This window comes from Pezoporus wallicus, unplaced genomic scaffold (assembly GCF_028554395.1).
Source record: "Pezoporus wallicus isolate ANWC-B61680 ecotype Strahan unplaced genomic scaffold, APGP_CSIRO_Pwel_v1 contig_9052, whole genome shotgun sequence".
Lineage (NCBI taxonomy): Eukaryota > Metazoa > Chordata > Aves > Psittaciformes > Psittacidae > Pezoporus > Pezoporus wallicus.
In genome coordinates this window covers 1-141,050 of record NW_026639751.1, presented here as the reverse complement: position 1 = coordinate 141,050, position 141,050 = coordinate 1, and the positions used below count along the sequence as shown (strand labels likewise).

The 141,050-nt window shown below is 47.5% G+C and overlaps 3 protein-coding genes across 12 annotated transcripts; all 3 read left to right on the top strand.

Annotated features, from left to right (window-relative positions):
• The first annotated feature begins 9,372 nt into the window (after positions 1–9,372).
• Positions 9,373–34,742, top strand: P4HA2 (prolyl 4-hydroxylase subunit alpha 2). Of its 6 annotated transcripts, XM_057415865.1 has the most exons (17): positions 9,373–9,489; positions 10,451–10,552; positions 16,282–16,391; positions 17,753–17,849; positions 18,631–18,782; positions 20,232–20,369; positions 21,124–21,363; positions 23,027–23,232; positions 24,003–24,179; positions 27,935–28,005; positions 28,222–28,321; positions 28,527–28,580; positions 30,893–30,952; positions 31,021–31,086; positions 33,153–33,221; positions 33,665–33,761; positions 34,503–34,742. In XM_057415865.1, exons 3-17 carry the CDS (start codon positions 16,310–16,312, stop codon positions 34,571–34,573), a joined length of 1,680 nt encoding a protein of 559 aa, XP_057271848.1. In that variant the 5' UTR covers positions 9,373–9,489; positions 10,451–10,552; positions 16,282–16,309; the 3' UTR covers positions 34,574–34,742. The 6 variants fall into 6 exon arrangements, with proteins under 6 accessions (XP_057271848.1, XP_057271846.1, XP_057271845.1 ...); XM_057415863.1 differs by lacking the exon at positions 30,893–30,952 and having other exon boundaries at positions 10,451–10,548; positions 16,292–16,391; XM_057415862.1 differs by lacking the exon at positions 30,893–30,952 and having other exon boundaries at positions 10,451–10,548.
• Positions 34,743–81,835: 47,093 nt separating this feature from the next.
• ACSL6 (acyl-CoA synthetase long chain family member 6) lies at positions 81,836–126,513 on the top strand. 5 transcript variants are annotated; one of them, XM_057415840.1, is made up of 21 exons: positions 81,836–81,965; positions 99,494–99,714; positions 100,986–101,100; positions 102,697–102,761; positions 103,297–103,398; positions 103,542–103,641; positions 104,150–104,328; positions 104,837–104,869; positions 105,661–105,712; positions 110,397–110,470; positions 113,340–113,552; positions 115,724–115,858; positions 116,921–117,055; positions 118,766–118,861; positions 119,644–119,716; positions 120,541–120,629; positions 121,193–121,309; positions 121,544–121,687; positions 122,357–122,458; positions 122,701–122,772; positions 124,534–126,513. In XM_057415840.1, exons 1-21 carry the CDS (start codon positions 81,917–81,919, stop codon positions 124,672–124,674), a joined length of 2,307 nt encoding a protein of 768 aa, XP_057271823.1. In that variant the 5' UTR covers positions 81,836–81,916; the 3' UTR covers positions 124,675–126,513. The 5 variants fall into 5 exon arrangements, with proteins under 5 accessions (XP_057271823.1, XP_057271821.1, XP_057271826.1 ...); XM_057415838.1 differs by lacking the exon at positions 81,836–81,965 and adding an exon at positions 89,874–90,391; XM_057415843.1 differs by lacking the exon at positions 81,836–81,965 and adding an exon at positions 89,876–90,391 and having other exon boundaries at positions 113,475–113,552.
• A 3,284-nt stretch (positions 126,514–129,797) lies between these two features.
• Positions 129,798–138,184, top strand: MEIKIN (meiotic kinetochore factor). Its single transcript, XM_057415871.1, has 13 exons — positions 129,798–129,963; positions 130,577–130,664; positions 130,867–130,945; positions 131,504–131,564; positions 132,323–132,466; positions 132,810–132,929; positions 133,161–133,200; positions 134,412–134,473; positions 135,217–135,311; positions 135,633–135,809; positions 136,142–136,225; positions 136,373–136,496; positions 137,935–138,184. Exons 1-13 carry the CDS (start codon positions 129,798–129,800, stop codon positions 137,979–137,981), a joined length of 1,287 nt encoding a protein of 428 aa, XP_057271854.1. The 3' UTR covers positions 137,982–138,184.
• The last annotated feature ends 2,866 nt before the right edge of the window (positions 138,185–141,050 follow it).

The window sequence follows — 141,050 nt, the reverse complement described above, 5'->3', positions numbered from 1 at the left end:
CCTGTGAGTAAAATACTTCATCAAGACATGAAAGATTCTATTCAACTTCAACCCACATGAATATCTTCTGTTAACATGGAAATCCATGAGACCTTCTGCAGTCTGTACCCGGATGTTAGATGTAGCAGCTTTTCATCTTTCACTCTCATCACTGGGTTGCTTTCATTTAGGAATGAGGAGGACTCAAAGAGGAACTGAGCACTTACGTGGTCACTGAGCACATCTGCAGCTATAAAAGCGCCAGGCCGTGGAGGAGCAGGAAGGTCAAACTGCCCCACACGTGTCCTGCAGACAGCAGAATGCAGCCAAGCTCCCAAGTGCTGACGGAGGTGTTTTAAATAGCCAGGGCTGGTTCCTACCAATGCTGGCAGAACAGAGCTCAGCATCACATCCAGCTCCAGCCCCAACCTCCTCTGCCTGCAAGGTCCTTTTAGAATCACAGAACCCCAGCCTGGTTTGTGTTGGAAGGGACCTTAAAGCTCCTCCCGCCCCAACCCCTGCCACGGGCAGGGACCCCTTCCACTAGAGCAGCTTGCTCCAAGTCCCTGTGTCCAACCTGGCCTTGAGCACTGCCAGGGATGGGGCAGCCACAGCTTCTCTGGGCACCCTGTGCCAGCGCCTCAGCACCCTCACAGGGAAGAGCTTCTGCCTAAGAGCTCATCTCAGTCTCCCCTCGGGCAGGTTAAAGCCATTCCCCCTCATCCTTGATGCCCCAAGGCACAGATAACACCCAGTGACAAGCGGGGTCCCAGTAAGCCCCATGGTGAACACTCAAGAATTAACTGTTTCTGCAAAGCTGGCGGGAATTCGGTGTTCTGCTGGCGCGCAGCATCCACATCTGCGATGCATCACCGAAACACACGGCCAAGCATCGCAGCAACAGAGGAGGAGGAATAAAGAGCCTGAGCGAGCAGAGCAGCGGCTTTCCCAAGGCAGGGTGGGGCGATCACACCACGACTCCCTCGGCGTGCAGCCGGAGGCCCATGGAGCGGTGCTGAGTCAGCCCCATGGCTGGGTTTGTGCAGGAGGAGCGGGGTTACCATGGGCTGCCAGGTCCTGCCGTTGGGGCTGGCTTTTCCTAGGTGCCATCGCAACTACTGGGCCCTTTCCATGTTTTGAGTTTTGAATATAAGCTTTTCAAACATCTTGTAGGGAGGGCATATTAAACATCCTGCACTGCCATGAGAAGCCTCTCCAGCTGACTGCAGCATCTCCTGCCTAAATTCCCGCTGTATTTTAAGGCACACACTGCCCTTTGCACTACGTGCCTGTGTTACCTTTGGGGAGTTGTGCTCAATTCCTTTCTTACTTTCTCTTTCAAGGATTTAATCCCCCCTCCCCTGCCCTGTTCCAAAGGGTCAAAGTTGCACATGGAATGTTTGTGTCAGGCATGGGAGGGAAGGTCTGATGCACAGTGGTGGGTACTCCTGGCTCAGCCATGCTCTAGGATGCACTCATATAGCAGGTGACTCCATCCCTACTCCCTCTTCATGATCCCTCTCTGCTTCCTTCACACCCTCCTCCTGCAGCCACCCCAAAACTGAGGCCAGGAGAGCATAGGGCACTGCCACAGCGGCTCAAAGCCCTTTGCTGGTGATGGCCCCATTGGGACCCCAGCGTGCGCAGCTCACACCGCACGGATATACGGAGCTGGCACCACCGGCTGCACGGAGAGGAGCCGGTCCTCGTCTCACGGCCGAAAGAGGGGCAGGGATGCAGGGCAATGTCCAGGCAGCAACTGATGAACAAGCCCCTGCTTCCTTCCCTCGCTGCCTGCGCTGCAGCGCGCCGGGGCCAGCCCCGCGGCCCGAGCTCGTTCTGCCCCCTCCCGGCCGCACCGGGAATCGCAGGCGGAGCGTCCTGAGCCGGGCCGGGTCTCGCCGCGGTCCGGAGCCCGTGGTCCCTCTCCGGGGCTGGCGCTCGGGTGCTCAGTGCCTCGTCGGCCGCTCCGGCCGAAGCTCATCTGACAGCAGCGGAGCAGTCAGGGGGCACGGAGGTGGAGGGGAAGTGCAGGCGGCTGGGACCCGGCACCCCGTGGGGTTCTCTGGGGGTGTGCAGCAGCATGGATGTGGGGTTTGGTACCCGTGGCTGTGGTGAGGGCGAATGGGTGCCCTGCAGAATGTAGAGCTCAGCCGTTTGTGGTACTGGGATGGAGATCACGGGCAGAGTCCACAGAATCAGCCTGGTTGGACAAGACCTTTAAGCTCATCCAGTCCAACCGTTCCCCACCACTAACCCATGGCACTGAGGCCTCGTCTCCACGGTGTGTGAACACTTGCAGGGACGGTGACTGCAGCCCTGCCCTGGGCAGCCTGTTCCAATGCCTGAGCACCCTCTGGGGAAGGAATTGTTCCTCAGCTCCATCTAAACCTCCCCTGGTGCAGCTTGAGGCCATTTCTTCCCGTCCTATCTCTTGTTACTTGTCCCGCTGAGATAGAGCTCAGCTGGGGGCAACTCAAGGATGTTATAAAGAAGAAGGAACCTTATTTACTGCTCCTGGGAGAGAGCTGGTTGGCTGCCTTGGCTAGAAGCTGGGGCTGGGGGAGAGCAGCTCTAACACCACCCCTCACAGGAGGAAGTTCATCTGGAGCCCTCAGGGAGCAGGGACATTTAGGAACACTTCCCAGGGATGCTGCTGCTGTGCAGACCATTGCCAGCACAGTGCTGAGCTCCCAATAGAAACCATGGCACTGATGGGAGAGGGCTCCTGGGAGATAAACAGGTAACACTGCCACAATGAAAGGTCACTTTGCCGGCCACATGGCTCCAAGGGAGTTTTCCTGTAGCTCAGGGGTGGCCTTTAATTTCCTGCAGCAAAATGGTCCCTTAAAGTGATGTGGAAAGGGCAGATCCAGTGCAAAACCCCATCAGCATTCCCTGCATGGAATGTGTGTTCCTTGGGCAGCCTTTCACTGCTGGCTGCCCATGTCTATGCTGGGGTGTAAAACCAGCTGCGTCCTTATAGAAAACCTAACTCAAACACCAGCTTCACCCAGGGGGATTCATTTAAAGCTTGGCTCCTCAAAGTCATTACAGGGACAGCATCTTAGGCCACAGTGCCAGGGCCTGACCCACAGCTAATTAAAAATAGCTTCATCTCTTGGGGCCTGGAACTCTGCTGGTTAGAGAAGAAGTTATCGGGAGTTACAATCTGTATGGGCTGAAGATTTGTCTGTAGCACAAAACTGCTTCCCTTGGGGTAAGTTTCCTCTGACAAGCATTCAATACAAGGCAGGTCCAGCAGATGGGAAAGGTGCATGAGGATTTACCTCACGGTGTTTGAATGTGTTTCTTGAATTAGCAATGAGAAAACACAATTTTGATTGCCTTTGAATTTCCATCCAGCTCCAGAGAAAGTAAAAGAGCCAAGAGACAGCCTTTGCTCTGAAATAACCCCAGCAACCGTGCGGTGCGACTTGAGCACGGGTGTATGTTGAAGATGTGTTTTCCCCTTGCAGCAACTGAAATGAAAGGATTCACTTGCCTTATTTAATACCTCTATGTGAATGTCCACTCTCAGGCATCCACTGTTTACTTATGCTGAGCATACAGTGCACACACTGTACTGCTTCGTCTGCCTGGGAAGGAATAAAGATCTACTGTCGGAGTCAGCCAAATATGTTTTTAATGCAGTGGTGTGCCAGAAAGGAGTGCTGGAACTCCACAAGCTCACCATTCCACTGCTGCATCTCGCTGCGCAGATGTGGCTGCTCCGAGGAAGGATCAGGACCCACGCTGCCAGGGCTGCCCCGCTTCACCACTGAAATGGGGATCCAGGAAAGAGCCTTTGCAGGAACAGCTCCTGATGGGATGGGAGAGGAGAGGAGAAACCTCTGGAAGAAGGATGTTCCTGGCACGGTCTGGCCTCGGAGGCTGCGCACGAGCCATGAGTGATCACAACGATCCGAGCTCTGCTCTGGGGCCAGGCTGAGAGAGCTGGGCTGGGGCAGCCTGGAGAAGAGAAGGCTCCTGAAGGGGAGACCTGAGAGCAGCTCCAGTGCCTGAAGGGGCTAAGGAAGGAGCTTCTAAGGAAGAAGCTCTTCCCTGTGAGGGTGCTGAGGCGCTGGCACAGGGTGCCCAGAGAAGCTGTGGCTGCCCCATCCCTGGCAGTGCTCAAGGCCAGGTTGGACACAGGGGCTTGGAGCAAGCTGCTCCAGTGGAAGGGGTCCCTGCCCGTGGCAGGGGTTGGAGCTGGAGGAGCTTTAAGGTCCCTACAGCCCAAACCACTCCATGATTCTGTGATTCTATGAAATGGAACATGGATGAAAGGATATCATGTGTGAGAATGATGAGAAGCTGAAGGACTGAGTGCTCTGCAGCTGGAGGAAAGATGTGTTCCCTTTGCGTGCTCGGTGCTGGCAGGCCTGAAGCTGTATGTGAACACTGCTCTGCCAGCGTGGAACTTAGGCCTGTGATCAATCAGATTCAGGAAGAACGCTGGCATCCTCCCTAGGAGTTTGCTCCTGAGACTGGAGATTTCAGAACCTCAGCACAGGGCTAACACGTGCTCTGCAGGAGCATGTTCCATCAGCTGGGTTTCCCTTCTAAAGAGCCTGTAAAACATGTTGTGTGCGAAGAAGGGATGTGACAAGCCAGCACAGGCTGATTCTGAATGAGTAAGGATCCAGAACAGCACCGGAGCTAGTGAGCAGTGAAACCGCAGAGCCTCTTAGCAGCCTTTGCCTGGGCTGCTCTCTAGTCCCAGATAAAGAGATGTGCTGACCTTTCCCCATTTGCAGAATCTCTTCTGGGTAAATAGATCTCAGTTCCATGTGGAAAACCCACACACATTGAAGGAGCCATGCCCGGAAGATGACAGCCACCTAAAGCGCAGTGACTGCAGATTATCCTCTCTCTGGAGAGGAAAGTTTCATACTGATCTGACTTCAGCCCGGCTCAATACGTGACTTTTTAAGGTCTGGTTTTTCACCCACTAATGAGTGCCTCAATAAAACACAGGTTGAGATTGTTTGCTTGTATTGCATGGGGTTTTTGAATGTCTTTTGCCCACATTTCCTAGCTACATCTTTCCCTAAACCTAAACGGAATCCTGTGACCGGCTGGCCTTTCCTATTTCTGGATTTGATTTATGCCGGAGTCTGCGAAGGAATGACTCACAGAGCCCGCTCTGCATTGGCTGCTCAGTCGTGGACAGAATCTGTGTTACAGTCCAGGGCATGCAGAGAGGAAGGTCTGTACCACGCAGCGCGGGGTCACCCCAGTCCTTTTCCATGCTCCCTCTTGGACTTTATTCTGCACCAAACGTGCTTCTCCTCCACACAGCTCTATGTGAAATGTGTTCAAGGCTAAATCCTTGCAGGCTGCATTCTGAGCTTCAGCAGGGGTGGTCTGGCTGCGTTACTTCAAAGCCTTTATTTCAATTAACAGTAAGAATTACCACCATGGGGTGAACACAGAGGTCAGATGGGCCTCTTGCAGCCGCCCAGGTACATTCCCCATCCCTTACACCCCAGTGTGCAGTGACTTGGGAGATGGGAATGCGCCTGCCCCAGCTGGGGCTGAGCTCTGCATCTATCAGATTCCCCCCCTTAGTTCAAACAGGGAACATGGGGTGATTCATCATCCCTGCTGGCCAAGTTTACAAAAGAACTTACTCATTTGCTGAGGGGGCCAACCTTTGATTAAAAACCATAAAACATGGATATGATTTATAACATGTTTCAGGTTGGACATCACAGCGATGGAGGCTGCAGTTGCTCAGGGCTTTCGCAGAGCTGCTGCCTTAGGTGCCCATGGACAGATTTTGGAGGAGAACATCAGAAACGACCATTTATAAATGATCATTTATAGAAGCAGCCTCACTCTCAGTGCTTAGCAAGGGTTAGGATTTGCATCCCTACATCCCCTGGACAATTTGGAAGATCTCATTGAAATCTACGCAGTGCCCATAGAATCATAGAATAGTTCGGGTTGGAAAGCACCTTAAGATCATCCAGTTCCAACCCCCTGCCATGGGCAGGGACACCTCACACTAAACCATGACACCCAAGGCTCTGTCCAACCTGGCCTTGAACACTGCCAGGGATGGAGCATTCACAACCTCCCTGGGCAACCCATTCCAGTGCCTCAGCACCCTCACAGGAAAGAATTTCCTCCTTATGTCCAATCTAAACTTCCCCTGTTTAAGTTTTAACCCATTACCCCTTGTCCTGTCACTACAGTCCCTAATGAAGAGTCCCTCCCCAGCATCCTCCCACGAGGAGGGGAGAACGTGTCCCTGTAGTCAGACACCCCTAATCCCGTGTGGGTGCTCTTGGGCAGGTTAAAATAAGCTGCTCAGGCAATTGCTGGTTATTCCTCTATTTGCAGGAGTTTAAAAGCCTTGTGAACGTGCAGCTGGGCACGGCTCCGAGCGCTGCCAGAGCAGCCTCAGCTGTACCATAATTACGTTAAACAGGAACACGAGCCGTGGGATTCCTCCCTGGGCTCGTGTTCCTGACGCTCCCAACAAATCCAGCCTCGGTTTCCCAAACGTGGCACACAGGGAGCCGGAGCTGCTGCCGGGTGTGACAGAGCTTTTCCATCGGATCGCTGCGCGTGTATCTCACGTTAACTCCCATCTAGATGATCCGCAGCAGAATTTAACACCAGATCCCAGCCTTTCCCTTCTCTTGGTTGCGCTTTGGTGTCCTCCAGGGATGCAATCTCCAATAGCTCTGATTGCTGCTTCCTGCCTCTCTGGTCTGCTCGGCTGCACACCAGCATCAGAGCAGCTCAGGACCTCGCAGGATGGAGCTCCCAACCCAGTGTTAAGTGCAAAAAGGGCCTTTTCCCCATTCCTGGTGCAGTTCTGATCGCTTGGGAAACATTCAGAGCAGGAGTCTGTTTGCAGCCAGGGTCTCTGGGTTTTGTCAGAGGACACTGACAGTGGGGGCTGGATCTCCTTTTGTCCTGCATCCTCAGCTTGCAAGATCCATCTGCACAAACACTAAAGGAAGACTAACAATTAGATGATACTTCATCAGACACTGCTTCCATAGCATAGAGTGACCTTGTGGCTGTGGTAGAGGTAAAGACACTGGTCAGACTTTAGGCTGAATCTTCAAAGAGCACAATGGATGCTGGCATGCCTTGGTTTTTGGCTTCCATTCTTGCTCTTCTAGGCTCTGCTGTGGTTATTTTTTCATTCATAAAAACCCCCAAAGGAAGAGCAACAGACACACAGCTAAATTTAGAGCTGATTCATGTACGAGGTCTTTTTACACATGTACTTTTTAGCTGCAGTTTGGGGGAGAAACCTGAGCTACAGTGAGGTCAGAAAGAGTTCTGTTATCCAGACATGTCCCTGCCTTCTCCATCCTGACTCAATGCTTTGTTTTATGGGGAATGCAATACTGTGCTATGTAAGTCCTCTTAAGATAGCTTTAATATTTCCTCTGCTAAGGTCTCAGACAAAAGCCTTGTAACATGAGAGGCAAGGGGGCATCCAAAAATACTTGTGTGTGCATTTGGGAGCCAAGCTCTCTGCAGAGGGATTTTGACTCCGCTTTTAAGGGAGGTGAGGGCTTGAAGCACTCACAGGATTCTTGATCCTCATGGTTCTAAACCAGATCTCCATGTCACAGCTCCCCAGGTGCCAGCTGGGGCTGTCCCTTTGGCACACTGTGATATTTAGGAACGTCAAATAGCCACAGCTCTCTGTGCTAATACACAACTTATGGGCTATACAAACAGTGCAAAGGACCATACAGCTGGTTATTCCCATGATGAAAGACAGATTTGTGTGTTCCCTCTTGCCATGCAAACCCGCTACACCTCCATAAACACATTTTTAGTCATTTCCACTAAAGCAGAGAAATTTCTGCTCAAGAGCAGAAAGTCTTTAATAAAAATAGGTTGAAGAAGAACCATCAGAACTAAGAAATCGGTCTCTGAATGACATCACTGTCTTTGAAGACTGATGTTTTTGCAGTCTCTATAACGCACTAACATCTTTAGTGCTTTTCTCATTGACAGTAATGCAATCTTTTCTAAATACATGACGGAAATCAGCTTCACCCAAATAAATGTTAATGTACAAAGTGTATACATGTGCAACATATGGAGCTCTGTTAGGATGTTCTGGTGACAGGACAGCCGGACCACTTCATTATGGTTTATGGTATTAGCAGTTGCTAAAAGCTTCAGTGAAATTGCAGCCTTCTGTTAGATATTTAGTTCCTATTTTCCACTTTCTTTATGGATTCTGATCGGGTGAGTCATCTCCTCAAACCTCATTTTTCAGTCTCATTTTGCTAGCTAGTTCAGCAAATGGACTGTGATGGTGAAGTGAGTGTGGAAAGCGAGAGGTAGCTTGTTCTCGGTGTCCTGTAGGGTCTGACTGGATTTCTGACTGTATTTAATGTTAAAAAGATGTCATTTTTGGCTAAGGTCATTGTTACCACGACTGGTAATGATGATGGTTGCTCTGAATTGCTGTGAATCATAGAATAGTTAGGGTTGGAAAGGACTTTTGTGTAGGGGAAAGCAAGTGAATGGGATGGATGTTCTGGTGAGCTGGTGAAATTATCTTCTCTGGCTTTGTTTCAGCTCTGTCTCTGCTCCCATTGAGGAGTCTGTCCTTGCCCAGCTGTGCCATGGGGCCGTGAAGTGCAGCAAGGGCTTGTGCTGCTCCTTGGCAGAGCCCATCCTGCCTGAGTCAAAGACCATCATTCCTTCCCTAATCTCACACCCTGTTCCGAGGTGCCAGTGCAGAGATTATAGAATTATGGGATCACGGAATGGTTTGGGTTGAAGGGACCTCAAAGCTCCTCCAGCTCCAACCCCTGCCACGGGCAGGGACCCCTTCCACTAGAGCAGCTTGCTCCAAGCCCCTGTGTCCAACCTGGCCTTGAGCACTGCCAGGGATGGGGCAGCCACAGCTTCTCTGGGCACCCTGTGCCAGCGCCTCAGCACCCTCACAGGGAAGAGCTTCTGCCTAAGAGCTCATCTCAGTCTCCCCCCTGGCAGGTTAAAGCCATTCCCCTTGGCCTGTCGGTACATGTCCTTGTCTAAAGGCACCATCATTGTAAAAGGTTATCACCTTCTCATTTCCCTTTTAAACGCAGTTTCCCTTCTCCTATGAGGCTACCAGCTGCCTGAGGCTTACGCGATGTTGACCAACGGAGTCAGCCCAGCTCCGCCGGCTCAGCGGCAGCGCCGGAGCCGCAGGCAGAGCCATCCCGCGGGAGGGCTTTCAGGCAGCTTCCACAAAGCACGGGGGTACAAGCGGTGTCCAACGCGTGTACCCTCCCTGCGGAACCCGGCTCTAACCGGGAACACCCCGCGGCCCCAAGGTGACGGGGAGCGGAGACCCGCGCCCTGCGCCGCTCCTCGCTGCACTACGGCGGCGGGGCCGGGCTATGGGCGGCGCTCCGGACGTGGCGGCGGCTCCATAGGAGCGGGCCGGGGGCGGACCCGGCCGGGCGGCGGCGCGGCTGGAAGGGCCGGGGCGGTTCTAGAAAGCGGCGAGGAGCGTGGCCGGGCCGGGTGAGCGGGGCAGGGTCCGGCGGGCGGGGGGCTGCAGGTGGAACCCCCGCTTCTCAAGCACGGAGGGGCCGCGGCGGGTTTGGGGGGGTCCCCGTTGGGAGCCCGGGTGCTGGGGCTGGGCGGGGGCTCGGGTGCTTTCGGGGGGCAGCCGGGTGGGAGCTGCCTGAAAACGGGCTCCAGCCTCGAGGTGTTGCGGGTCCGGGCTCCGCCGGCCCCCGAGGAGCGCGTTCGCCGGTGCTGGGTGCCCGCGGGTCCGTCCGGCGGCTCGGTGCGGGGTGAGCAGCCCGGTGTGCGCACCACTTCCCGGGGGGTGCCCGAAGTGACACCCCAAGGCAGCACCGGGTTTGGGTAAAGAGGCTGGAAGTGGTGTCAGTGAAAGCTGTGGCAGGGCTGATTTCCCCTTTTCCCTGCTCTTTGGGGTTAGATATGACGGATGACTGCCACTTAGGTGACTGAGTCACTGCACTAGCCGGCTGTACGTGCGCTTCCAGCATGCCGCAGGCTCACAATTAAGCCTTCAGCTATATAAAGGTGTTCAAACGCCGCTTGTTCCACTCCCGTGTCATTTTGGTTTAACCTGAGCTCTCTTTTCCCCAAAACACATGCCCTGGTGTTTGTCAAGCGCACTGATGTGCTGGGCGAGGAGCCAGCGGAGCGCAGCGGCAGCGGAGGGCAGCCTGGCCTGAAGGCACTTCCTCGAGTGTTACCCCAGGTCAGGCGGGCACCGGAGCCTGCTGTGCCACAGCAATGCAAAGCATGCGCTTGACCAGGCAGGAATAACTTCATTTCAAGCAGCAAAAGCTGCCCTTGTAACCTGGAAGCCAGGAGGAAAGAGGATGTGGAGCTATTTGACCTTGTGATGCTCAGTATTCCCAGCCAGGAATTGCCTTAGTATTAAGTACTGAAGGTGGGCTTTCCCAGGAGATGTTTTTGTAACACCTTTTGCTCCTTAATTTTACAGGTGGTCTGTGAAGACGAAGCTGAGCTGAATTGCCACCAACAGCCCTTACCAGGATAATACTTCGGCTTTGTGGTGCTGCGGACCTAGGAAATAATCCTGTAGGTATGTTGTAAATACAAAGAGCAACCAATAAGTCCGGTGATGTTTGCAGGCAGAACGCTGTTCTGCAGTTATGAGTTAACATTGCTATGACACTAACAGGCAAGAATTTTGCTTCTTGCTTAAGCTATCATTTCTTGAGGTTCATTTTCTTCATGGAGCTAATCATACTCTGGGAAGCAGTGCAGGAAGCAGGAGCCCAGAGTATGAGTCTGTTTTGCAGGGACAGTAACAGCAGAGGGAGCATGATTCCCCCGTTACTGTAAGAAGTTTTTCAGTCTAGGTTTAAGTCAGGAATCCAATCTGTTTATAATTTCCATGCTGTGCATATTGGCAAGCTTCCAGAGCAGCAAGCTGTAAACATGGATGTTTTTCCTATGACTAGCTCTGATTTTTGTGTATGGTTTTCTGTATGTCTGAGGAACGAGAATGTGGAGTGTGGTAGGGAGCACGTTCTGGAGTGATCTTGGAGTAGAGTCAACCCCTGCACCTCTGAGATAATGTCTGACTTTAATTAAATTGCCAATAGTAAGTGAAAGAAACAGTTCACTGACATAAAAACCCTTTCTAAACAGGAAGATTTTAATGCACATGGAAGGCTATGTGAAATATTATGATGTACTAAAATTCTGTGGTTTGCACAGTAAAATGCAGTCTAAACTAAAATGATGAAAGAAATAAGCTCTAGTGGAAAAAGAGCATGCAGTCTTGCTGTTTTCACTAACAGCGTGGGCTTTGGCTCTAGGCTGCTTCATATGGGATGAGCTTGCAGATGCTGCAGGGTAAGACGCACGCAGCTCTGCTGTGCCTTCGACTAGCACAGATTTTCTGGCCTGCTGGAGTGTGGAAGGAACATTCTTTGCTATGGTTTAAAAAAACCTGTTGGGAGCTAATCAAGATGATTACACCTTCTAAGGTTGTTATTATAGTGAAAGGTAACGCAAGCCATTCTATACTAGAAGTACGTGCAGCTTTGTGTGAATGTCCTCTGTCCATGTCAATGTGTGCAAATGAACAACTTGTCCTCCTTTTCTTTTGGGTTGCCTCGCAAAATACAAGGCAAACATGTATTATTTGCTAGGCAATTATAATTGTTTTCAGCTGCACATGACACCCTTTGGCAAGGAAGGTAGTGATGTTGGCATCAGCTGCTTTGAGCAGCAAATCCAACTGGAGGAAGGAGCTGGGAAGCAGTTATGTAGGGATGAAGAGAGAATTCACTTGCAAGGTGACAGCTAATGCTGAAAAAGAGCAGCGCTTTGCGTGTCCCTTGGTATGACTGAGAGCTGGCTCATTGTAGCAAGGTAAATCACTGCATGCTGCACTGGCAGGTCGTGAATCATGATATGAGGTTCAAGATACAACACCACGATCTGGGTGGGACACTGGTGGGCATTGAAATCCAAAGCTCTTTGGGTCAGAGGCGTGGCTGAACATTGGAGCATCTGAGTTCATGTAGATGATGAATTTTGGCCCTGAATTGTTTCGATGTCTTCAGCCAGCGGGGAGGGTTTGCTTGCTTAGGGTAACATTGATGCTTCCTTAGGATTTAATGGTTTAAGTAGTTTCATAGCTGCCATCATGTGCCAGGCATCTCCTGACTAATGTGTCAGGCAAGACCTGAGATATTGCTACAAGCTGTATGTTTTTTATGGCCGCTTTTCTTATAGAGGTATTGAGAGATGCTCTTCCTTGACAACATCCAGAGAATCTGTTTATAATTAAGCCCATCTTTTGGCTCTAAAGTATGTAAAAATCTTGCACTTTGTTGTACTATTGTTGTGTATTTCCCACTTAAATATAATTAGCTTTATCTGCAGCATTCAATTCTGATAGCAAGTTGTTGCCTACTTGTGAAGCTCTGTGGAGGGGGTGAAGCCAGCTGCACAGCCAGCTCACTGCTTCCTCCTGTGTCTGCAAGCAATAAAGGTGGGTGGAAAGTGCTGGCATTTGGAGAAGCCCCAAATGGACCTGCCTCATCCAAGAGTTCAACCTCAAATTGCTGCTTGAGGATGGGTTGTTCTTCAGAACCTGGCGTGTGGGCCTCGACTGTATCTGCACCAAGAATCCATCTGTGGCCTGAAGTGACTCTGAAGTAGTCATTTGCTTGTTAGATTTCACCAGGAGACTTCACATTTAGAGACATGTGGAGGCAGTGATTTTCCAGGTGTCTTTAATAGCAGTGGCAAGCACAGGAGGCAGCTGTAACCTTTATTTGCAGCATCAGCTTGTGAGTGGTTGTACTGTGATAGTTGAGACTCTTTTTGTGGGGTAAATGGTGGGGGTGTTCATGTTTTTAGGGCTTCAGCGTGGAGCCTCCTGTCTAAAGGAACTCTCTGTGAGGATCGTGCTCTTGTTCTGTGGCATACAAAAGAGGCTGCAGCCTATCAGTTCAATCAGAAGTGGGAGTCCCAAAGGGACTGGATGAGTAACAGGGATTTGTTTCCTCTTCTGACCTGAAAAAAAGCCCTTCCTTTGGCTCAGGTGGGAGCTGGCTTCAATCCCCTGTGACTGGATATGAAATCCAGAGTGGGTGAGAAACAGATAACCCTGGTAGGTGTGCAGCAGCTCTTCTTTTACGCTGCAGGTCCATGGTTTTGTATCTTCTTGATTCGGAGTTTTTAGGAAGCTGAATAAAGAATTCGGTCTAAATTGTGGGGGAAAAAAAATCCCATCCTTCTTCATTTTGTCTAGAAGAAACTTTTTCCCTTCTGCCAGTGGTTCCTGAAGCCTGTGACAGCATCTTTCCAATGGGAGCAATGATTCACTGCTTATACTCAAAGAAGTAAAGTGTACTATATCCATTTGGTTTGCTCTTCAGCTCTGCTGGCTGGGCACATTGAAGGGAAGGAAAGGAGCACAATACTGCTTACCTGTTAGTGTATGCAGTGAAGTTTTCCTCTACCAGTGTTGCTGAAACAGCTTCTCACTGCAGAGAGAGCCGTCTCACAGGTAAAGCAGTGGTGTAAGTGCTCATCTCTGAGGTACACATGGCCTTAGGATCCCTGTGCTCATGGCACTTGATGTAGCCTGACGAGCCAGGGCAGTGTGCTGCTTGTCCCGGGCTTCCAGCCCCACTTCAGGACAAGGGGAACTGTCTGCTGTCTGTTCAGCATGGGGGGTGTGTAGCCCAAGGCTGGACTGAACGCAGTGTCTCTGCTCAGTCTGTTGCAGAGGAACGTCACTATGCTCACTTAAATGAAAGGAGATCCTAAATTCACGTGTCCAGCAGGATGTCTCCTTCATTGGAAGATGCTGCTGAAACAAAGCCAGGAACGTAGGCAGTGTTTATCCTACACAGACTTCTTACCTGGCATTTCTCTGCAACTGGGTTCTTCCATTCTCTGAATAAAACACTCTGGCTTTACAAAGATTCGTCTCAGTTATTGAGGTAGGAGGTGCTAATGTCTCTTCTGCCTCTTACCCTCTTTGTTAGCAGATGGTTTAGCTACGGTGGGATGGGCATGTGAGTGTGTGTGTGTGCATACGTGCTTGTGCTGTCCAAGGGTGTGGTTCTAGCATCATGCTCAGCCTCCTTTAAGTCATTACTTGTGCCGATTGCCCAAGTAACAGCTGTGAAAAGAATGTGTCCAAAGGGCATCAAATCCCCGCGGCCAGGTGTCCTGCTTGTGCAAGCAAGAGCCCGTTTCTCTGTTTACTGAGGTTTCTGTTTATTGACTCAAGTAAATGTGAGTAGGATGGCAAAGCTGTTAAAGATCCGCTGTAAAGACAAGCTGTGAGCTGTAGTAAGTGTTCTTGGCAGATATCCTCAGCCATGTGAAAACATGGTGGGGAGGCGCGGGGCGGAGGATGTCGAGTTGTGTTGTTTTAACTGGAAAACTCCCTTGTAATTGTTTTGCCAGGCTTTGTATGGCACATCCAGAAAAGCACTCAGTGGAACGATGACAGGCAGTGCAGATGGACAGTTGTGGCTTAATATATCCAAATTAATGCACTTCCCAACTGCTCCTGACTTGCTGTGCTTTCTGCTACATCACTTATTGTGGCTTTTAGTATTGGCAGACCTCTGCGTGGTATGGTTCATTCAGCTTTACTCAGTTCTCAGATTACCCATGTACTAGTTCTGAACTAACTTAAACAAGCAGTTTGGGAATATGTGGTTTGCAGGGGGGTGAGAAACAGACGAGGGAAAGAAGACTTTATTATGATGCTGTGAGACATTTTCCTGCTTACTCATGCTTGCAGCCTGGTGGGGTAAATGTGTCTGATTCTTTAGAAAGGCTTCCAAAGCAATTCCAAGAGTAATTTAAAACCAGTCGTCTTGCTGCTTGATAATGCAGTAATACAGAGAAGAGAATAGAGCTCTTACTAATGTTCTTAGTGATGGCTGTATCACTAAGTGATGGCTGTGTGATTCAATGTGTTTTCCTTTCCCTTCTCCCCTCTATTACCCTTTCTCATCAGATTTAAGTGATTCCATTTTGTCCCAAATGGCTACATGTTGATTACTGTAATTGGAGTGAGAGCAGGTTGCAAGTGGTCATTTCCAGCCTCAAGTTTTATAGAATCATAGAATCCCAGCCTGGTTTGGGTTGGAAGGGACCTTAAAGCTCCTCCAGCTCCAGCCCCTGCCACGGGCAGAGACACCTCACAGGGAAGAGCATCTGCCTAAGAGCTCATCTCAGTCTCCCCTCTGCTTAAAGCCATTGAAAAGTTTACCCAGTTACACTGGGCAGGAAAATACATCCATGAGTTGAGTTAAGGTGAGCAGTTGTCATCTTCCTTTTGACACCATGCGTGTGCATGGGTGCTAGGGGAGCTCAGGGCTCACTGAGCAGCAGTGATTGTGCGGGCTGGCTGTGGTGATTCCAGCTCCATGAACAGGCAGCTCCTGTGAGCAGTGGGCGCTCCAAGTGCAGGGCAGGCTCCTCATGAGCTTCCTGGAGGAGGCAGTCCTGGCCATCAGTCAGTCAGATCGACCAGGACAAGTACAGGTCCCTGGAGGCTCTTTTGGGCAGAGCTCGCATCCCCTTCTTCACTCATCCACCACCCTCCTGTCTGCTCAGCGGGCTGTGCTCTCGGAAACACAGCGGTCTGCTTCCAGCCACCATCTCGAGGGTCTGGGTTTCAAACCTGGCACAGCCGTTGAAATACAGAAGCCATAAGGGCCATGTCCAGGGGCCAGTGTGCTGGGATGAGGCAGCTTCAATAAGCAGAGCTGGAAATTTTGCTTTCAGCTTTTCCAACCGCTGCTGCCACACTACGGAATGCTCTGTTCCTCTCCTTGGCTCTCCCACTATTTGTCTTTCGAGACAGCTTTTATATAACTGAGTTTTACAGCATGTTAAAAATCTGACCATTTAATTTAGACATTTATTATTACTGGAAGAGAATTCAGCCTTGTGTACTCTCCTGTTTGCCAGCTATAATTATGCATGATGGGGAAGGCATGGAGCTTGCCCTTGTTCTCAGTATCTCAGTGAACAGTAGACCGCTTCTCTCAGTGTGTAAATCCCAAAGAGCATACAGGATAGCATTTGAGACTGTTAAGTAACTGTTCCTGTGCTTGAAGATTACTCACTTTTCAGCTTCACTGATTAGAGTCTGGTCTTTCAAGGACCTAAATAATTTCCCATGAGGATGAAATGACAGAAGGTGAAGATCTTGGAATCCTGTGATGGTTTGGGTTGGAAGGGACCTTGGTTCCACCCCCCACGCCGTGGGTTTTTTCCTCAGAAGTTAGTAATTTTTACTCCTCATTCTCCTTTTAATTTGTTCCAGGTTTGAGCTGTTTGGAAGATGAAGCCCAGGCTGCAGTTGGTGTTCTTTACCTGGATTCTCCTGATCTGGCACACAGAAGCGGAGTTCTTCACATCCATAGGTATGGAAAGAGCCAATGCACGATGTTGTGATGTAGTCAATGCAATTGCCAGTTTCAAGCCCTGTCTGCTTTAGGAAAAGCCACCCTTTTGCATCCTTGATGCTGTTCTGCATTGCAAGTCTTGTGTCAGTGCAGCGTTTGCAGTTGATGGTCACAATGTGCTGTTACCCATGATACGCAAGTCTCTGGGGGCTCTGTCAGTAAAATAAGACAGTGCCTGTGTCTTATGTACCTGCTGCCATCCTGAACAGAGCACAAACCTGCTAAGAAGCTGAGTCCTGAATGGGATTTATGAGAAGAATGAAAGTGATAAATATCTGAAATATTTTCTTCGACAGAAGCTGAAATCTCCTGTCTTAAAGTTGGAGTTAGCTGTCAGAAGGGACAAATTAATATCCCACCTTTGTAGGACCTGAGTAAATCCTGAGGAATGCACATTGTTATAAATGCTGAAAGTAAATTGTCAGTCCTTGTATTCTAATAACTGTGGTACAACCAAGTATGGTTGTGGTAGAGCCTAAAAATAAGCACCAATGGAGCTGTCTGCGGTGATTTGATCTAATGTTTTCCTGTGGAATAACGTGGGGAGTTCTCCCCTGTAAACATGTTGGAGATTAACTGCAACTGGCTGTCCTCTGCAGCGTGCTCTGAGCTCAGTGGAACTGCTTGTGAATGGCAAACCTCAAAACTCCTGGTGGCTTTTTCCCCAGCTCTGGAAATAGCACAGCCTGCTGACTTCCATCTACTTAATCATGCCTCATTAATAATTACTTCGGACTGCTGAAACTAAAGCTGTGGCTGCAGTTAGAAATCTCATCCGGTCTTTCGGTGGTTGGTCTTTGAACTCCAAGTTTGTCATAGCAATTAGGATTGACATGCCAGCAATTACCCCTAATGCCCATCAGGAGCGAGTGTGTGTGTCAGTCTGTACGTGTTAGCCTGAAATGCCTCTGTATTTAATGTTGCGTTTCCACAGTTACTTGCATTGAAAAGTTGTGATTTTAAGTGGTGCTGATGGTTAAGCTAATAATTTAATAGTGTGACCCACTGTGTATCCAAAGCATCTGTTCTACATACAGCAGCTACTTGGATCTTTTGTTGCTTTGACGCAATAGCCGTGTTAATGTCAAACCTTTCTTTTGACTCTTACATACAATTGTAATGCTAAAAGGAGGTTTTGGATGTCCCGCCTGTGTGTGTAACAGCTTTTGTGGTTTATCTGTGCTGAAATGCACACCCTTCACTTGTCTGTTTTGTGGTGGGTTTAATGGCCCTAAAGCATTTCGAGTCTGTCTGCTGTGCTGTTGGAAATTGTTCCTTTCTCAGCTCTGATTAACATTTGCTCATACTCCTGGTTTTAGGTCAAATGACAGACCTGATTTATGCGGAGAAGGACCTGGTACAGTCTTTAAAGGACTATATCAGAGCAGAAGAGAGCAAGCTCTCTCAGATTAAAAGGTAGGGGGAGAGGTTTGTGTCATGAAGGGTGATAAAATGGCTCATCTGTGTTCCATTATGCTGCACCTTTGTCACCACTCTTTGCTGCTAGATTGTGTTAGTACTTCCTCAGTAGTTAATCACAGTGAGACCTTAGGTACTATCTTGCTTGTAATTCCCATAAACCTGAAAAGAGGGGGCCCTGCTTCATGTATTGTTTAGTCTTTGTCTGCTTGTTTCAAACCTGTCTGCTGGGCTCTTCCTGTTCTTCCCTGTCCTTGGAGCATCACACTGCTCCCTTGGAGAAGCAGGAGATGCTTCTCCATGTGAGTTGAACGCCTCCTGAGTGCCAGCGTTCTGCTACCTGGAGTAGCACTGCTTATAATGGCAAAGTGTGCCAGTGGCTTCTTGTGGAGTGCACCCTAAATCCCTGGCTGCTTTTCTGTGTTGGCTTTGCCCTCAGAGGGATCTCTGCTGCCTTGTTCTCCTCAGTTGCCAACCTGGCTATAGCACATCTTGGACATGCTGAAAACTGATGGCTAAGACTTACTGCAAGTGAGATGCATCCTGCTTTAATAAGGTTTAAAATGATAGGAAAACAAATACCTTCTGAAGTAAAAAGACTATTATAATTAAATCAGTTGGGATTCACTTTATCCGTGTGACGTTGAAAGCTTGAAAGCTGGTTACGATGGCAAAAGCAGCAATAAATTGATTTTAGCTGTGTAATTAGAATGACTTAAGAAGGAAGACATGCATTCATAAATCATTCTCAGACTGAGCTGTACGCTTCTTATTCCAGCTGGGCTGAAAAACTGGATGTGCTGACCAGCAAATCAGCCTCAGATCCAGAAGGGTACCTGGCACATCCTGTAAATGCATATAAGCTGGTGAAGCGTTTAAATACTGACTGGCTGGAATTGGAAAACCTGGTTCTTCAGGATACAACGAATGGTAAGGAGTTAGAGGAGATGGGATAGCAAGAGGTAGCCTTACAACAGACTTGCTTATCCTCCTTGTGTTTTGGAAAGCTGCAAATGCAGCTGTGGCTTAAGTATTACTGCCAAGTTTGAGATTTAAACTAAGGACTGGCTCTTGGTTACTGGTTCCCCAAGTGAGTGAAAGCTGCCACTGAAGCACATCTCAGTGAAGCCTCAAACTGTTACTGGTTTTGCTTGAGGAAAATGAAAGAATAGGGTATGCTGAAGTTGTCACCTGTGTTGGCAACCATTGATTTATCCCTGTTCTTGAGCTTTGTGTTCTTTATATATATAAACTTACCCATCTGCTTTCCCAGTCTGGTACTTCTCTTGGTGACCATTGTTTTTCGACCACGTTGATCAGTAGATAAGATTTAAGAATCAAAATGAGACACATACTGAATTATTGGAGCATTCACAAGTGGCAGATGTTGTAGTCAGTCTGTTGATAACGGTAATAAAGAATTGCTATCTGTAAACCTGTCCTCCTAGATCAAATATTTCCATTAGGTTTTGCATCCTATTGTCAGTGCCTGCCTGAATTTCCTTCCAGAGCTTATTTTTTTTAAATGGAGGTTTATTTTCACTGGACTCCTTGTAAGTAAGGGAGAAGAAGCTATGTTTTTAGGCAGAGCACTGCATGTTTTCCAGTTGTACTCTGCATATGCCAAAGCTTAGGTAGTTGGAAGGTTTTTTTTCAGCCAAGATTTTTATTGCTTTTTGGAATAGGCATCCTAGATGGAAATAAATTACTCAATTCTATTGGGTACATCTGTCTAATCCTTTCTCTAAGGTGTCCTTTCCCAGTTCTGCTTGCTGTATGACTTGAAGTGGTTCGGTGGTTTTCCTTCAGTTGATGGTCCCCACATCTGCCCAGCCAACCTGCTGCATAACCTTGATACGTTTATGTAGTACCCTTAATTCCATTTCTAAGTGCTTTCTGGCCTTGCTTGTGAGGTTTAAAAGCCTCTTACTGAGTAAGGTCCTACCCAGACTTGGGGGATCCTGGATCAGGGTCTCTGCCCCCTGAGCTGCCATTTGAGATGCTGGAGCACAGTCTGAAATCATCCTTTAGTGCTATGATCTGCAGTTGTCTGTGTGGATGTTGCAAGAGAACTGACGAAAGGTTTCCGTGTCTCTTTCTAGCATGAAAACTTAAAGATCGTTAGATTCACATTGTACTTTAGTGATTGTGTGGCACAAGAAAACTGAGGGGTTTAGATCTTTATCCTTTATCTCTTGCTCATGAGATGTGTTCTGAAAATGGGACAGAAAACAACGTTTTCATATCTTGAGAGCATAATGAGAGGCTTTAAGTCTGGTTTATTTGCATCTCAATTCCCCAAACTAAGCAGATGCTTCCTTTTCTGTGTTAATCCTTACTCACATGCTGACACTTACATCTTTCCCTTTCACTGCAAAGGCTTTATTGCAAATCTCACAATTCAGCGTGAGTTCTTCCCAACGGAAGAAGATGAGACTGGAGCTGCGAAGGCTCTGATGCGCTTGCAGGACACGTACAAACTGGATCCTGAAACTCTCTCTCGAGGCAACTTACCAGGTAAGTGCACAGAGGGCTCTTTGCCTTTACAAGGAAGGAAGTGGTTTTCCAGGGAGGCTTTTGTTGGGTGCCTGTGCTCCTGTTCCTTATCTATGAAATGGGGATTAACAGGTTTTGCCCCAGTGGAATGTTTCAGGCAACCCCTAGGTATATTGGGATGAGTCAGTGGTTTGTCATCTATGCCCTGGTAAGTGTTGCTGCTGCTTGTAAGAGACTTACTGGAGCAGGTCATGGTTGCTAGCAATGCACTGTTTAAAACTCAGTAGGCTTCATTAGAGTGTGGGTAGCTGAGCTGGCAAAACTTTCAGTTATTATATGTAGGTTATTAACAATGAACTTAATTTCAAGTCTTTATCTGTGCATCTGCTGAGAAACTGGAAATCAGTGCAGATACAGTCAAATGGATACCCAGTTTGTCTAAATAACCATCAGCTGGCTTACACACAAATTTGCATCTCCAGTAAAGAGCAAAGAAGCCAGCTCTGGATGTAGTCAGGCTTCCCTGATCATCTAACAGTGTTTGGAGGTTCAGTAAAACCTGGTAAGCTGTTGGTCTGCTCTGCCTTTGTCTACAAGAACACAATAGCTTAACACTAATGTCTGTTAAACTCCTCTTGGTTTCCAAAGGAATTAATGTCACAGAACTAGGATAGAATTTAATCTTTAACTCTGAAGCATTGTCTTTTAGAAACCTTTTTGGATGATAAAAGTGTATTTACTGATATTCCTTAATACGCTGTCTTTCTGGGTTTAGGAACAAAATACAGGTCCTATTTAACAGTAGGTGACTGCTTTGGTATGGGGAAGACAGCTTACAACGATGGAGACTACTATCACACAGTACTGTGGATGGAACAAGCCTTAAAACAACACGATGAAGGGGAGGATACGACAGTCAGCAAAGTGGAGATCCTAGATTATCTCAGCTATGCTGTTTTCCAGTTTGGGGATTTGCACAGAGCCATGGAGCTAACCAGGCGGCTGATATCCCTTGGTAAGGACAAAGGACCTGCTATTGGAGCACTGGGGAGTGGTGCCAGCAGCAGAGCCCAGACCAGCCATGGGTCCATATGGGTGAGCTGACTGGAAGGGTGTCCTGCCAGATGACTTACAGGTCTTGGGGTTAAAACCACAGTCTCCTCACACATAAAGTATCTTTAACAAGTCTTTGCTGTTATTACCTGAGATCAGATGTGTGTCTGGCTGCAGGATTTGTGTGCTTTGCCTCTGTGTCCTGAGATGTGTTTGGTCAGGTTGTCTGAAGTGGTGATCAGGGCTAACAGATGTAGGCAGAGTGCTGTATCTTCTGTAAAGTCCTATTGACTTCACATATTCCCCTTTATTCTTCAGTGTGAGTACTCTTTGATGCCAGAAGAATACCTTGCCTGAGCTCTTATTTATTACTGAATACCCAGAACAGATTGAGTTTCTTAAAACCTCCTTTTATCTCTGGTCTGTTTGTAGGTGTCTCTTGAGTAAGCAAATAAGCATTGCTTCCTATCCAACATTGCCTGTTTCCTGCACTGGAAAGGTTTAGCCTCCCCAGTTAGAGTTGACATCTACTGTGTTACGCATTTGTATTATTTAATCAGTGGTGGTTCTTAGCTTAGATGTTAACTGCATCCTGAGTGTGGGTGAAGTCTTTCTATTGAAAAATAAGTATCAGTAATTTCTGCAGACACTGGGATTCATAGAGTAAAACATACAAGAATATGAATACTGAATGTAGCTCCCTCTGTAATACAGCTTAGCACTGGTAGCAGAATGTAAATCCTTATCAGCACCAAACAGTGGAACAGACTTGGCAGTCCCCATGGGAGCAGCAGCTTCCTCTGCTCTGGCTCAACTTCCTCATCTGGCCACTGTTAGCCTGAGCTGTAATGGGAGGTTATTTCAGTAGCCTTCTGGGTTAGTTCTGCAAGATAAGCACAATAGGCATGGGAGGGCCAGAAGGGAAAGAAACTGTTCTAGGTGCAAGTGTCCAGAAGCATTGGTGAGCAGGAAATTGTCCCTTCTTGGTTCTGCTGGGTAAAGATCTGATGATGATGTTTATTGATTTATACCAGCTATCATTAATAAATCACTAATGATAGTTCCAGTGATGTTAGTGATGCAGGATACCTCCCATATAATCCTGTTGCAAGCATCTAGAGACGGGTGCTGCAGGTGGGCTGGTAGTGACCACCACCATGTCCTTCTGGGCTTCCTGACTTCGGAGGGTGTATTTGGGAGTGGAGTCTGTAGCTGGAACTCCACAGTCCTTGATTAAAGCATGCTTGTGCAGTGCGGATGAGAAGCATGGTGGAGAGGAGGAGTGCGAATGTGGACTAGCTTGATCTCTGCTTATCTTGGGTAGAACTGGGCAGAAAAGCTGAGAGAAAAGCAGGGATGTGAAGACCAAAACCTCCTCTTTTTGTTGGAATGCAAATTTTTGTGATGGGTCCTTCCAGAACAGATTCTTTTGCAGGCTATGGCTACCTTCCCTGTGCCAAACCAGCAGCATCCCAGTGCTGCTTTTCAGTGCAGACTGGAGCCGGTGTTTCTGGTAGCCTGATGATGCTTTAAGAACAAAGGAGTTTTTGCTGTCTCGCTAAAAAGACTTGTTTGTGTTAACTGAGATCACTTAACTGCCTGGTTCTCTCTGTCTCCCCATGAAGACAGCACTCATGAGAGGGCAGGCAGTAATCTGCGCTACTTTGAGAAGTTGCTGGAGAAGGAGAGGGAGGAGGAGAAAGAGAAGTCAAACAAGACCATGACAACAACAGAACCGGTGGTGCAAAGTGGGGCCTACGAGAGGCCTCTTGACTACTTGCCAGAGCGTGATATCTATGAGGCCCTTTGCAGGGGTGAAGGGGTAAAAATGGTAAGAGAAAGGCAAGAATTTCCTGCCTGCTGCCTTTGCGCGAGGGTGATGGAGCTTGGTGGGACCTGGGGAGGTTTGCTTTCTGTGAAGGTGTTTTCTTAAGGGAAAAAAAAAACATAGCTCTCTCCAGGCTGAGATTTGTATCTTGGCCTCTCTACCTTTACATAGTCCTAGACAGAAAAGCAGTGCTGAACTGTACCTCTTAAAGGTCACTGAAAATTGATTCTCCTCGGTCTGTCTGCTCAGCCGTTTCAAGCGCTGACTGTGCAGACGTACAGGAGGCTTTTTCCACTGAGAGCTGGTTATGCTTTGCCACACTTGAGAATCACATTATTCCTTCTTTCTTGCATCTTAGAAATGCCCTTTTGGGGTGATTATTTCAACTGACAAGTCTCCAGTACCTCTTGACAAACACTTTAAATTCGCAGTGCAGGGAAAGGAATCCATTCCATCTGCATAGTCTTAATTATAAGAAGCAGACTTCTACAGCTGGCTGTTTATGTGGTCATTTGCTTAATCTGTAACCTCTGGTGATTTAATTCTCCAAAAGGCTGGTGTTTCACCTGGTGCTCAATGGTATCTGGAGTGGTGTATGGGGTTTTATTTGCAGTGAGTTGCAGAATCACTCATGCTTACCTCTGAAGTTTGCTGTCTGCTGATGGCTTTTACAGTGTTTGTGGCCTGAAGCTTGCTCTCTTTTTGTGTCTTGCCTGTTATAAGCTCATGAAAAGCGTTGAGCAAACAGTGTGCTGTTTGACATCTTGTTCCAGACACCTCGAAGGCAGAAAAGGCTGTTTTGTAGGTATCATGATGGAAACAGAAACCCTCATCTGCTCATAGCTCCCTTCAAGGAAGAAGATGAATGGGATAGCCCTCATATTGTACGATACTATGATGTCATGTCTGATGAAGAGATTGAGAAAATCAAGCAACTAGCTAAGCCAAGGGTAAGTTTTCCCTCTTCCGTCTCGCTAATGACTGCTAATTCCATGCTTTAATCTCCTAGTCAAGAATAGGCAAACGATTTGAAAGATCTGGTTTCATACTACAGATGATACACTGCAGCTGTGAGCCTAAGGGGAGCCATTTCGAAACTGCCTGGTGATGTAGGACCATAGAGCCCAGGCTCCTGAAGGTATTTATGCATTGTTGCACTTAATTATGCAAAGTTCTCAGTAAATGGCTTGGAAACCTTGTAGGAAACTAGGGACTAGACCTGTGAAATAGATGGCTGATTGGCTGACAGTGCTAGAGGTGTCCGATATAGCCGAAGTCTGCCTTTTGAAATGGAGCTGAACTTCAAAAGAAAGCTAAAGCCCAAATGCCAGCAGAAATGGGAGGAAATGTTGGTTTTACGTTGTACTAGAAGAATATCTGGAGCTCCAGGGGGTTTTGATTCAGGTAACCTGGAATTCACTGCTTCTGTTTAAACCACAGACTAGACCTGCACAGGGGCAGGCACTATAGATGCTGTGGTGCATCAATGAGTGGAACCACGGTGTTCTGAAGCCACACACTGCTTGTTGGGAATAATGTGATACTGTTAACACAGAGCTCTTAAATAATTCCTGGTCTTGGACTTGGAAAGGTCAAAGTACTTGTAAGGCTGACTGCACAATGCAATCATTCGCTCAGAGCACTTCAGATCTGACTTTTCCACCTAAATATGCTACTGTGCCAAGTGCAGATCCAACTCAAAGGCAGCAGCTTGGAGTAGGAAAGTAGGAACCCTAGTTCTGATGTAATTCCTGTTATTCATGATGCGAGTTCTGATGACTGCACACCAAAAAGCAGCTAAAAAATGCAAAGCTTGTAATTATCTTGTCTGGTTTTTCTGGAGGTGGGATTTCCTGTTTGTTCCCTTCCTGACAGAGGTAGAACAGCGTGAGGTTGGTTGTAGATGCTGCACCTTACTCTGTAAGACAAGCATGTAAAACAAAACATTCCCATTTTTTTTAGATGAATGGTTCATTTTAGCACTCTTCCTGCTATGAAATGTGGTACTAAAATTCCAGTCAGGAATTACCCTTCCGCATGTGTTTTTTAAATGGGAACATAAGTTGTTAACAGCAGTTTGGGAAACTGATGCTTCTGAAGATCATTAGTAATTTGGGATGTTTATGACACTGGAGTGCAATGACTACCAGCCAGCTATGGGAGTGTTGGCAGAACACTCCTGTCTTGGTGAGGACTCTCACCTCTGTAAATGAGCGCGTTTTTCCTATTGCATCATACTGTAATAACGCTTCAAGTGCTTCAGATAAAATGGAAATATAGAACGTATCACTTAATCTATTAAATTAAATTAAACACACTCTAAGGCAGCTGTTAAGTTTTTTGATTTTTTCCCTTTTTCTTTGAAATTCTATGGAAAGTCAAGTCTTGGTCCCTGAGTTTTGCTTATATTACTAATGTGAGAGGAATTTCTCATATAATCTAATGTAGAACTGGGATTAGTCCCTCTAAGAGGTTAATACTGTAGTCTTAAATGTTCAGATTAAAGCTTCCAGTTAAAGCACTCATTTTCTCTAAACTCTTCTCTAAACCTGTCTGTGGCTCAGCTGCAGGAATAGCTTTAAATCCTGCAGAACTGCTGAGAGAATGGAAAGTGCAAGCCCTGTGCTGAGATGGTCCTTAATAAATAGAGCTTAACTTCAGCCAGGAAAGTTTAGTAAGCCATCATGGAAGCTTTCAGACAGAGCTCTGAAGTAGCGTGTTAGTTTTGGGCTCAAAGATGAGCACTTCCCTTGTTCTAAAATGCATCTCCAAGAAGTTTCTCCTCTTGGGTTCAAGCACTTTTAACATTATCTGCACTTTACACTTGCCAATACTTGTTGTTTTGTAGAGGAGCAACATCTGCATGTGATTGAGGGGAGCTATATTCAAGTCGCTTTGCATGCTCGTTTTGCAAAACGCAATCACTTCAACTCCAGTGCCAAAAAGCAGTTCCAAGTTCTCAGGCAATACCTCAGAGCTGACTGGGATGGGTCAGGGCAATTCTGAGCTCTACTGGAGTGGGCAGCTTAGGGAGAGATCTGCTGTGCAGGTACGAGAACCTTATTCCCCAAATACAGGTGTGCGATACGGGCATGAAGAGGCAAAAGTAAGGTGTGGAGGGGGGACACACATCTTGGAACTCAATGCTGTAGGGTTTCAGAAGGAAAAGCCATTGGGGCACATGGTAAACTAAATGCAGACTAAGAGGAAGAGTGGGTGAAGCTTCTGATCAGTCCATGCGGTTACGGTTCTTCAAAGCCCAGCAAATGTGTTGTCGGGCTGCTTTCTCCACCTTTTCTAAGAGGAAGCCTCACATTTAGGAGTCAGTTTATACCAAGTGAGGTGTAGATTTTATGTCTTAACTGAAGAGCCCTCCCTGTCAGAAAGAGATGTGGAATAACAAGGAATGTGGTCAGGTTTAGTTTAGTTTGGATTTATTTAGATCAAATGCTAGGTGCGGGAATCAAGCAAGCGTATACAAGCTTGAAAATGGCAGCAGAATGAAAAGTTTGGGAAGCGAAATTATATCCCAAAGCTATGCTTCACTGTACAAGTGAAGGACAAGATTGTCAGCCTGGCTCTTCTGTTATGATTTATGCAGGAGAATCTGGAACAGAATAACAGTGAGTCAGAATTGCAGCAACAGTTGTGCCAAGAGCTCTTGTCTGAGGGACGAGACAGCTGACATGGATTGTGAAGCTGGCTGCAGGCTGACTTGAGTAAAAACCAAGGAAATAATGACTGCATGCTCTGAGGAAAATGCAGCAAAAAAAGGCTTTCTGTGACCTATAATCAAGGGGAAGGAAGGAGGCAGGATTTATAGCGTTTGTGGTTTGCAGGAGTTAAATTTAGATGCGGTCTGTGTTTACTGTCAGAGGAGTGTCCCAGTTCTTGTTCTCAGCTGCAAGTAGCAAACCCAAGTGACCCGTTGTGTGATGCTAGCGCTAGGCCGTTGCTTTGACACTGCAGCAAACCTCAACAGCTTTGCCAGGACCCGAGCTTTTCCTTACAGACGTGGCGATGGGGCTGACTGGTGATACAGAGCTCACTGTGCAAGCTGTGTAGGTGGACTGTGCTTTTGCAGAGTTACCTCCATAATGTCATAACACGTCTCAAACTGTCTCTGTGAAATCAGTGTTCCGGGCGTCTTCCAACGGGAACATCTTGAGCACGGGAACGTTGAGAGGTGCCCTCAGGAGTTTTCTACCACTGTGGATTTGCCTGTCCCATAATCTGTAACTCATTCCCTTGCTGGTTTTCCTCTTAGAATGTGTGTTTTCAGTCCATGTGAGGAGCAGGCTGATTAAATTCATGGAATATCCAATGATTTTCCCTTTGCCAAGAACCTGGGCTTCATACGTTGTTAACTTCTGTTGTTCCCTCTTGTTCATATTGAGTGCAGGTGTTTACGAAAGCACCTTCAGAACCTGTTGAGCAAGTAGCACTCATGGATTTAATGAATATCATGGCTTGTGCAGTCAGTCAGATTCCTTATCCAGGATCCAGTGCCAGTTATGGATTGCATTTGTGTTTCTGCATGTCCTGTACTAGTGTGAAATCAGACCAAGCTGGGTTGGAGCTATAACTTTCATCCGGTGATATACTGAAGTTGGGCGAATCAGGTTGATTTTGGTTAAGATGAGAGGGGGTTATTTCCTAATGTGTAGCTGATGTGTTTCTTCCCCCTTGGGATTTTTTTACACAGCTGGCACGAGCCACAGTGCGTGATCCCAAAACCGGTGTCCTTACAGTGGCTAGCTACAGGGTATCCAAAAGGTAAGCAGAGAAGAGTTCAGCTCTAAGGGTTCTGTGCTTAATGCCTGTCATCAGCTACCTACAGCTGAAAACTGTGTAGCAAAAGTTTCCTCAACAACTGCATGGTAAATGGCTCTTTCAGCCATCTGAGTGAGGGCAGAAGAATCCTTCTGCCTTAACAAAGGTGGTGGTGTTGTCATTCCAAAGTAACATGTTCCAATCCTTACCTTGTCCTAGCTCATGGCTGGAGGAAGATGATGATCCTGTGGTGGCCAAGGTGAATCAACGAATGCAGCAGATCACAGGGTTAACAGTGAAAACAGCTGAACTGCTGCAGGTTGGTGCCTTTGTACTCGGGTTGTTTCTCATGCGCGTACCTTATTTCTGGCAAGCTAAAGAGAAATCAAGTGTGCCCTAGATAACCATCTTGCCACACCGTACTCTTTCTCAAAGCATGTTTTGGATTTCTGGAGGGCAAATGCTGTCTTCTGCAGCAGTCGCTTGCGGTTCAATGGATGTTGATGCTTTCTTCCATGCTGTAGGTTGCCAACTATGGAATGGGAGGGCAGTATGAGCCTCACTTCGATTTTTCTAGGGTAAGATCACACTGTCAGTTATTTCTTAGTGGGGTGGGGACGGGGAACAGGTTGTTTTAAGAGGAAACTGTTGAAACCCTTTTCTATTAAAGCATTCAATGTATAGTCCTGTTGCATGGATGGATGATGACTCTTGGAAAGGCTTTGCGCTGCCTTCTCTGATGCTGAAAGTTCAAGGGAAGAAAGAACAAATCTGCCTGCTTATCTTGGTTCCTTGCACGGTACAGAGGCACTAAAAGACAGCTCTGCAGCACTCAAATATGCTCTTTCCATTACTTCATTTGGAAACGGAGGTCTGCAAGTCCTGGGTTGTGAGCCTGTTGTTCCTTCAGGCTTCTGAGTTCAGCAGGGTTGTTCCGAGTCCTCCTCTGGAGCATGTTTTAAAGTGCTTTGCTGGAGCTGGATGAGGAGGAGACCTCTTCTATATCCTCCAAAAGAAGCCGCTGTTATGGAAGTCTTTATGGGTTGCAAAGCCCTCAGTGTGGCTGCAGCCATAGGGTCTGAAGAGGGTTCGTTGGGTTCAGGAGGGCAGGGGTACAGGGAGCAGAACTTTCCACTGGTGGGTGCCAGATGCACGCTAGGCACTAGAGGGCTCTGCCTTGCAGATAACAGCTCTGGTTTGCTGCAAGTACGGAGTAAAGAGGAACAGATTGTTACCCTAAACCAGTTTATGGAGATGCTAATCATACTGAATAGCCATGGTGACTGGTGATTCCAGATATAAAATCCACCTGGTGCCTTGGTTTCCAGCAGAAATGTGGCATTTCAATGGAATCTGGCTTAATTCAGGCTGTTCCAGTGGTTTTAGCTGGTAGAAGGTTTCACTGCAGCCAGAGCACAACCTGATAATTGAGTGCAGAGTTGGAGCCACCCAACTTAGCCGTGTTTAAAGTAATAAAAACAAATAAATCCTGAACTTCAGCACTGTGGAAGCTCAGATTCCTTAGCTTTGGCCTGCTGAGAGAGTTTTCCTGTTAACTTAAAGACTGCTTCATTTCCTGAATCAAGCAAATGCTCTTAAATTATCTTCAAAGCCTTTGAACTCGAGGACCTCAGCCATCAAAATGGCCAGTGTGGACTTGGCTTTTGGGTTAGGCAGCTGGGGCAGAGCTCCACTTGGAACATAACCTTGGCTGCAGGCATCAGTTCAGGGAGCCATGGAATTTGCCATAGCTCTGGACTGGTCCTCCAGGCTCTCTGTGCATCACAGATCCTGGTCAGCCCTATAGCTTTTTGTTCCCTTGCAGTTCACACAGGGACATGTTAATAGTTGCATATTACAACTTGGAGAGTTTACTGGCTGCTTAAAAGGTAGAGAAGTCTTTTGCTGTTGAAGTTCACAAGTGCATGGCTGGGCCTAAATACATCTCAGTGCTGTTAGGTTGTCCTTTTTGGGTTGAATCTGCAATGCAGATACAGAAGTCTTGGGTTTTATGACCCCGTTTCAGGAAAGACCTTTTATTTCTTGAAATATACATCAAGTAGATTGAGCTATAACATCTTAGAGATAGCGGCTGTGGTTTTGCTTTGCTGTTTGTCTTTAATACTGGTTTCTTTTCTTTAAGTGTTAAAGATTATGGCTTTTGTGTAGAAAATTGCACCTTAATGTCTCCTGGTTGAAATTACATCCTATGAGCAATGTAAATACACTTTCAATTGCAGTTTTTGAAGGGAAGAGGCGCACACACATTGGTGTTCTAGACGTTCTTTCCGCTTCGAAACTGCCACCAACGTGATCTCGTACTTCAGCGAACAAAACTCGCTGCTTCTTACAGAATAAAGAGAATTTGATCTTTTTGATGTGGTGCTTAGTCCCAAACAAGTAACCACCTAAAAGAAATGCACTGTTACTGTTCTACAGTTTTACCTCCTGGCAGAAACTGCATTTTCTCATGCCACTATTTCTTTAAGTCGCTACTACATTTACAAGAATCAAATGTATTATCTAAAGCCATTGAAGATGAGTATTTCATATTCACCTCAGTTGTTGGCTTCGGATCACTGCCCACTGTAGTAAAGGCCTGTTAACTTTACTGGGATAACATCAGTGTCACAGGCCCTGAAAGCCTTCCTTCTACTCTGCCCTAAGAACTGCTTCAGTGCTCCTTCTCCCTATAGCATTTGATTGCTCTGTGCATGCAGTTGTGCACCCTGGCTGTGATTTGTAATGGCTTCAACATTGACCTGTATCAATAGCCCCTTTCAGTTCCAACTCTTTAAATTGGCCTTAAAGATCTCTCTGCAGAGCTACACGTATGTAACTCTAGTGTGAGCCTGTCTGGAACTTGGGTTAAAGTTGTTGTCTGTTACAGCGACCCTTTGACAGCACACTCAAATCGGAAGGAAATAGGCTAGCGACGTTTCTTAACTATGTAAGTACCTCTGTTTGTCTCCTGTCTGTGAGCTTGAAGTTTGCAGTTATTCTCATTTAATTTTATAGAAAGATGAGCCAGATGCTTTCAAGCGGTTAGGGACTGGAAATCGTGTGGCCACTTTTTTAAACTATGTAAGTATGCTGATCCTTTGTACATTGAGTGTCACTTTAGCAGCATCTTGTTTACAGCGTGTGCAGTTGGGTATCTGTAGAGATTCCCTTGCATCTGGAAGCAGGGATTGCATTGTTCTTGCAGCATCAGGTGCTGTCCCATCGGAGTTGAGAGAGTTCTGGGGGTATTTAACCTCTTTCACCTCAGAACAGAAAATCTGAATACAGGACCTGGCTTCCCCTTTTGGGGAATGAAATCTTTGACGTTATTGGAGTCCTGTTGGTGGGAGAGGAGAATTTGGCTTATTTGTCAAAGGCAGGTGCTTGGGGTACTCATGTGGTGTGCAGTTTGAGAGCTTGACCATCAGCCACATTGAGATGGTCATGTTCTTCCACCACTGTTTGACAGCACTTGATGTTGTGGTCTGTCAGCCTCCGTTTTAGCTATCTGTCAAACTGGAGTCACTCCAGCATAGCTGTTGCTTCAGCAAATGGAGGAGACATAGCTAGTAACCTTGGAGCAAGTGGGTTACAAGAGCAGAATTGAGAAGGTCCAGTAGTTGCATGCGTGGTACAGCCTCCAGACCATGTACACCAGGATCAAGCAGAACCGCCACTGATACTAGTGGCCTGATGTCTGATCACAGGAGTCTTCTGATACTTTATCAGCCTATACTTACCAGTAATTAGGATCACTGAATCTTCTGTGTCTAACTTTTGAGTGAGACAACTTCAAGGTTAAAATCCCGTGGTGAATATTTATGGCTGAGTGATATTTTGTGTGAAATACAGCTCAAAACAACCAGAAATACTTTCAGGTTGATATGGCAGGAGGAGGAAATAATCTCCCAAACAAGAATCTGGATAAGATGGGTAACTGTGAAAGTCTGCTGCAAAAAAAGGCTTTGATTTCAAATTGTCTCAATCTGTGTTCTTTTGGACAAGCCTTGATTTAAAGTGAATGATCCATACCTTATTCTCTGCCAGTTGTACATGGTCAAAGGCAATTTACCCTTGTATGTCCTGTCTAGAAGATACCATACGTGTGCCAACACCCTACTAAAAAGACTGGTTGTGTTACTAAGACATAACTATTAACTTGCAAAGTTGCATGCACATGCTTTCTAGTCGGAAGGGCCAAAAATCTGTGCACCTATGGCATCTTATGCCCTTTCATTGTAGGTACCAAGCAGGAGGACACCAGAGTGGTAATAACATCTGCTTTAAACAGAAATCCAAGTTACTGTAGAGAATTTGGGGAGTGTATTAATAGTAGTCCTGCTGGTTTTAGTGGGAGCTGGATCTGCCTCATTTGTTTCTTTTAATTGGAATCTGATCAAAAACTTCCTGAAATATGTAGAAATACTTCTTTTAATAGGAGTGTTTCTAGGAACTTTGGTGGGGTTTGGGTCAAGTCTAGAGTTTGTAGTGAATCCATCATTACTGATGAATTCAATAGGGTTAAATTCATTCCAGTGTAGTAGGGCAAAGTATAAAGATACATGCTTTTCTTTAGAGTCACATAGCTGTACGTATTGAAGCTTAAGCTGCTTAAAGCACTTGAAGTGTTGTAACATCACTGGTGAACAGCACAGAAACAATGCAGAAAGTGAGGCTTTCTAATAACTTGTGTAGGGTTTGTAGTGGTTGACCGAGATGCATGAACTAAATCACGAACATCAGTTCCAAAGGCATGGTTTCAATTTATGAGGAAGCTTGTGGTTTAACAGGCACTTGTTTTCCTAATTGGATCATAAACTGGAATGAAGTTCCTAAAGCTGCTTGACTCTGAATCCTCTCCCTTGTTCTAGAGCACCAGTTCATTAACACTGCAGGTACACAGCTTCTGATGGCTGGTTGTCCAAAGGGTTATATATAATCTAGATGAAATGCTGAACAAAAGCCATCAGTAGCAGGCACTGTTACTTCTGCAGCTCATGCTGGTTAAAGAGCATCCTTTCCTCATTAGTGCCTCCATAGAGGTGCAAGCAGGAATCTCTGTCAGGACTTGGGGCACTCTAGCTTGTGGGACTGCGTGTACAAAAAGCTTTGTGAATGGACAGAGTTTGTGGACTTTGTTTTCTCAGATGAGTGATGTAGAAGCTGGAGGAGCTACGGTGTTCCCAGATTTTGGGGCAGCAATATGGCCCAAGAAGGTGAGTCTGAATGTGTTTGCTTGATTTCTCTTCTCTCCTGATGGTCTCATCTTCTTGAATGCAGTCCTGCATCCATTTAAAAGTCACTGATGTGACAAAGCGCTGTTTGCTGCATCTCGATGGACAGGCTGCTGTGTATGAAGGCAGCTCTAAGCTGGTCTTGTCATCTGCAGGGCAGCTTCCTTTGTTTTACAGTGTGTAACATGAACAGTGTCTGTGTAGAGCTGTTGTTAACAAAAGCTTGTGTTCAGGTAGAACTCTCAACTCTGAGCATGGCTGAATTCACAGAATGGGACTAACGGAGTTTGTGTGTTGTCATATGGTGGCCTATGCTGAAGTGCTTCATAAAAGCATTCAAGGCATTTCCCTGCTCTCCCTTACTGTAACGTGAATAATTCTATTGTCCAGGTTCTGACTAACCCAGGTCTGGTTTCACTTTTTAGGGAACAGCAGTGTTTTGGTACAACCTTTTCAGAAGTGGAGAGGGTGATTATAGAACAAGGCACGCAGCTTGTCCAGTACTAGTAGGGTGTAAATGGGGTAAGTAGTACTGCTTTAGGAACAAAACCTAGGCTCACGTGTATGCAGAGCCAGTGACACACTGAACCCTTACAACAGCTTTTAATAAGCTGGGTGTTGGTGTTTGGAGTGATTTGCTACTGTCGCTACTGGAGTAATTTGGCCATAATGAGAACTCCCCCCATCAGTGTCACATAGTATCAAGCATCTGCATTGTTCAGCTGTAGGCTCTCTAATGAGCTTGGGTCAATGACAGCACAAAGGGTGTAAGAATGCCCCTGGGTTTGTGTAGGATATCAGCATCAGGATGACTTGAATTATCACTTGACTAGAGCCAGGTCTGTTCCTACAAAGATTGGTGCTTAGTTTTAACTGCAAAAGGAGGAGAGCTCCTTAAAGATAAATGTGGATGTCTGGGCACTGGGGATTTCAGCTAACTGCTGAGAGCTTCTCAAGCTTTGTGTCATCCCATACCCACCTTCCCTAGCATCCAGGGTATTCCCCTGGATTGATAGACCGATAAATACCAGGCCCAGAATACACTGCTCTGTTACTGTGGGTCCCTAAATTGTGCAATTGGAAAGGTATTTTCTTCCCCAGTCCTTTGCACCTTCCTATGTCTTTCCCATGGATGGATAGAGAAGTATAAGCAGGGATGGTCAGGCTGAGAGGTGAGACTTTACTTGCAGTAACCGTCTGGGTTGTGGCGATGCACACACTGGTTATATGATGGTAATTAATTTCACATCCTTGTTTCCACAGTGTCAAACAAATGGTTTCACGAAAGAGGAAACGAATTCTTAAGACCTTGTGGGAGAACAGAGGTTGACTGAACCCCAACGTGCTGCAGGCCTTTGTTTGTCTCCTTTTCTACTGTTGTCTGTTCCAGTTCATTTCTAAGAAATGATCCATCTTTTTCTCCAAGAGTCCTGGCACTTTACCAAACCAAGGAACAACAAAATAATGTAACAGTGAAAGGAAGTAAATGGCATTGTTCACGCACTTGTGTCTTGGTTGCTGTTATTTCCATGCCTTCTGCCCTCCCAGCTATCTCTGTGGTAGTGGTGTATTCGCTACGTTTGGGTGCCTGGTCTTGTGCCTTTTGTACCTCAGAGGATTTAGATGTTAAATATTTCTTTGAGCCCAAGTTGGTTTTATTTTGTGTACATGTTGATTTTATTGTATTTCTATGGATCACAGGTTTTGAATCGGAAATAAATGTTCTTTCCATAAAGTGATTCTCTCCTCTGTGTCCTTGCTGTGTATAAGGAAACAGTGGGCCCTTAGGTTTCCCTTTGAAGGTCTGTTGCTTTGTTCCTGTTTTTTCCATAGAAAATACATGGTGGTTTTGGACAATGTTTTATTTAAGACTCCTGCACTTGACACAGAACTGTTCCGCCTTCAGTGGAATCTGGAAAGGTTTCATTTATGTATTGAAACTATAATGCATGCTGGGAGCAGAGGGGCTGTATAGTGACACTCATGAGAAGTGATGTTAACTTTGCTGTTGTGGATACTGCCTGGTTTTGATGCAACACTTAAAATCTGAAGCCTTTCAAGACCTTCAGTGGTGTTAACAACTCTTGACTCTGTTATTGAAGTCAGTTGGATGGCTTGTGAGCAGATCTTTGTTTTGCCCTTGAGACAGCTGGGAATGCTCATGCCCTTTGAACATCAGTATAGATTCTCTTTTGCCTTTTTGCTTTGTTAGCATGTTGGTAATGGCCACAAGGCAACATGTGGAGAACAGTGTTGTCCCTGATAGAAAAGAAATCCCATTTCTGAACTACAATTCAGAAGAAATGTCAATTAATTGCTAAAAAGTTAATAATAGATGGGCAAAGTAATGGAGAAATAGGCAGATGTTTCAGAAATGTGGAAAGTTGCTGGTAGTACCAGACTTGCATCAAGAGGCGATTGTGCAAGGTTGGACTGACCTCAGATCTCTCCCTGGCTGCTTACGGTATGGGCATGGCTTTGTGGTACTGTGGATGACTGCAGTGACCTTAAAGCCAGGAATGGTGCTGGTTTACAACCATCACTTACTGCTTGAAGACTGGCTTGGACAATTGTTAATATGCTGGCGCACAAAACTGTCCTGAGAAAGTGAAAGGCACGTCAATTGCCCTGAAACATCCAGCTGAGGTTGTGATTGTCAGCTGACAGGCAAGAGTTCCCTTTGTCCTTCTCCATCGCCCTACGTTGTGCAAGGACTGGAGGAGCTGGGATGAGGTAATGCTTCAAGCAGCTGCCGGGCAGGATTAGTAGCAAGGGAGCTGCTGTCCTCCTGGGAAACACTTGTGGAACAGAAGAGTTTAATGTGTTGGGTATAGCAGATGTCATCAGTTTATTGTATTGGTAATAAAGGAGTGTGGCTCAGCAACAGACCTTCATGTGCCCTGAATTTTGCATGTGAACTTAATGGCTGTTGCTTTGTGTAGTCATTTAGATGCAGCAGGTAAGTACATGCATTCACTGAAGTTTTAATGCACACAACTGAACAGAGTTGGGATTGCCCAGGCAGAGATTTGCTGAGCTCCAGTTGTTGCTGATGCTGAAATGAGAGGAGCATCTAGTCCTGTAAGTAAATTGTGTGAGCAGTTGTAGCAGGTAGCTATAGAAATAGCAGGATTGTCTCCTGAAAGCTTTAACGAGCTAGCACAGCTCAGCTCAATGATTGCTCTCTAATTGCTCAGTGCTCCTTTGCTTGCCATGAATGTTGTGGTTTCTGGCTGGCTCCTCAGCATATTTCATTGTTGACCTCTGGTTTTCTTAGTAAAATCTCTCAGCACACATAAACTGAAGAAAAAGGGGTTTATAAAACAAGCATTCAACATCTGACAGCCTCGCAGATGTGAAGAGCTGCCCATGAGCCAAAGCCACAATCTCAGCTTGGAACGCTTCGGATTTCGGGGGAGGAGGAGGAATCTGCTTGGTTTCTGTCAACGTGGTATGTTGACAGATGAAGTTCACATCAGGACTCTGGCCAAAAATCTGCACATCCCACTTCTGAAACGGGGCACTTGCCTGGGGAACTCCATTGTGTTAACTGCTCTATCATCCTGAACTCTGAAATACGACTTGACTTGCTTGTTTTCTCCAGGAAAATCCCTATTTTCTGAGTTGTTTCCCACCTTGCTCCAGTCCATCCCTGAAGTAGGGTGTGATGAGTGTGGGTACAAATGCCAAGCTCTTTGTGCTCTGTGCACAATTGCTGCTAATCTGCTCTGAGGAATAATAGTGGTTTGAGAGAAAAGAGCATGTGTGACTCGAGGGGATTCAGCAACCTCCCAGGCTTGTTTGTGGGGTCTGGCAGATCATGTTCCCTGTTCTGTCTCCTGCCATTCTAGAAGATGAACAGAGTAAGGCAATTAGCCTAATATTAAGACTATGGAAGTTTTTAGACCTAAACCAGAGGATTCATATGCTGGAACACATAAGCTTTCCTTTTAGGCATAGGGAGTTTCTTTCTGCCAGTGCATCACTGGTATGGTAAGTACTCGGGTCTTGTTTAGGCTGCAGTGGTTTTTCTCTTTGCATACTGCTGCCTCTGCTCTATTTCACAGGGTTGATGTACTTAGTACAGGTACTCATACACACTACAGAGCCTTACTGTGGACAAGTGCTGCCAGACGCAAGTGCTGTGGGACCTTTCGTAGGGGTCTTCAGGTCACATCTCGCTGATGAGGTCTTTAAGGCGCTGCTCTGCGTAACAGGTACTGATGAAAGCAAGCACCACGTGAGCTCTCATGGAAAGATGCTCTCTTATCATGGCTTATGCAGTCATTTGGAGAGCAACCACCCCCAGTCTGTGCCAGTAATCCACATCCAGTTAGGGCATGCGGTTTCCCCACCCCTGGCCTGAGTGCTGCTGGGTGGACAGGTGCTGCGTCACTGAGCAGTAACACAGCCCTCCAGCTGGGTTAGGAAACCACCTGAAGAGTTGGTGTTGCTTATCTGTGATTTTTGTCTGCATTAGAAGTTGCTTCTCTTTCCTGTGAGTGTGGGAAAACCTTGTGAAGATCATCTATCTAATCATCTTTGAGGGGAAAACCGGCGTCCAGGCCAAAACGTGCTGAGTGGAGAAAGGGTTTGGCTGTGACGGACAAGGGAAGGTGTGCATGTTCTGCTGGGGTGGGAACTGCGTTTATATCATACAAGAGTTGTGTACCTCAGCTGAGCTGTAAAATCCCAAATGTGGGAAACGGAAGGGTTGTCTTTTCAATCATACCAAGCTTTATTTGAGGTGAGGATGGTGTGTGAGTAAAAGGCATCCTCGCAGAGCACATCCTCCAAGACTCTTCCTTCTACTCTTCCTGTGCTGTGGATGCGGTGCAGCACAGCATCTGCTCCCTTGGTCTGAGTAAGAGTAATCTCTGTCAGGGGCTCTGAAAAGAGCCAGAATCCAGCACCTGTGAGCTGTAAGTGATGGGAATTTGGAGACTGACTTCACATGTTTAGTCCTGAATCCGTCTCATCCTGCAGGGAAAAGGCTGCCCGGACTGCGTGGGGAGGAGGTGTTTGCTTAACCGGAGGTCAGCGCTTGGTCTCTGTGGTGATTTGGAGAATCACTTCCCAAGTGCTCATGTGGCTCCTGCCCCTGTGCTGCCATTGAGATGGTTGTCCCTGTCCCTTGAGGTGGAGGTGAACTAGAAGAGGAGGATGCTTCCAGTTAAGCACTTCCAGAAAGGTGCGGCCCCGGGAGCCCTTGTGTTTGATCCAATTCCAGCTTCTCTGACTCCTGTGTTGGCTTCCCTTCTCCCTCTAATCTACAGCATCACCTTAATGCTGGAGAGGCTTTTGTGTGGCTCTGCCTGCCTAACACTGCTGCAGCACGGGCTGAAGGTGGAATCTTGTCTTCCATGTACCTTGCAGTGATGCGCGATGGCAGGTCAGAACTTTATGGGATCTCTTGGGACACCCTTCCCAGAAGGGAAGCGTGGTTTTTCGGGGGTCTTTGAGTGACAGCCTGAAGGTCACCTGTTATTAGTAACACTAAGCTATGGTTAGCTAATGTGTACCTTGCACCTCAGTGATGAGTGTGGATAGCTGGCTGGTGGCTCCTGCATCCCATAGCAGGTTTTCAGTGACTGTAAGACAGTGGGATCTCTCCCAGCTCTTACTGCAGCATCACGTTTTCATTTGGTTTTGCATTGATTTCCTCTGTTTAATCTTCTAGAGTGACGGCAAGCAAACGGAGCACTCATGACTCAGTGAGGATATGAAGCTGTAAGCCCTAATGCTACCACCTGTGGCCCTAACCAGTGTTAACTTGGTTACTCTCAGGTCTCACTTTGCCCCCGTGAGCACACTGCAGGAGGTGCCACGTGCGGGTACCTGCGGAGGACGGGCGCTGGCTGCAGTTGTCCTCCTTCGCCGTGCTATGGTCTCATTGCTTCCAGCGTGGTTTCCCCAGCTCCTATGGGGAACACGTGCTCTCTGGAGGAGATGGTGACAGTTGGATCCCAGCTTCTCTGCAGCTCAGCCCATCAACTGGCTGCTCCATCTCCGGGCTGGGAGGGAGCTGTTTGCAATTAGCAGACAAAGCAGCTGAGGTCATCGAGCTCTTACTTGTGCAGTTACACCCGGGCCAAACCTAAGGATGGAAACCTCTCACCGAGCCCATCATCCCAGCTGAGGCTCTGCGCACTGACCAGCCTCCCCCGTGGGCTCTGCTTCCAAAAGCCTCCACATCTCTTCTGCAGCTGGACCCTGCTAATGCCCTGTGGTGGAGAGCACCCTGGGTCGGCCATGGGGTGGGGAACCAGAGTTTGGGTGCTCCTGGATCACAGCAGCCCCTTGATGAGAGCCCTGGGTGAGCAGTGAAGGAGGACTGGTGAGTCCAGGAGGGCTGGAGCTGGTCTCGTACAAGACTGAAGCATCTGAGTTGTTACATGTTCCCATCTTTGGATATTCCTTCCCAGAAGGCTTGTGATTGCATTGCCCGTGATAGAAACCCAGCCTGACCATGGTGCTCTTCATCAGAAATTTGCACAGGCTGCTGTGGTTTTTCATCTGTGTGTTTTGAGTAAATGATAACTTGAATTCTCTAGGTCACTAACATGGGTTTACTCACAGGAAAGAGGAAATGGCAAACTGCAGTTGACTGTGAAGTGGCTCACATGAAACACGTATACAACTCTGGGTGCATTTATCATTTATATTGGGAAGCAGCTTTTCCCTGTGAGGGTGCTGAGGCGCTGGCACAGGGTGCCCAGAGAAGCTGTGGCTGCCCCATCCCTGGCAGTGCTCAAGGCCAGGTTGGACACAGGGGCTTGGAGCAAGCTGCTCTATGGAAGGTGTCCCTTCCTGTGGCAGGGGTTGGGGCTGGAGGAGCTTTAAGGTCCCTTCCAGTACAAATCAGTCTGAGTTTATGAAGAAATCCCTTTGCTCAAAGTAAGTATTTACCCAAGGGTGCTGGTGGTGTAAGGAAAGCTTCCTGAGCTGTTCACAGTTAAGCAGCAGCCCCTGTTTGCTGACCACTCGACCCATCTGTTTTCACCAGGAATTTGCTATTTGGGTTTAATTCTCTAGGAAAAAGTAATCTGTTAATTGGTTGGGAAGCTTCATTTCCTCAGGGCCGGCCCTGAACTCCAGTGTTCACTTTAACGCTTCCCCTTGTCCTTGCTTGCGGGATGTCCCTGCTCGGGGCCCTCCAGTGCTCAGGGTGCCACGTATGCACGAGCACTGCTTGCTCCCCCGAGGCTCCCGATGTGGCTGATCACATCCAGCTGGGCGAGTCCTGGCCACAGCATCGCCTGCGGCTCGATAGTGTGAGAGCCTTTGGTGCTGGGGAGGGAGGGATGAACGGAACAGCTCAGCTGGAAGGGACCTGCAGCCGTCCTCCTGTCCAGCTCCCCGACCGCTGCAGGGCTGAAGCGTTTCCTAGAAACCAGCTTGTCTTTATTGAAAGTGCTTTTGTTTGAAAACAGAACCTCTGAGATCTGCCAAGTGCTGTTAAAAACCATTTCCTTCTGAAGAGAATCCTGGGTTCGCACCTATGACTGATGCTCTTCCTGTAACTGCCTTTGAGGGGAGCCAGGGCAGCACTCGGGAGTGGGAGCAGTGGTCAGGGTCCCCTGGTGCTCTGAGCCATGGCCAGGTGAAAGGGACACAGCAGCAGGCTGGGACTTGCACAACAGAAAACTGTATTTTTCCATAGGACAAGCCCAAGCAGCAAATAACTTTCCTGTGCCTACACAGTAAGTTGATGCAATATCCTTTTGGAAAGGGGCCAGGGAAGAAGTGGCCTTGTCTCCTTGGTATGATACCTGTAGTAAACCTACAACCACCCCTTCCCTGGGCATCCTGTGCCAGTGCCGCACCACCCTCACAGGGAAGAATTTCTTCCTCCCGTCTAATCAAAATCCCTCCTCTGTAATTGATCAACTATAACTTAAACAGCCTCGCAAATCAATGCTCCTGGCTGTAGTGCTAATAGTAGCTAGCATTGCTTTTTAATGCATTTTATCTTAAAGAGCTGCTATTGGAAAGCTGCAGAAGCAGGAGCATGGCTGAGCAAGGATGTGTTGTGCAGAACCGAGAAGCTCGGTGAGTAACAACTGGATAAAGGACGTTTCTGATGATTGATTTCAATCCTGGTGAGATCGCACAACTAAAGCTCACGTGAGCCTCTGGAAATGGCACTGTGCTCCCTGCAGGATCGCCAGCGTGCAGGGCAGGCCTGGTGCTGCAAAACTGACCCAGCCTGACGTGGATGATGACGGGAGGGAGGTTCAGTGCTGCGTGGTTTGGGATGCAGAAGGCAGGACCCATCCCTGGGATGCAGCTCCTCAGCCAGAGTTACCCATCCCCGAGCATTCATCTCAAACTGAAGTAAGTTCATTTTAACTACACCTGATGATGCTTTTCTGTGAGCACAGACTGGGCAGCACAGGAAGCTGAGGCACAGCAGTGACCCTACCAGCGTGCTCAGCTCCTGCTGCTCCTCAACCACAGTCCTATCTCATGCTGCCATCTCCGGGAGGTCTCTGGGTGCATCACACCTCTTTATTTATCCTCTAGCTGTTAAGCCTTCCTCTGTAGCTTCTCAAAAGCTAAAACACACTTCAAACCTCTCCCATTGTAGGCTGTTTTGCAGGAAAGGGCCACAAGTTACTCTGTTCTGCGAGGCATCTTATCAACAAAAACAAAGCAGGAAGGTAAGCTTATTTCCATGGTGTAATATGGAGATTTGTTAGATGCATCCAGCAGCCTTCTGGCCGCTGGGAAAACAATTTGCACCTCTGGCTCTTGCTGTTGAAATTAGCCTCGGTTTGTTAGAAACGTGCAGGTTTTGAGTGCAATGGTTAAGGTGATCAGTGAGATGGGGCTTGTGCTGCGAGAGGGGGATTGCTGGCAGCCCAGGTCACAGATAACAGGGGTGATGCTTTCAGAGATAGCTGAGGGGGAGGGAGGAGATGGGACTTTCCCATTATTTCTGGTGTATTTGTTTGCTCAGAGGCAGTGGGTTCAAAGTGCACCCAAAGAGCTCCCCTCAGTTCTGTCCTGCACTGGAAGCTCCGACCCTGTCAGGGGGATGGAGTAGGAACATTCTATTGCAAGTTTAAAATTAGAAGACCTTGCATGTGAAGTGTACCCCAGATAAAATGCGCTCTAAGACATGAGCCCAGTGCTTATGGAAGTTGTTAGAATGGAGATTGTGCTCCTGCCAAGAATATTAGATCCAGATTTCTTCTTATTCGCGGTGTCGTTGAGAATACTCGGAGCACTGTGCTTAAAAAGCTGGATGAAGATTCAAATAACTTTGGGAATTGGATAGAGAGAGTTGGGGTTGGTTCAGGATTGTTTGTGACCAGAGTTGGGTTGGATTTCTGTAAATCTGAGGTCTTGGGGAAATATATTCTTCCTAAGATCAATGGTAACTGCAGTTCTAGTCCATGGATTACTGATGGGCTGTTAGTTCAAATGAATGATTTAATACCATTCCTTCCACTGACTTCTTTTCATATGGCATTTTAAACTGATTTTTCCTCCGTCCCACTGCTGGTGCTACTGTTATTAGACAAGGGTTTCTTTTAATAAGATTTCAGAAAGAAATAGTATTTCTCACTACCTAAATAATTTGGGATCATGGAAGGGAAGAAGACCGGGCAAGCAAACATTGGTTATCATCATGAGCTGGAGCTCCTCAGGTTGTGCCAGCACTGGCAGAGGTGGCTTGGTCCTACTTGGTGCTGTGAAAGGAAATGTACAGGAAACACCTATGGAGATGGTGCAAGGTCAAAGTAAATGCATTCCTGAAGTTGCTGAGGAAAACGCTATTACCTGCCTAATGCGAATGGTTAAGATTTAATTCTGAGTTGGTTTCCTGGATGCGAGGGCTGCGAGGAGATGTGTTGTAAAGTAAACATCTACAGGGGGTGATGACCTGGAGTGGGTATGGTAGGAGGGAGAGTAGGTGGCTGGGATTTTTTTCCCCTTTTTATGACCTAAAAACCCCCAAATGTGAATCATGCTGGGGGTGCTGCAGGACTTTCTGATCAAGTCAATGGGATACCGCAGTTTCCGAGGCAAGCCCAGGATTTTAGAAGTTAAGTTGAATTGCATTAAAGTTAATACCCTGAGGGAGCTGCTCAGCAGCAAAACCCAAACGTATCTCAGCAAACCTGATCACGGAAGGTAATGGAAAGAGGTTCTTTGCTAAGGACTCCTTAACGTCATGGATTTGTGCAGACCAAATCATCTTTCTGATGATACCGCTGCTCTTCTGTCAATGATCCCTGTTCCACACTGACTGCTGGTGTGGTTCCTGGTTTTGTGAGGTGCTCCAAATATGGATCAGCCCTTAAGGTGTGTGGTTGTGTATGAGAACAGGCCAGCTCCTGGAAACTTAGTGGCTGGACCTGTTCTTCCTCATAGGGCTGGATGGGAGCAATTCTGTTCATCTCCAGGGTTTGTGAAGCTAAACTAAGTGCTCTTCAATTGCTTCCTGGGTTTAAACTGGAATGGTGGGGCTGGGTGGGTGAGGGACCTCCATCCGCTCAAGTGAAACCCTGGGACTAAGGTAAAATCACAAACAAGTAACATTGAACAGCATCTTCAAGGATGAAACTATTGGAAGATGGCCAGTTGAGAAGTGGTTTGTGCTAAGCCTGGTGCTTTTTAAAGTCTGGAAAGTGAAGTGGAGCTGAGCATATGAGAAAATTCAGGTATTACTCAGCAGCTGCTCCAAGGGGAAGGATAGTGGTTGGTTGCATTTACTGTACGTGCTGTGAAGAAGTCAAGTACAGTAGTTCAGCAGGTTTGTTTCTTTATGTAGGTACCATCCTTTCACATGCAACCACAGAAACTCTTCCTTTACCCAGTGGTTGGAAGATGGCACTTCAGAACCCTGCTGCAGTTTGAATCGTGTTGGTACTTCAAATGTTTTCACAGGCTTTGAGCTTTGTCAAGTTATTTCATTTCAGTTTTCAAAGATCACTCTGATGTGGGTGTTTCCATCTTGCACAGGATGCAGAAAGATGCAGGCAGCTAAACAGAGACCCGTACCACCCATCTCCATCCTTTCTGTGGTTGTTAGTGACTTTGACACAAATCCTTGTCCAAAATCCATGGACGTTAGGCTGACTGTGAGTAGGAGAGTGGTGAAGTGCGTGCAGCAGCAGCAAAGGTCTAAGCACCAAGACAAGATTTATCTTGCAAACAGGTACCTGTGTTATTTCTGAGCTAGGTGACCAGCTGGTGACTGTCATGTGTCATCACAGTAGTTTCAAACTCCTGTCTCAGCCTTTTGCTTGGTTTAGAACTACAGATTTTTGATAACAGCTATGTTCATTATGGTACGTGCCAGTAGAAGTTAAAAGCAAGGGGGTTAGTGATGGGGGTTAAAGCAGATGGTGTGAATGGTGGGTGTTGGGTCTCTTCCCTCCCTGTAGCTGTGCTGAGTCCCATAAATCCCCTCTGAACATCCCAACCTTCAAGCACCCACCTGTGGGAACCTTTCCTGGCCCCATCCCAAAAGTGTCTGAATGGTCTCACAGCCCATGGGTCAGGGTTGGGTTTTCTGTCCTATGGGCAAGAAACCCACAAACTCCAATCCTTGCTCCATGTCTCTGGTGACACAATGACATTTCATGTTCGATAAGGACATGATATAAATGACAGTACGTGGCTGTGCTCATTATACAAAGCTTTAATTACCGTGTACGGTTTTAATTCACCCACTTGCATTAGCGCTTAGCAAAGGTTCAGATTCATAACAGCGATTTCTTCCCCCTTTCCCACCCAGCTCTTGCCTAGAACAAGCCGTTGTGGTACCTCGGTGGGTCAGGGCAGCTGCATTTGTCACCCGGGTACAAACCCAGCTCACTTCCCACGATGTCGCTGCACTTCAGCTTCTCATTGACCCATTTCAAGAATTCTTTCAGGCTCTCTTTAAACCCCGAGAAACCTGTTTTTAGCATCTCTGAGCATCTTCTGTCGTGGGATGAAGATTTCTAAGGGAGAAGAGTAGATGCTGATGCACGAGTTACGGAGAGATTCCACCCAAATACTGCACGTTCCCTTTGCACTCACTGGGATGGAGGGTGAAGCCCTCCACCAGCCCCAAACCATTTCACACGATTTCCACAACCATCAGTCAAATAAGACTTTGCTACTTGTCTTTGCCTTTCACGGTACTGCAGATCTTTCTGGGCTTGTTGTTTGGGGCAGGGGAAAAAGGGAATTCAGGTCAAGACATTCCTCTCATAATACCCAAATCCTGGGGACAGAGAGGGAGGGTGGGACGTATTCCAACAACATTGCACTGTGCTTGTTCTTGGTGCTGAGCAGAGGAGGATCCCACTGCATTAGTGTGGAGCTCAACATGCGTTTGTTTGATGATAGACTCAGACCTGGTTTCTCCTGCAGTAGTCAGTGAATTGGTGCCTTCCTGGTTTTCTTCCTAAAGCCTCCTTCTCCGTTCCAGGGAAATGTCTAAGCATGGTCATTGCTGCAAGTGCGGCCGTGGGAGAACACATGCCGACCCTGTTTTCCATCCCCTTATTTTCTGTCGTGGTCCCTTTTGTATTCAAGAGGATGATTCCTTTCACTGTAGTCATCCTGGTCTGTATCTTTTTTGCTATTAATTGCCCTGTTCCCTCTGAAGGACACGCTGTACAGGTCACTATTAATTGCACCTAATAAATCTTAATTACTGGAGGCCTAAATGAACTGTATTAATATAGTCTGTATGAATTCATGAATAATAGACAAACCCTGATACCCTTCCTAGAGGCTGCAGCTGGCCCTAAGGTAAAAAGGAGGAGCAACGGCTTTGCTAACAAAGCTCAACAACTTCAGCTGATGTTTCTTTAACTGCTACCTTCAGGGAAATGAACTTTGGGGAACCTCAGTGGTTTCTTTTAAATCATAAAGACAAGAAAATATTCACAACTTAAATAGTAAAAGCTCACCTTCAAACCGGAGCAGTTTTCTTCAAGCATTTTCATGTCTTTTTCAACTCTCTTCATACACTTACATCTGGGTATCTTTTTTAGTTCATCAATGAATTGTTCAGTGGTATTATGTGCACAACTTGGTTTCTAGCAGAGAAAGGGAAAGCAAATAGTGTTCTAGTGTGCAACCAAAATGCTTTTCTTTCTTAAAAGAACTGTTAATAAATCCTATTGAACAGGGAAGAACTGCTGATAAGAGAACTGTTAAATCAGTTTGAATATCCCATTGAATCCTATAAATAAATCCTATTGAATATCCCATCTGGTTTTCTCTGGAAATCCTAACTTCTTTCATCTGATTTCCTTTTTAGACCTGCTTCTAAGAAGCCACGTTATAAGAGCAGTCTTCATAACTATTATAATCGGAAACTTTGCAATAAAAATGGTCCCGTTTGTCACTGGTGAATGTGACAACACTGGGAATTTGATTCAATTCTATCTAAATTGAAGTCATATTTTTGTCTTTGCCTTGGAGGTAGGACACTTACAGAAGTTGCTTTAACCACTTTGCTTTATATCACCAGTCTGTTGGAGAACAGGCTTTACCATCACCAATAGAAACTTCTCTGGAAACGCATTAAAAGAACTGATAGAAACTGAGGTAGCAATTAGCACGGGTTATTAGCCACGTTCATGTAATCTTTTTGTATCAGGATTTTGGGACAGCAAGAGGAGCACAGTTGACTCTAAGTGGAGAGGAATATAAAGCTAAGCCTGGAGCTTGCTCTCTGCCTGGCTGGTCCAGCCTGGCAATCCCACCTCAGCCAGTGTTTGCATCTTGCCTTTCAGTGTGCTCAGACTGGCTGTACTATAGGTTATGCTTCAAGTTCCCTCTGGGGACTCTAATGATGACAATAGAAGAGGAAAGAACGATTTCTTACCTTTATGTGAAGCGGTCTGAAGAACTGCTCCTGGAAACAACAGAAATCCGTTAGTTACAAACTGGCAATCAGCTCAAAAGGCAAATCTGAGGTGGAGGAAGAGGAAAATTATTTACTTTTATGGACTCCTTTTCAGCTTCCAGCAAGCAAAGCATTTCATCGATTATTGTGTACTGGGTCTTGTTCTGCAAGTGCCACAGTCCCTTCAGGGGGAGAAAGTAACTGGACACTCCAGAGCTGAACAGTAACAGGACCAAGTGAAGGTGCATTTTAAAGGTGTTGGATGTGGGAGCTCGAGCCTTTTTATCTGAAATGGGCTTTGAATTCAAGCTTGTCTCTCTTGTCAGATACTAAGCTCACTTATATAGAGAAGCTGAGGAAGAGCAGGATTTGATTACTATCTTATCTCATGCATATATCATCAAAGCAACAACTCGGGCATATCTGATTTGAGAAACATCTATGGTTAATGTTCTGGTAAACTTAAAGCCTCTAACTGCAGAGCGACACTTCAACTTAAGCCCTTCTAGATAACTCTGTCCTTGGAGAGAGAAACTGCCAGAGCAATTGCAGAGCCAGGCCTTGGATAACTTGAAGATAATGCAGCTCTAAAGAAAACGAAGTCTACTTTGTTCCATGATAGGCGGCAATTAGTATTATGGTTAATTGAATAAGTAACATCAAGGGAGCTCTCAGTGAGGGATTATTTCTGGCCGTGGAGAAAAGGGGCATCACTAATGGTGAGCAGAAGTGCCAACTGCAGTGTGGTGGGAGGTTTGGAACCTGGCCTGGAACACCCAGCCTGCCTTACCTGGTGCTTTGCTCTGTGAGCAGAGACCTGTGAGTCCTTTATAGTGCCAGAAGAAATACACTTGGCAAGCCCTATTTGAAGGGGTTAGCCAGGATCTCAGCTGGAGCACATCAGCACAAAGCTTTGCCAATACCCCATCGACCTATGCCAGCTGAGGCTCTGGCCTAAATAGTTCCCATATGGTCCAGTTTCTATTCTAAATGTGTATTTAGAATGTGGCAGATGGGTTTCAGCACGTTTGATTAGGAAATCTTTGCTGTTGAGTCAGGGATACATTTCACTTTGAATGGTCTTCTAAATGTAATAGGAAAATTTGAGACCCTCATCCAGTCTAAGTTCTTTGCTTAGATACATCGTGGGTTGCTGTTTCCCTACTAGAAAAGACAAGTTAACCATGGCAGCGTTATTCACTGTTCATCTGACTTCTCCAGTTTGCAGGGCAGGTATTTACCTGTTCAATGTAAAAGGCTCTTGTAGCAACAACCACATGGGAAGCGATTGTCATGGCTGCACTTTCCACCCTTTCTTAGGTCACCTTTTTGATGAAAGGCCATTCTCTTACAGGCAAAATCCTATTATCTGACTGCTTTTGGCTCTCTGGGGTCCAGGCACCCTTATTCCTTAACTAATCTGTTAGGAGACCAAGTAGCATTTGGCAACTGTAAGTGCTTCTCTACCCACAACCTGAGGTCGAGTTGGTTAAAATGAGTCACTAAAATGAATATTTGAATATGCTAAACTGGCACACCAAGATGTAAAAAAACAACAAAGGTATCTGTACTTTCTCCTACGTAAACTTGGGTACCTCTTGGTAACGCTAGAGAGTCTGTTCTGTTCTTTGCCTCTGCAGTGGCAGAGAAGACAGGACAGTCTTTACCTTCTCCCACTTCTGCCTGGACCATTTGCCTGAGAGGAAGCTGCTGACATAAGGTTTGACCACTATCTTATTGTATACAAGGATTTAACATCCAGATCCACCAGATGCAAGCCACCACGTAGGCTGTATGCTCATCTAATCCACTAAGCAAATACTGACACTGACTGAATCTGTTTATTGATTTTTCGCACCAGATACCATTTGGAACAGCGTTGCTCAATACTAATCCACCTGGAAAAAAACCCTGACTTGATGTGAAATCACTTTAAAACTGCTGGAGAGACTTACCAAGATGTTATCAATAGGGTGAAGCTTGAAGAAAGCAGCTCCCTGGGCTGTGCACAGGATGCATCTTTCTGTGATGCTGCAGGGGCCGGATGTAGGTACTGAGTCCTGGGGGCCATGCTCAGGCTCCTGCTCGCAGCCAGTCTTAGGTGCTTTAGGCCTGATACAGCTCCTGCCACCCTGTTTTGCTTTTAACTCTTTCTATAATGAGAGGCAAAAATCTGTTGTAGTTTATGAAAGCCTTTTGGTAAGAAAAAGGTGCTTTATGACAAAGCTGGTATGAACAGGGCTGCTTGCATTTGTAACCAGCTGAAGGGTTTCCAAGGGTGGTGGCAGAGGGAGTTTTGAGCAGCTGGGATGAGCAAGCACTCAGAAATCCCCAAAGTAGTGCAAAATAACAAACGTTAAGGCCTGGGATGTTGTGCAAAGAGGTTTCTCGGTCTGAGGTGCTGCAGGTGAGCCTGGGGCTTGCTCAGGAGCTGCTGCTCTGAACTCTCCCTTCACCTTTCTGTGACACCTGAGGGCTCTTTGGAGTAATACTGAGAAAAGCTGATTAAAACCCGTACCGTACAACAAGCTTTCAGCTCTTCTTTCCCTCCGCTGGGCCGTGCCAGCGCGGGGGGGGGAATGATGCTAAGGGATGTGCAGCAGGCAAGGGGTGCCACCTATAGAACAACCAGCGCTAGTGGAGCTGTGTTTTCTCGTCTTCGGAGCTAAAAAACACTTGCCAAACCTCAGCACATCCCGAGTGTGCGCGGTGATGGAGCGCGGAGAGCTGCCTGCGCTGTGATTTACCCAAGCCTGAGAGCCCCGGGAGCTGCCTGGGTGAGGTGATGTAGTTTATAGTGATGGCAGTTTTACTGGGGCTTGCATTTTAAGGAGCACCAGGGAAGGCTGTGTCTGGGGTATGGGTCTCTGCTCTTCCATACCTCTGGCAGTGTTGGTGGGCTCAAGCCTGCTCTGGGGGAACCATTTTCCCAACCCTCTTTCCCCACCATGGGAAATGGTCCACAGCATCTCCCAGTAGTCCTGGCTATTGCTCTACCTCCATCTCCGCAGGTTAGTGCTAACAAACACAGGACTTTCTTTGGAAGCAGTCTGAGCCTTTTGCCATGCTTTACCCTCACTTCCCACATGGTTGTGGCCCCTTCCCTCACTGGAAGGTGCTATTCCTCTCTTCTGCACCCAGTTCCAAACAAGAGAGCAGCTTTGGATGCAGACGTTGGACTGTGATCCAGCTCTCCAAAGAGCTTTCAGCCTTTGAGCTGAAGGTCGATAACTACCCTTTAGGACCAGGTTTTCAGCAGGCTTTGTGTCAGACTAGAACATCCCCTCGGGTCTCTCACAGGGCTGTCCCAAGGGGCACCGCATTCACCATCCCAAAGCACAGATACACCCGCTGTCACCCTCCTCCTGCCCCTCACAGTCTGAGCTGCTTTAACCTACAGCCACTGAATATGTTGAACCTCTTTTTCTATGTGCTATTTTTGTAGATATTGGTTAAAGCTTTATTCTAGGCTATTTGTGGAGGCAGTGATGGTGACGGAACCTATTGTTGGTCTGGGGGTGTTTTTCCTGTCTGTGCAATGACTACTGTGTCTGCATTCCCCCACCCTCAAGAACCTCCTCTTCAGGTGCCATTAACAATATTAGCTAATTCTTCAGACATGCTTTTGGTGCCCTAAGGAATCCCTGGAGGTTCTAGCATGGATTTCCCTGCCTCCTCAACCTGCAGGCAGTGTCGTGTCTGGGGGATCCCGCAGGCACACCATGGCTTGCACAAGTGCTGCTGTCTGCTCAATTCTCCATGAATCATGGCACTTAGGGAAATTTCTCTAGGTGCTCAGTGGTGCCTGCAAAGGTAAATAACAGTGATGGGCTGGGTGAGGATTGCTTCCCGAAGGTCAGGTCCTGGGAGAATCCCCTTGGAATGGAAGGTGTGTGCTCAGCAGCCCTGATGGTCCATGGGGACACAGGCACAGCTCCCACCCCAATCCCATCCCCACATAGGATTGTTATGGCTGGTTGCTAAATGATTGCTTTCTTCTGTATGGGTGAATACTCCCAAAATCAGAATATCCAACAGGCTGGAAAAGGGGAGATGCTGCCGTGAGATGTTCTCTGTGATGTGAGGGCAAAGAAAGAAACAAAACCTGAGTCACTATTTAAGTGCTACTTTTACCCATGTTTGAAAACACAAGTGATCTGATGGGATACATGGACCCCACGGTGACCCTCCCCACAGGGGTTTCAATCCTCTATAAAGTATATAGTCAACCCATGTATTTCTGCATATAATACCCTCCTGAAACTGGTAAAACCTCCCGATTTGATCAATCTGACTCTCTTCTAGAAAGATTCTATCACCATGACCCATCACAATATGAAAAAATGATGAGAGTTACACCTTAGTGCAAGAGCTTTATTTTGCATAGATTCCATTAGAGTTCGGTTACATTTCACAGGGTTCCACAATCCAGTTTCCCAGCCATTTAACTACAAAGGATGTGCCAGCAGCGCGGAGCTGGGAGAGCAGTCCTGTTTCCACATGTTTTCACATCTTACAGTGATTGGCGCTTTGTGGTGCAGTAAAAACCTTCAGTTCATTATAAATAGTGAAGTGTCAGTTAAAAAGTGAGAGTTGCCTCTTTTTACATCCCTCTCCTCTGAAAAGTCCCCTCAAGAGATGTGAAACTGCTCTCAAGGCATCTGGAAACTTCAGCTGCAGGGGCAAAATGCTGAAATAGTCCAAGTGTGAGAGCATTAAAGCACATTGTATGAAGATGTCATTTGGTTGAAACTAAAAGGGTTATGGTATGTGACAAGCTCTTGGCCATCAGGTTTTATTGATGTGGTTTATCCCTATGGGGCACTCGTAAGACTCGGTGAAAACCATTTTTACATTCACATGCCTCAAGTGGGTATGAGCTATGTCTTAAGTTTGCAAGCAGCATTTCAATGGTTTCATAGAGTCATAGCATAGAATCCCAGACTGGTTTGAGTTGGAAGGGACCTTAAAGCTGCTCTAGCCCCAACCCCTGCCACGGGCAGGGACCCCTTCCACTGGAGCAGCTTGCTCCAAGCCCCTGTGTCCGACCTGGCCTTGAGCACTGCCAGGGATGGGGCAGCCACAGCTTCTCTGGGCACCCTGTGCCAGCGCCTCAGCACCCTCACAGGGAAGAGCTTCTGCCTAAGAGCTCATCTCAGTCTCCCCTAAGCTTTTGACACCTCTGAGAGCAGCCAGCAGCCATCCAGTGCTGGGCCTGGGAGGGAGGTGATGGTGCTGAGGGGCACCAATGGCCCCATCCTGAGGGGTGGCTCTGCCCCAGCTTTAAGAGCACTCAAGTGATGCAGAACCAAGCCCTGGGGCTGTGGCTTGGGGTAGTGTGATAGAGAAATAGTGTGTCTGCAAATCCCAGAGTGGACCCACAGAGCTCCTCACGCACCATTAAAGAGCAGTTCCCTAAGGTAAATAATTATTGCAACTCTTCACCTTAAAAATAAGTAACTCGAAGTTTCTACAAATAAATAGGATAAATAAATATTAATAGATAGATGAATAAATAATAGCTCCCAATAGCCTTGCTCATTGGAGTAAAGATACACAAACGAGGATATGCAGAACTCTGGTCTCCCAGCAGGCTGGACCAGGAGTGCTTCAAACTTCTTTGTAGACTACATTCTGTCCTCCGAAGGGGCATTGTGATTCAGGAACCTCAGTAAGAATTCCAGGTTGCTGAAGAAGTCCTCCTCTTCCACTGGCTCCCATTCCTTGAGGGCACACAGAAAGGAGAACAATTAAAAGAGCAGAACCCAGACACACAAGTTACGTTCTCTTCCAAGACTCCAGCTTTTACTTAATGCTTAATGTTAAGACCACAAAGGCTCTGAGGAGGATTGCAGGGTAGGAAAGCACAAGGAACATGGGACAAGTTGCACCTGGTGCAGCCCAGGGAGAATGGGTCCCATCTGCACCAGGGCACCTCCGCCAAGTGATGGTCTTTGTCACAGCAAGGAGACATTGGAAGAGGTTGGCAGAGCACAGCAGAGGCACCGTGGCCAAGTGGCAGCTCCTGGCTGGAAGCTGCCCCCATCAGCCACCGGACTGGGACACGGCTACGTGCTTTATCCAGGTGCTTGCTCCCGGTGCAATGAGGACAGACACCCCCATAGGCTTTAGTGTCACCTAAACAGGAAATATGGAGCAGAAAATCCAGCCCAAACGTACCATCCACCCAAGGCATGACTTCACATTCACATGGATTTTCCGCAGCTTCCAGACTAGTTTTAGTCTCTCCTTTGACTTCTCTTTGCTGCTTTTTAGGGCTTTGATAAATCCTTCCAGATAGGTGGATACAGTTCCTTCCGTCTCCATCGTGTTGTTCTGGAATAACAAAGTTTAGTTATTTCTGTACTGCTGGCAGATGTTGTACCCTGTTAATGCAGTTAAAATGCCTACTACAAGAAATAATTTTACAGTAACTTTGGACAGCTTAAAGGAGCCCACTCTGCAATCCAGAGCTTCCCTCCTGCTGAAGGCTGCTGTTACCTTCAAAAGCTACAGAGTGAGACTTTGGGACCAGGCACCATTTGCTTTTTAATTGTCTCCTTAACAGCACTCAAGCACAGGAAGGCAGTGATGCTGAGGAGCATCTTTGATCTCCAGCCTTGCTGCCTGCTCTTGGCTTCTCTTGAGCTTCCCCATGAAGTGCTCTGATGATGCCACTGCTGGCACTGGTCTTGAACAATGTGGGTATTTCTTTCCAGAAAGGCACTGGGGACAGATTGTCTCCCCCCAGTTTCCAGTGCCAGCCTCCACCTGACTTCAGAACATTGTCAGCTCTGACTGTGCACCCCATGAAAAGAGAGATAACCTCTGCTGGCTGGAAGCAAGCTTTTATGCACCTGTGCTGAAGGCAGTAGCCCCAGGCAGTGGTTTGTCAAGGAGATAACTACATTGAAACTATGGATGGAGGAGGATTTACGTTGGGCATCCGAGCCCTGCACCCCACCTCTCAGCACGCACCAGCTCATCTCCCTCCAGCGCATCCCTCTGGCAAAGCCCATGAATGACTTGGTTGCCATCTAAGACCTGTCTCAAGACCGAAAGAGCTTGCAAACATCCTGAATGGGCTTTAGCAGCAACTGCTTCCCCATTGCTTGTCAAAAAGCACCTTAGCCACACCGCAAGCACCCAGCACTGCAACATGAGCCTGAAAGTGATCTTACCGGAGGCGTGATTTCGCTGGTGCCCTGAAAGAGATGGATAAGAATCACATTAGCAGGTTCTCCACTAGCACGAGGAGCAGGACGAGGGGCACAGGGAAAAGGGAACCACCTTAGACTTTAGTGTCCTGATGTCGCTGAGGGTCTCCCGGATGAGGGAGGTGATGGCACAGCCCTTGCGGGGCGCGGGGACCGCGAGGCACAGCACGAGGCACAGCATAACCCCAACCAGCCGCAGCATCGTGGCCAAGGGGCTGCGCTCCCCTCCTGCACTGAGGACAGCCAGCTCCCGGCTTCCTCTTATATGTGCTCTGTGGCAAGGAAGTGATTAATATGTAACCACAAATACGCCTGAACTGAAAGTGAGTAGTCACCTGTAGGATGGAAGCTTATCTCACTGAGGAAACTACATGTTGCTAAAATAAGGGTGTCCCCCTGCATCAGTTCAGGAGGAGCTATGTAATTCAGGTGTTGGTGCACATTCTGACTTTAGATGTTGAGGCATTTTTTGTGAACTGGTATTATCCAAAGACCGATACAGAGAAATCAAAGCTGCCTAAAGGTTGATCAGATCTTTACGTTCACGTTTACACTGGTTAATATTACAGTTACACTAAGGAATGTCCTCCTCTTTGCTAATTAATGCTCCTGCCTTATTCTGTGTTGTTGTCATAAGGAACCCCATGGATAACTCGGTGGTACAATGAGGTTGAAACCACGTGGCTGGTATCTCCATGCACTGCATCTGGAGGAAGTTTGATGGATCAGGATGCATCCCATGGGTTATGATTCTGGCAGAATTGCTCCTACAGCTCAGAGTGGGCGCTGGGGTGTCATTGATGGGTCCTGAGTGCAAAGTCCCCTCTGGCCCTGCTGCACAGCTCCTCTGCGCCTGCACCGAGACAAAGGAAACCTGTGCCAGGATTGTGCCCACAGAATTCCCAGTTTCCAGAAATTCCCAATTTTTTATTTGCATGTTTTTGCTGTAATTTAGATTTTGCGATTTCAGTACTGCAGGGGTTTTATTGTGCAATTATAATTCGTTAATGTGCATTACATTTTCCAACCCTGAAAAATACATCCACTGTTTACAGCGACTGTTCTGTTTGAGGTGCTTCTCCTCCCCTGAGGCAAAGGCAGATGAGCCGCCCGCACCTGTGCCATCCAAGGTGATGAAAACCCAAAGGCTCCTTTTCTTATGCTTATGTTGTGTTTTCCTCATCCCTGAGCTGAGGTATAAAAGCCACATATCCTAATTCCATCTTTTTCTCTTTCGTTACATCAGAAGCCACAGGAAAGGTCTTGGAGATGCTGCCGGGCACCTCCCTCCCCTGCGGAGCCTCCTTGTTCAGTTCTGTGCTTTCAATCACCTTGCTGATGGATGAGTGAATGAGGCATCTCCCCTGCCATTCCCAGAGCTCAGTGTTTGGGAGCCTTTGCTGGGTGAGCCGCCCTGGAAGCAGAAGCCAGGTACGGAGTAGACTGTGCTCCCTTGCTGCTGAGCCCTGAGTTTGCTGGAGTCACCCTCATATTCCCATTGTTCCCCTGTGTTAACTGTGTGTTACCTTGGTGGGGCAGCGGCCATTGGAATGCCTTTGCCTTGTGCCAGTAAGGGATTTCTTAGAATCATATCATAGAACCATAGACTGGTTTGGGTTGAAGGGACCTTAAAGCTCCTCCAGTTCCAGCCCTGGGACACCTTCCACTAGAGCAGGATGCTCCAAGCCCCTGTGTCCAACCTGGCCTTGAACACTGCCAGGGATGGGGCAGCCGCAGCTCCTCTGGGCACCCTGTGCCAGGGGTTCAGGACTTTACACATCCCTGGCACCGCTGTGGCTGCTGGAGGTAAAATGGAATGCAGGATGATTTAAAGGGAAGCAGTGATTCCTATGTATTGTGTGGATGAGTGCAGCTTCTGATACCATTTACTGCAGCCAAATCACAGGGAAGAATTTCTTCCATTGGAAGATGTGGTTGGGATCAGGGCTGCAGCTAAATTGAGTATCAGGGAATTTGCTTTCATCTCAAAACCAATTGTGGAAAGGAGAGTGCCTGCAGAGAGGGCGGAAGGGAAAGATGTGGGCAGGATGGACTTGTACTGCTGGAAAAAACAGAGCTGTGAAGCGGGGACTCCACCTGGTTCTCTTCGTTCTTTTTATAGCTGCTAATGACATGCAAATACATTCTTAGATTGCAGCCATGGTGGAAAGAAAAGCTGATAGCATCTGAAAGGAAGATGGAACTTGCGGTGTAGCCGTGTACGTACGCTGCTCAGTTGGTCTCGCACGGTGACTCATTTGTGTAGAGTCACTCAGAAATGAAACCGCCGTGACCACCTTGCTCCTCTCATGGTAGGACCCGCGATGACTTTTCTCTCCTGTTCTGCCCTTGGGATGCTGAGATGGCGGGGGGGGTTTCCAGTGAGGGCTCAGCAGCAGCACCTCCATCCAACTCCGCCTCCACCAAAAAGCCGTGGAGGATTTGAGCTGCTGAGATGCAGCCCACTGAGGTGATTTCACTCCTAGGCAGAGCCGTCTGAAATACCCATTGAACTGAATCAATGAGCAGAAGATGGCTGAGCCCATTAGGAATTAACTGAAAACTTAACTGAAAATTAATCCAGAACATGAAAAGATAACAGAAAATTAACTAACCGAAAGATTCACTTTTCAAAGCCTGGGGACACAATGGGCTTTGAGCTGGGCTCTGCATAGCTGGAGAAGAAATCCTGGTGAGAAGTCTCAGTATGGTGATGGTACAGAGACTGCTCCTTCTGAACCAAATTCACTCCCTGTGAAGGGTTTGCTGGACAATTTCTGGTTCATCACCACGTACGTGACCATTATATGACCATCACCACAGATCAACCCCAATGGTTTGAAGTCAGCTGAAGGGTGACTTGGAATCATGGAATCACAGAGTGGTTTTGGTTGGAAGCACCCTAAAGCTCATCCAGTTCTAACCCCCTGCTGTGGGCAGGGACACCCTCCGCTAGAGCAGGTCGCTCTAAGCCCTGTCCAATCTGGGCACAACGGGCTCCCTCTTCCCCTCCTTGGCCCTTCTCTGTATCTCTTCCAGTTTAAATTAATCTTGAGCATAGGAGGCTAAAATGCTTTATTACAGCGTTCTTTGCACTGATCCCTTGTTGTCTTGGTACTGGAAGGAGTTAAACCTCTTGTATCTCTGTGGTCTGCCTCTGCACAAGGAAGGAAACTATACCTCTCCCTGCACTGCTGGGTAATGTGAAATGCTGCTCAGAAGCAGAAGACACTGAGCTCGCTGATGATGGTGCTGGGCTGGAGCATCTGCAGCAGACGTGCAGCTCCGCTCCCCAGCCCAAGGATGTTCCTTTTGCCTTCCGTGCTCTGGCTGTGGTCACTGATCCACGGCCAGTGTCTGGAGATGGGCTGTCATCTCTGGACAGTGGCCCTCGGAGCATGGGTCCGAGCCAGGAGCAGGGGCTGCGTGCTTTGGAAGAGTCCCTGGGCACAGAAGGACCTCGTGTTTAATCAGAAGGTGCTCCCCATGGCTTGTAGGAAGGAAGAAAAGCCTACGAGACACAGTGGCATGCCCTTCCTTAGGAGGACCAGGGAGAGCTGTACAGCCTCATGAAACCAGAAATCAGCCCAGAGCCAACTCGTTCTGCACATATCAACACCCTGACCCCCTGCCTTCCGTTCACTTTGTCCTTTGAGGCTCTGTCAGGGTGTCTCAGGTTGGGTCAGCAGGGTCTGGGTGCTTTAGGACTCTGAGAGCTTTTTGTAGCTACCCAACATTGGGAAAGCAAGGAGAATCTCCCTGCTTGCTCAGAGAGGTGTTCTGGAGATCCATAGCAAATTCATTACCCTTCAGGCAAAATTAGACATGAGGTAAGTTCTGGATTCCAGCATTAAATTCTAAGAAATGCCTGTTTTGTCCTGAAAGATTTCACAGGCAGCTTCCCTGCCTTTCCAGCCTCAGCAGCAGCAGGTTGGTGCACGTGGGCCAACATTTGTTTTCACGTGCACACTTCATCCTCCAGCCCTGACAGCAGAGAAAACCATAGAATCACAGGATCCCAGACTGGTTTGGGATGGAAGGGATCTTAAAGCTCCCCCTGCCACGGGCAGGGACCCCTTCCACTGAAGCAGCTTGCTCCAAGCCCCTGTGTCCAACCTGGCCTTGAACACTGCCAGGGATGGGGCAGCCACAGCTTCTCTGGGCACCCTGTGCCAGCGCCTCAGCACCCTCCCAGGGAAGAGCTTCTGCCTAAGAGCTCATCTCATCTCCCCTCTGGCAGGTTAAAGCCATTCCTTCTTTTCCAGAAGTACTTTTCCTTGTTTTCTTTAAGAAATGATGTCTACACTCTCTTACATCTTCCCATCCATGTGAGAAATTGCAAGACATCTCTGGGCTTGAGCTGATGCCATAAATCCCATTCAAGCTCCCCAAGGACCCTGCTTGCACCCTGGGAGCAGCCCTGGCCCCACACCTCTGTCATCTTTAAGCTGGTGCCTATCACACACGTGTGGTGGCTTTGGCAGTGGTTGGTAAGCGTCCAGAGAAGGCTGGGGATGTTCAGGGGTGATTCATTGTCTTCTCAGTCACCCGTCTGAAACCAGGCAAGTCTGAGAGAAACACAATGATCACTCCAAACAATCTGCAGTGTTTCAAGCCCCACCTACCGACCAGCTGAAATCTGGTGCTGGAGAGGTGGTGGCCAGGAAGGGACATGGACATTTTCAATTGCAAAGACACCCTATAGGAATGAGAAAAACCAAAGCAATCCAGAGCCTGTAGAAGTGGGTTCGTGTTCAGCAGAAAATAGAAACTGTGAATCCTGACAAGTGACTAATGAGAACTGTGAAAAAGGAAGTAAAACAACAACAGAAAGTGAGTAATTGAAGATTTGAAAACAGAAAACAGGGGAACTACCCCTGTAGTATTGATCCAGATTTAGCTGCTGGTTGCTGCTTCTTGGAGTTGAGGCTGCCTTCGTGTGTCTGTGATGGCATCACCATCCCCTACACTCAACTGATGAGTTGTGCCATGGCTGATCTCCATCCCTCTCATCCCCAGGGCTAAGAAATGATGGCAGCAGAAGTGGTGATCAAACAGGAGGGGAGGATGGAGCACGGGAGCAGCATTTCTGCATCCAAGCTGCTTTCTGTCAGCTCTGCTCTGTCACAAATGGGGGGAGGCTCTGGCAGGGAGCTTGCCTGCAGGCTGGGGCAGCCTCCTCCAGGCAATGCTGGTGACCTGCCTCCATCGAGGCTGCTCCACCACTCATCCAGAGCCATCTGCAGCCCAGAAAGTGGGGCTCCAGGAGAGACACCCCTGGACCAAGCTGCAAAACATGGCCTCGGGATGCTGGATCTGTGCTAGAGTGGGCTGTGTAGTGTACCCCATGCGCTCCTAGACCCCAGTGTGTCTCAGTAAGCTTTCTCCCAGCCCTGCTTGTGGTGCTGGCACAGGACAGCTGCCCCCATTAAGGATCTGGAGGGCATCCAGAAGACTGTGGATGGTCCTACATGGAATGGACGAGCTTCTCCCACCCTTGCAGAGCTCATCATGGACCCATGGGCATGGGGGTGCACCTCAAAGGGGTTGTGCAGGCTGAGGGATCTGCTCTCCTGCCGCTGTGGTGGGGACATGGGTTTTGCTGAGAACAGTTCCTTGCTTATCGAAAGGGGAATGCTAAATATAACCCACACCTACGAGCTCTGCAGGTAGAACAAGCCCCTGAAAACAGACTTTCGTCCATGAGCCACCATCTCATGTCTCATCCCCACCTGGGGCTGCGGGGCTTCATGGGGCTCTTGCTTTTCCTGCTGGTGGTGTGAGGAACACAACAATCCTCTTTTCATGAAACATCTCCTTCCTATACAAACAGAAACAAGTCTGCAGCAGCCTCGAGAGTCGGGGCTGCGGCTTAGCTCAGGTTTTAAGGCATGTGTGTTGTATTGTGTTGTGATGATGCAAAGTTCTTATCAGCGCTGTTGAAGCTGTGATGAAGCCGCCGTGGTTGTCATGCCCAGCAGCTGTGCTCAGCACACCACTGCAGTCATAGCAGTGAGAAGCCTGTGCCGACTGCTCGAAACCAGGTATTCCTTTCACTCCTGTTTACACTGAGTTTCCTGGTCAGCTTAATGGCATCCACATAATTGAGGAGCTGGTGTGGGATCAGGGATGATGGAATGGCTCTTGGAAACCCCAGCAGAAAGGACTTTTCCCCTCTCTGGGCAGGGCAGGGAGGAGGAGGGCTGTGACTGGCTGCAAAGTGATGGAGGGTGCTGCCTGCACTGGGGTTGGGAGGCTGATGTGGAACTGGGCTCCCACTGCCTGCACCCTATGAGGCACCAGAGCAGGCTGGGCGGAAGCAAGCTCTGGCTGCGTTTGCCTGCAGCCAGCCCTGTGTTGACTTTGGGTTATTAATGCTTCACTTTCCCCTCCTGTCTGGTTCCCTCTGTCAGAGTTTCCTGGACTGCTGTGCCAGGAATGCTGAGCTTGATTGATGTTTTCTACTTATAACCCTTGAATTTCTTCTCTTTTTTTTTTTTCACATACCTGTGATGCCAGGAGTTCCCATTTATTTGAGAGGTGAATTTTAGATTTAATCTAAAATAAATGTAATTTAAAATGATGTATGTGAAAAATTAAACACCTCATTGCTAATAGAAACTTTGAAATTCAATAGCAGTGGGAGTCTCTTCAGGGTGATTCTTGTTATGATTTGAACTATTGCAGCACTGAATGAGACTGGTCAGGACCAGGGATTTCCTTGACTCATTTAACCTGAGGGAGTCTGGACATTCATAGAGTCATAAAATGGTTTGGGTTGAAGGGACCTTAAAGCTCCTCCAGCTCCAAGCCCTGCCACGGGCAGGGACCCCTTCCACTGGAGCAGCTTGCTCCAAGCCCCTGTGTCCAACCTGGCCTTGAGCACTGCCAGGGATGGGGCAGCCACAGCTTCTCTGGGCACCCTGTGCCAGCACCTCAGCACCCTCACAGGGATGAAAGCAGACGTATTTCCACCCTTCTTCATTATATTGATTTTCAGAAGAGATTTCTAGTGAAGTCTGTCTGACCTGGTCACCGTGTGCACAGGGAGGTGCTGTCTGAATACATGGGAAAACCCCATTTTTGGAGGTTTCTGCGACACATTCCATTTGGCTCCATCAGTGCTTGCCACTGTGGCTGTGTCCGGCTCTCCAGTGCTCATCCCTGCCTCAGTTAGGCTCTCCTCTCTATTCCCATCCTATCAAAGAACACAAATGCTTCTCAAGTTTTCTTCCCTGGGAGCCTCACTTGCCAGGGAAGGCGAGAGGAGGCTTCCTACTGCAGGAACTGGGAGCACTTCTGCTTCCATGGGGACACTGAGCAGCCAGAAATGAGTCACCCAGCAGCTCCTCTTCACAGCTTAAGCACAGCGTGACTCAGTAAAGCTGAGCTTGGGGCCAGGCTGGAGCGCCAGGGCTCTGGGTCCTCAAGGCGGTTTGGATGGGTGAGGGCAGATGTGGGTGCTCACCCTGAGCAGGGCGCATCTCCCCCATCCAGCATCCATGTGTCTGTCCCGCTCGGAAATCACCCTCAGCTCCCCCGAGCAGCTCTCAGAGCCTTCAGAAAACAAAGTCACTCAATTCTGGAAGGAAATCTGTTTATTTTCATAAAGGTCCATTTCCTTTCACTGCAGGTTACAGACACTGAGGGACGGGTATGTCAGCACAGGTGATGCATGGCGAGAGTCCTCACAAACCAGCCCGAGCGGTAACATTCCTCTTGAATATTGTTTCATTAAACATTAACTTTTGGAATCTAAACTGACAGTTTTTAGTAGGTGTGCGCTTCCCCAGGGCCTCCCACAGCTATGGGAATTCAAGCATTGTCTGATTCAGCCCACTGAGACTCAGCTCACAGGAGATGGGGGAAACACCTCCTATCAGCTGAATAAACTGAGGAAAAGCAAGCGCAAGGCTCAGACTTCTCTTTGCTTTTGCATTATCTAGGATTTGGCTGGATTTGGGTGACATGGCTCTGCCGAGTCAATGATAAAATATGCAGCCGTTGAAGTTACGGGCTGGATCCAATTGCCCAGGGAGGGACCAGAGGTGGGAGCTGATGACAGAAGTGAATCTCCTCCAGCCCTGGGTGGCCCCATCGCAAGGGGTGGGTTTGAGAGCACTTGGGTGATGCAGAGCCGAGCCCTGGGGCTGTGGCTTGGTGTAGTGTGAGAGAGAAATAGTGTGACAGCAAGCCCCAGACTGGATCCACAGAGCTCCTCACACAGTTCCCTAAAGTAAATACTTAAATACAGCGTCACATCACAACAGATATCTCAAAGTATCCATCAACAAATGAAATAAATAGAATTCATTAATAAATAAATATATAACTAAATAAATACATTTACTCTTTGAATCAGTATGACTGAAGTTAAAATAGTAAAACTACATAAATTATTTCAATATTATTTTAAATACTTGTCTTTTAATAGAGCAGCATGTTTGAATCGTTGTAGAGGACACGGCTCCTGTCATAACATTACTTTTCATAAATATATATTTAAAAGCCATATATATATATAAATATATATATACAAACAACACATATCTCTCTATATAAATATTATATGGACATGTTCCTGAGAATAAGTTAATAATAAGTCACATTTTGGTAGGTAGAGTTCAGATTCTTCATTTCTTCTTGGCTTTGGTGTAGTTCTGTTCAGGCAACTTGTACCTTCTCTGAGAGCAGCCTCAAGAAATTCTCCAGTGTCTCCAGGAACACGTCACTTGGTACTTCCACAGTCTTGCATTCCTCATCAAGATCCTTTCAATAAAGAGGGGAATATAACTCAGCCCCGTAACTTAAATATCTTATTTTGTTGCCTGATACCTCGATTTCTACAGAATACTAACAAGGAGGTTTTGTGTGGTTTGGAGAGCTGGGCAGTGTGATGCTATGCCGATGGTAGCTGATCGGCCTGGCAGCATACAGAGGATGTCCCAAGACCCACTGCTGCCTCAGCTTCCCCTTCCAGATGGATGGTTTCCTCCACCTGTTACCTTCCTTGCAATTTAGGTTACTATAGGGAAAGGTGGCAGCACAGGGCTCCTTAAGGGAGGGTGCTTCAAAGAAGAATCATAGAATCCCAGACTGGTTTGTGTTGGAAGGGACCTTAAAGCTCATCCAGTTCCAACCCCCTGCCACAGGCAGGGGCAACTTCCAGGTTGCTCCAAGCCCCTGTGTCCAACCTGGCCTTGAACACTGCCAGGGATGGGGCAGCCACAGCTTCTCTGGGCACCCTTGTGCCTTCACTTAGTGAAGGAAATGGACATTATTTATCCCCTTCCTCATTATACTGATTTCCATAAGTGATTTCTAGTGCCCACTGCAGCCAACCCAGAGCCCATCCCAGCTGCCATGTCCTCTTATTGAGCTGCCTTTGCTGAGCACTGCAATTGAATACCACAAAGTCCAACTCACTTTGGGGAGGATGCTTTTGTTGCTGTTGATTCTGGCCAGTTTCCAAGCGATGAATTTGCTTCGTGTGTCAAGAGCTGCCAAGGTGCCAACAAACGTTTCCAGGTGGCTCTGCATGCATCGTTCCAGCTGCAAGGACAGTGAATAGTTATTCCCACAGTTGTGTGATATGTTGGTACCACATAAATAATGCATCATATCCCCACAATTTAGATACCCATGAAAAACAGTAACCTATGGGAGTTAGGAGCTGTGTTTTCAAACACGATCCCTTGGTTTGCAATGTAAAATTGCAAATTTTGGAAGCCATGGTACGATCTATAATTCTCATTTAGAAACATGCTAGGGACAAAAAGCACTTCCGTTGCCTTTGGTGGAAGTTGCAGGTGCCACTAGAAACTGGACTTGTAGAACTTAGAGGTGTCCAACACTGGAGGCGTTGGTTCTTCAAGGGGAAGAAAGGCAAATCCCACATTAGGGCTTTGCTTCTGGCTATTGTGTCTCTGTTGAAACTTGATCAGAATCATCTTAATGAAATGCAAGTAGTTAATGCTGCTGGTGGGAATTTTAAACTTTTAGCCCTGAAAGTAGGAGGGGCTGCTGCTGTTTGTGTCCTTTTCACTGTTAATAGGAGATGGGCTCCTGCTTCTCATTGTACTGCTCATCTCCTCCAGAATAAGCTCCTTTTCCACTCAATGGTAGGAAAATACAGCTCAGTGAAATCAATGGGTCTGTGTGGGATATAGAACAAAGAGTAATTTTTGATTGTTTTAAAACTAAGGGCTCAGAGTGAAATTTTGAGGCTATCAGGAAGGTGCCAATACCCATGTGAGACCTTTGCAAGACCTTTGCCTATTGAGAGAGCCATCAGAAGAATATTAACATCGCCAGCAGCTTTCCGTAGGTTCTTGGGTAACTTTGCATTTCCCTGGGTTTGTTGAGCTATCTTAGTGCTATCAAGGTTCTGAAGTGGAAAAGAGACCTGGGGGGTTGAGACAATAACTTTAAATAGAAGAATAGCAGGCAGTTTCTTACCGTAGCATTCACGGTCCCAAGGCTGGGAACCTGCTCGAGAGAAAAAGAAGTTAGTAACATCAAAACAAAACTTGGGGTATAGAGGCAGGCAGGGGAGAGCCCCTCAAACCAAATGAACTTACTGCATTTAGGTTTAGCTTCTCTTTGTCTTGGAGGATTTCTTGGATGATCAACACAACCAGGTCCCTGGAGCGCTTCTCCTCCAGCACGCGGCTGCTGGCAGCTGTGGGTGCTGCTGCCCGCAGTGGTGCTGAGCTGCAAAGCATCCCGAGGCTCAGCACAGCCACGACCTGAGCCAGCAGCATGAATTCAGCTCTGTGCTTCAGCTGGGTGAACTGAGAGTGGCCCTGCCCTGGGCTCCTTTTATACACACACACTGCTGGAGGAAGTGATTAATATCTCACCACAAACATGCTCTTGCTAAATGGGAGGAGGGAAAGATTTACCTGAAGAGTGAAATCTGCTGGTTATTCAAATGAGCCTATGGACTTTCTGCATCAAAGCTCTGCACCTGAACCCTTTGGCATGATGTGCCTCCAAGATGGGCTTTACGACTCTTCAGTGTGGAGAGTATGAATCATAGACACATACATAGACAAATGTACACACAAATGTCGATGCTGAAGAACTGAATCTTGGGTTACATTAATTCTTCAGCGTTCTCAAAAACTTGGAGGTCATGTAAAGATGATGTACAGAATCCCCCCCCAAACTAGGGCTGTAGTGCTCAATGCAAGAATATTTACACTGGTTAGGATTTATGTTAAATCTGACATAACTGTTCTGTACGGTTTCCGAAGGGAATTCTGTGGCTTAAATTCAGGAAGTATATTGCAACTTGATTGAGTCAGGCCAGGGGAGCCAATGGCTTGGGGCTCTTCGGAAAGGCACAGTAGCCTCAGGGTAGCTTTTCCCAGGAGAAAAACAAAACTCAAGCAGCAACTGCAAAATACACTCAAGATTCATTTAACATGGGTAGAGCTGCCAGCGCACGGGACAAGCTCTTTATGAGTATGACATAGAGGAATTTGGTTCAGAATGATTCAGAAGCTGGCTGGACTGGGAATATAAAAATGTGGATTTCATAAGAACATCTGTCCCCATGGCTGGCATTAGGGGAAGATCAGCCATGGATGCCAGAGCCCTGTCAAAGAGATGATAGATAGCTTCACCCTGGGTGGGACCTAGAGCATCTTGCACTGATTCAGTCTTGGGCCACAAGAGAAGGTGGGAACCAAGCAGCAGGTTTCCATGGTTTATCTGAAGTCTGAAAATATAGTTTCCATATCAGAGTGTTATTGTGATATGTATACTCTGGTATTTATTAACTCCTGGGCTACTGAGAAGGCACCTGTGGGTGCTGGATGATGTTACAGCCATCTCCTGGGAAGACAAAGGAATCTTCTGCTCAGTATTTATCCCATTCCTAGCCCACTTTCAGAGGAAGTAGTAGGAGTACACACTGGTCACCCGGAAATTCTGTTAAGGTCTACTTTGCTCTTTAATTCGATGTTGCTAATGAAAATCCTTACTGATTCCTACCCCCAGACCAGATCCGTATAGCTGGGGCTAAGTACAGCCTTGCAAGCTGATGGTGAATTGGTTACCTGCTCTTTTGAGCAGTGACAAACTTCCTACAGTAATTACAGTTATTTTCCCCGAGTTTGCTCATGAAAATGTGCTGTAGTCTTGGGGGGAAAGAAAATCAAATCATGTTTTTCCATTTTGAATTGAAACCGAAGCAGAAACCTAAAGAGCAAACTGTTCTTTCCAAACATTCTGTTTGACATGATCTGCTTACTATAACAATCTGCTTCTCTCCTGTTGTGACATGAGACTGCACCATGACCAGCACGGTGAGTATGCACAGTCTTTAAAGAGTATAAAGTTAGAGGGGAAAGGAGAAAGCTTATCTTCTAAGTTAACATTATCAAACCACATAATCAGCAGATGTTCTTGCAGCCATCTCAGTGTTCCCCCATATCTATATGTTCGTCTGAGGGGCAGTTTCCAGCAGCGAGCTATAATTACCTCACCATTTCACTAATATTCCAGCTATGCTTAATAATTCCTTCCACATTCCTGCAATAATCTATGACACTTCTCTGGTAATTCCCAACATTTTTAGCGCAGTTGTCAGGGTCATGCATATTTCAGGATGAATTTCTTAGCATCCTGCACTTCCTTCCATGCCAAGGGAGGGAAGCTGATGTGCAGGCGAGGGCTGAAGACCGGCCGAAAGCTTAGACAGGAGGGAGAGACTGTGCAGAGAGGGATGAGTGGTCCAGGAGGAAAACCAGCAGGTGTAAAAGATATTAGTAAGAAGGCTTCAAACACAGCAAGTGATTTACACAGGCCAGCACAAAGCAGTTACTCATTGCTGCTCTGAAATCAAGATGCTTGCCAGGAAAAACACAAGCCAGTGTTAGAACTCTGTGTTGATAATCTGAGATAAATGCCAGGACTATGACTTCTATGACTACTTCACTGGGTTCAGACTAGATCTTTAAAGCAAGCAAATAGCTGCGCTGAGGAGGTTATGGAAAAACAGGGTTGCCGTCTGGTGTCAGCATCATCCCTCTGAGGAAGTGCTTCATCGGGGAAAGGCTTCTGCATTACAGGAGCGAGATGTTTACTTATGTTTCCAGGGATGTGCAAGGCAGGGTCATGTCTTTCACCTCTGCAGCCTGCTGGGGTGTCCCAGAGGGAGTTTGCACATTGTAAAATGTGGAACAGAGGAAAAAAAGAGATAAAAGAGACAAAAATCTGTGCCAGGCAAATCTATCCAATGTTTGAGATCCTTTGGTGCTGCCTTGGCCGTTTCATGTCTGTGTTTTGGCCGTTTGCCTCCGTCAGTGTCACGCTTTATGCCTCATCTCCCCAGGAGCACATCACATTCGAATCTGATGTGGATTGTCCCTGGTTTGTGATTCAAGTAGTTCACTATTACTTTTTGTCGATGACATCTGGGCCAGGAAAGCTGCCTGCGAAGCCCGCAGCGTGTTCCCTCTGCAGTGACAAGATGTTTCATCCTCCGAAGAAAACGTCTTCAGACATTCGAGCCTTTCAGTCTTCAGCCTGTCATGCTGGGCACTGCCAGGAGCTCAGCGACACCTTCCCCTCGCCCTTGAGGGCAGTCAGTGTGTGAGGAACATCTTGTCTCACCCCAACTCCATACTGACTATTGCAAAACTCATCAACCACTTTCCTTCGCAGTAGAAGGGACTGATAGAGATGCTCCCGCAGCTCAAGCTGAGGTGGTTGGTTTATAAACACCTTGTTTCTCTTATGGCCCCAGGCTGTTTTTAACCTTTCTACACTCCCAGCAATTCCCACAGTCCTCTGGGTTTTCCAGGATTGTTGGCAGCCATCCACAGTCACGTTGCAGAGAATGAATTACATCATGTCCTGCAGACTCAGCTATGGTTATATTATTTAAATATTCCTTCATGCTTTCTGTATGAAGACAACTCACGTGTTTGGTCGACCAGATCTCCTACATACATCCTGGTTTACAGAATCTTTGCAACTGATGAGTAATAACAGCTGTGTGTTGGTGGCAAAGGAAGATAACCCAGTTACAGTAGGTTCCATGGTCAACACATAGGTGTTCTCCTCTGCAAACACATCTCAGAGTTTGCCCGGTTTGATGTCGTTAGAGAAAATCTCCCCAAAGCCTAAAGCTTCAAGCTGCAATAGCATTTCATAAAACCATGGGCATCCAACCGCTGCGCCAGCTTTCACAATGCATGAAACGACAGATTCCTTCCAGAACTGTGTACAGGCCCCTTCTAAGAAACCTGAAAAAGGTTTCTTAGGAACCAGCTTTCAAGGAAACAGCATACCTCTGGCAAATTATTGCCACTGACCTAAATTGGAGAGTGGTGTAGAGGGAGGTTTCTGCATAGTCATTGGGCACTATTGCGTCAGCCCATGTGCTTTTCCTGTCCACTCAGTCAGAGATGTGTGGAGATGTGCAAAGTCAGAGAGGTCATGCAGAACAGTGCCAGAAAACACAGGGGAAGGAAGGATGCTCTCTTATTCCAGACAGAATCTCATGTCAATGAGATGAAATCATTTCTCCGAACATAGCATATTCTACTAACCTGGTGCTGTTAGTAAATACTGGTGCTGTTAGTAAATACTGAACAAATCCAGGCATTTTGGTACAGGCTGTAAGTGAGCCCACCTCCACAGCTCTTATTGCTGTTCATTACATGCAGTCATGTAGGAAAGTGCTTGATTTCTTCTGTCGCAATGGGGTGGCTGGCAGCTGGAAGGTGAAACACATAGAATCAACTGTCTGCTGCTGTACTGCAAGAGAGTGAGCTACTCTCCCACTCAGCTTCCCATTGAGCTGAGATTTAGTTGAGTTTTGGGATGCCCACCCTCTGAGTGAGCGTCTGTAGAAGGGTAAATCTCTTCCATGCTCAGTAATCTTATTTACTCTTCTTCTAATGACTTATTTCAGTTGGTTATGTTTACAGAGATACAATGTTTTCTCCTGGCACTATCATAGAATCATAGAATATGGGGTGATCCTGATGAAATAGTTCTGTTAATTCTGTTTAATTAACCCAGCTCCCGAGGAAATAAAAGAGTAACAGAACTATTTGTGTCAGAAAGTTAATTTATCTCACACAAGCTTCATTTCCAGTCTCCTACGGAAGCTTTACAGATGCTTTGCCATGAAACCCACAAGTTGAGATAGCAAGTGCTTTTTATAGAAAATCCTTTGTGAGATCTGATCAGGACATCAGAAATGCAATGGTTTTACATGTGTTCGACCGCTGGCTCTGGTGTGAGTCCACATTCCTGTCACTGCAAAATGGAACTCTGGAAAAGATGCTCTGAGCTGTGCGAAGGCTTCCAGGCTTTAGTTGGCCACTGCTGCTGAATTGAGCCCAGGACAGACACGCTTTGTTCTCGTGCAGTTTGCTCCCACATGGCCAACAGGTACCTGAAGATATTTTGTGATGATCTGAGCACTGACTGGAAGAACTCATCTATTGTTTCTGCTTTCCTTGATTTATTCTTATTTTCAAGCTCATGATAAACTTGGTGCCTTCAGTAGTGTCTGTAAAGAGAAAGGGAAGTACAGTGATGGCACAGTTTTATGACATGAGTGTGAGATGCTGCATCAGCATTACCTGAATAAGACATTATCAGTAGCACTAAGAGGGGCTGAAATAAGCCACTAACGATGATCAGCCCACAAGCACAAATCAGGGAAGGACCTGGCAGTCAAGAATGATATAAGTGATAAGTACATGAAGTATTCTTAAGTAAGAACAATTAAGTAGTAAGCACAACAAGTAGTTTGGGGTATTCTATATAATAAATTCAAACTAATACCAATTACTGATGACAGTCTGATGATCCTCAGACCTCTGCCAACCATGAGTGTAAAAATCAGACTCCTTTCTTCCAACCCCGTGGTGATTTGGAAAGCAGCTTTAGGCATGCTGGGACATAGGCAGAGGTGGAAAGGGACTGGGAACTCCTCATTCCCAGTGGTGGTGAGCTGATGATGCTCCGTAGGCATCAAACAGCAGCTGGTGGTTTCTGTGCCATCTATGCACAGGAAGTGCAGAGGGAATGGCAGTTTAGTTTTTACAAGTGCTTATGGATTTATATATGAGTATCTTTCATGAAATGAACCTTCAAACTCCAAGAAAGGAACTATCAGCACAAAGCCACGGATGCTGATGGAGTCCTTACAGACAAAGTTTTTACCTGGGCATTTTTTACAGGCTTGTAATAGTCTGGGATACAGATGACCTGAGAACATGTCCCACAGATGTGGCTTCATCTTCTTCTTTTGTCTGTGTGGTGAATCATTTTACCGCTTTTTATCCCTTATTACTAATAAGACCAAAGTTCAACACTCAGAAGGTTTTCTCAAGGGCCTTTTCCAATCTAAATGATCCTATGATTCCTAAGCAAGAAAATCCTAGCATGAAGTTTGCTTGCATGGCCATAAATTGATCTCCTTACATTGTGCTTTCGGACTTTCTTTAGTTATAGTTTGTATATTTTTTCCCCATTAAAACCTTCTTCAGCCCCTGCTTTGCTCAGGGGTGACCTTTCTTGGGCTGCCGCAGTTGGCTTGTAGCATTTTCTCATGTTGCAAAGCAACCTTAATAATCCTTCCAGGCAGGTTTTTCCCTGCTTCATTTTGAGGGGGTTTTATCAAGTAAAATGAAAACCAAAATCCCAGGTCTGGTGCCTTGTGGAGTCACAGAGACACCAGCATGGTTACAGGCTCTGTGCACTGCACTATATAAGGCCATAGGGATTTCAGATGAAAGGTCATTTTCATGTTTTCAGTCTTACTAAGCAGCTTTTTTTTAGTGAGCCCTATTACAGAAACTACTGTACTGACCTTTAAGACAAGCTCCCACTCAGCAAGATGGAAAGAAAACCTGTGGCTGTGTGAGAGCTGGTGATGCAGCCCAGGACACACAGCACCCCAGGAGCCCCGGCAGCGCTGCCTTGTCAGGGTCCCCATCCCTCCCTGCCTGCAGCCATTCTTTGTGTCACAAACTGTACTGGTTCTTTCATAGAATCCCACCCTGGTTTGGGTTGAAGGGACCTTAAAGCTCCTCCAGCTGCAACCCCTGCCATGGGCAGGGACCCCTTCCACTAGAGCAGCTTGCTCCAAGCCCCTGTGTCCAACCTGGCCTTGAGCACTGCCAGGGATGGGGCAGCCACAGCTTCTCTGGGCATCCTGTGCCAGCGCCTCAGCACCACCACAGGGAATTATCTTTTTCCCATTTATCCATCTTTTCCATGGAAATCCCTAGGAAAAAATCAAAGTAACTCTCTTAAAGGTAGCCTTACTGCTTACAGGCAGACTTCAGGGAAGGACAAAGATCTTCCAATCTGTTTTTCCCTGGGTTTGTTTCAGTTATAGGCATTCAACTATCCATTCCAGCTTTGTGCACGTACCAGTGTATGATGGATATCCCTTTTGCTTTAACACCTTCCTTTTCCTCACTGCTAGGAAACAAGAAATCACATTTTTCTGTTTCAGGTGGCTAACTGAGAAGCAGCGTGAGTAATAGTGGAGAAACCACCACGGTTTCATCACTGTTCTCTTCTGTAGTTGTCCAAAACCGTGGGTGAAACTGAAAACAGAAGATCCTATGAGATGTCAAAAGCTAATCTTACCCCTCGGGACATGTTTCATCTTCCTATCTGGAGCGAGGCGATGACCAGCCCCACTCCATCTACTGCATGGCTGCAGGCAGGGCTTTGTCAGGCAGAAGGGTTTCCACCATCAGCAGTGTCTTAATGACAAAGATGCCGAGAGCCAGAGGTTAAAGAGCCCTGGATGAAGTTTGTGGAGCAAAGTGTCTCAAAGCCCCCTGCGGTTCCCCAGCAGCTGCAAGAGACCCTGCCTGGAAGTTTAATCACATCCTTTGGAAGCTTCTGACGTTTCCAGATCGGCTGAGAGGAGCATCAGTGTTTAGAATCACTGTGCTGGTTTTAAACAAAGGGGAAAAGGGACCATTAATCTCTCACCCATTTCAAACAACCAGGACACTGTTTGCTCTATGCCTTCTCGAGTGCTTTCCCCACAGAGCTAAGGGGATGGCGGTAGGAAATCAAATACACATCAGAACCAGACGGAAAAAAAGAGGGAGATTTCAGTTTTCTCTGAGGATTTCAGCCTGGTTTTTCCCACCTGGGCACTGAGAAACAGGTTTGCAGATCTCCTTTGATCACCTAATAAACCACTGCATTTCAGTACTCCTCACCCTGGGGAAAGAAGAAGCAGGTTCAGGGGGTAAGTGTGTGATTTGAAAGCAGGCAGAGCCTTTATCACTGTTAGCCAGAAGCGTCACAGGCAGCACGGCATCGTCTTTGCCTCGGTGGTGCTGGCTGGCAGCTCCAGCTGCTTCCGCTCTCCTCTTCTGCACGAAGGGGGAACAGCCTGACCCGGCTTGGGAGCAGATCTTGAGGCCTCCTGAGTGCTTAAAGGCAGATGAGTTACATCCAAGAGGTGTTTTCGAAGCACTGATGTAAATGGAGATCAAAGCCGCCTATGGATTTCTTAGCCCTGATTTTCACACCTGTATCCTCAGTCCCCAGTGCTGCAGCACTTCATTTGTTTCCCACCATCAAACCAGGGGAGTGTTTCTGCTTCAAGAATAGGAAAGTCTGAAAAGCCTGTGCCAACAGCTACATCACGATATTGATTTATATTTGTCTAAGCACAGAATAACAGAAATACTGCCTGGAATTCTTGGTACCACAGCAGGGAAAGACCTAAATCCAGAAGTTACCTGGTTGTGTTTCGGCTTTCCTCTCATAGAAAGTCCACCAAAATAATTCACTTTCCCCCCTCCTAGCTTTACCCAGGTTTCATTTCTCTAACCAACTTCCTCCTCTTCATCCCCCAGCCGTGATTGCAAACCCTGCTCAAGTCAGCCTGAAGCTGTGTCGTTAATTCCTCTGCTAAGAAAGCTGAAACAAAAACTTGTGTGAATGAGCATCATCCCATGGAACAATCTCGGGGACTGCTGAGGACTGAGAAATAGGAGGATAAATGAGCATAACTTCGGGGTTTCTCATGACTCCAATGGATTCCACTGTCTCCTTTGGTGTCAAAGCTGATGTAGCAGCTCTCTGAGACAGTGTTTGCAGAAGCAATTGCCATCACTTCTGTAGGAGTCTGCAGTTTGGGATGTGCACCCTAAGACAGTTCTAACACTGACACAGTGATTCCTGAGTGCCTGCAGCTTGGCTTTCACCGAGAACAGCGCTGTATTAGTGGGTGCAGATTTGCAGGTGGAAAGGCAGGTTTTGAAAGCACGAGACTGGATTTTGGAGCCCTCTCAAAAGAGCTGCTTCATTTCTAAATCATTCAGTGGTGGTCCCAAGGCCACCGTTTTCCTTTCCATTACACTCTGCAGCTGCTGCCTGACCATTTCACCAAATCCTTTTCCGGTGTTTCTGTGTTGAGAGCTAATGAATTATCACTTGCTATTCACCTTCTTCTTGCCTCTCCCTTTCCACCCCTCCTCTTCCTAGCATGTCTGGCGCAGAAAGCTCCTCTGCTCCCCCGTCTCCCCTGCACCCCCTTGCGCTCTACGGTGCCCTTTCAGAGATGGAGCAATCCAACCCTCAAACAGTATTTACGACACAGCCATTACACACAATTTATCTTTATTGTACTCCAATCACTTCTAAACAATTCAGAATATTTTATGACCCTTTCCCACAACGGAGCTGATGCTGTTGGGGACGGTCCACAGTGATCCTAAGCTGAGTAAGAGTCATAGAGAGCCCTTTGCTGTTTTTAATGATGTTGTTTCCCATGTGCATGTCTATGCTCACCAGCATTGAGGTTTCTGTGCCCTTTTCTTGCCCAGTCACTCATCGGTATGAGATCTACTTGGGCACCTCATACTCAGCTACAGAGAGTCCTTGGCATCACTTCGTGCTTTCTCACATTACATCCACCTCCTTTTCCATGGAACATTAAGCAATTCAGGGTTTTTGCTCTGTTAATTCTGGCTTTAAACCCTGCTGATGACACATGCTCTTATGAGTTATTGCTCTAAATTAATTGTTTCATGCAATGGCATTTTCCCTTTGAATTAAGTGTTCCAAAACCCTTATCACTTAATCCCCTTTCTACACGTTCAGTTCTGCATCTAAATTTTCAGACTAGGATTTATTTTTATTACCTCCATTTTATCAGACTGTAAATTGTGTTTTGCTCCCTTGTGAGAAGCGTTCTTTGATTCAAAATATTAACGAAAGATTTACTATTTTGCAGTCACTTTTGCTGTTTCCTTGGTAATGAGCGATCTGTCCATGTGGCACAAGTGGGCTCCTTGTTGATGCTCCAACAACACTTCAGAAGTTCCTGCCCCACTGAGGTTTGGCTTTGGTATTCTCACCTCTTTTATCCTTCCTTTTGAACGGCTTCCTAAATTCTTAACCATGCTGTTATAAAAATTACATGACCTGTCCTATCTCTTAATTAAACCAACACAAAGAAGCAGCTGGCAGTTGGTCATAGCGAGAAGGCAAATGGCATCAAAAGCCCTGATAGGTTAGCTTAAATAGCTGCTTGTCTGCACACAAATGCTTGTTTAAAAGATGCTCCGTTTCAGTACAAGCTATGTATATGAAATAAAACATGCGGGATGATAGATTGCAATAAGAAGTCATATAAAAGTCATTTCAGCCTGCACCCTCAATGGGCTATTTCTGCAGCTCCTGGACTGCTGTTCCTTTTACTGGCGTTGGCTCCATCCCCAGCTCTGTGTCTGTCTGCAAGAGCTTCTGACAGCAGATGGCAGCTTCCTCAAAACCAGAGGGGCAAAAGGGATTGCTATCAGAGAACACAAAGCAGAAAGCTCATTGCCTTGCTCTGCCGCTGTTGACAAGGTCACATCCTTGATCAATGGCAGAACTGGGTCATGAGGGCATCCCTCTCCCTGCCTGGGCTGGGGAAGCAGAGTGCTTTGTTTCCCTGTGCAGCATCTGCAGCTGGAAAGGAGCCGGGCAGCTTTCGAAAGGATAGGATTGACCCTTCAGTGAATCACCAGCATGAGCAGTCTGTCACTTTACAGCCAATGCACAACCTCGGAACACCACGACACTGCTGTTAACAACAGCTCTGCCATCCCCGCCGCCTGACTGAGCTGGGGAGAAGGGAACGTGCAGCACAGACAGTTTAGCAGTTGGTATAAAACCACTACACTCTGGTGAGTCCTCCATCCAAAAGCTGGGGGGAAATTAGTTCCTATATGTAAGTTATCCTTTGAAATTCCAGTGAAAGTTGAGATTTCCCATCAAAATACTGTGAAGAGGCAGCACTTCCATATGTGCTCAGGTGTTGGCTTTGTCGTTTGCTTGGTTGAGAGGCGTGGCTCATAAACCACAAGCTGAATCACAATACCGGTGTTTCTCCATTATCCAAACCCAAAGAGGTTTTGCTTAAGGGAAGTTCAAAGACCATGACAATGTATATTTGTGTTTCTATAAAGGGGTTGATGCTTTACACCCAGTCTGGTGGAGGTGCAACTATTTCCTTCGGCAGATCTAATCCTTCCTGACCACAGCGCAAGTGTGATCAGAGCTTGCTATTGTTTGTTGACAGGATCCTTTTGGATTCAAGCTGTATGTCCCCTAAGCCAGAGAGGTGAAGCTGAATATCTCATTTGCCTCGTGTGATTTCAGCATAGCTGGTGTGAAGAGTTATGAGATTAAACAAGTTCTGCCCAATTCTGATATCTCTATTTGTTCCATAACAAATATGGATATAGTGCAGACAGTCTGATGACCAATGGATGTTAACAGAAGCCAAACTAATAATCTAGGTCATTATGCCACTTCTAATCTAATGCCTGCTGGTTATTCTGTATCCTCAAACTAAAATAGCCTATTTTTCCTAGTTTGCATAGGCAATCCACTGATTTTTCCTGTCAATAGTGAAATAGAGGTTTTGTCTCCAGCCTTCTCCTTACAGCCAGGAAGGTTTTTGGCACTCAGGTCATTCATCTCAGCTAACAGTCATGTATAGGTTAATTTTGATTAAATTAATAATACATATTAAAAAATTGCACTTGATAAATTGCTTCAGAGTCCAAGAATTGCAATTTGTGTGTGTGTATATATGCATTTACCAGATGAAATGTCTTTAATGTGACAGCTTAAGAGACAAAAGACATTTAATTAGTGCTATTACAGTATCACATGGAGCCTTTGCTATGCCAAGTACCTAGAGTCACACATGAAGAGACAGCTTTTGCTACAGAAAGTTCTAAACACCTGAGTGCTGAGGGCACTAATAGGCTTTGATGGTCCTGACCAGCCTCACCTGGGCTCCTGCCCACACTCTTCCCATAGGCCCAGGAGCCTATTTAAGCTCAGTCCCAGGAGGCTTTATTCTCTATTATGTCCTGTGTTGCAGGAAGGCTGATCTCCATTTCAAACACAGCTTGTGGCTATGTGGCTCTGTTGATTTGGACCCCAGCCTGTGGATTGGCTTCTTGACCTTGGACTACCTCTGCAGCTTGTATGTAAGTGATGGTCTGGGCTCTGCTATGACCCTCAGTTGTCACCCTGAGGCCTGTCTTGCTTGCTGTGCTGGAATACTATGGGACTGTGCCCAGAGTGGTGAGGTGAGATGTGTTATTGTGCTTGGCTCCTGACTCCCCATGTCTTAGAGAGAAGTCAGCCCTCGTGGCTCCCTGAGTGCAACTGAATGCTTGTTAGTGAAATAGATACACACTGACAGAAATAGAGTTTAGATGAGAGCTGCTAACATACCAAAATGCTCTGCAAGCTAAAATGGAAAATGCAAAAGCTGAGGATGCTTTAAGTACTGTAGTGGTCAGAGGAAGTAAATGTTTCTACTGACTTGAGGGGATATTTATCTTTGACTACAAAGGGTTGACCTTATTCCTTCATTTAGCCAAAATATCTTTCTTTATGTCTCCAAGGTCAGGCAGATAGGGTGAGTGGCACCATACAGAATGTTAGTATAGCTTTCAGCAGCACTTTGTGTTGTTTTCTTGGCTATGAGATACAAACCAGTTTATTGCAATGTCAGTCCTATTATTTCATCTTGATTTGGGCTGCCCTGATCTGTGTGCTGCCCTTCCAGCATATGTCCTCTGCTTGCCTGGAATACACAGTCTACCTTGCAGCTCTCGGTCAGAGGCCCATATTCATCTGTATGAGATGACTATTGGGACGTACAGCAAGAACCTAATTATCTTCTCTTCCACAGGTAGAAAGCAAGCAAAATGTCTAAAGTGGAAGCTGATGCAGCAGTAGAAGATGGGAAAGGAACAAGCCCAGATTCCAAGGTAATGCATTGATCAGTGGTGCTGGCTCTAATACCTGCAAGTAACACGGAACATGGGAGGGAGCCCATCACCAGTGTCAGCGACTTCATGAGGCGAAGAGTGGGCTCCCTAACTAACGCCACCGACCCGCGGAGCCGCCGCTGTCCGTGGTGCTGGAGGCTCTGCTCTGGTCCTGGGTCCGGCCGCGATGGTTCAATCGTCCCCCCCGGGAAACCACATCGGGAAGGGCCTCGGGCTTCCTGTAGGACATCAGGGTTGCGAGGGCTCAGGACCAGTTGAGTGAGAAGTGGAAGGCACTTGAGGAGCTTTACAGACAAAGAAGTGATTCTTGCTCAGGTACATTTTCGCATTGTGGGTCTGGAGAAACTATTTCAACTTCTATCAGTTGTACTGGAAAAGCACCTTAACCCCTTCCACAGCTATTTCATATATTGCTTCCTGCAAGCCTGTCAACTACAACTTTAGAAAGTAAAAGCTAAGCAATGAGCTGAGGTCTTCAGCTGGCCATTTGAGGCACCTGTACTATGACATGTCAGAAGAAGGTAAAACAAATACCTCAGCTGCACAAAAAAGCCCTGGTGAGAGAGCCCACACCCTTCTAGCTATGGGGCAATGAAAGCCAGAGGCTTTGCAGCTTTCATTGCTATCAGTATTGGTTATTTATAAACCAATATCTCACTGAAACTTTCTCATGCTTTTAGACATGGCAAATTCGATGGCTGTGGTGGATAAGGAGTTGGGTGGGTGGTCACAGTCACAGAGCTGTACACAGCAGCTTGATGTGTGGGTAGAGACCAGTGATATGTGTTGTTCCTCAGGAACAGATATTAGGACTGGTGCTGTTCAACCTCTTTGTCAGCAGTGTGGATGGTGAGATGGAGTGCACCCTCAGCAAGTTTATCAACAACACCAAGCTGTGTGGTGCAGATGATGTGCTGGAGGGACAGGGTGCCATCCAGAGGAACCTTGAGAGGTGGGACTATGCAAACTTCATGAAGTTCAAGGCCAAGTGTGAGGGTGCTGAGGCGCTGGCACAGGGTGCCCAGCGAAGCTGTGGCTGCCCCATCTCTGGCAGTGTTCAAGGCCAGGTTGGACACAGGGGCTTGGAGCAAGCTGCTCTAGTGGAAGTGAACTGCTCTTATCCCTGCCAGTGCAATTCAAGCATCTTTGTGATAAACATTAAAGGAAAGCTGAAATAGCATACTGGATAGGTGTGGTCTTTACTTTGCAGATTGTTGCATTGATTCCCTCCGTAAATGCTGAATGACACAAAGGAAGAACCTTAAAACCCCTAATTCTGTAATGAAACAAAGGGAAGGTGAGGTTATCAGGTTATCTTCATGAGGAACCCAAAGGGCAGACAGAGCTGCTACTGACATGTGGGGGAGTGCTGAGTCACTCTGCATTGTGCTGCCATAGTGACTATTTACGGTTGGGAACGAGGAGAGGCTGAAAAGCCTGCAATAAAAATCAGACAAGTTGCAGCTTGTTATATATATATTGCATATAACTTGAAAAAAAATAACAGAACACTTAAGATTTATTTTTACATTGGTGTTATTTGGGGCAAACAGATTACGCTGGACTATACAATAGGCACATAATATCAGTCTCTTCTTTCTTGCTTGAATACATTTTCTTCTCTGCTAGACTGCTGTTGCTGTGCCTAATTGTGACAACAAGTTGGACCCACTTTGGATTTATTCACAGGGAGGTGCTGTGTTCACTATAACCCAGCCCAAGCTGTGAAGGATCAGAGTAGGGGGCTCTTCTGGTAGTAATGGGGTTTGGGGTGAATCGGAAAATCTGATGTAGTTTAGAGAGGGGGTATAAGCTCAGATTCCTTGGGCAGTCCTTTCTGACAGCGTCCTCTGCTCTGGCTATTAGGAAGATTGCTGTTGGCCTGTGGTTGTGGCTTAAATTTCTTGATAGCCCGAGGTATACCCATTGCAGGAGACAACTCTGTAGCATAGTAGTGATTTGGGGCACTTCTGTGACTCAAGAGATTCCAAGTGGCTTCTTACTGTGGAAAATTTCAGCATCGTGTTGGCAGGTACCTGTCACTGTGCTGCCCCTGAAGACATTTCCATTACTAGCATCCCATTTGATGGACATGAAGTGGCAGCACTTCAAGTGGCTGCTGTTGAGGTGTGAACAACTTCAGAAAACGCTGTAGTGTTTGGCCTTTTGGGAGCCAGCTGGGCCAAGCTTGCCTTGGGCTCTAGTGCACAGAGAAGCAGAAAGCTATTGAAGGTTTTAAAGCCAAGGATTAGAAGAAGGTTCATGAGAACTTTGCAGAGAGGCAGGAAGTTTGCGGTGAAACACAGGAAGCCACTTGTCTTTTTTTAGTCTGCACAGAGTTGGGGGAGCTGCTGCAGGAGATGAGGGCAGGAAAGCTGCTCTTTGCAAAGGACAGACAGACACCTTGTGGGTCCCCATGGCAAGGGCGTGATGGGCTGGGTGGTATTTGTTGTCAGTGGTCTTCACTCCTCTGTTAGATGGAGGAGAGGTGTTTTCGGGACCCATTTTGCAACTGCACATGCAAATCTGTTTGCTGTAAACCTGTTCAGTGGAGTTGTGGGAGCTGGCACAGTTCAACCAGTTCCCACTGGTCCCTCAGCTTCCCTAGGGAAGTATTGCTTGGAAAGGTCCATCTCCTGAAAGACCAAGAGGTCCCGTATCACTGGGCCAACTTAATCAGTCCTATCAGTGAGCTTCAAGTATCATCATTACCAGCTAACAGAGGTTTTCAGGAGCTCAGAGGCAGGGCTCAGCAAATGACACTGGTGGAAGCCTGGTCTTGCTTCAACACAGGGACCTGGGTAGCCTGCAGAAGACAAGGTGCGCTAACAGCTTTCCAACACAATTTGCTGCAGAGAGGAAGTGAAGAGTGGAGTAGAAACTGTTCTGCCTTATAATAGGCCAGATGAAAGCTCTTAAGTAAAATAGATTGTGCAGTATTTAATCTATAATCTATTTTACTCCTGAATAAAATGAGTTGCAGTAGGTGTATTTGCCAAGTCCTATTTTATAGCTGGTTTATTTGATTTTTATGGCACAAGCTGTAGCTGAAATCACAGTTGCTGTAGAGGCATTTACTGTAAGAACTGTAGCCTGAGGAACCAGACACACTTGCATCTGGTTCCCAGCTCACTTGTTACCATGTTTGAAGGTGATTTTCTGCCTTGAGACTATTGATCTTGGAAGTCCAATAGCCCTTGAGTAAAACGAATGTGGTGACCTTCTAGCACCTCTCAGGAGTGGGCAGTGGTGACCCTGGCACGAGTGACATCAGTTCTAGTCAGCTGCTGGTCCTCTGCGTCCGGAAAACTTTTAAAGTCATTTTCATAGTGAATCAGAAGGAAACCACATTGGGAAAAGTCATTTGCCATGAAATGGAAATTCATTTACACCAACTTCATTCTCACCTTTAAGAACACCAAAGGCTGTTATCTGCAAAGGGAATACGTGTCCTGGGCAGCTGTAATCATACCTGAACCAGGGCTAATTCCCACCACAGGCAGGGCATGGTTTGGGTGTTTCTTGCTCTGTGCTCGAGAAGAGTTAAGCAGCCGCACATGGCAGCGTGGAGCTCTGCCTACTTTGCAGATCTGCCATGTTAGTCCCTCAAAAGGCTGGGGGAAAAAGACACGGGATATCTTCTACCTCTTGCCACTCCTGTGCTGCTTACCCACTGCATTGTGATGGCCAGAGGGATGCGAGATGTGTTCTCACTGTTGGTGCAGCCCTTCCAAAGCTGTTTTTCTGCAAAGCCTTTCTTGTACCACGGAGCTTGGAGATCAATTTTTCTACAACCGGCTTGTTGGGGGGAAGATGGAATGTAGAGAACACAAACCTACCATTCCCCATGTATTTAGCATCACACACGGGGTTTGACTCCTTGTTTTAAGTGCCCGTTAGCTGTATTTTAGGGTGTTAATGTAGCCAGAAGCAGTGCTGATGTGGCTGGCAGGCTCTGCCGATGAAGCTGCGGGTGTTTCAGCATCGCTGATGGTCGGGAGAGTTAGAACCCCTCCTGTGCGGGTCCCCTACAATCCACTGCAGGGGTACGGCTGCTTCCCCTGCCCTGCCCGGCGCTCTTGGCCGCTGCGGAGGGACGATGATGCTCCCGCACGGCTGCCCGCGATCGGCTGGGGAGGATGAGAAAGGGGATGAAGGAGAGGAGGAGGCGGGGAGGACAGGGGGTGCGCGGCTAAAAATACCGCCCTGCGCGGGGGGCGGGGGGGTGCGCAGTGCGCGCGCCCGGGTGCGCAGTGCGCGCGGCGGCACGGCGCCGCAGGGATGCTCGCCCCGCTCCTGGGTTCCGCGGGCTCCGGCTGGATGCTGCTGGGTGAGTGACCCCCACCAAAAACCACCCCGGCACATGGGGTCTGATCCCCCCTTCCCCACCTCACCCCCAGCCCCTGTGTGCGGGGATCGCTTCCAACCGGTCCCCTCCCGGCCCGAGCTGCCGGCGCCGCTCCCCGCGTCCTCCCCCGGCCCTGCGCTGGGAAGGGGCATCGCGGGCGCTCCAGGGTGGGAAAGGCAGAGATGGGAACGGGCTGATCCGCCGGCCTTGCTGCAGCGCGGTGCAGCGGGCGCTGCCGAGCGCGTTGCATCATCCCTCAAACCACCCGGCGGGGTTATTCCCGTTATTCCCTTGCTCCGTCCCTGGAAATCTGTAAGGACACCTTTTGTCTGTAGCGAGATGTGAAATAGGGCAGCGGGCTCGGATGCGTGTGTGTACTTGGGCCTCACGGTGCCTGTGCACTGTACCGTGTGCGCTCGGGCATCACAGCTGTTTGGTAGAGGGTGATTGTGATTCCGGCTGTTTCGTGGGCAGGGGGTAATGATTCAGTGTGTCTGGATTAGAAAACTGGTGTGAGTCTGAAACGCGAGGGTTTCTGTAAGGTATATAAAGGTTTAGCTTAACGTGGTCTGCTGCACTGATTCAAGACTGAGTCATATAGAATCATACAGCATGGTTTGTGTTGGAAGGGACTTTCAAGCTCATCCAGTTCCAAGCCCCTGCCACGGGAAGGGATACCTTCCACTACACCAGGTTGCTCCATCCTTTGAATCTGCTTGTAGTGCCTTTCCTAAGGAAAGACAATGCTAGTGTCTCTGCTGTTTTCCACTTCACCCATCAAAGATCTTTCCTCTAGGCAGACACACTTCCAAGGGGAAAAAGAACAAAGGGGAAAAACGATTTTAAAAGGCAGCACCTTTGCATTGTTAGGTGAATGACAGATTTTTTTCCCAATGAGAACAACCAACCATTAGAATAATCTCCCCAGAGAAGTGGTGGATTCCCAAACGCTGGACACTTCCAAGATTTGGCTGGGCAGGGCGCTGGGATATCTAGGTGCAGCACATGCTAGGCCATGCTTTGCAAAGAAAGGTTGCACCAGATGATCCTTGAGGTCCCTTCCAACCTGGTGTTCTAGGATTCCATGGAATATTCAGGGCAGGAGAGCCAAGAATGGAAAACATTGTCATTATTTAATCTCACACCTACCTGATATTTTTGGTTATGAAAAGAGGTGTTTCATACTGAAAAAAAAATGGGGACCTAAAATCACTGCCCTGGATTTTGTGTCTGAAAATATCCTGGTGGCTCCCATCAGGGCCAGCGGGCTTCAGCTGCTGGGATCAGCAGCTTGGATCAGCTGCTTCTGAGCTGTGGCAAAACTCACACTGTGCAAATATGGCCCAGAGGGAATCACATGGGTGAGTCAGGAAGCAGGACTTGGCTCCAAGGCTGCAGGCAAGTGTTTGTTACTGTATTTTGGGCTCCAAGGCCCCAGGGATGGCTCTGAGCTGTGTTACTGGATGAACCAGGCTTGCTTATGGCAACAGGAGAAGAACCAGCCTGCAGGGATCAGGTCCCCTGTGCAAGCTCCTGCTCTTGGGCCTCTGCATCCACCCTGTGGCATTGATCCCTGCGCCTCCCATCTCTGTGTTTATTCTGCTGTCTCCAAACCCATCTCCCTTGTGTGTCCCACTACCCCAAAGCACGTGTCCACTCAGGTGCAGCTCTGATTCGTGGCCTCCCTTAATGTCACACTCATTCTTCCCTGTGCGGGTGGTGAGACCCTGGCACAGGTTATAAGGGTTTGGACTGGTTGAGAGTGGGTCTCAATGAAACAGTGGCAGAAGTCAGAGAAGAAAAAAGCTGATTATTTCCTAATGTGCAGAGTTGGATGGTCTGATGGATGCACAGGGTGGTATAGTTAAGTAAGACTAGGAGGTGATCCTGCCCCTTTACTCTGCTCTTGTGAGACCTCACCTGGAGCATTGTGCAATTCTGGTGTCCTCAACATAAAAAGGACATGGAACTGTTGGAACAAGCCCAGAGGAGGCCATGAGGATGATCAGGGGCTGGAGCACCTCCCATATGAAGACAGGCTGAGAGAGTTGGGGCTGTTCAGCCTGGAGAAGAGAAGCTGCGTGGAGACCTCAGAGCAGCCTTCCAGTATCTGAAGGGAGGCTGTAGGGATGCTGGGGAGGGACTCTTCATTAGGGACTGTAGTGACAGGACAAGGGGTAATGGGTTCAAACTGAAACAGGGGAAATTTAGATTGGATCTAAGGAGGAAATTCTTTCCTGTGAGGGTGCTGAGGCACTGGAATGGGTTGCCCAGGGAGGTTGTGAATGCTCCATCCCTGGCAGTGTTCAAGACCAGGCTGGACAGAGCCTTGGGTGAGATGGTTTAGTGTGAGGTGTCCCTGCCCATGGCAGGGGGGTTGGAACTGGATGATCTTAAGGTCCTTTCCGACCGTAACGATTCTATGATTCTATGAACTTAATGCATTCCCATGGGGATCTGCATGTTGGACTGGTTTGGTTGAAGTAGGAGGAGGTCACAGGTCACCCCTTGGTCCTGTCCCCTTGAGTAGAAGAAGGAACCCCAGAGACTTCTCAGGACTTCTTTTCCACTCTCATTTTGTGTCATTCCTGCCTGGCAGGGAGGAAGAAATGGGTTTGTTCTCCTGGCAGCGGTTGGAGGCACTTGTGTGCGAAGGGAATTCTGCCACCCCAGTGTCCCTTCTCCCCACCAGGACATCTCCAAACGCTTCCCAGTGCAGGAGGTTCATCTGGCATTGCAATGGGCTCCTGCAGCCCTGCTCCTGGCTCTCGTGCTGTGGCATAGGAGTCCTTGAGGGTGCGCTGAAAATCAGGGCTCTGGAGAAGAAACATTTCCTGCTGTGCTTTGAGTGTGAAGCATCGCAGGCGCCCAGGGCTGCTCAGCCCGTGGAGTGCTGGCTGCTGCACAAGAGGCTAAGCAAGGTTATTTGAGGTATATTTAGTTACTTTTATTCTCCACCCCTCTATTACCGCTCCATTTGAACAGTTGCTAGATACCATCAAAAGGAAAGAGTAAATGTATTTGGATTTCCCAGCCTGCTTGCAGGGAAAGACGGCACATAGCAGTCTTCCTCTGCTGCTCTGGACTAATCTAGGCATTGATTTGATTCTTGCCTCCACGCTACTATGGATATTACAGATATATTCAAGTAATGAAAAGAGGAGGAGAGCTTTGAAGACAGATGGTAAACTGCATTAACTGAATACCCACAGGAATAGGAAAGCTGACTTGGGAGCAAGCCAGGAACAAAGAAACACAGCATTACATCAGGGAGGGTATAACTGCCCTTGTTTTGACGTCACCAAATGCTGCAGAGCACCACAGGGTTCAAACCTTCCCTTGTTAGTACATTTCTGAGAGCTCTGTGAGAGCAATACCAGCATCTTCCTCCTTCGTCACTGCGTGGTGGCAGTCAGTACCTGAATAACTGCGAGCTAACTGGAGGCATGCCGGGGTGAGACTGAAAGAGTGAGGGTAGCAATGGTGACACAGGCGTTTGCCTCTTGATGGATGCACAGGCATCCAGAGCAGCTCTTTCCTTTCTTTGTTAGATGATTTCTTCATACAAACCCAAACAAAACAGTCGACTTAATCACCCTCCTCCTGACCAGAAATGAACAGGAGAGAGGAACATCTATTAATACATTTCTTTATTTTTAAGTGCTCTGCATGTGTTCTTTGGTGATGGATCAATACAAGTAATGAGTTTCCTCCATCACTGCTATTTCTGTCTCCTGTGCTATCATGCCAAGCCAAAGCAGGTCCTTGGAACTGGAGTCCATCTGTCCCTGCTGCCATCCCTGCAGGGCTGTGGGTACCAGAAGGGCACCCGAATTACTCAGTTCCAGCAGCTTTTCAGCATTATCCCCTCTGGGAAGGCATCAGTATCCAAACTGTTTTGTCCTCTCCTCCTCTCCCTCTGAACAGGAGGGCTTGTGAACTCAGATCCCCTCTTACCCTAGAAACAAGTGTACTGAGGTGTATCAGAGAGCACATGGCTTTCAAATATGGATTGATATGGTACAATCTATCTAAAATCCATGAAACCCCAGTGGGAGCCCTCATGCTCCTTCCTGCACCTTCTTGTACCTTGCTGTGAGCTGTGCCGGGCTCTTCAGGAGCTTTTCTTCCCAGATGGGCTGATTCAGTGTTTGCAAACCCTGTTTTAGAGACTCCGAGGAACTTGTTGTACAGCGCAATACAGGTGAATGTTCTGCTTGGCTCAGGTTGGTTGCTGCATTGTGCTACCAGTGCTTATTGATGACAACCTCTTTACTGTGTTGAGTCCTCCTTGGACCATAAACACTGTCATGGGGCCTTCAAGGTGATCTGAGGGTGAGGAGGGAGCAGGCCAGAGGCTTTGCCTGATTCGGTTTCTTCCTTATGCTCTGTATATAGAACCACAGAGTGGTTTGGGTTGGAAGGGACCTTATAGCTCACTCAGTTATAACCTGTGCCATGGTCAGGGACACCTTGCACCAGAGCAGGTTGCTCAAATAGGTTAAGTATTTTACCATTCTACTGGAGACTCTGCTAAGGAAAACTTGGTGCCTGGTGGTGAGAAAGGGTGGGACTGGGAGGAGCGGGGGTTTTTAGTCAGGAAAGAGTTTTAAAGCCACAGCGGTAGTTCAGGGCCCTGGTGTTGATCCCCATGCTCCCTGCTTTGTGCTCTCCTTGGGCATGATGTAGCCACAATGTGTAGCAGGTGCTTTGGAAAAGCACGGCTGAAAACGCAGCGTGGGCTCAGTTCAGGCGGGTTTTGGTAAGACCCTGCAGTGATTTCCCCACAAACCCCAGAGGTTGCACTCGCTGTCCCCAAAGCTGCCCCGTGAGCCACACAAGGTGCTTTTCTGTCTTCCGTGCTCTGTGGTACACCAGTGTCCAAACCGTGGAACGAAGATGAATCCAACCACCTCGTCCAAGTCATTTTCTCTTGCGCCACAGGAAGAAAGAGTCACTTGTCAAAAATGAAAAGTCTCACCCAGTGGAAATCACCATCTCGTCAGGAAAGCCCCAACCAAGGGAGGAAAAGTCTTTATATTTAGAGCTGTGTGCTATGGTGCAGCAAGAGTGCAGCTCACATTTCCATTTGCTCAACGATGCGGCTGCTGTGGTGTAGATACAATCTCGGGAACACCGCGTGTAAACTGCAGTGAGCAGTTTCCACTTCACAACTGCACAGTAGTGCTGCAAAATCAGTGCTGGAGGAGGAGGCCGCTGTGATCACTGAGGTCAAGGGTGTCTCTTGGTCCAGGGAGCAGCGACTCCTGTCGATGGGAATGCTGCACGGGTGGTCAGATGCCAGATGACCCAGAGAAATAACCCGAGCGAAGCATCTTGATTCTCTGCTGTCTGTGGCAGAGGTGGTCACCTGGATAAACCCATCTTCTAGTGGCCAAACTCCAATACAGTGCTCACTGCTCCTGCAGGTTTTGGTGGTGGTAGGAAGGATGGGAGGCATAATGACAGTCTTCCAGTGCCTAAAGGGGCTACAAGAAACATGGAGAGGGGCTTTGGACAAGGGCCTGTAGGGACAGGCCAAGGGGAATGGCTTTAACCTGCCAGAGGGGAGACTGAGATGAGCTCTTAGGCAGAAGCTCTTCCCTGTGAGGGTGCTGAGGCGCTGGCACAGGGTGCCCAGAGAAGCTGTGGCTGCCCCATCCCTGGCAGTGTTCAAGGCCAGGTTGGACACAGGGGCTTGGAGCAAGCTGCTCTAGTGGAAGGGGTCCCTGCCTGTGGCAGGGGTTGGAGCTGGGGGAGCTTTAAGGTCCCTTCAGTACAAACCAGGCTGGGATTACTGATGATGTTAGAATCCCGCTTGAACGTATTTCACTTGGGAACTCCAGTGCAGCTCAGTTTTGGATAAAACCACTCTCTAGAGCTCCAAATGACCTAATTAAGGCTTCCCCCCCCCCCCCATCCCCCGACTCCTCCGAGCATCTCCTCCGATCCCTGGGCGCAGCCTGACCGGGAAAGGCCACCCCAACCCTGATACCCCCTGGACCTTGGAGAAGGGACGGAACCCGCGGTGCCGTGCGGGTCCCCGCACCCCTCGGGGAACAGCCCCAGGGACCTGCCCCCTCTCCCGGAGCCCTGGTTTTATTGTGCCTGAAAGGGGGGTTTTGTGCAGCCTCCCCCCGGGCCGGGCAAATCCCGGCAGCTGAGAGGCTGCTGAGGGTGGTGTGATGCTCTGACCTGCCAACAACAATTCAGCGCTGTGTTTCCTCTCGGAAAAGGCATTTGCATATCCTCTGTTCGCTTTATTTGCTTAAATACATTTGAAAAGGCAAAAGCTCTGGGTCATTGAGACTGAAGAATGGGCTGTCTGAGGGCTTTCCCCCCTTTAACCCTTTGAAACCTTGCTCCAGCGTCTTAACGCATCTTACAGTGGGCAGAAAGGGGGGTTTAAAGGCTGCTTTTGCAGGAGGGAATGGGGCTGGAGAGGAAGGAGGCAGCAGGAAGGTGTCTGTCTCCGAGCTGAAAACTGCAGCAGAGATTTGGGGAGAGTTTGCAGAACGTAGCACGGACAGGAATGTCTTCAGGGGGGCTTGAAAACCGCCGTGGAAATAAGAGAGCAAAAGCCGGTTCCAGCAGTGCCAGGCACAGGGAGCTGCAGGGTGTGAAAGTGGAAGGTGGAAGTGACTAGGAACCAAAATACAAACACCCGAGTGCTTCTTTAGTTAACAAAATAAACACGGAAACAACCCCGGTGTTTAAAAACATCCAGACAGTGTAACCACTGCTTGCTGCTGTCCGGGGAAAAGGAAGTGTCAGTGATTGCACTCTGAGCGTTCAAAGGCAGAGAATACTGAAGCGCAAGAGCATCCCTTACCAATAGGAGCCTGAGAGAAGAGCTCTTATGAACAAACACAGCGCAGCAACTTGGTTTCAATCCCGTATTTCATTCAAATCGGTATTCCCGCTTCCCTTTGGAGCTCCATGATGGGCACTGCCTGTTCTATCTGTGGCTGCAGGCACTGAAGCCCTGGGGCTGCTGAAATGGTCTCCTGAGGACAAAGTTTCTGCCAGGCTGTGGCTTCTGAGGGACAAAGGGCAGGAATCTGAGCTGGTGAATGTTGCTGAGGTCCCATTAAGCCAGCACTGTGATGCTGATTTACACCTGCAGACCATTTAGGCCAGTTCTAGCCTGGTGATTTGATGAATGAAAGGCTGATTGCTGCGTACCCACATGCGAGCCAAAGGAGGGATGTTTGAGATCTCATTAAATTCTCTTCATTCGTGAAGTGTTCTTGGAGAATTCTGCTTTGTGCACAGTGCGGCAAGTACAATTTAGAATGGGGCAGAAGGGAACTTTATTAACTACGGTAATAGTGAGAGTGTTCGGACAGCATCTCCCCCTGCACTCAGCCAAGTGATTGTGGAGATCCAGCCTGTACATAGTGTCAGATAAAGAAGAGGTGAGGAGAACAGTAACTTCCCCATGGCCAGAGCAGGCATCCACCCTTGGACCCCTCAAGTGCCCCAATTCTGAGAAGGACTCAACAGTTACTCTGATATGGTGAGGAGGCTCCTGGTGCCACACACCCGTGTTATCTCTGCTCAGAGGTGGGGAGCTGGAAGCAAGCGGCCTGTTGGCTCTCAGCTGAAAGGAATGTCCTTTCAGTTAGGAGAAACGTCTCAGGCAGAGCTCTCAGATCTCAAATATTGGTAATTTTACTCCCACAAATGAACCACAAAGTTTTTATTTTGTTATTGTCAGTGTAAATTAACAGAAAGGAAAGGGTTTGGCTTAAATGCCAGGTTTTTTCTTTGCTTTTAATGTGTGTAGCAATAAAATCATAGAATGGTTGCGGTTGGAAGGGACCTTCAAAATCAGAAGTTATATATATATATATGGATGATGTTGGCAGTAGTTTTCCTCTTACTGTTTTTCTGATGCAGATGATTTACATTTGTTCTGCTCAAGCTGTGAAGTTTCTAATCTAGGACTGGCAAGCAGGCTTGCTAAGTGTCAGAAACTTCATTTTAGGATGATTTTTCTCCCCCAAACCCACCCCATAAAGTGATGCTGTCTTTCATTTTCCACTGAGCCCTCGCAGGAAGGCTGTATGCCGTTCTACATCCAGAACCCTCCCCTCGAGCTGTAAAGCTCCGGGGATGTGTCAAACCCATGCAATATTCAGCATCAGAAGGGATGAGCTTTGCCCATCGCAGAACAAGGCTCCCACGGCCGGATGATGCGGAGCGTCCGGTGCCTCAAGGGTTACCGGGGCACCGCTGCTAATGCCGCTTAAGCTGATCTTAGCCGAGCTTAACTTCTTTCAGCAGTTTGCAGATGGGAAGGGGGTGGGCCGGCCTGCAGTCAGCAGTTCTTCACCAAGGACACAACGCCAGCCATGAGCTGACGGCGGGCAGAGGCAGAGCAGGGAACCGGCCTCCCCGAGCCGGTAAGTGCGCGCTGGGGTTGAATGTTTAAGTCTCAAAGTGTCGGTGCGGGACCCGGGGGTTCGCCCAGCCCCGGCTCAGCCGCTGTTGGGTTCTGGGGGGCCGGGTAAAACCCTCTTAGGCCTCCACAATAAGGGATGCGGGGACCCCTCTGTGCAGAGCGGCGGGGGGGGGGGGGGGGGGGGGGGGGGGGGGGGGGGGGGCTCAGTGCGGTTCCCGGGGTCGCGATGGGGCGGGTGAAGCCGCAGCGCCAGAGAGTTTGTGGCTCTCTCAGTTTCCTTTTGTTTCCGATCGTAGAGGGGGGGGAGAGCCACAGCGCGGCTCTGGATGGTGATGGCAGCGGCCCCGGTCCCGCATGGGCTGCGGAGCTGCATCCCCAGGGGTACATCCCGGGTACCGGCAGCTCTGCCCGCACAGCGGGGACAGGGCAGTTGGATGCAGCGGTGGAGGCTGGTCCCTGGGGCCAGGAGGGCTCTGCTGGCTTGGGCTTTGTTGTCCCAGACTCCCGGCCCCACGTGTAAGGGCTTGTTTCTGATCGCATGAACGCTGCAGAGACCCGAAAACTCGTTTATTTGTGGTCGAGCTGCAGTCCTGGGTCAAGTTCTGGAGCCCACAACATAGTAAGGATGTGGACCTGTTGGAGAGAGTCCAGAGGGCATGGAGATGCTGCAAGGGCTGGAGCAGCTCTGCTCTGGGGCCAGGCTGAGAGAGCTGGGCTGGGTCAGCCTGGAGAAGAGAAGGCTCCTTAAGGGGAGACCTGAGAGCAGCTCCAGTGCCTGAAGGGGCTGCAGGAAACCTGGAGAGGAGCTTTGGACAAGGGCCTGTAGGGACAGGCCAAGGGGAATGGCTTTAACCTGCCCGAGGGGAGACTGAGATGAGCTCTTAGGCAGAAGCTCTTCCCTGTGAGGGTGCTGAGGCGCTGGCACAGGGTGCCCAGAGAAGCATGATTCTATAACACCCCGCTGGTTTCTAGGCTTCCTGTATGTTGAGTTTCAACCCCCCAGACTTTGAGGTGGGCTCTCAATGATGGATGTCACTGCTGTGGGGTCTCTGGTGCTCGTGGCTGACTTGTGCCCCTGCCAAAGCTACATTGTGGTGGCAGGTTACAAGTGTTAAATGTACCAAGTGATGTGGTTCCTAACCAAGGGCTGTGGATTCACACCTTCAAGCACATAACCACGTGCGTGCTTCATCCATGTGGGAAAAGCCTCCTGGTGCGTGGGGTGCCAGCATCAATGGTGGTGTGTCCTGGTGTTAGGCACAGAGTGTGGAAACCTCTGTAGGCATCAAATGCCTGCTGTGGATATTGAGTGTGGCTTCTTGCTTCCCGTGTTGCATTAGTGTGTGCCAGCCCTTGGTGCACCCCATCCTTTGGCATGCTGATACAGGTTGTGCTGGGGATGTGAAAAGGATGCTTTCAGGGGGTTCAGAGATGCTCCTGGAGGTTCCTGGAGCTGTATGGCCTGGGCACTGAGTGCACCCACCAAGGCAACTGTACAGCTGCATGGCCTCCTTGGGAAGACTTCTGCACCCATCAGTGTGGTTATTTGCTGTTATCAGTGAGGTGAGAGCGGTCCCTGATGCGGTGACTGTTTCTGCAGCCATCAGCCTGGTTTTCACACGCACCACAGGAACACAAAGCCCTGTTCCTTTAACAGCACCGTGATGTTTCCCGCACAGAGAACATGCAGAGATTATTTCGAGCAGCTCTGCCTGGCTCCGGGCACTGTGTTTCGGTGACACCACAGGCTGCTGGCAGTGGGCAAGGCTCCTTGCTGGGCTTCTGCTGCCTGCCCCCCTGCCTGTCCCTCTGCCTGCAGCCCATCTGCAGCACAGAGGGAGCTGCTCTCCTTAGGTCCTTCAGCAGACCTGCCCCTTCCTCTCCTGGCCCCTTACTACACTGCTTGATAAACCTCAATCAAAGCCTTCCTCATCAGCTGGTAATTTGCTTTGGGACAAAGCCCGGGCCTGGTTTTAGTGGTCACATTGTGTGTGCACAGGGTCTGGATAAACCCCTGCTCCCTCCATGTGCACTTACACCTTTGGGGTCCCCTCATTCCTTCCCATCTGCGTGGACAGGGTGCTTCAGAGCAGCACTACAAGTCGCAAGGCACTTGATTGGTAATTAACCTGGTCTAATTATAGCTGGCTTATGTGAGGGATGCGACTGTATCTATTGTAGTTAGATCATGACAGTGCTGTTACTTTGTTTAAGCTCCATTTTCAGTATCATTTTCCAGTTTCAGATTCCAGTGTGACCATCATAACACTTGATGGGCTCACAGCTGGCAGAGGGGCTTTTAGCCTGCTCACTGTATAGCTCTGCTTTTAACTGCAGTGCCAGGTCACTGTTTTGGAGCTCTTCAAGATTCATACTGGCTTAAAGAGAATTGCTCCTTATAAAGACAATGCTTAGCTGTTACATAGTACAAGCTAGCAGGTCTCAGCCTTGGTCTACATCTGTGGTGGGATACTGCATGGGCAGCATCCTGCAGACAGCAATGGGATGGATTTCCATCCTCTTCATGGCTGCAGGCAATGCCAGCTGCAGTTTGTCCTGCTCAGCCCTGCTGCAAACACTTCTTGTGTGAGTGTTGTTATTACAGGAGGCCACGTGAAATTGAGATCTGACCAAGGAAGAGTTTCAGTCCAGTCTGAGCCCTCTGTGAACCAGCACAGGCTAATGCATGGCTGGGAAGTGGTGTACAAAACGTTCCTTCTTTCCTATCCTCTGCAGCACTAGCTCTGAGCATGCCATTGTGGATCTCTTAAGCATTATGGAAGGTGTTTTACAAGCTTATTTAGGTTTCTATGTCACTTGGGGTGATGCATTCCCAGGGCTTGCCTGAATATAAAGCAGTGGCCGTGCAGGATGCTCAGTGTTATTCAGAACCCGCTTCCTTCTGGTCCTGCTGCCAAGAGAAACAGCAGCAACAAACCCAGAAAGGTTTGCACCATTCCATGGGCCAATGCACAAATATTTGTGCTGGTGCTTGGGAATGGCACCAGGGGCTGCAGGCTCCTTGCACTGGCAGGATTCGCTGTGCCATCCATCCATAGCTCGCCATGTGATGGAGCATCGCAGCCTGTGCAGGCTGCCACTGCCACAGAACCTCCAGGGTCCTGGGTTCCTCCCTGGAGCACAGCCTCTGCAGACAGTGCTGAGCTCTAGTGAAATCCAATTGATATCTCAAGGCGAACGTCAGAACTTTGCCTGGCAACAGCCATCAGGGGCTGTGCACAGCACCTTCATCTCTGTGCTCTGCAGATCGGGCTGTCGGGGTGCAGCTGCCTCTTCGCTCTCCGTTCGGCGCTTCCCTTTGTGCTCTGCCCCAGATAACTATTTTTATACACTTATTTAAACTGCTTGCTCGCTGCCTGTCACACGGTGCTCAAGAAGGGAACAGAAGATGGGACCATCACCCATCAGTCTCATTCAAATCCCCCCCTAAAACCAACCACAAGCATTGAAAGAAACAAACCCCAAACCAACAAACCCCGTCTTGACAGTAGCTGAGATTTACAAGTGATCCCAGGTACTTCTGGGACAGAGGGAGCTTTAGAGATGCTTTGCAAGCAGCTTCCAGAGCTGAACCCCAGCCCTGGCAAGAGCATGGACAGGAAACAGCCTCACTTCATGACGGCACATATGAGCTATCAATATAAGCCCCAGCAACCTGCACAGGAGTCGCTGGCACCTGTAAGCTCTGCCATAAGGCTGAAAGGCAAATTCTTTCTTGCTCTAGTCACCTCCAGGTGTTGTTCCCATGGACTATGCTGCCTGACCTTGGAAGTGGGCAGGGAAGGATCAGGCTGTGGTCTCCCAGAGGAAACTGCAGCCCTGAGCTGGGTTTGGCACAGCTGTAGGAGCCGTCCTGATAGAGCTGCAGGCAGAAAACCAAACAGTTCTGGGGCTTTGCTTTTCATTCGGGCTGGGTTTAGCTTGGAGGAACTGAGGGAGCCCGCTTAGTGTGAGCACAGAGCAGCCACAATGGGATGAGAGGGATGAGACAAGTGTAATGAGGGACCCAGGGTTAAGCACCCCAAGTGGGTTTTGCCATCTGAACTTCATCCTCTGCAACCACTGCGGCCAACTGGCTGGTGTTTTCATCCCGATGAATGAAACCTTGTGACTCGTTCATCACATGCTGGTGCTGGGTAACATTTTGAGGACATTTCGGCTGGTAGAGGAGCTTTCTCATCGCTGTAACTCACGGAATGGAGACACTTCGGAGACATCAAAGAGCGTTTCATTCTGGTAGGAAACTTCAATATACTTGTACAGGCTTTTAATGCTTCCGTATCCAGTTGAGTGGCAGATTTGGACCAGGATCCCGGTCTCAGCTTTCCTGCACACGAGTGGCTGCAGGGTACCACTGCTGAGGGGTGCAGAAGGTATCTATAGGTTGGCTCAGATCCATGAGCCCAAGCGTGGGGAGGAGGCATGGGACTGGAGGATGAAGCTTTTGGGGGATTTGGGATTGGCAGCTGAATAGGTGCACCCGATGCATGGGGACAAGGATGAGCTGGTGGCGTAGCTCTGAGTAGGGGGCATTTCCAGCCAGCTGGGTGGTGGGTTTTGCTCTTTGGAACATTACAAACATGTAAAGTAAGTTCTTAGCACAGCCACTGAATTATTTATTGAATAATTCCTCTTGGCAATGGGCTGCTTTGCTGTAGATATTTCAGATACTTTAAATGCCTCTATTTGCAATTACAGTGCTTTTTCGGTAAACTTGGACTTTCAGGACATTGAGCTCCTTGTGAGCATTTCTCACTTTTTAGTGGATGCTTGCAAAGATCTTGAGTATTGCAAATGCATTTCCTTGCAAACACATTTCCTTGCAAACGCATTTCTCAGCAGCAGAGCAGAAGCAAGCAGAGGCCACTGCAGCTCCTCTGGGTTGCTTGGAGATTCCCTTTTGTCTGTGCCCTGCCTTTGGCATTGGGGTGCCGACGAGGAGGCTGGTGGGTCAGTGGGGCTGAGAATACACCAGGTATACACTTGTGTGTCTATGCACACAAACATACAGAATCACAGAGTGGTTTGGGTTGGAAAGGACCTTAAAGCTCATCCAGTTCCAGCCCCGTGCCATGGGCAGGGACACCCCTGGCTATGTGAGCTCAATCTGCTGGGAACAGTTCACGTCCCACTGCTTGGCTGAGCCCAACCTCAACCCAGAGAGGCTTTAGGAGGGGAACTGAAGCTTTCATCCATCTCCTCATCTTCTGCGCCCACACAAGCCTTGAGGAGGTTAACGGAGGCTGGCTTGGCGCCGTCTCCGGTTTTAATTACAGCAGTGATTAGGAATTCATAGCTCGTGGTCTCCCAGGAGCTGCTGCCCTGGCCAAGTTGGGGAAAAGTCAATGGTACCTGAGCTGCATTTAATGACAGCAGCTCCTCCCGGGTTTGCTCTCCCATCGTGTGCTTGCGGGAAGCTTGGAAAGAGGAAGAGGGTAGGAACACAACAGCGCTCCACAAGCAATCCACCAAATCCCCAGATGCCCTGTGCCAGCCTCTATGAACGCATCAGAAACGCATTCATCACTGCAATAGCTTTCATTTAAACTAGCAGATGGTTTCCAGTGATGCAGCACAATTAATACCCACCAGTTTTATGTGTTTGATGCTCCCTTACCCGCTGTAAATGGAGACTCTCCTGCAGTGACAGTCACAAGATGATTTGAATCCCTGTCTCAAAGCCGTCTGAACCTGTGTACAGACACTGCTTTTTGCTCTGCAGGGGAAGGTTAGGGACAGTGCTCCAAACTTTGCTGGGTGCTTCCTTGTGCAAATCTTCTGTCACCAACCCCCTTTCTGGAAGGAAACTACAAATCTCAAGGACATGGGGTTTATGGAGCTGAATGTGTGAAAACAGCTTTAACGGTTCAAAAGGCTCAGACTGATTCGCTTGAGTGAAACCCTTCTAAATCTGCCCCTCTGGATTGAGATGTTTCAGGTCCTGTGCACTCTGTTTCCTCAGTACATGAGTGAGCAGCCAGTGCCGTAGCCAAGGACACGGCTGGGGTGATGGGGGTATGGAGAGGAGCTGTGGGTCTGCAGGCTCTGAGCCATCCCGCGCACCCTGGCTGCGTTTCCTCACTGCAGTTAATTCTCTCAGACACGCTGAAAAGCTGCTTATTTGGTTTGGGTTTAGTGCTCTCAAGTCAACTGTAAATAGCCCTTTTCTGGTGCCTGAATGTTGGGATAGGGATTAGACCTTTTGCCCAGTTTCCGAGTGAAAAGAATGACCCGCCTGGTCCCTGTCCCGCACATTGTGGGCAGGGAGATAAAGGCAGCTCCAAAGGAGCTCTCCTTCCCGGGAGCCGATGTAAGGGTAGGAAGGATGTGATCGCATGGCTGCACAGGATGGGTGAAGTTTTAATTGCCTTATGCATACCCCAGCAGCGAGAGGCTGTTCCCACACTGGTTTATGTCACTGAAACTCCATTGACTGCACTGGAGTTACAGCATCACTTCCAGCAGGAAAAGATCAAAGTGGAACCGCACAATAGTGCTGTTTGTGACGAGGAAAAGGCATAAATAAGCACTGTCCCTGTGGGATTGCCTCCTCACAAAGGCTGGTTCATGGTTCAGAGCCTGGTGTCGCTGCTGGCTACACAAGGGTTGGCTGCAGAAGCTCTCTTTACCCCAACCCTATGTGGGAAGCTGCCAGCCAAGTGGGGCAGCCCCAGGCTCCCACCCATGGCTATTCCCTCCCAGCAAGGATCCAGCACTTCTCCCTTTCTCCAAACCGCTTCCTTCAGTCCCCATCATTGGAGCAGGCTTGGATCCGGGCAGCTCCAAGCCCTGATCCTCTAGGAGACAAGCAGCCTCCATGGGTAGGAGGGTTCTGGGGTGTTTCTCTCCCATCTCGACTGTGCTGCTCCTCCCAAATGAACCTTTCCCCTTTCCTGGCCACCTTCCCAAGCAGGTTGGCTGCTCTGAGCAAAGCAAGTCTGGGCTCATCATGAATCACTTTGGGTGCAGAAATCAAGATGAACTGTTGCAGAAGGCATGATGGGAGAGCTTTGTAGTGCAGAAACGGGGTCAGTGACTGAAGTACAGGTCTCAGTCGAATTAAGAGGACTCAAAGGAGCTGGAAACTTCCTTTGACGGGGTAAGTTCACTCTGCTTCTGCTTCCCCACTTTCACTTACTAATGTAAGCTCAGTAGATCCCATCCTGGTTTGGGTTGGAAGGGACCTTAAAGCTCCTCCAGCTCCAACCCCTGCCACGGGCAGGGACCCCTTCCATAGAGCAGCTTGCTCCAAGCCCCTGTGTCCAACCTGGCCTTGAGCACTGCCAGGGATGGGGCAGCCACAGCTTCTCTGGGCACCCTGTGCCAGCGCCTCAGCACCCTCACAGGGAAGAGCTTCTGCCTAAGAGCTCAGCTCAGTCTCCCCTCAGGCAGGTTAAAGCCATTCCCCTTGCCCTGTCCCTACCCTCCCTGTTGCCCCCCCCCCCCCCCAAATTGTAGTGGTTGAGGTTTATTGTTTGCTGTGGGCTTTTGTTTGGGCAAACTTAAGGGCCTCTTCCAGAGCCCTGTGCAAGGGGTACCCCTGTCTGGGGCTGGTCTGTGCTGGCCTCCAGAGCTGCCTTGGCACACGCATGGGGAAAGGCTGCGGGGAGGTGCTCCTGACCTTCAACATAACCCAGACACTGTTCCCGGGAGGAAAAAAGCTGGTTTGTGTTAACGTCACTGGTGCCATTGTGCAGGAAGCCCTGGCCCCTCATGGGAGTGAAGCCCCCCCGTTAATCACTCCGTGGCTCCATAGGCTGGAGTGAGGCCAGAGGGTGAGAGGAAAGGGGCTCCTGCACCAGAAAAGCTTCTTCTTTAAGGTCTTGACTGCTGTTAAAGTCATAAATAGAGCCGTGGGGCTTAACTGGAAACCTTAACTGTTTGGATCCCCTCCTCTGCAGCATCTGTTTGGCTTGTCCCTCGCAGGGCTGGCCGTTACTGGAGACTCCCTGGCAGGGAGTTGATACTGGGCCCTTACTGGTATTTACAATGCTGCTTGTGTGCTCAGCACCCAGCCAGGAGTCCCCTGAAGACAGTGTACCTTTGTACCCCAGGAGCAGTGGGATTGCTGTCCTGCCCCTCTCTCCGGGGTGCAAAGAGAAAACTAAGGTGTTTGGAATGATGCCCCATCAGCTGCTTGCCCTCTGCTTCCCCAGGAAGCAGCTCTCACTTCATGGGTCCAGCCCATTGCTCACAGCACTGTGATGCTGGCAGGTACAGAGGGAATGAGAGCAGAGTGTTGCCATCCTATCCCAAAACTTATCCCATTGCTATATCCTCCATGCACAGCCCTTGTTACAGCAAAGGAGAAAAGGTTTTCTCTTTGCTTTCAGGTTCAGTGCCAGGGTCCCCATCACCCTCACTGTGTTGGAGGGGCCAGGGCTCCAGCCCTTCCCACAGCAGGACCATGGTGCTGCCCGTTAGGGAATGCCCTGGCACCACGGAGCACCCGGAGGCACCGTGTCTGGTGTGGCTGCAGGGTGGGGGCCCTGCGGTGGCATGTTCCCATCCTGATACCAGCACTGCCTTATCTCCGCTCTGCAGTCCTTGCAGTTTCTTCCAGGAAACACTTCAGTGATGAAATGAAACTTCCTTGGTAAATCACCTATTGTTTACCCTGATGTGCATCGTAAGGAACACAAGGTTGGGAACGTGAAGGTGGTGTTTCGGAGCTGTCTGCCTGGTGTTGTGCACACAGAGGCACACTGGCTTCGCTCTGCTGCCCATGAGCAGAGGGCTTGTGGCTGGACAGTGCTGTGCTGCCTGACTGTGGCCACCAGCAGCCCCTGTATTGCTCAGGGAAGCCCTGAGGGCTCAGTCATAACTGGATCCTAGAGCTCATCACAGCATCTTCCTGCTGCAGGAAACTCCAGCTGCATCACCCAATACACACGTGTACTCGGTTGCCCTTCAGGAGCGAGCCGTCTGCTCCGGCTCACCCTTGTAGGGATGTTTCTTCCATCCTCCTATCTCTTCCATAGATGCTGTTCTCTCTATGTTGACTGCTGCAGAGCAGCGTTTGCACTGCCCGACAAGGGCCGGCACCGGACGCTGCCCTGACCCATCCCTGTGGCTCTTGCAGAGTTCGCCGTGTCGCTGGCGGAGAAGATGCAGGCTCAGGAGCTGCTGCGGAGCCTGCGGCTGCCCGAGTTCGATGACCTGAGCCAGCTCTTCCGCAGCCTGCCCGCCTCGGCGCTCGTGGGCATCGGCGCCTTCGCCGCCGTCGTCGCCTACTGGTTCGCCAGCCGGCCCCGCGCCGTGAAGCCGCCCTGCGACCTGCGGATGCAGTCGGAGGAGGTGGAGGTGAGGCCAGGGGCATCCCGACATCACTGAACCCCAGCCTGGTTTGGGTTTTGAAGGGACCTTAAAGCTCCTCCAGCCCCAGCCCCTGCCACAGGCAGGGACCCCTTCCACTAGAGCAGCTTGCTCCAAGCCCCTGTGTCCAACCTGGCCTTGAGCACTGCCAGGGATGGGGCAGCCACAGCTTCTCCGTTCAACCCATTCCAGGGTCTTAGCACCCTCACGATGAAGAACTCCAACCTAAATCTCCCCTGTTTAAGTTTGAACCCGGACAATGCTGACATCAGACGTGCAGCGCGCTATGCCAGGGATCTCTCCTCTCCTTAATTCACCTTTATCTGTAACCTGGAAAACTAGAACACAGCCCATTGATTTATTCTCTTGGATTCCCAGCAACAGTTTGGTCTTAGCTTTGCCATGACCCAACGTTACAGGAGCTGCTACTGCACGGGAGAAACCACTGAAAGGCAGCCACTGATGGGATCAAATCGGCTGGCACTTGTTTGCTGAGTCTGCTGATGCAAACTGTGTAATAATAGCAAACAGGAGACCCGAATCCATGCTCAGAGCCTGAGGACTTGTTAATTTTCATGCCTGCAAAGGGTTTTAAAGATTAATGGAGCTGCTCTGGTTTAAAGAGGAGAAATAAATCTGAAAATTGGCTCCATTTAAATGAATATCTGAAAGTGCGATGGGAATTTTTAAAGCTTTTTATGATGTCCCCTCTAAAATGTCACTGTAATTCCATCATCTTAAAATGATTGGAAGTATTTACACTTCCCCAGAGAGTTTTCCCCTGTGTTTAGGGCTTTAGTGAGGCTTTTTCTCGCTCACTTCACAGTCCTGCTTTGGTCACTCTGACCCTGCCCACTCTAAAACACCTCTATTGAACCCATGCACTTGGGTCTGCAGTCTGGCCTCTGCTTTAGTCTGTTCTTCCTGTTGGACCAGATGTCCTTGAGAAGGTGCTGTGGTACCAGCCCTGGGGATCTGTGGATCCCAGAGCAGTTTCTCCCCAGCACATCCCCACCCTGTTACTTATGGATTCACAATTCCTCCTTGGGAAATATCAACCATCACCTGTCCAGGTCGAGATCTCCACTGTTCTCCATGTTACTGGGGTGCCAAGGTGGATGTGCCACCTCTCCCATCCCTTTGGGTGCTGGGGATGGAATATGGCATCCGTGGAGCATGCTGCTTTCTGGTTCGAGGTTTCCCCATCTCCTGCCCATCGGGTGGTGCTACCTCACATCCTGTCACATCATGTCACGCAGGGCCTGGATGGAGCACGCCGGTCGGTGATCGGGGACAGCCCGCAGCTCCTGACACACTACTACGATGATGCCAGGACCATGTACGAGGTCTTCAGGAGGGGCTTCAGCATCTCTGGTGAGAGCACAGTAGGAGCCAAGGAGGGGAGAGGCGGAGAATAACGCAGAGTCCCAAATGGTGAGGGAGGCTCAAAGGCTTAGGGAAGCTTAGAGAGTGTAGAGGCTGAGAGTGCAGGAGCCCATAAAAGTGTGGGTGTAGGTGCCCATTTGGACTTCAAAGGTTAACGGAGCATGGGAGACCCAAAAAGGAGCAGGAGGCCATCAGAATGTGGGAAGCCACAAAACTGTAGAAATCGGTTGCAGAGGCTGAAAGAATGGAGGAGGCACAAATAGTGTGGAGAGGCTGAAAAAGTGCTGGAGTCTCCAGGGGTACAGGGGGGCACAAAGAATAGAGAAACAAGAGTGGGAAACTGAAGGAGATATGATTGCTAAGGAGAAAGGGAGACTAAAAGAGAACAGGAGGACAGTAAAGTGCAGAAGCCTGTAGAGTGTAGAGTGTAAGAGAGTTTGGGAGGCCCAGAAACTATAGAGGACCATTACACGTGGGATGAGGGTTATTATTTGCAACATGCATTATTTTGCCCTTAATGCCATTGAATTTTACTGTGCAGCCTCGTGGTACTGCAAGATCCCTTTGCTGCCACTGGCAGATACCTTAATGTCCTGAATTCTGCAGCGTCAGGAAAGCTCATCGTACATTATTCAGTTCTGGAGTGTTTCTGAATTCATTACACAGGGCTGATGCGGGTGTACAACTGTGGAACCCAACAGAGCTCTTCCTCCGCTGCAGACACTGATAGCTATTTCTCCTTGTTGCTGCCTTTGCATCAGTTACTCATACAGCTTATAGCCCTGTATCCCACAACAGGGCAGGGCAAGGGCTCTGCAAGAAGCCCTTAGGGAGGCCGAGCATGGTATCAGTCCATCACCCTTACCCCACGATCGATGTTGTCATCAAAGAGCTCTTACACACTTGTGAGACCTCATTTCCCACTCGAAAAAGCCACGATGACTCTTCCCTCCTCTGCCATAACTATTTCTGTGTCTGCTGCTTATGATGTCCTGCCTTGTTGAACACAACAGTTTCACTGTCACATTACTTCTGGTGCCATCAAAAGCCTCAGTGGAATTGCAAATATTCCACCCCGCAGCACAGGGGTAGATAAATAACTCAGGAGGAGTTTGGAGGGATGGATCTCGTGCAGGTAAGCACTGTTAGCAAATGCATTAAGCATTTCCAGTATCGCTCCTGTCACATAGTGCTGTGCATCGTTTCCCCCTCCTCCAGAGCAGGCTGGGCTAAAAACAGCAGTTTTCACTTTGAAGTGTTTAAATCAAAAGGCAGCGAAAGCAGTGGGAGCTGCTGTTTGGGATGGCAGCCCTTGAATGCTTGCACTGCCTTCGGAGAAGGGTCTTTTAATGAGGCTGATGAGGGCAAACTGCCGCTGTCCCTGCTGCAGCCCAGGGAGGAGGATTGAAGGGGCTGGGGGATCCCAGCAGCTGGTCTCCATTAGCTGCACTCCTGTGAGCTCTGTCCCAGGAGTGAGAGTCAACCCTGGCAGCAACTGATTCACTCTCTGGGGGCTCTGCTGCATCCCTGCAGCGTGGTGCTGGGCAGCACCTTAACTGCATCATCTCTGCTTGTGTCTTCCAGAAAACGGCCCCTGCCTGGGTTTCAGGAAGCCAAATCAGCCCTACCAGTGGCTGTCCTACAAGGAGGTGAGCTGGGAATCATGGAATGGCTTGGACGGAAGGGCTTTAAAACTCATCCAGGGTCTCAGCACCTCAGCACCCTCACAGGGAAGAGCTTCTGCCTAAGAGCTCATCTCAGCCTCCCCTCTGGCAGGTTAAAGCCATTCCCCTTGCCCTGTCCCTACAGGCCCTTGTCAAAGCCCCTCTCCAGGTTTTATTTGCATGCACTGACCGGGAGGTTGCTGATGTGCTGATGTGTGAGGGCTGTTTCCCCAGCCAGGCACATCCCAGGTGTTATACAGGTGTGCTGGCTCTCAGGGACCACCTCAATGCCATTAGCCCGCACTTGACAGTGGCACTGACACACCCCAAATCCATGGGGCATTGCCAGACAGAAGTCAGCTGCTAGTCAGCTACTGATGGCTCACCATAATGTAGAACACTGGGCTTTTAGATAGCAAACATGAGAATCTGAGAGCCTCCCTGCGCAAGCTCAGAGTCCACTTAGTCTGGTATTGCTGATATTCATCTTTTATGTATTCTTTTTCTCTTCACGTTCCAGGTGGCTGAAAGAGCAGAAGCCCTGGGTTCAGGCCTAATTCAGCAGGGCTGCAAGCCATCCACGAAGCAGTTCATTGGGGTCTTTGCTCAGAACCGCCCAGAGGTGAGGTTATAAACTCAATTGATGCTGTATTAATAATGTTCCTGGCTTGTGAGCTTGCTTTAAACTTGAGGATTGTTCTCAAGTGGGTTAAATCTGTTCCCATAGCCCCTTTCTCACCTTCATGCTCTGATGTCCTCCTGCAGTGGATCATTTCCGAGCTGGCTTGCTACACCTACTCCATGGTGGTGGTTCCCCTCTACGACACCTTGGGTCCCGGAGCCATTCGTTACATCGTCAACACAGGTAAAGACAGAATTGATGTCCTCTCAGAAATCCCTCTGTGGCTCGGAATGGTTCATTTTCCTTTGCTTTCCACAAGCCAGGCCAGTTTGCTCATTGTCTTGGAGTCACCTAAGAGGTTCCTGGGGAGCTCTGTGTCCCCATGATGAGTCTGCACTTCCCATGTGCCCAGTCATGCACAGTGGTGGATGGGACTGCTCTGGTGGCTGTGGGAATTACTCCACGGCCACCCACTCCTGTGCTGCTTCCTATTGTGCCTCATAGATTTTTTAGCCCACATGGTGATCAATTTTAGCACATTGAACTGAATCCCAGCACAACCGTAGATGTCGGCTGCAGCTCTGGCACTGATTTAGATGAGACTAAATCACAGTGATTTCCTAGGAGAAATGTTTGTTATGCTCTGGGATTCCTGAGGTGAATTTCAGCACTGATGCAATGCTACGAGCCAGCAGCCAGTCTGGCCTTAGGAAACAGATGTGAACAGTCTGTCTGGGGCCTTTTCTTCCAGCTGACATCTCCACGGTCATTTGTGACAAGCCCGAAAAGGCCAGAACACTCCTGGACCACGTGGAGAGGAGAGAAACGCCGGGTCTGAGCTCCATCATCCTGATGGACCCCTTTGAAAAGGAGCTGACGGAGAGAGGGAGGCGTTGTGGAGTTCGCATCCAGACCATGCAGGAGGTGGAGGTCAGTGTGTGCTTCTTTCCTTTTACTCTGTTTTGTAGCAAACAAACAGGGACTTGTGAGCTGTGTGGCAGGTTCAGTGTCTGGAGAGCACAAAAGAGCAGCCTGTGGCTGATGATATTGATGCTCAGTGTGGCTGCCCCTTGGTGTGTAATTCCTTGTTGATTGGGGAGCCAACATTTCAAGCCTTCCTGCTCACAGAAGATACCACATACATGCTATTTAACACTGGGAAGGGAGGCTGCTGTTTGAGACACTGCCCTCCTACATGTAGTTACAGCCTTACACTGACGCAACAGTCTGGATCCAGCTCAAGCAATCCAAGCTCTACTTAAACCAAGGATGGATTGCAGTTAATGCAAGAAGCTTTGGATAGAGAAGATGACTTTTAAGTTACCAGCCACAGATGTTTCTGCTGCAGCTCCCCCTGTCCCTCAGTGGGTTATTAGCAAGTGGGTTACACCGCGGCAGTTGAAGTGGAAATCATCTTTGTTGCTTTAATCTCTTTCAGGACTGTGGCCGCGAGAGTCGCCATGTGCCCGTGGTGAGTGTTGATGTGCTGCTTCTCCCACTCACAGCTGCAGCTGGCTCCTATGTTTACTTCAGTGCCCAAGAGGGAAAGGTTTGATCAGGACTGTCAGTACCATCCACTGGGATCATAGAACGGTTTGGGTTGGAAGGGACCTGCAAAGCTCATCCAGTTCCAACCCCCTGCAATGAGCAGGGACACCTTCAACTAGATCAGGTTGCTCCACATCCAGCCTGGCCTTGGATGTCTCCAGGGATGGAGCATCCACCAGCTCTCTGGGATGTGCAGCATAAGCTTCCTACCCTCAGTTATAGGGTAGGAAGAGCTGAGATAGTTCATCCTTGCTGAACATCTCAATGACACAGTAATTAAATGCCATTGTTGAGCCAAACTCAAGAGATACTCCCGGAAACAGCTTCAGAAAGTTGTGTCCTGCTGAGTATCCCCAGCATTTATCAGGAAATGAATAAATTATCTCAGGTTTTCACACACACCTACAGGTAGAGATGCTGTCTTTGAAAATACTAGCAAGACAAAGACTCCATCACAGTCCTCTTACATTAAAGCATGCCCTTTTTGCACCTGGAACAAAACATAAGGGAGGAATAGAGTCTGCATCAGCTGAAGAATCCTGATAAAGACTATAATGATGGTCTTTACTATATGCCAAGGGGAAGGAGAGCTTTTTATGGCAGTGTTGAAACAGAACTGGTTTGATCTTAAAGTTTATACAATGACAAGAGTCTGCCATTGACCTATCTGCTTTTGATTGATGTGATTCCCTTATTCTCCTTGTGCATTTCCAGCCTCCTCGACCAGAAGACCTCTCAATTGTCTGTTTTACTAGTGGCACCACAGGTAAAAAAAGAGACATTTTAATCTCAAAATCTTAAGACTAGATTTTTAAATGAATTATTAATACCATCTTAATATGTGCCAACTTGATGTTATACTGATATAGCAATGATATTTCCATGCATTTTTAATGTTTAAGGATATATGTGTATATACCTGTCTGTAGGCTGCAAATTACAAATACTGGTATATTTATTTTTCACTTGCATTCCATGATGTACACTTCTGTAGAATCATTTTCCAGTTGTCTGGAAATCTGTGCCCTGTTTCATCCTCTGTATCCTAAGCACACCAGTGTCCCCAGCCCCAGCTTGCTCGTGTGTTGGCCATGGGGTACCACACTGCTGGTACTCGTGAGCCACTGGCCCCTTTTTCTCAGTGAGGAGCAGCATCGTTTCCCTGCCTGTTCTTAGCAGACACAGCTTTCCCCTCTCTCCAGACCCTGATTTTCATACAGTTTGCAGGAATTTCCTGCTCTTGAGAACTTACCTGCAGAAAGAGACCAAGCTCTTCCAGGTTCACCTCTGCTCTTGGTGTTGCCCAACGCTTGGCCCTAGCCCAGAGCATCCTTGATTTGGCCTCCACTGACCAAGGCAAGCAGAAGATGCTGCTTGACACCAAGCTGCCCTCCAGGAAGGGGAGCTGCTTGTGCTGCTCAGCCTGCAGAGAGCAAAGGCTGAAGATGAGGCTGGACAAGAGGGGACATCTTCATCTTCCACCTCCTGGAGAAGACCTGTACTGCAGGTCAGGTAGGCAACTGCTTTATCAACTCCAAATGCAAACTCAAAATGTGTTAAAAGGCTTTAGGGATTTTACCTTTGCTCTTAGTTTTGAGGTCCGGGCACTTCGGGGTACCCCAGGGCAGTGCACGGTGTGAAAGGAGCCTGAACTCTGCTCTGTCTTAGCACTGGGAATCCCTAAGAGGAAAAGATTGATCCCAGTGCAGGGTATGGACATCACAGCCCGTGGGCTGGGAGCACCGGCTCTGCCAGTGCAAAGTGGCAGGACACAACGTGGAATGGCAGGAATCCAGAGGAGCTGTGCCTGCAGACACAGTGGGGCACCATGTGTTTGTGTGGCTTTTAAAGGGCAGAGCAGTGATTTCTTTTCAGGTCATGTTTTTGTCAATATTTTTAGTTCTAAATCAGACATTCTGACCAGAGAAGGGGTTTGGTTTTTCTGTTCCCAAACGCAATATCCTGGGCTGGCTCCTGACTTTGTGCTGTTCTTAGGAACATGCCTGAAGTTACAGAAATAGGACAACCAGGGAGCATTTTGCTTTCTCCCATCCGAATCCGAGATTCCTTATCCTGCACATCATTTCCTAACAAAACACTCACAGAGCAATGCTTTGTGAGCCATCAGCCCAGCCTCTGCTGCTGGAGGACTTTGCACATCACTTCACGCCTTTTCCAGGGGTTGTATCAGCGCTCTGATCTGTCTTCCATGTTGTGTTTTGATCTAAAAGGTTTGGCTCTTTATATAGCACATGCCAAGCTATTTTTAATGACCAGATTTAGACTTTTCTTCCAATGGATGTGTTCTCAAGGGCTTTTTCAGTCCTCAAAGGCTCTAAATCCTTTTGTATGGTGTGAAACAAACCTCAGCTGGAGAGTTTGTAACCTGGAAATTGTAGAATGGGAAATAATTTCAGCTGTTTATAACGAATCCCAGAAGTGGTCTTTATTGTCTGCTTTCCTTTGATAGGATCAGATGCCCAAAGGCCTGCCCTGGGAGAGGCTGACACTGCTGAGCTCAGATGACAAGATGTCAAGACCAGCTTTCATTGTGGTACCCAGGAATCATCAGCACTCAGAAGTGGGCCAGAGGCACAGAGATGCCCCCAAACCACCAGAGAAGCAAGCTGTCATTTCCTCAAGGATCCACCTCGAACCCATTGGATAAAAACTGCTTCCCAGTGTTTCCTCACAGCCTGTCAGTGCATATCCCTGTGTGCCGGAGGAGAGGAGCGCCTGCATCCCAAAGTGCTGACGGATCACACCACTGAGTCAGTGCCGGAGCTGCTGCTCGGAAGACCCATTTAGCAACATGGAAAAGGTTCTTCTCTTGCTTATGAGAGCTGCCAAACCAGCCTGGCACCAAGACAAGGAGAAACTGCCATACCCGGGCTACTACCTGGCCCTGTTCCGTAACGGGACACTCACAAGGAGTGTCTGGATGAGGGAATTCAAGCTTGAGAGCAGTGTTACAGGTCTGGCATTAATTTATTTTAAAGGGAAAGCAGTATCACTGCCAACCTTTTCATCTCAAAGTGGTAGTTCTGGGAAGGGGCTCGTAGCAAGAGGGATCCCTTTTGTTGGTTGCTCTTACAGCTACTAAAGAAAGTTGGAATTTGCAGGAATCCCCCATCCCAAAGAGCTGCAGCTCCCATGGGAGCATGGTTTGTTCTGGAACACCTCTGTCTTTGATGCAGATTCAGTACCTCTGCTCAGAGCACCATGGCACGCCTGCAGCAGTGCGAGCATCATGGGTCCTTCCTCTGTGTCCTGTTTGCAGGATCCTGGACAGGCTGTGGTCTCAATGGTGCCAAAGCACATCAGTGGTGTTAGAGGTGGGATGATACAGGAGTCTGAGTTAAAAGCACCCGGGAAGCTGTGACTGCCCCATCCCTGGCAGTGCTCAAGGCCAGGTTGGACACAGGGGCTTGGAGCAAGCTGCTCTAGTGGAAGGGGTCCCTGCCCGTGGCAGGGGTTGGAACTGGATGAGCTTTAAGGTCCCTTCAACCCAAACCAGCCTGGGTTTCGATGAAATCTTCCAGGAGAAGGCTGCAGAGCTGTGCCAAGGTGCAGGAGCCAGATCTGCCATTGGTATAGGTGGTAGGCACAGTTTTGAACTTACAAGCCAGTACTGAGCACATCCTCCTCACTGTGTGTGACCTGCTGGTGCCAACATGGAAGAACTTGTGTTATGCTGCGAGAGTCCGGCTATGGATAGAATTGCCAGGGCTGAGCATATGTATTTGGCTAAATACAACTAACAAGTGGTTTCTGGATCAAGCAAAATTGGTTCAGGGAGATTTCCTGACATCTGGATCCATGTGTGCTGTGAAAATAAGGGCCTGTAAATGAAACCTGCCTGTATGAGCTGGTGCTACAAGCCTGAGGTACAACACGTTGGGGCAGGAGCCTAACCTAACATCAGTACGGCAAAGCTGTCAGCCCCAGCTTCACCTCCAAGCTTCGGATGAGGATGAGTATGAGAGTAAAATATCCCCTGTGCACCCTGTTCATCTGCAAGGATTTAGGACCGAGTTGCTCCCAGGCACTTGGGACACCAAGCATGGGGTTTCAATAAAATACACTGTGTTCAAAACATCCTGATTTAGTGCAATAAATGCCTGCAATGATGACTACTTCTGCTTGGGCCTTTATTTAACTATTGGCACAAAGCTGAGTAGAGGCAGTGGCAGGGAACAGGCAGGGCACAGGGATCAGCAGCGAGCTGGGCTGTGCCACGTGGGTGCCAACAGACCCCAAACCAAGAGGATTAAGAATATCTTCCTGTGCTGAAACCAATTCACAAAACACCGCTGCTCCCTTCCTAATCTGAGGAAACCAGGGCGAAATCTCTGCTGGGTTATCGTTTTGTTGTATCCATCATTAGCTGTAACAGGATTGCAGAGCTCCTGGGGTATCCCAGTGCTGGGGCTACGCAAGGTACCTACTGGCAAAGCTCCTCTGATCAGCTTCCGCATGGCATAGCAGGAGCTACGCTGCAGTGGTGTGATTGAATTAAACCAATCTGCTTAAAAGCACGCTGGGGAGAGAGAGGCTGGCTCCGTAATCTTGATTCGAGCTGACCTGCACCTTCTTTTCAGCAATAAACCCTCTGAGGGTGATGGAAAGGGACAGTGCTGTGGCAGGAGGATGTGCAGAGTCCTCTGAGCCAGCACTATAAGCAGGGAGTTTCGGATGGAACCCTTGGCTCTGGGTGGTGGAGATTTCAGTGTCTGCCGCGTGACAAACCCAGTATTTTGGTGTATGAACAGATATGAAATGCAAAAGAGAGAAAAGAGGGTGAAAAAGCAAATACTGACAGTGTGGAGGTGAATCGCTGCAGGCGCAGTGCCCAGCACTGCACTGGGATGTGGCTCCCTTATGGGCTCAGTGCTGTCTCCACCTCTGCTCTGCTGCTGGCAGCATTAATGACTTCCCTTAATCACAGTCTCACAGGGCCTTCTTGTAGCCTGATTTTTACTGTGTGTTGCCCATTTCCTGCAGGGATAACAGGGTTATGAAGTGCATGGGCTAGGTAAGAGCTTGACAGCTTTTTAAATAGGCTTTCTTGGTACTGAAGATCATTCTTAGCCAAAATCTGTGTGAAAGAAATCCCATTGGAGAGGCTGGGAGCAGCCAGCGCGGTCTGACAGCCGTGCTCATCGAACTGCTCCATCCGAGCGCTCTCACAAATTGCAGTTGGGTTGTTTCTGATGGAAAGTGTTGTTCAGTCTCCAACAGAAATACTTGCGCTTACGGTATCACTTTATGACACTCTGAGTGCTGCACTAAATGCTGTTGGTGCAGGCCACTGCACGGAGGTGACTGAGAAAGTTACGGTTTCAAATGCAGAATTTAACGGTTTAACCATTTCTGTTGCCTTTATTTTTGTTGAGCTTTTGGAAGTTTCCCTGCTGCTCATCTGCCAAATCTCTCTCTGTTTCCCGCAGGGAACCCCAAAGGTGCCATGCTGACCCACGGGAACGTGGTCGCGGACTTTTCGGGCTTTCTGAAAGTGACGGAGGTGAATACCCTGCTCTAGAAAACACTGCCCCATGCAGGGGGTTGGGGGGTTAAGCTGTGTCCTGCATGGGCTTTGTGGAAAGGAAAGGTGCCTTTGCAGATGAGAGGTGAAATTTCTCTTACTCGCAAGGCCAAATCCATAGAAACGGGAGCGAGTCTGAATTTAGAGCACTGGAGGGCATTAAATCCCCTGTCCAGCACTGGCTCCTTGGCTCTGTAGGGCACAAAGTGCTTCTGAGGAGCAATGTTAGCTCGTGCAAACCAATTCATTAACGCCTTTTGAAGAATAAGGAGAGCAAACGAGCACTGTGCAAGTGGTGCTTGGAAAAGCGTAGAGGGTCTGCTTGTGCTCTTTGTGTCCCACTGTGCCCACACAATGTCCTCACTCACTTAAACCTCTCTGCTTATAAAGTACGTATGTATATATATAAAAGAATATAGAAGTTTTTTACAAGAATGATTAATTTCATTGGTACCAAAGTATATCTTACTTTCTGTAATACCTGTTAAAAAAGCATAGCGCTGGCCAAGTACCTGTATAATGTTCTAGGCAATGCATAAACTCGTGTTTAGAAATGATACAGGAAGCAGAATTGCTTTAGCACAGCATGCTAAGGACCTAACAAATACACAGAATCTATTTTTTGTAGTAAACAGGCAATTCCATAAAGCAGTGATGTACACACGGGTGGACAATAAGTCACCTTCTACCCTTTGCTGGTGTTACTGTTGGTGGTGAAAATGCTGCAGCCTAGTTATCCTAATCCTTGAACTTTCGTAGATTTCCAGACCTGTATTGTAAGGAATGTGATGTGAGGAGTCCCTCTGAACTCATGCATTCGAGTATTTGCAGGGCTGTGACTCCAGTAATTCCCAGTATGAAATGCCAACAGCTTGCTGCAGCCTCTGGGCTGCACAGCACGGAGCTGTCATTGGCATCAGAGGCAGTGAGATGCTCAAATGAAAGCTGGTGCATATAGGTCTGAGCTTCAAAGGGCAGGACCATTTATGTTGGAAGAGAACTGGTTTAGAGGGAGCTGGGGCAACTCAGCAGCTTCCAGGACTGGCCCACAGAAATGGATTCAGTGTTTGTTGATGGCAGTGAGATACTTTGGCAATGAGATACTCTGATTACTCTTGGAGGTATCAGATGGAGACAGAAGTCTGGTGTAAGTGGCTGCACATTCAGTCCCCAGAGTGGTGCTGGTGGGAGTGCAAATGCCTGTAGCCGACCCACACAAGTAGGGCAACGCTAACCACAGAAATGCAATGGAACAAAATGGAACAGATTTGGAAGCAGTAAATCACCAAAATCGAGATACATAAAGCTGAGAAGAGCTGCAGATCTGCTGCTCACACACTCCTGTGCCAGTTTTGCTTAGTTCAGGGATTCTGATCAATAGAACAGTTTTTGAAGTGACCCTAGAGCTCTTATAAGGCTGTTCTCAGATGCTGAGAAGCTGTTTTCATTCTGCATTTAACTGGACACCTGTGCCAACTGTGAGGCACTATTCAGTGTCATCACTTTGGTCTGATTTAAAACAAAACCATTTATGATCTGGGCACATAAAGCGGCGTCAAAGACAAAAGCAGCACAGCGAGTGATGCTAATGGGTTTACATTCCTGTGCTTGCAGAAAACGAGGCCAACCTGAAATAATGTATAATCAGATCTGCAGCTCCTAATGGCTTAATTCAGGCTGACACAGGAAATCATATGAAATGGGGTGCTGAAAACACCCATATTGTCAATCGCGTTTGACTTCACTAGGTAACGGGTGGGAGAACATCCCACAGTCTGACTTGCCCAGATTTAACTCCAATAAGATATTCCCTAAGGAAGTATCTCCTGTGCCTCCCTTCAGTGCTGTGTCCCAGGCCATGGGTTATCCATTCCATCACAGCAGTGGAGATAAAAGTGGGTATAAACTGCTAATACTGTGGGCTAATAGATTTTATACCCATTTTCCTCTAACCACTGGCCTTGGGGCAAGTTACTGGGTAATCAGGCTTTCAGGTTTTCTTATCTGTAATGTTCTAGCAAGCCTTACCCTTGGAAAGGCAGGCAGTAAAGCAGGTAGGGCATGGGTTGAGTAAGGCTCCCGGGGCCTGTGTTTGTTCCAGCCTGTGAGAGAGTTAAAACCCTGGCAAACTGAAGACTTTGGTAACTATTTCTGGCATAATTTGTCCAGCTTTCCCCCCTCCCCACACCTGTCTGTGGGGCAGTGATAATGCCCTTAAAATTCCACTTTAATCACTTCAAATGACAAGAAACACTAACAGAAGTCATTAATTTTTGCAGCTGAAAAACAGTCATTAATTTTTCCCACCTATTCTGATTCAAACCAATGATTAACCAAAGGAAAAGGAGGAAAACAAAATGATAGCTTTGACGCTAGTAACACTGTGATCTCCGCTGGGCTCCGTGCAATGGGGAATAGGGATGTGCTGCGGAGCGTTCCCGGGAGGCTCCTGCAGGTTTGCACCAGGATCCCGCGGGTCTGCGCAGAGCTGAGGGCGCGAATCCTGGTCTCGGCACCTCCTGGTAGAAAGCAATGGATAAAATGGGATTCTCTGTCAGGGTGAGCCTCCGTTTCCAGCGTGAGCTGTGTGGATGCAATGCGCCTTCCGCCACGGAGAGACCTCTCCGCTGCCCTCTGTGTACATCTCCGTGCTCTTTACTCCTGCTAACCGAGCTTCATTGACGCTATGGCTTAACGCTTCACTTTGTGCGCTGCTCCCTTCCTCTCTTGACAGTCTTTACCCTTTTGCTCCTCTGGTGCCATTTTTCTTTTTATTGTTTTATGACTTTCTTGTTGTCTTCCTGTCAGTGTTTCTTTCCTTTCTGTCTCCCATGCCCTTCACCTGCAGAAAGTGATCTTTCCGAGACAGGACGATGTGCTCATCTCCTTCCTGCCTCTGGCTCACATGTTTGAACGAGTTATACAGGTAAGAAACCTGCCTGAACTGACGAGGCCTCGTGGGGCTCCTTGTGTTTTCTTCCAGAGTCAGTGGTCTCCTACTTGTGAGGATGTACACATTTCCTATTTGCCTTTAGCACACATGTTTGAGAGAATGGTACAGGTAAGGTCCTGGTGTCAGAGGAAATCATCCTTTTCCACACCGAAAAAATCCCTATAAAATGAATACAATACTAAGTAACCAGCGATGTCCTGTAGCACTAAAAAAGCTTGTACTCCAGAAGTGCCATGTGCATAACACCAGGGTCCCATCTCTGGTCTCAGTGACCTTGCCGTGAGTTCAGAGCAATTCCAGGACAGCTTCCCAAGCTCTTCAGCTTACGCTGGTGTCTTTGAGGTTGGAAACCAGCCCTTTGTCCATGAGCAGAAACTGCTACTTGCACAGTTCTGGGGGCAGCTTTTCAGAGCACTTTGGGATGAGGTATCAGGGGAGCAAGAGGATAATTTTGTGCCATTTTCCACATCAGCTCAAAGCCTTTTATTGCATAAATAACCAGCTCTGCAGAAAACTTGCAGACACTGAGAAAGAGGAAACCAAGATGGTGATGTGCCACTCGTGATCCTCCTGGCAGGGCAGCGTTCGGTGGGCATGAGCTGGTCCGTGTCCCCTGGAAACAATGGCAAACAGCAGTGCTGACTCAGGCCAGCCTGAGAACTGACTTCTCGCATCTCCTCCTGAAAAGCCAGGTGAAGACCTGTGCTGCAGTCGGGCTGTCAGGCACACCGGCTGAGATGATCACATCGGTTCTCCTGGCCTGAGAACCTGCAAACTAAAACCTGGTCCAGTGCGTGCAGGTTGGACCTGGATTCAGTTGCAGCTCTGTGCTTTCTCAGGGGTGATTGCTTTTGAGCCAGACAAGCATCCGAGTATAAACTCTGCTTCTTAGTTAACACAGGTGCCAGAAGTAATATGTTCTGCCCTGTTAAAATACTTGCAAATTGGAAGTGAAAGTCCACTGAAGGTTTGGTGAATCACAGCACAGCCTTTCTTCCCTGGCAAGGCAAGCTGGTCAGTGTGCCACCCCTATAATTCATCTGATGAGGGAGAAAAAACCATGAGAACCGTTTGAGATCCCCTTGTTTCACAGGATGTTGCTGTATTGAAACAGGCTCCAGAGGATGCTCAGCTTTATCCTCCCTGCTAAAAAAGCTCATTGATATGAAGGTTTTTCCCCAAAGGGATAAAGAATCATTTTCAAAAGCATTCGGAACAGCAGCACTGCGTCAGCTTCCCCAGTTTTACCCACACCATCAGTTCCTGGAACTTACAGTGAAAACTATACACATACATTCTTTAAAGCTAAAATTTCTATTTATAATCCCCACTGATTATATTTTCCTTGTTTTTCAATTCCCGTGCATGTGCAGCATGGAACGCAGATTCAGCAGTGTACTGGTCATTAACCACATCACATGTGGTTTCAGTTGGACACACTCTCTGTTGGCAGAGCAGTGAGAGCACTGCAGTTAGTGTTAGGGATAATTAGGAGTACCACAGAAAGACTTAGGTGTGTCTTAAAGGAGTTTTAATGGTTTAGTTATATGGGGGAGACAAGTGCACCAAAGGGAGCTGATGTTCTCAGTCGTCTATGGGGTTACTGATGACCAGGGCTCCTCACACTCTATCCTGCATATCCAGCTCTATTCTGATCCAGTGAAAGTGGCCCGTCTGCTTTCCGAGCACAAAACCTTCTGGATCTGTAGTTTCCATACAAGTTGAGCACCTTTTATGAAGGGGGCTTCTGTTTCTGGGATACGGGATCAGGCACTGTACCTCTAACGTAGTACATTGTTGTATTTAAACAGAGCTAAAGTATTAACACCTAAAACCCGGGCGCTGCTCAGTGTTTTACAGTGTTTCTTAATATCCCTTTCTTTATTGACAGTAGGTGCTCATGCTGTGAGCTGCTGTGGTAGGCCTGGCCTTAAAGGAGAAGTTCAGGCCCAGAATCTGACCATAACTCGGACTTCTCCATCCCTGTATGCAGGGGATGAAGGGAATTCCCTTCCAAACCAGCTTTGGTTCCCTGTTCTTCCAGAACCAGTGGCAAATTTGGTGGATGCTGAATTGCCAGTACTGAAATGCCCAGAACTATCTGGATATTTCTGTTCAGTGCAAAATTTACTGTTACTTTTTTATGTAGTTCTGAAGCCCCATTTTTTGTCATATTGGAAAGCAGGATTTTAGGAAAGGCATTTCTGTGCTTGGGGGGGCTGCTCTGCCATGGGAATTAAAGGCAGGGATATGACACATGTTCCTTTTCCTCCCATCAGTCTGTAGTGTACTGCCACGGAGGGCGCATCGGGTTCTTCCAAGGCGATATCCGCCTCTTATCTGATGACATGAAAGCGTTGCGCCCAACCATCTTCCCCGTTGTGCCGCGGCTGCTGAACAGAATGTATGATAAGGTGAGTGGAACTTGGCTCTTTCTGTGTCAATAAAGTTCATGTCCCTCTAGGACTTATGTGAAAGAATCCCCTCAGTCACAGAGATCTCCTGAGCAGACGATGCTGTTTCTGCCTTACTGCTAACACACTCTTACCCTGTGTAAGTGACAGGGCTGCTCCAATGTGTAAGGTGATTTATGCAGACTGCTGACACGGATTAAATCCCTCCGTATCAGCCTCATTCCCTGTTCTCACTGAGGTTACCAGTGACATTTCCAGAGATGAGGGATGTTTTCATCCCAGAAACACTGGTCAAACCTGGCTGCGTGAGGATTCTTTGTGCCCTTCAACCAGTTTTGGAAGCTGGGCCTCTATTCCTGGTGGCAATGACACCTGAAAATCAGGAGCTGCAAACAGACTATGAGGATTTAGGTGGTGTCCATGTGGGGTGGATTTTGGATCTAGAAATCTTTGTATCTAAGAGATAGTCTTGGAAGGTGTTAAGGACACATCTGGTCATGTTAAATCTGTTTGACCAGCTGGGAATATTTACTCCTCTGCAGACTTACCCTCTAAACATGAGCTCAAGCACAAGCTACTGGTGTAATTTTCCCCCAGGGTCAGGACTGCTGGATCAGGGGTTCTGGTTCCCCAGTAGAGGGATGGGCATTGCGGGTTTCTTGTTTGTGGAGATGTAGTACGTGCTGGTGTGTGATGAAGCTCAGGTCAATGCAGCCCCCATCACCTCCTCAGCCAGCAACGAGACCTGCTCCAGTAGTCAAGTTGCTCATTCCCAGCTGCTCAAATTGTATGATTTCATTGAATCCTATCATGGAAATCATATAGAAGTAGCAGTCATGTAAATGCAGCCAACTACCATCCCCTCTGTTTTATCTCCCAGGGAAACACCACGTACAATAGCACACGGAGTGAGACAAACCACTCCTCTATATCCCCACTAACAAAGCCCCACGTAGCCTCATTTAACAGTACCACTAACATCACTGCACCCTACCTGCCAGCAGCAGAGCCGGGTGCTGTGATGGTAAGAGCAGCTATTGATGCTCTCTCTGTGTGCTGCAGATCTTCAGCCAGGCAGACACATCCCTCAAGCGCTGGGTTCTGGAGTTTGCTGCAAGAAGGAAAAAGGCTGAAGTTCGAAAGGGGATCATCAGAAATGACAGCTTGTGGGATAAACTGTTCTTCAACAAAATACAGGTAAGGCATTTAAGAAGTGAGGCTAAGGTCAAAGAGCTCTCATTTCTTCTAGCAGTGATTGGTGTTCCTTAAAGTCAACGTGGTCCACTAGCCTTATGATGAACTGCAGGCAGTTGTACCACTAGTGAATAGCAGACTGAAAACTGAATAGAGACAGGAGATGGAGCACAGTTTATTGTTCCACTGACTTTGGCATTAACTTTTGCCACGTTTGGTTTTATTTATATATTTCTTTTTAAACAGCATGCATAAGATACCAAAATTTACATCAAATCTATCTCTGTCTCCTCTCAATGGGAATGAAATTCAGGAAGGTGGGCATGGAAAGAGGAGTATCTGATCAATGAGATGTTGCTTCAAAGTTTTCTGCAAATTCTCTACAGATAAGACTGGATTTAGGGTTGGGTTTCAACTGGGCATATTAATAGAATCACAGAACCCCAGGCTGGTTTGGGTTGGAAGGGACCTTAAAGCTCCTCCAGCTCCAACCCCTGCCACGGGCAGGGACCCCTTCCACTAGAGCAGCTTGCTCCAAGCCCCTGTGTCCAACCTGGCCTTGAACACTGCCAGGGATGGGGCAGCCACAGCTTCTCTGGGCGCCCTGTGCCAGCGCCTCAGCAACCTCACAGGGAAGAGCTTCTGCCTAAGAGCTCATCTCAGTCTCCCCTCTGGCAGGTTAAAGCCATTCCCCTTGGCCTGTCCCTGCAGACCCTTGTCCAAAGCCCCTCTCCAGATAAAAACTCAAACCTGCTTTTTCCCCTATGAAAACAAGAAAAGAGCATAAAGAAAAATCCACCTGTAAATCATGGCTTAACACTAAGGAAACAAACACAAATGCCCTGCTGTGTGCTATGCATCTCCTCATTAAAAAGGGACTAAATTGGCTTTAACCCAGGGGTTTGGGCTCTCTGCTGCTCCGGGAGGCTCTGATTGCTTCATTTTTCTAATCGGATAACTTACCTTGGAGACATGCCACTTTATTTTTAACTAAAGAAACCGACTGCACTTTTTGCCTGCGGATTAGCTGTCCTCAGCATGCACACACCAGAGTTCACATGGTGCTGCCGGGCGCGCAGACACGAGGCAAGCCGGGCTGCATATTGATTCAAGCTCTGGCGAGACCGGCAGGCTCAGTCCCTTCTCTTCCTTTGTGCTGGGCTTTCTTCTTCTAGAATAAGAAAAAGGAAATGAAGGGGGGAGAAGGAAGTAGAATGTGACAGAGGAGGTGATGTAGCACCCTCCCGAAATGTTTGAAGGTCATCTGCCTGAAGAAAGGGACAGTGTTAGTTTAGATGGCTTGGGAGCCTATTCATTAAAGCTGATGAGGTGCAAAGAGCACTGGAGGGGAAGGGGTTTGGTTTGTACCCCACAGTTCCCCAGAGCAGATGCTGCTCATCCTGCCAGAGATGGGGGACTTTCATCTCCATGTGTTGAATGGTTTACTCTTTAGGCACTGTATTTGCCTGCAAGGGGGAGTTATTGCTTTTAAGATTTAGTTGGATTTATCCCTAAGGAAAGGTTCAGAGCTGGTTCGTATTCATAGACTCACAGAATAGTTAGGGTTGGGAAAGACCTTAAGATTTTCCCTGCCTCTATTCTAGACAGAGTGCCTGCGCACGCGCTGTACAAGCAGTACTCACAGGTGCTGCTGGCTTTGCCACCTGCAGTAACCTGTGATGCTTTCCTCCCTTTTCTCCCACTATCAAACAGGCAAGCCTTGGTGGGTGCGTTCGAATGATCGTCACGGGCGCTGCTCCTGCATCTCCAACCGTGCTGGGCTTCCTCCGTGCAGCCCTTGGGTGTCAGGTGGGCTCATGATGCTGCTTGGATGTGTTTGCTCACTGCGAGCTGGGAAACGCACTGCCTTTAAGAGAGAAGATGGGTTAGAACCTCAGAGCTGTGTTTAGGGCAGCTTTGTCAGGACTGGGCCAAGAGCAGCGTGTCCCTGGCGCTGGAGCAGGAGCCCTTCCTGGTAGCCCTGGAAGGGAGCAGCAGGCAAGAGCTGCTTGTGCTGCAGGCAGCTGTCAGAAAAGAGCACGGACTCATCCCAGCTGCTCTCAGCACTTAATTGAGTATGTGCAATTAAATATACTGGTGCATGTGCTCAGAACTTCGTTACGTGAGCTTTATTCTATATATAAATGGAGAAAGATAATCTTCAGAGGGCAATTTAACCCACTTAAGCTGTCCTCTGTGTTATTTCTCTTTGACAGGAAGGCCAGGGCAACTACAAGGCCTCATTGAAGAGCCTAAAATTAGGCAAAATTTATGTAAAAGGTGTATTTTCAAAACATCCCACAAAAATCCCTTCCCCCCCCCCCAATAAATTCCTCTCATAAAGTAATACACTCCTTGACTCAAAAGCTAAGAGCTGAACTTGCCTTCTCACTACTTCAACTCTACAGAGACAATTCACAGTCATGTCAGTGAAATATTGGATATGGTAAGAGCCAGGGAAAGTGTCCCATGTAAAACGTGCTCCTGTCATTGCAGCTCCAGGGGTGCACAGCAGAAAGCAATGCTTAGAATCTTACTGTGTATTAGTGAAGCCCTCTGTGCTGTTTTAAAGATACCCCTTTCTTTGCCAGGTTTACGAAGGTTATGGCCAAACAGAGTGCACAGCTGGGTGCACCTTTACAACCCCAGGTGACTGGACATCAGGTAACGATTTCCTTCCATCCTTTCCAGAGAGAAAAGAAAAGATTTCTTTAGGGAATTCAGGACTGTAACATCACAGGGTGCTATTGGCATTCAGCACGGTGTGACTGATCTGCAGCAAATACGGTGCTCTTGGAACTGTCATTAGGCCAGGATGACTGCACAGGGATCAGATGCTGGGCACGTTTGCCTAGGGAGGTTTGGAATTGTCCCTTAGGATGCTCTTTGTGACACCCTTATCTCTGCACTGCTGGTGCTGTGAGTCCTCTCTAGAGCACTGGAGGGGAATTCAGATGAATGTTTGTTAGAATGAAATGCTGGAACAGTGAAAAGGTGGATACATTTGTGGACTTAGTGAGCAAAGCCAGGCTTTGAATAGAGACCCACCACTATGCAATACTTTCTGTATTTCAGGCTTTCAAAGCTTCTGAATCTGGACAAAATCACATGAAAATTGGCACTAAGCAGGGTTCAGATAATCCTAGAATCCCAGACTGGTTTGGGTTGGAACTTCTTCCTTATATTTTCTCCTAAAATGGTGAGAGTCCAAAGCTTTGCGTGCTTTTGTAAGGAAGTCAGCTTAAACAAGGGATTAGTCCCTTACAGGTAATGGAGACATGGTTTGTATCTCGATATGTTTGAAAACAGGGTTTATACCCAAAGTTTGGGTGTTTAGTCTCAATAACACAAAACCTTAACAAGGAAATTATGGCTGCTTGGAGACACACTTCCTGCTAGAACATCCAGTGTACCTACAACTATGCAAGCGACTGCTATCTACTGTTTCTAGGACTGATGACAAGTGACTTGGTAACTTTGCTTTCCAGGTCATGTAGGAGCTCCTTTGCCCTGTAACTTAATCAAACTGAAGGATGTGGAAGAGCTGAATTATTTTGCTTCCAAAGGAGAAGGAGAGGTAGCAAATCACATTTTTTATATCAAATCCTTGCTAGCTAACACTGTGTTAAGTACTTATGCAGTTACAGAAGCATTTTACCTCTGTAAGGCACATGCTTGCTGATGTGCTATATACTGCAATTGGGGAAGGAAAACATCAGTTCAGCAGCAGAGCAGCAAAGCATTAGTTAAAGAGGGGCTGTGGCAGTACTGCCAGGCAATGCCCTGACTGATTCCTTTCCCAGCTAAGATGGAATTAATTAGTTCAGCTAAGAAAAGCTGAATTGCTCTGATTTCCACATTGCTGTTATTTCTGTATTGCACATAAATTGCGCTTACTGAAATAACGTTGGGGGTGTTTTTCGCTGCAAGCTGGCTGCAAATCAGCTTTGAGCAAATCAGTTTTGCAAGCCCCACTTCATAGCTCCTAGGTAATTTTATAGCACAGTGCATTTAATTCCACGGAGCACAGTCATTAAGCCAACCTTTAACATATGTCAGTTTTAGTGAGCTGCTATTTAGCTTGATGGCAATTTACAGCAAAATAATACAACGATTTCTCTGCAACTCTGTGTTTTGCAGATATGTGTGAAAGGACCAAACGTTTTCAAAGGTTATCTGAAGGATGAAGAGAAGACAACGGAGGCGCTGGACCAGGAGGGCTGGCTTCACACGGGGGACATTGGGAAATGGTTACCTGTGCGTGCCAATCAGAATCTTAGTTCTTATGTCAATTGTAGGATCCTATTTAAATTTCCGAGTACTCAACTTACATTTCCAAGCAGATCTGCCTTTACAGAGGATTAAGTTTATGTTTTACAGAATAAGTCTGATATATCAGCGAAGCGCTTTCTGGCCATGTAAAGAGCTCTGTTAAAACCAGCTTACTGAGTCTCTGTGATTAAATAACCTCTCATTCCTTTCTCCTCACAGAACGGGACGCTTAAAATTATTGATCGGAAAAAGCACATATTTAAACTTGCTCAGGGAGAATATATTGCACCGGAGAAGATCGAGAACATCTATATCCGCAGTGACCCTGTTGCCCAGATCTATGTCCACGGAGACAGCCTGCAGGTAAAAACGAAGCTTTCCCAAGGTCTTGCTTTGCTCTGTGTAAGTAGAAGGCAGAGAGCCGGGTGTGAGCGAGGGGAAAGCGTGAGCGGATCACGTCAGGTTTTCACCCTGGTGCCTCCCTCCTGCTGTGGAGCTGGCTGCCAGCCATGCAGTGGCATAAGCAGCTTGGAGGATGCTGTGGCTGAAGATCAAGCCTTTAAAGTTTGCTTCAGTGTCACCCTTTGGGTCCCTAATGCCCTCCTTTGCCACCTTGCCTGCGGTAAGCCAAGAGAAGGCAAAGTCACTGCTGCTCCACAGCCACTGCCTGCACATTTTGACCAATCTTGTCCCATTTCTTTGGCTATTTATGCAAACATGTACAGCTTCTGGAACCATTGTGATTCATCCCTCCATATTCGTTGCCCACAAGCACAAGGCTTCCCTTGGCCCAGGATTTTGCCTGAGGCTCACAAGCCTATGGATTGAACATGTATAGTCACAGGGAACCACTTTATCTGAGGAAAAGGCACAGACACCCAAATATGATGGCGAGTTAGTCAATCATTGACATAATTACACAAGAAATGACAAACACGTAGCAAATTCACCTGGCTTATGTATTCCTGTCAATGTGGGGCCTTAAATATTGTTCAGCTTTTGCCTGCAACTCTCCTTCTCCTCCACCTACAGGCCTTTCTGGTGGGAATTGTGGTGCCTGATTCCGAAGTTATGCCAGGCTGGGCAAAGAAAAGAGGGTTTGATGGATCTTATGCAGAGCTCTGTAGAAATAAGGTTTGTCCTTCTGTCTGTGCACATACAAAACATCACCTTACTTTTCACGCTGAGGAAGCAGTTAACATCATCACACCATGCAAACGTTTGTGCGTTTCTGGAACAGAATATTTGCTAATTATGTATTAACTATCAGGCACTTGAACTTTACTCAGAAACATGTTTTCCTGATGAGCAATGACATCAATTGCACGTAAGGTTGCCTCTGTCATTTCATGAGGAATTCCTGTGCTTTAACCCAGGCACTGCAGCAAGCGATAATGGAAGACATGGTACGGCTGGGTAAGGAGAGTGGACTTCATTCCTTCGAGCAGGTAAAACAACGAATACATTACTCAGCATGCTCAGGTGATTTGTCCATTTGTATTGAATGGGGATTTGTCACCCTTGGTTACGTTACTCAATATCCTTGTAGCTGCACACAGTGGTTTTGGAGTTCCTTGAAATCTGAATTCAATTTAGTGTTAAGTTTTAGATGCAGAAGTGAAAACCTAATCCAGGGGCATGGTTAATCTCCAGCCTGACAACCAGAGGTCGAGGTAAATCTGTGCAGGACTCTGATTCTTCTGCCGCTGAAAGCAGTGATGAGGAACTGGGTCACTAATTACCCCTCTTATAACTGACCCAGGAAATGCTGCTGGTTTATTTCTTTCCAGCCTGTGCACTAATTCCTTTCTGGGGCTTGTGTAAATATTGTTGCAAAACACTTCAGGAGGAGAGATGAGAAATCAGCCACGGTTTACACAGCATTAAAAACTCAGTGAAAGAATAATCCATTACGTTTTAAAACGTCAAGGTCCTCTTTCTGTTAAAACAATGAACATCTTCATCATTACATAGAATTAGCATGGAGTTTTGCTTTTGTTTAGGCTGCTTCTGGGTGGTAATTCTGACGGGTGATTCACCATACCCGAGCGCAGCAGAAGCACCATTAAACATAGACTTGTTATTCTTCATTTCTCAATTACATATACCAATGAAATGAAGTAAAATGAAATGAAGCATGGTTTATAATGCACACAGTTGCTTGTGGTACTAAATCTGGTTTGTGCCTGCTGTGGTCTCGTGGTATGGAATGTCCTCAAGTAATCTATTCTACCAGGAGTTTGCAATTAATAAACTACAAAGTAGGGTAAAAGCCTTGCCATCTTCCAGCTATAACAGAAGTTTCACATTTCAAAATTAGAGGGCTTTAAAATTTGATCTTTGTTGCAATATGTAATCTTAAACCCAAACTTTAAAGCCAGATACTAGGGTTCATGTTTGTGTGGGATGGGGTCCCTTCTATATGGAAGAGAGACTCTAGCATTTGTGTCCTTGCCTGCAGTGCCAGTGGCCTGAGTGTGGATCTCTGACCTGACAGTGGCAGCTCTGGGTTCTGGAACCCAGCAGCCAGTGCAGCTTTAGTAGCACCAACACTGGCTTTGTGAAGGACATCACTGGGGGAGGAACAGGACCACAGTGCTTGCAGGGGAAAAGGAATCACGTATCCACTAGGAGTTTAAAAATGGATCCTCACTCTGTGTTCCTGCAACTCCCAGCTGAACAAAATGCAAACCAGTCTGGCTTGGGGAATCGGGAGAGCAGCAGAGGGCTGGGGGATTCTGCCTTACATCAGTGACCATGGCCAGTCATGCAGCCCTTTTCTGTCTCCCTCACTCCTCACTGCCAGGCTCCCTGCTGTGCTCAGGGAGACCCCCATCGACCAGGGCAGCATGGAACAAACCCTGTTTGCCTGGGCTGAATGATTTGATATCATTTTAATTAGCTAATAAAACGCCATCCTTAAAGAGGATCATCACCCATGTGTCCTGTGTGCCTACAAAGCTTCACGGTAACTTTGCAAGGCCAAAGAGAGCTCCCTTCTGTGGGACGCAGGAAAACAAGCATGAGGGCAGGGAGCAGGATGGGGTGGTGGAGGGATTCAGTGGAACCTCAGGAAACTTGGGCAGGTGAGGGAAATCCTGGGTCCCCTGGGCACAAGCGGAGGTAACACAGTGAGGCTGGCATAAGGAGTTAGGCTTATTCAGTGTGATGCTGTCATTTTTGCTATAAATATCTCTCTTTTATTACAGGTCAAAGCTATTTACATTCACTCTGATATGTTCTCAGTACAAAACGGTTTGTTGACACCGACGTTGAAGGCCAAGAGACCAGAACTGCGAGATTACTTCAAGAAACAAATAGAAGAGCTATATTCAAGTGTGTCCATCTGAAATCCTGGGAAGAACCTTCTGAATAATGGACTTCATAGCAATATTAGAATAATCCTCAAAAGTACAGAGCCAGAAGGGCACAGCTGAAACCGATAAGCATCTGAATCTTACATCTGAGCCTTTCATCGTTCTAGGGTTTCACCACTAACCACATCTTTCCTTCTTTTTTTCCATCAGGCGTAATACAGTTTATTTTCTACTCTGTGTACACAATAGGGTACTACTAAGGATGATGTTAAATTGCCACAAAATACACAGAGATTTCAATCTATGACCAAGTAAATTATGGAAACTTACGTTATTAATAACTCCAAACGTTTTTAATTAAAATAAGGAAAATTTCAGGTATGTCTGTTGATATCTGATTGTACATAACCTAATACATTAGAAGCTAAAATTGTGGATAATTCAATAATGTGGTCTACCTCAAACAGTCAGTGATTGATGGTGAAAGTCTGTTTTCCCTGATCTGGAACTTCAAGCTGGATATTAGTTTATATATTAAGTGATAGTTTTTGTATTTTCCAGGACATAAATTGCATTGATTTGATTTAATCATTAATGACCTAACAACCAGAACACAAATAGGAACCAATCTCCTGCTCTTTGTACTTAAAAGAACTATTACTATTTACATCTAATGGATTAATATTACCTTGAAATTACAAGAACAGGTTGGGAAGCAGTAGGATGCAGTTCCCTCTTTTGTTCTTTTCATCTGAACTCGTTTTATACATGGCATGCTTATTTTGCATTAGGGCCTCCTTCAGTTCAGAACACTCATGGACATCTGAACTACTCCAAGTGATAAGGTTACAAAAGCACCACTGGCGCTGTGGCAGCTTTCTGTGGGAGCTCACATTAACCCCAATCCTCATCCCTAATTTATTACTTTACATGCTGCTAATACTGGGTAGTCCAGTTGGACTAATTCCCTTTCAGAAACAGTGCTAAAGGAATGGAGCATGAGGTACAGGCTGTGATTATTCAGGCTGCCCAGAGAAGCTGTGGCTGCCCCATCCCTGGCAGTGCTCAAGGCCAGGTTGGACACAGGGGCTTGGAGCAAGCTGCTCCAGTGGAAGGGGTCCCTGCCAGTGGCAGGGGTTGGAGCTGGAGGAGCTTTAAGGTCCCTTCCAACACAAATCATTCTATGATTCTGAATGGGACTTAGCAGAACAAATTGGGCTGGGAGAAGATGTCCTTCTGTTGACCAGGAATGGAAGAGATGCAGCTCCAGCAGTCCCTGACGATGGGCAAAAGGCTCTGTTGGCTGATGTATGGTGGCACGGTAACGGTACATCACTGGATGTGGCTGTAGAAAGGCCTGTGAAGAAAACAACTCTAAGCTCAGACACCTGGGAGCCTCAGTTCCCACTGTCATCACTTCCAGTGACCTCTATGGAACAAACAGCATGTTTTCAGGATGAAACCTTAAGATTGCACAGCCAGTGGCAGCTGTTAGAAGAGGGTGCAAGTCCCCTGTGGGACAGGAGCAGACTGGAGCCCTCTCCTGAGAGAAAGCACGGTACAAAGCAACAAGAAAACTGCAACGTTAAGTCGCTTGAATGCTTGGACTGTTGGTGGCTTCTTTCTGCTAAACAGGGTCCTAAATGTATCTGTGTATTTGAATAGCTGCTGTTCGTTGCACCAGTGCGTACTAGCATGGAGCTGTGCCTGCTAGAGCTTTGCTAGGACAGTGAAAGCACACTTGTTTTCTCTCTTAAACTGGAATCCACTTTTGAAGCCCCAAATTTTCACTCTAAATGGTCTCTTACTTTCCCTCTACAATTCCATTGCATGCTTCCAAATGAAATACATTGGATTAATGACGTAGTGTTACCCGGCGACTGATTTATTGCAGTAATTTCCTAACAAAATGATCCAAAGGAAGCATATCAGCTAGCATAATCACTCATATAAAGAGCAGAGCGATTTGATTTATCAGATGTGGAAGTATTTATTTGTCTGAATTCCTCTTTGCGCCCAATTCCTCATTGGATTCCAGTGCAGTGATTCATATCAGTTCAAAGCGAGCAAGAAATTCCGTCATGGTGATCTGACGGGATTGTACGTTCGTTCTTCACCAGCGCACGAAGCAAGAGCATCCCTGGGGAATCTGTGTCTGCCACGTCGACATGGGGTAGGAATTACTGTATGAAATGTGGCTCTTTGGGTCAAGTCATAAAGGCTTTTTAGCTCTGCAGAGTCTAGCTCATCTCCTTTTTGTATCAGCCAAAAGACAGTCATTGCGCTTGCTTCAAAGTGACGAAGAACTAGCTTCAGTTCAATTTCCTGTGTGCTTTAATGGGACACACTTTAAAAACTAAATAATTGCAATTAAAAAGTCATCTAAATAAGTACGAAAGAGCTATTTCCCACTGACCTTTTTCTACCACAGTAATTTGATTTCCTTTTCTCCCAGTTTACCACACTTTTCTAGGCAACTAAACTCTGACTTTTATTAGTATAGAAGATCCCAGTGAGTTTATTGACAGCTTAGATGGCTGATACATTTACATCTATAATGCTGAATTAATATATCTCTACTCCACTTTTGGTACTTGATGCAAAATGTCAGATGCACTAGAGCCAAAGATATGGACACCTAAGGAATAAGAAAGCAAAAACACAGACTTGGCCACACTGGAATGATGTGAAATCCGGGAGGACTTGTGCTGTCACACCGAAAAGAGTGAATACTTTCAGCACTTGTATAAATCAACTAGAAGCTCTCTTTAATACTTCTTGTGCAATCAGATTTTCCTCTGCAGGTCACTTTTTCTTGCTATAATGATGAGATTAAAACTTGAAAACAGGCGTAACACATGAGCTAGGCACAAACATGCTCAAATGCCAGGAATATTTATGTTGCATTGAGCTCTTGTAAACTGAACTACTTCTTGTGACCACCAAGGAGAAACCCCCAGGGCTGTCTGATACAGGTTCTATTCCTCAAGATAACTAATTCCAAAATTAACTTCTTCATTTTACACATAACAGAAAAGAACCTGACTTAAATCTTCTGGAACGAAACAAAAACCACTTAGATTCTTTTAATCTATTGTTTATTTTCCATGTGTTACAAGCACAAACCGGTGATCTCTATGTAAATAAACTGCTACAAGATGAATGTAAACTGGGGAAGAATATACTATTTTTGCATGGTAACAGACTACTTAAAGACCTCTTGATGCCTTACAGAAAAGTGGGAAAAGCATTTTATTTAGAGGCAATTCTATCTGTGTACTTTTTGTATCTTTAGCTCACTTTGGTTTTGTCTGTGGAAAACCAAAGAATAGAGGAATTAGCTCTTTGCTTCTTGGCATTAACATTCTTCAGTACTTTGCACATTCAGTGGTTTCTGCTCTGCTTTTGCTTCTGTTCAACGCCGATGCTGAGGCTGTGCTTTCCGGAGGAGAAATCGGGACGCTTGTAGCCTGGGGAGGGGAAAAAAGGTTTAGATCCCTGGAATTGTTCCAAAATAAAATGTTTTCTGAGGCATCCAGAGCCCTTTTAAGCCCTTCACTTCATTTCAGCTTTTTGGTATGTATTTTAGACAGGTATAAGCAGCAAACAAGGTGGTTTCCTAAGTGTTGCTTGCTCTATTTTCAGCTGGAAGTGAAGGGGTTAAAACATACCCTTTCCACTTGTGTAAACCCAATCCCCCCCCAGTCTTACCTGTAATCAAGGGGTTTTCAGCTTTGGTATATCGGCATGAATATCAGCAAGCCATCAATGGTGGCTTTTATAAGGAATTCAACTGGCACACTTCTCCAGACCTCTCTGAAGGTTTTCTCATGGACTGAGGTACAATAAAAGCTCTTTTCTAAACCCCGTTATCACTCCAGCACGTTGGCCTCACCATGGGAGTGCAGGACGCGTGCCTACACCTGACGTGTTGGTTGATCAGATTAACACTCGTTATAAAGCAACCAAAGGAATATTGGGACCTGAGATTGAGTTTAGCAATCTCAAACAAAACCGAGTTGTTGCCAAGTGCTCTGAAGATGCAGCAGTCTTTCTGTAATGGTTTCCTTTTTTTTATTTCAGATCAATAATAATGTAACCAAATGTATATGCTTGTTTAATATGAATTGACAATTGGGAATGCATAGTATTTTTTCAGACTATGTGTCTAAAACAATAAAGTTTAAAAGCATTTGGTCTCTACTCCAGTGTTTGTGTGTGCTTGCACCTCACCCTTCAAATAAGGCTAGTGATGCCAAAGAATTATCTCAGAAGCCATGAGATAAACTCTATAAACTTATGCTGAAGGATGGGATCTGATAGGTAAGGGGAATATAACATCCATGATTTCTATTGCAGGGTGTAGGATTAGAAAACCCATCTGTTGGCAGATCTATTAGTGATAACCAGCGACAGGGAGGGGGCATGCACTGCACCCTGCGTGCATGGAGCTTTCCTGCAGCCCCTTCAGGCACTGGAGCTGCTCTCAGGTCTCCCCTTCAGGAGCCTTCTCTTCTCCAGGCTGCCCCAGCCCAGCTCTCTCAGCCTGGCTCCAGAGCAGAGCTGCTCCAGCCCTCGCAGCATCTCCATGGCCTCCTCTGGCCTGGCTCCAACAGCTCCACGTCCCTCTTGTGCTGCTGCCCCAGCGCTGGATCAGGACTGCGGGGATGGGAGGGTTCCCTCCCTGAGCTGCTGCTCACGCTCTGCGGCTGCAGCCCCCGCAGCTTCTCATCGACCAACACCCCAGAGTCCTTCTCTTCGGGGCTGCTCCATCCAGTCCTCCCCAGCCCCTTGCTTGCGCTTGGCCCTGGCGAGCTCCATGAGGTTCACTGCACAAAACAACGACGTTCACTTTCCGATCAACACAACAAACACAACACAACACAACACAACAAACACACACACACACACACACCAGCCGCCGTTAACACGCCCAGGCAGGGGCCCCGCTCCCTCCCAAAGGGCCGGACCCACCCCGAGCATCGCCCGCTCCCTTCGGCCGCTCCGCCCGGCGCCGCGAGGAGGTGGCGCCGCCTGCTGCCTGCCGTGGGTACCGCCGCGCCGCGCCTGCGCGCTGGGGGCGTGGGGCGCCGGTTGCCGCTGTTGAGGAGCGTCCGTCCCGGTCCTCAGCGGCTGCCGGCGAGACGCGGCCCGCGATGGAGCGGCCCCGCTGCGGGAAGGCACCGCGGAAGAAGCGCCGCTTGTCCCCGCTGCCGGGGCCGGTCTCGCTGCCGGGCGGAGCCGTCGGCCTGGCCGGTGCCTCCCAGCGGTGCCGGCGGCGCCTCTTCGACAGCGGGAGCCCCCGCGGGTCGAGGCCCGGCAGTAAGCGCTTTACCGGCAGCGAGCAGGCTGGGCCGGGGTGAAGGCGGGTGCGGGCACGGCCTCGGCCTCGTGGTGCGGGTGGTTTCGTGGCGCTCTGAGGGGTGGGCAGGGACGGCGGGCACGTTAAGCCTCCCTCCGGGGAAGGTTCACGTCAATAGCGGTGTTAACGTTGCTTCGGCATCCCGTAGTGTCATCCCAGCTGCTCCTGGGAGAGGTTGGGAAGAGGTTTGGTGGGATCCGTGGCCTTTGCAGCGTGAAGGAAGTGGGAGCTGATGTGGAAACGAGACCGTTTCCTCTGCTTAGCTGTTGGTAACAAAAAGGGTTTTCATAAAGGTCACTTTCAAGGTGTTTGTGCTTTTCTTTCCTTCTAATCAATAGGTTTCTAAGGCACCTGGACTATATCATGGAGGCTGGTTGTTGGTTTGGGTTTGGTTTGTCTTGCTGATATCCTGGAAAAATGCTTGGGTAAAAGTAAAGCAAATTCAGCCTTTATAGCGCTTGTGATGTAGGGACAAAAGTTGTGATGGGCATGGAAGAGGGGAACAGCTAAAGGTGCCCTATTAGAAATCATCATCCACTAAAAGCACTGAACTCAATACTTCCTCTTCTCTAGACCCGAAGAGGAAGCCCCGTGTGAAAATCCTCCCCGAAATTACAGAAAACCTTGAAGTCACCCAAGTGAGAGATTCGCGCAACCCAAGGTCTGTTGGAGCTCATTCAGACACACCATTATTAACACCAGCTGCGTGTTTACATTGCCTTGCCTGCATGAGAGGCCTGTGGGAGTGTGAATTCGCAGTAAACGGAGGATTTTCAGACTATTTGTTGCACCCCCTGAAGTGATGTTGTAGTTTCTGTAGAGTAGCTCTGTGTATTGAGCTTAGCTCTGTTCTTCAACTGCAGCAATCAAGTGAATGTCAAAGAAACAACAGACCCAGATAAAAGAGAAGAGGCAGCTGAAGAAAGCAGTGTACCGCTGAAGGTGAGCATCCTGCCTTGCTCTTTATCTGCTAGTAACTTATGGAGAATAAATCAAAGACGTGACATGCTAAATTCTTTTTCTCATCAAGCAGAGAGGAATTACATGTGTGTGTGATGAATGTGTGAACTTGGTCCTGTATCTTGGTGATATTTGCCTGTGTCTTTGGCCAGAATGAAAGTGGTTGGAGCTATTGGTAACGTGGGAAAACACAAAACTAATTATCCTTAATGAGGAAAGGCTGTAGCAATTGTGTTGTGTGGCAGACACCTCATTAGAATGTGATTCCAGGGAGTTGCTCACTCCTGGTTCAGACACAGACCTTTGGTGAGTTACTGTTGTGCTCTTCCTCATGCTAGCAGAACTGGAACAAAGTGAGGTGACTGAGTGGAGCTGTTACAGGAGAGTCAATACCGCAGTGGCAAGAAAATAGTTCACCAGGGATGTTTGAAATCTGCTACAGCAAAAGGCTCAAATGATACTGCTGTGAAACTGTTTTCTTTATAACAGTGGCTTTTATTTGGAGCCCACCAGTTATTTACATTGGGTATTTAATTTTAGGAGTCCCTGACAATCAACAATGAAAGTAAAGACAGTTTGAAAAATGCTGACGTGACTTCGAGTGAGTATAATGGCAATGCATTGTATTCTTAAATAGTTTTATATCTGTATAAACCTAAATGTAACATTCATTATATATTTTTAACTATATGTCTATAAAAGCACTGGTGTGCTGTTCCTGCACTGGTTCTAACTGTGTGATGTTAGAAGGTAAAGGTTTTGAGGCCACTGGCTGGACTTCTGCTTCTTCTTGTGGCATGTGGCTTAGAATCATAGAATAGAATCACAGAATGGTTTGGGTTTGAAAGGACCTTAACGCTCCTCCAGTTCCAACCCCCCTGCCATGGGCAGAGACATGAATTGATTGTAGGCAACACAAGCAGGATGGAAGGCTCACAAGACTTGAGACTTGAGCCCAACTTGCTGAAAACCACATGATCTTGGTTTAATATTGACAGAACGAATTGTGACCATGACTTCTTTAGTTTACTCAAACCTGCATTTTTAAAAGCTTATGCCTAAATAGTTTGTCCTTCTGGAAATAGATCTGCCTAGGAGTTACCTGATGAAGGTAAATTCTTCTGGTATTTCAAGTGAGCTTTGCACAAGGAAGATGTCTTCTGTTAGCTTATGGCAGTGTAAACTGGGCTTCAGGATGCCTTTTGTTTATTTGTATCTTCAACTGTATTATGAATCAGTATAAGAAACTGACTTGACAATGTCATTACAGGGATGAATCTTACGTAAGGAAATCTTGGTGGCTTGTACAAGATGGTACTTGTTCTTTTTTTGATAGCAGCCTGTTCTGTCTGTCTCTAGGTACAGGAATGACTCTTCCCACAGGTGTCACAACCTGTCTCCTAGAGTGTTTAGATGTAGATTCAACTGTAGATTGTAACACAGGTGCTAGCGACAACCTGAACAGTTGCCCGTCCCCTGAAATATTCAGAGATGATGATTCAGGTGAGACTTCTGCCTCTTTGAGCTTTATTTGATGTAAAAAATGATGTGGGGGGACTGCCTACAATAGAAACACTAGTGGCCTTTCCTAGTGTGACTCGCCAGGTCAGATCTTTGTTATAAGCCAACCTTTGCTTAACATGGGATGGGATGTGTATACCTGGGTCCTCCAACCTGGTGTGCATGAGGTGTAATTTGAAGCATATTGTAGGCTTTAAGTAGTCACTGTTGACACAAGCTGCTTATTGAGGGTGACCAACAAATCTGCTTAGAGTCAAACACCTCCAAATTAATAACTCAATGAACTTCAACATAAGAATCTTGCACTTACTTCTCTTATGTCCAGAAAGAAGTCATTTTCACACTGAGGACTTCAGCAAGTACAGGAACTCTACTCTCCTGGACTCCAGCAAAGCAGTGGCCATAGATAAGATGCCACAGATCTCAGATCTGTCAGCAATATTAGGTAACTCTTTTCTGTAGTGCTTCAGAATATATACCTAAACAGATCTCACTCCAGTGCAAGGAACTTGTATTAAATATGTAATGATCATTTAAGGCATGTCTGCAAAATAGGGACCAGCTCCCTGCTAGTGGTCTGTGTTTGCTTCTAGTATTTTGCTTTGCTCTTCAGTGTGTGCTAAACCATTGTCTGCTCGGCTGTTTCTTTTAAAGTTTAGCTTTTGTGTTTTTCTAGAACCTGTACCGGAGGATTTTCAATGCCAGGGCACTAGAAGGTAATTTGCAAAGCGGGCTCTTTAACGCACCAAAATGTTCCGGTTTTTCTCTTTTGAATACTATTTCAAAGAAAGGCCCATATGAATATGCCTCTGATCCTACAAATGATTCTGTTGAGTTTTAGCTACCTGTGTCCTCCCTAACTTTGAAATCAGTGCATTAAGCCAGGTAAGAGTTTGCCTTAGAAGCTTTTGTTTTGGTCTTGCAGGTGTAGGGAAATCAGCGTAAGAAAACTCAGTGATAGATTTTATGGAAGATTTTATGGTGAGGTTTATTTACAGAATCCCCAAACAAGTTGCTTTTATCCCATTGCTCTTCTGCTGTCAGATTTATTCAGTCACAGGCAGCAAGATGTGTGTGCCCAGGTCTGGCCAGGATTGCCTGTGCAGTGCAGAGTATGAAGGGTACCTGTTGTCAGGAACTTGTTAAATCTCTGGTGTTCTGTGCTTGCCCAGGACAAAATTAGGTCTTGGGCAGATCTTTTCTGCTCTTTGCTCCTTTGCTTCAGAATCTTGCTTGACTCCAGCCTTCATTAACCTTGGACCAGGTTGCTGCCTGCTGTCAGGGTTTTTATTCAGAGGACATGTCTACTAGAAGGAGAATATAGTGTATGCGATAGCTGTGCCCCCGTTGCCACGCTCCTGTTGTTAGGATGCCAGGTTTCCTGTTGACAAGTCATCTGTGGTGTGGTTTTATCACAGCGAAGGGTCTTCTACACTTGGCCTTGTCACAGTGCTGCCGTCAGGCCCTGATATTAAAACCTGAGTGTTTTTATAGCAACGGTATCATATCTTGTAACCCTTGTACTGCTGTTTCAAGTCTTCCATGCAAACATTTCCATTCGTAACACGTTTATACCAATCCTAATGTTACATATCTCTACACAATTCAATCTGAATTTTCTTGTGAACCTAACTTTCCCCTGCATGTTCCTCAAACATCTTTTGTCCTAATGCACTTCAGTGCTGAGTACTTTAGTGAATGTGTCTCAAATACCAAGTATCTTCAGAATAAGCTGTGTGACTTGATGATAAACTGTCAAATAACAAAGTGTGATGAAGTACCTCAATAACAGTATTTTTACAACTAAGCTTTATCCCTTTTCAGGCTGTATTTTCCTATGATTTCCTTACACATTGCGTTTTTTTTCTGAATGCTAATATTCCCTCAGATTAGTTGTTGACTTTCTTTCTTCTTCCTCATCTCCTAGAAAGAGACCACCAAATTTCCAATACAGCTCTTCAGCACTGAGTGTTTCAACTACTCTGGCAGGTAAAATGTGACCTGAAGCAGTTGCAATAGCTGTGAGACAACAGAATATTCTACCCAAACTGAAATGATAGCAAAATACCAGGAGCAGGCTTCCACTGAGTCATTTGTCCCCTTGGCACAGGCTAAGCTCAGTTGTGTCTAGAAGGGAAAGTGTGAATTGAAAGTCTTTCCTGTAAATAAGACTTGGCTCTGATTATTGTGTTAAGAACAAAAAAAGCCCCAAACTTGCGTCTTTTCCGTTGAATCACTTGTGATGCTCAATGAAAATTAACATTTCTTATTTAACTTATCCAGGAGCAGAACTGTATCATGCTTCTTACTTGAACTTAATTCAGCTTCACAAATAGTGTGAGGAGTCCCTCATGTAACTACAGTTCTGAACTGTGACTGATGCAATTCTGGCTGCGGCCCAGGTACCACGTAATTTGTCCCTGCTTAATCTGGACTGTAATAGCAGCTGCCACTGGCACAGGCTGCTATGATTATGTAGCTCCTCTGCTTCCACAGTACGTGTGTCCAGCAGTAAATAGCCAGCTGAACATAAGATTGATAAGGAAGGGGAGAGGAGCAAAGCAACTCTGTTGGTAGGGAGAGGAAGATGAGGATTATATTGAAGGGAGGAAGTGTGTTTGCAGGGGTGGCTTTGGAATGATCCCTCTTTGAAAACCATCCTGGAAGATACATGTTGGAGTAGCTGTGGTTTTTGTCTCAAAGTTAATTCATTTGTTGGCAATTTATCACAGGGAAAAAAGTCTGTAGAATTACAGCTGCAAGAGAGAGAACTCCGGTCCTAAAAACTGGCATGCGCCATCCTTCACCGTTAGGACTGGAAAGAAAGGTGAAAGATCTTTAATAAATCAGCTAGGTTGTGGCACAGATGACTTGCTCCTTCCTTGTAGAGGTGGAAACTCCACCTGGAAGTGTAGCCTTTCCCTGGAAAGGGGTGCCCCACAGAGGGTGAAGCTGTAGCTTGCCTCTCCCTCTGGACAGCAGTAATAGTCATGGGTACCCCTGAGCTCACTATCTATCAGACTGACTGTGTCAGTGGTACTGAATCAGTTGTGTAGAGCTTGAGGATGAGTGGGACTCTCTTTATTAGTGCTTACCAGACCACAGAGATTCACTTTCTAACGCAAGATGTAATTGTTTCACCCTTTAGCCTGACACTCAAACTGCTAAACCCAAAAGGCTGAAGTGTAAGAAACGAGAGAAAACTAACACATCAGAAGAAGCTGCATCGTTGTTCACTCAGGTTGATGTGCCAGCAAACACGTCAGCCAGATCAGCGGGGCTGACTGCAGAAGAACTGCCAGCCAAAGAGGCAGATGCTGTGGTGGTAAGTGTCCCCACTGTGCCCTGCTCATGAGCAAAAGGCACAGCATGGAAGTGAGAGTTGTGAATCGTCACAAGAATCAAATATGAGAAGTAGTAGGAGGTGCTTTATCCCCTAGTTGTGAAGGGGACCTGAAAAGTGTGTGTTCTGTCCTGCAGTAAACTCAGTTTGGAAAGCTTAAGTGAATGACAGGAATTGAGATTTGAAACCCAAAGAACTATCAGTGATTCTAAATGGAGTTGTTATAAGTAGTATTATGTACATGGGGAATGCTGGAGGACTAAAACTGCAGAGAATTTGAAACTAACACTGAATTCTTCTCTGTTTTTGTTTAGCCAAGGAGTTCCAGGAGTTTGCTGAACAAAGAGGAAAATAAAGCCTTGAAGAATCTTGGTTGTGCTCAGCCTGCAGAGCTAGATGTGAGTGTGCATCCTGATACTCCTTTTTACTCATTAAAACCAAGCAAGTCTTCTGCCTGTCATCTTTTAATTTCCCTAGAAGAAAGCTAGAAGAGTATTTCTTCACTGGGAACAGCAGTGTGAATGAACTATCATTTATCTTTTCAGCCTCTGTGTGCCAGACAAGAAATCTGCTCCATTGTTAGAACTTCACCGTGCCAGAGGCCTCCCAGGCTTTGCCAAATCCCAGTTAGCTCAAAAGCATTTTCCCTTCCCGAAGGAGTGCCTGAAGGTAAGAGCATACAGAAACAGGTCACTGGTGCTCACTGGCTATTTGAGTGTTTAAAGGTTGGGTGGGTTGTTTTCAAGGCTGAATATCTGGGAAAATCACAAAGCTAAAGAGTAAAAGACACTGAAAACTTCCAGTTTCTGACTTGTTCTCATGCAGCAGCGCTTCCCTAACAAACTACACTGATGTTTTCTCTTCTGAGGATCTTTAGTGTAGGAATTCATACAATCTGCCCATCTTATCAGCTTAGATTAAAGCCAGGATGTGCCACGAGATAACTTTGGGAATATCTGCACCTCTTCAAGTTATTCCTAAACACAGCTTTGAGCTTCACTGCTGGTATGGAGAATCCCTAGAAAAGATAACAGCTTGTTTCATAAATTATTATCCTGTGCCTTATTTCTAGGGTGAATACGTCTGACTTGAGCTTTCAGCCCTTGGTGTGTTTCATATCTTGCTCAGCTAAATTCAGCTCTTTAGCACCCAGTATTTCCCCCCCCGAAAGTTGTTCAAGTAATGGGGTGTATTTTTCTTTAGAGAGTACCAGGTTCTCTCTAAAGGTTTCTGTTCTTTTCCCCTGAGACCCTTAACAGAGGGGAAGCTCCTTTCTTCACTTCCTAGATTTTCATTAAACAGAAATGAGAACTCTGAACCAAACTATCTAACTGCAACCAGAGGTAAAACCCCCTGATCTCTCTTGAAGTTTCTCGGTGCGCCACTGGATGGCATATGTCTGCCTATGTTTCAAGCAGTTCTTTTACAATGTCTGCAAGTTTCCTGCAAGAGGTATTTGTCATTTACTCTGCTTTACTTTAATAAAGTGATGCTGTATAGGCATAATAGCTTTTAAACATACTGAATATACACACATTTACGATGGAATTGCATCTCTTAGGTCCAAATACTCTCCCACTTTGTTACAGATTGAGTTACATACAGCATCTAGAAGGCAGAGAAGTGCTTTTAAGTGTGTGTTTGTATTAATGACAGTCATCTGATGCTTCTGTAGAGATCATGGATTAAGGGTGTTACGCCGTGTGCCCAAGGGAATTGTGCTAATACAGAACATAGGTTGTACTTGTAGGCAAGTGGATTTTGGAAATCAGCAAGTGGTGGTGCCAGAACAGGTTTGGGGTTGTTAATACTTTTCTAGAGGAGTCTGGGAATTGGGAATTAGACTGCAGAAAGGTGATGGTGGGGTTTTTATGCTGGAGATCTGCTCAAGGAGTCTTCTGGATGACCCTCTTTTCCATTAAGAGGGTACATATACTCAAAACCATTGTTGTCACTGGTAATTGACCTACAAGATTCAGATTCCTTCAGCCAAACAAGAGCTGTCTGTTGAACATCCAGCCAGCTTGTCCATACAACTTGCTCTTACAATCCAGAATGTGTCCCTTACTGATAGCATTTAACTTGCCACCTTTTTCCCCCCCCCCAGATATTATTACAAGTACCAAAAACTGGATCTACTGTAAACGCAGATGAGGCTTCTGGGTTTCAGCAGGATCTGATAGAAGAAAACACTGTCTGCTGCTGTGGAAAGAGGTGAAACACAGCTACAAATCAGTAATTAATGGCCCTGTTTTCTTGGCCATATACATTGTTTGAATTTAGTAGAATACTTTGCAATAAGCTTGTAAATACCTGACTCAGTTACTTCATATTAAATTATTTTGTACAAGCAACTACATCTTATTCTGGGCATTGTTCTGCAAGGACTCCATAAAGATAATTCTTCAGTTCATTTAGATTTTACAAACATGTGACTCGGGAAGAGCAGAACACATTATATTCATGGAATTAATTCTGCCTCTTGCTCTGTTGCTGCTCTAGACATATCCACTATCATACTGCAGTCCTTCCCATTTCATTGTGGTTCTTTTGTAGTATCGCTCATCTCAGTCAGTGTTTCTTCTAGTGGCTTCAGATTTGCGCAGAGGAATAGGTGCCTTACGTGAATACAAGGGTAGAAAAACCCTTTTTGTAGCTAAACTATCTCAAGAGGAGGATATTGGCATTCTGGATTTTGAGGTTACTGTTTCAGGCTGTGTGGCACATAGGTTGGATTCCCAGTGTTTCCAGTTCAGCTCATGGATTGTTAATCCATAAACGTTGTTCTTCACCAGTGTGCCAAATGCTTCTGGAAACACTGACAAGAGCACAGTTCCCCTCCACTTGAATTCACTGTAGGCTAAAGTAATCTTGATCCCTGCAGCATTCTCACCACAACACCCCTTACTCAGACTCTTCTGTGCACATAAAGGAAGTTTTTCAGGGTTTTCACATGATATCATGGCTTTCCAAGCCTCTCAAAGTCTGTTTCTCAGTATGATCACCCAGAGTATTCATGCCCTGGACAACAGTTCTGTATTTCCAGAAAGAGCATGCCAAGCAGATGTCTAAAATCCACAGCTTTAATTACTTTGACTACATCTGAAAACACCTGTGATAGTTCAGACCCTGATCCTTTTCCCCATTACTGTGGGCTAGAAGAAAGTGCCAATAAATGCTGCTAGATTAGCTTATGAGCAAGTGTTGTATAAACACACTGTATGGCTTAAGGTTAAAAATGATGCCATTACGTTGTTTTTCCTTTCAGCATTAGCAGCATGAGTTCTGCCAATAACTCCTTGGAGTCCTCTGCGTTTTGCTTCTCATTATCAATAGCCTTGTTCTTACAAATACTGAGCCATGGGTAATTATGCAAGAATCTAGAGCCCCTGGGAGGCAGAAGTGAGCTCCTCCACGTAGTTTTAAGCAAAATTGCAAGTTATGTATCTGGTAAGTTGTGATGATTGCTCGAGTAAAGGATGGTCCAGAATAAAAGAGCTGTTTTGTTGTAAGGGTATTGTAGGAGTCCCAGGAAAACCCTTTTCTTTTGCCCCAAACCATTTTGTAGTTTCTTTACACAAACCAGACTAATACTGACAAACTAACTGGGGGAGTGTAAGAGAGGAAAATGCAGCCTGTACCTGGGGAGTTGGTTGTAACCTGAATATTGCTGAGTTACACTTTTGTTTCTCTTGATGCGAGGAGGCTGTACAGGAGGACAGAAATATCATGAACCACACTCTCCCTTGTCCTTCCATTCAATTATGAAAGCGCTGCTTCTTATTGCCGTCTTTTGTCTGACTCTTGGAGAAAGTGTAATTACCCACCAGGCCAGCTCCCTGCCCCAGGGAAGGCCAGTTAATTCATTCTGAGGCCGCAACAATATCTGCTCTTGTTCTGCTTTTCTCCAAGGGAAGGCATTTTCCCATGGTTTGGTTTTAAACTGAAGAATGACCACATCAGATTTCATTCAGAGTGGAAACAGGCTCTTCCATATTAGTGGATAAAGGTTACGGGTCACAGCCGGTTCATGGGTAGCACAGAAGAGCTTAGTTTCGCAGTGACTGAGGGGAGAAACATGCTCAGTGTCTGCAGAGCTGCTTGGCACAGCCTGGATGTACTAAAGTGTGAATGGCTTCAATGGAATCACTCGCAGTGAGTTAGTCCATGCAGCAACTCAGGTACTGTTCATCGCTAGTGTGTTTAGTGAATTAAAAAACCTCTGTAAGAGGTTTTTCATTAACACTGTTCAGTTGGGTTTATCCTCTCAAGTGTATTTCTAGGAGACTTTAAGTGCTTGGAGACAATGAAAGACGTTTGCTTCTCATAGTGCAGTACTACAGGGTCGATGTGGTAGCTGGTGGAGGGGAAAGACCAGGCATGGAAGTGGTTCTGTTGGGGTTCCTCACCTCTAAATACTGAAGGGAGAGATTTGGGGCCAAGGCAATGTGCACTGAATGGTCACTTCAGTTAAACCTCTTGCTCTCGGTGTAGGCAGGAAGATTTATCTACAGGAAGGCTGATTGTGAGGAATCATTAGATAGATGTTACGCACTAAATTATGCCTTTTAAAAATCATCTGCTTAATTTAATCTTACATCATGTTGTTTTAGTTCCATTCCAGTTTCTAGGGAAAGCACATGAGTCACTTTTGTTAGTCCTTAATTAAACTTTCTAGTAGTGTTGCATCTGAACAGTGAGACGCTGAAGGAGGCTTTGCTGTAACCAGTGCTTCCATTTCATTTAAGCATTCACCAATAAAGAGTTTTGCAGAAATCCATGGATCCTTTTGATTTTACAACATGTTACCCTTTTTTCTAGCTCGTGTGTTTGCTCTGGAGTCACCTGCAGGGTTTAACGTCCCCAGTGCTGCGTTCCGGCTGCATGTTGGGTTTGCAAGGATGGTTCCCTGCATGCAAACACCTCTTGTGTAGGCTGTGGATGGGGTGCGTGTGCGCTGTGCTGGTTCGGTCACCGCTTCACGCACACGGCAGGAAGGAGGGATCAGGAGCTAGACTGTCTGCGTTTGGGACACAATCAGCCACCCTCCTGCGCTGCGTCCCCGCACGAGAAGACCGGAAAGCGGTGCCGAGCAGGACTTGGCGCCTGCCTCTTGACCTCATCTCGCCTCTCTGCTGCGTCTGCCCCCAGCTTCCCTGGGAGGGAGGAAAACAACAGCGCCGCCTTATCACCGCCCCTCGGGGAACACCCCGGCCCTGCCCC

Coding starts and splice junctions, on each gene's coding strand:
- MEIKIN (XM_057415871.1), top strand. CDS start 129,798: ATGGAGCGGCCCCGCTGCGGGAAGGCACCGCGGAAGAAGCGCCGCTTG. Junction 135,810..136,141: donor AAGAGGCAGATGCTGTGGTG/GTAAGTGTCCCC, acceptor GTTTTTGTTTAG/CCAAGGAGTTCCAGGAGTTT. Junction 136,497..137,934: donor TCCCGAAGGAGTGCCTGAAG/GTAAGAGCATAC, acceptor CCCCCCCCCCAG/ATATTATTACAAGTACCAAA.
- P4HA2 (XM_057415865.1), top strand. CDS start 16,310: ATGAAGCCCAGGCTGCAGTTGGTGTTCTTTACCTGGATTCTCCTGATC. Junction 17,850..18,630: donor AAGCTCTCTCAGATTAAAAG/GTAGGGGGAGAG, acceptor TTCTTATTCCAG/CTGGGCTGAAAAACTGGATG. Junction 33,222..33,664: donor CAGCAATATGGCCCAAGAAG/GTGAGTCTGAAT, acceptor TTCACTTTTTAG/GGAACAGCAGTGTTTTGGTA.
- ACSL6 (XM_057415838.1), top strand. CDS start 90,280: ATGGGAAGGGGGTGGGCCGGCCTGCAGTCAGCAGTTCTTCACCAAGGA. Junction 103,399..103,541: donor TTGCTCAGAACCGCCCAGAG/GTGAGGTTATAA, acceptor GTCCTCCTGCAG/TGGATCATTTCCGAGCTGGC. Junction 121,310..121,543: donor ACATTGGGAAATGGTTACCT/GTGCGTGCCAAT, acceptor TTCTCCTCACAG/AACGGGACGCTTAAAATTAT.